Source organism: Natator depressus, chromosome 1, assembly GCF_965152275.1.
Source record: "Natator depressus isolate rNatDep1 chromosome 1, rNatDep2.hap1, whole genome shotgun sequence".
Taxonomy (NCBI): Eukaryota; Metazoa; Chordata; order Testudines; family Cheloniidae; genus Natator; species Natator depressus.
Window position 1 is genome coordinate 215,650,395 of NC_134234.1, and position 124,966 is coordinate 215,775,360.

Consider the following 124,966-nt stretch of genomic DNA (forward strand, 5'->3'; position numbering starts at 1 on the left):
CCCTGTATGTAAGCAGCCATTCCATGCCAAGGGTTCACTGTACCACAGATGAGCACTCACTCTCCTCTCAGCCCAGACACACAGACAGATGGTATTTAGTGTCAGCCCTTCCCATAGGGCTGTTCCTCTGTCCTGGTGTAGATGGCGACAAGATAGAGTATCAGAACCAGTGACACAGCAGCTCCAATCTTCAGGAAAGACAAAAAAAGGATTAAAAATAATCTGACGGTAGCCCATGGCCTCCCCTTTCATCTGTTCACTTGTCCCAACCACATAATAGTCATTCTAATACACGGTCACTAACAATAAGTGTACTAATAAATTATAATAAATCAAAGAAATCAGTAAAGATAATAACTAGTCTAGAATAACAAACAAGATTAAAGTGATGGGAAAGATCAGAATGAATAGTAAATTCTTTACTAATATTAAATTGTTGCTAAAAAGTATAATTGCTAATGGTGAGCAATAAAAATAATGAGGGTAATTCTCAGAATAATGAGAATAATGCTCTTATTTCTACTGGTAATGTCTCCTTAATTCAAAAGTAAAATGTCATTTACAACTACTCTAATAATCCTAATAAATCGTTAATGATCGCAGATAGTAAGACAAGTCTGGCTAGTTTCCCAGGCAGTGAGGAAGCTCGGGGCCCCGAGCGGGGATGTGGCAGCTCTGGCAGAGCTAGGAAAGAAACAAAGCAAAACACTGACTCAGCAGCTCCTGGGACTCTTGGGCCATGGGGTTCATGCACTGAAACCCTGGGCTGAAACAGGGACCGGAGAATCTTTATCCCCAGTAACAGTCACACTTGCATCCGACGAAGTGGGTATTCACCCACAAAAGCTTATGCTCCAATACGTCTGTTAGTCTATAAGATGCCACAGGACTCTTTGCCGCAGTCACACTTGTAGTTACAGCAGCTAATGTGGGATAATACCCTGTAATGGGTTGTGCTCGCCATCATGCACCTCCCGCTGATTGCTGGGGGGGGGGGGAGGGATTTAGCTCTGTCCATCAGCAGGGTGGTGTCTCACTCTCAGTCATTGCTTCTCCACCGTCTCCACTGTCTGTGGGGACCTGCTTCGCTCCCAGACAGCATCCTCTTCAGGGCACGGCCCTCCATCTGTGCCCCAACTACATTGTCTCCCCCACTTCCAGGGGAACCAACAGTCCTTCAACTGGCCTTTCACTGCAGTGGTGAACTGCAGTCCCTAGTCCACCCCTCGCTCAGGGGTAAACTGCAGTCCTTTGGCCGGCCACTTCCTTTGGCGGCCAGTGGGGCAAAAGGGGGGGGGCAGGCCCACCCACTACTCTGGGCCCCACCCCGGAGACCCTATAGCTGGCAGCCACTCATTGCCTCTCCTTCCCCTCTGCTGCTACCTGCTTTTACCTTTTTGGTGACAGTAATGTTCATCCATATGGGTACATCCAGTTGCAAACAGAAGGTTAAGGTGTAAGAAAATTAAGTTTGTACAGAATAAATCTTCCCAGGCAATCTTAATTGCTTTTTAAAAAGTAGAATTTCAAAATTAGTGGATGAAATAAATACAGCAGAGTCCCTGTATTTAGATTTTTTGAAAAAAAAAAGTATATTGGATTTCATGAAAACTTAATTGAAAACTTCATTAAAATGCCTTAGACAAAAAGAACAGGAGTACTTGTGGCACCTTAGAGACTAACAAATTTATTCGAGCATAAGCTTTCATGAGCTACAGCCCACTTCATCAGAATGTATAGAATGGAACATATAGTAAGAAGATATATATATACATACAGAGAAGGTGGAAGTTGCCATATGTATATATATATATCTTCTTACTATATGTTCCATTCTATGCATCCGATGAAGTGGGCTGTAGCCCATGAAAGCTTATGCTCTAATAAATTTGTTAGTCTCTAAGGTGCCACAAGTACTCCTGTTCTTTTCACGGATACAGACTAACATGGCTGCTATTCTGAAATTAGACAAAAATATTATCCTATGGTTGGAAAACAGGCTAAAAGACCATAAATAAAAGTAATGATAACCAGTACCTAGTAGAGTACCACAGAGATCAGTGTAGAATCTAGTCTTATTTAAAATGTACATTAATGATCTGGAAAGGGGAGTAAACATCAGGTCAGCAAAACTGGTAGATAATACAAAATAGGGAATAGCTGTGCATGGCTCTGCAGAAAGAGAAAAAACATTAAGGGAGCTAGAGAGAAAAACAAGAAGAAAATAACAAAATGAGATTTGACATACAGTTATCATGTGCCACCTTGTTGCGTTAGCCCAGCTATGTATATTTAGCTCTTCTAAGCCCTGATTTGGAAAAGTGTTTAAAATTAGACAGGAGCTTAAGCACCTTGCTGAACCAAGGCCTTAGCCTTTTCTCATAAATCAGTCCCTCCAATCCCTGATATTTTTTCTCTTTTCTGAACTCCCTTCAGCTATAATGTGATGCTCAAAGCTGGAGGCAGTATTTCAGGTGTGCTTGAACAGCTGTATAGAGAGGGAGTACTTCTGGCACCTTAGAGACTAACAAATTTATTTGAGCATAAGCTTTCGTGAGCTACAGCTCACTTCATCGGATGCACATAGCTGTAGCTCACGAAAACTTATGCTCAAATAAATGGGTTAGTCTCTAAGGTGCCACTAGTACTCCTTTTCTTTTTGCGAATACAGACTAACACGGCTGCTCCTCTGAAACCTGTATAGAGAGGAACTCTCTGCTCCATGTCGTTGTTTATGCTGCTCAAAACTGGCCTTTTTTACTATTATATCACCTTGCAAAGTTGTGTCGAGATTGTTGCTCCCTCTCACCCCTACTTCCCATTACGTATCTGTTTCAGATATTTTTTTCAGATGCATTAGTTTGCATTTTTCCAAGCTGATTCTTATTTGGGTAGTTTACGACCATGTTTCTAATCTCTTTAGGTCCCTGTGATAGGTCTTACCCCCCATCACCTGCCAGGCTGGCAAATGCACCCAATTAATCAGACTCTGCACCTGTCATGGGACTCTCCATGGAACTCTGCCATTGGCACTGGTGCACCTTCACGAAAGTGCTACAGTGGCACCGCTGCAGCTTTTTAAGCGTAGACCTGTTTAGATCTTGAGTAATTCCATTAACTCTCATGGAGTTTACATAAATGTAACTGAGAGCAGAATTTGCCAGTTCTAATGCAAAAAATCATTTTAAAACAGGGAAAATGGTATAGCTGTTTCCATCAGTGGTTCTCCAGCTGTGACCTATGGAGAGCAGGCTGGGCACATGCATACGTGCTAAATTCTGTGCAGCTCCACGTGTAACATTTCTCGACAATGAGAAAAAGTCACTGATTTCTCCTTCGGGGGTCCCCCAAATAGGGTTACCACCTTTGAAATGCAAAAAACCCAGCACCCCTCTGCCCCCCCAAGGCAAGCCAGCTGCAATTCCAACCCCCAACCACATGGCAACTCTGAAACCCTCCACTTCAACAGCCACTAGAGAGATCTAGAGAGAGTATCTAGAGAGAGAATACATATAGATAAGATTGATAACATCATTTTCTTTCTTAAACTGTGGAAGTGGGAACACTGCAGCACCTTTAGCTGAACACAGAAACTTTTAACATTAGATATCCCAGTGTATTGTGATGATAATAGAAAAGGAGTACTTGTGGCACCTTAGAGACTAACCAATTTATTTGAGCATAAGCTTTCGTGAGCTACAGCTCACTTCATCGGATGCATCCGATGAAGTGAGCTGTAGCTCACGAAAGCTTATGCTCAAATAAATTGGTTAGTCTCTAAGGTGCCACAAGTACTCCTTTTCTTTTTGCGAATACAGACTAACACGGCTGTTACTCTGAAACCTGTGATGATAATGCAAACCATTAGACACATGTAAAAATAAAAAAAAACCTGGCAGCTTAAATTATTTTTCTGGCAAATCCATAAAAAAACCTGGCCAGGCCAGTCAAATACTGGCCAAGTGGTAACTTTACCCCTAGGCCATGATTACAGATGAAGGGACTCTTTTACTGCATATCTCAGCAGAAAGAGGATGTGGGAGGGAATATGGGGAACTGGGTCCATGATAGGAGCCAGGGGGACCAGGCAGGGAGGAGGAAGCAGTGAGCTGCTGATAGGGTTGGGGTGCTGTGGAAGACAGATTGTTGGGGGGGGAGCAGACTGGAGGGTCAGTGGGGGTGAGAGGAGCCAGGGAAGCTGGAGAGGGCTGTTGGAGGCAGTGGGAGCCTGGAGGTTAGTAGGGGTGAGGGGAAACCAGGCACAGCCTCTCCCACTCTGTCCCTATCCCCATCAGCCTCCCCCAGCCCCTCTGCCTGTTGCTCACCTCTCTTCTCTACCAGCCATCTTTACCCTGCACTTGGCAGTATGCCAGCAGCAGGAGCAGAGAGAGGGGAGGTGGAGAGGGGTGCTTGAAACTGACACCACAGTGTCCCTTGGCAGCCAGGAGGAGAAACTGCTGCTGTCTGCCAAATGCATCACACAGGAGATTGCAGCTGAGATGTAGGTGAGCATGCTGGACTGCCACGTGTGAGGCTTAGTTACATAACCCTAGCAACTTATGGCAGTATACGTACGCCCCTGAGCGATGCAGTTACACTGACCTCACTCCCAGTGTAGACAGCACTATGTCAAATGGAGAGCTTCTCCCCAACATCGCTACTGCCTCACTCTTGGGGAGGTGGAGTACTTACGCTGAAAGGAGACCCCCTCCCATCAGCGTGGGGCCATGTTCTGAAACAGACTGAGAACCTCTGGCTTATGCTATGTGGGTCAAACTTGTCCATTCCCAATGCCCGAGCACACAGGCATCCCAGTGACTTGCACAGGCTGCTTCGGAGGGACAGAAAGAATCCTACCCCACTGCCCAGCAGCTGGGTGCACAGCCCCAGCTGGGACTCACTGCAGTCCGTACTACTGCCCACTGCATGCCCCATCTGCTGGACTCACTAGCTATACTTCCATCATTCCCCAACCTTCCCTGCATCCCACTGAGAGTGTGATGGAGTCTCCCAGCATAGCTTTTCCACACAGCAGAACCAGGGAGTTTTCACTGCCTTTTGGCCAGTAGGGGGCTGATAATTATTGTCCTACATTGTAAAACACCTTTGCATTACTGATTGAGACTTGCTGTTGGTCTCACTGAAGTGGGCTGATGCTTTGCCATTGACTTCAAAGGGCGCAGGACAGGAAAAGGGTATGCAAAATGCAATTAAATATAAAGAAAAATGCTTGAAACAAAAATGATGCATAATTCAAATGTACAGGTTTCAGAGTAGCAGCCGTGTTAGTCTGTATTCACAAAAAGAAAATGAGTACTTGTGGCACCTTAGAGACTAACCAATTTATTTGAGCATAAGCTTTCGTGAGCTACAGCTCACTTCATCGGATGCATCTGAAAAAGTGAGCTGTAGCTCACAAAAGCTTATGCTCAAATAAATTTGTTAGTCTCTAAGGTGCCACAAGTACTCCTTTTCTTAATTCAAATGTAGTTTCCTTCACGTTTACAGCATTTTATATTGTAATAGGCCAAAGTATTTCAAAACGTATTTGATCTTTTGAAACACTGTCTTTATTGTCTGTCCCTTCCTCACTTTTCCAGTGGTTATAGCAGTTGCCCACACACTAGTCCTCTTCCACTTTGGACATAGGACTGGAAGAATCTTCCTGGATCGTTGAGTCCAGTCCCCTGTTATCATAAACAATCCCATCATATAATCCCCTTCATAAATTTATCAGGCTCCTTCTGAAAACTAGTTAGGTTTTCTGCCCCCACAACTCCTGTTGGGAAGCTGTTCCAGAAGCTCACTCATTGGATGGTTAGAAAACTTTCTCATTTCCAACCTCAATCTAGTCATAGCCAGTTTATACCCATGTGTGCCACTTTGCCTACTGCACACCTGACCTCTCCGGTATTACCTTGCTCCTCTTCCAGTCTGTCCAAAATCAGCTGCCAAACTCCTCGTCCTCACCCGGAATTCTGTTCAAGTCATCTCCCCTCTTTGAATACCTCCACTGGCTGCCTTTGCCTTGCATACTTCTTGTCTTTTCTTTTTGAGGGCCTATATCAATCGTCTCTGATCTGTATCTTTCACAGTGGGCCTGAATCCCTTTTTACAGGAAATCTCTTTTACAATGTTCTAGCAGTATAAACAGGTCTTAAAGCATGTAAAAATAAGCAACAGGGCCTTTGTCTCTATTTGTGTCTCTCTGTGTCATCCCTTTCACTACACCAATGACACCAGCTTCAAGGCTCCCTTCATGTTCTTCTTGCAGTCCTGCTTCCTTGCTTTTTTCCATGATATTCCCTATGTCTGGAACAGCCAGACAGCACTTTTTCACCAAGCTCCTCTCCTTACTTCTTCATTTCTACCTTTCCTAAATTCTCACTTCTAGCATGTCAAACCAAGTGAGTTAAATTGGTGCCATTTCTGCATGTAGCCTGAGCCCCTAATGTTCTCTCCCCCAGGTTACAGTTTACAGTCTAAAGTTTAGACCACCCTTACGTTCTTTTGCAGTATCAGTTTTTGGTAACAGTGGAATTGCCCTTTCTGAGCACACACAAATTCAGTAGTACCAGCTCTTGTGAATTAATTGCAAGTCACTGGCTTTTGGAGCCTGCAGGAGGAGCTCTCAGGATAACATGAGAGGCTTCTCGATTCCTGCAATTTTGAGGGCTGCTCCAGACACAGCAGCAGCACAATGTGACTATGGGAGGAGTGGAGCCTAAGTCATCCCTGCTGCAGCTGAGCCTTGGCAGCACTCCCCTAATGCACACTGCTCATGCACAACCCACTCCGCTCCAGGACTTCTCTTGCAAGAGCAGCTGGTAGGTATCAGGCAGAGGAGAATCCCTGGAACAGCAGGGAGGGCAGAAAAGGTGGGGGCAGTTGGGGAAGTGTTGCTTCTTGCAAAAGGCGAAACCAGTCCCATCGTGTGTTTCATGTGACATTATCACTTATATGAATGATTGATATAAGTAGTGACATAGAAATATTGTCATTATATAGGGTCATTTTTGGAACATTACAAATACTTTAAATATGAAATTGCACATTATTCACATGTTGAATAATGTGCAATTTTATATTTAAAAATTAAAAAGTTTGTGGGGAGGACAATTTTATGATTTATAAAAACAAAGTTTCTAGAGCTGGGAATGGGGGGGGACGGGAGAAAACTACTGGGATCATGCTCTTCCCACAATACATCCATTCCCTTCTAGATGTAAGAGTACTACTGCTTAAGGCCCTGCTGCTGCAACAGGTGCCATGTGGGTGCAGTAGTCCCCCAACCAGAGATCATTACAGGGTTGAGGGGCCTAGCCAGATTGTGAGTCAAAGGCAAACCTAGCAACTGTCAAAGGAGAGCAGTCAAATATCACGTGGTGTCAGCGAAAGTCCTTTACTGAAGGAGCATTTGTCTAAGAGTTCAATACAAACATTCATCCTGCTGAAATGCAATTCCCAGATGCAGTCAAACCACAGTGAATGAAAGAAGGAAAGACAGAGTATATCACCAGGGAAATACAGAATGAAAAGATTCTAGGAAGAAAGAAAATAGTGATAAGGTACCACCCAGAAGCCACAACCTTACTCCATTTACTCATTCCCCCTCAAATAATATCATAGCTGTGTGTTTGTTTGGCTAGGCATGTTCTTTCACAGACGCTGGGTTTGCAGGCTACACCCATATATTAAGGAAGAAGATACCCTGGCGTTACACTAGGGTTACCTCTCCCTCCCCCTCCCTTTAGGGCTTAGAACAGAGGTGGGCAACCTATGGCCTGTGGGCCACATCTGGCCCGCGGGACCCTCCTGCCTGGCCCCTGAGCTCCTGGCCTGGGAGGCTAGCCCCCGGCCCCTCCCCTGCTGTCCCCCCTCCCCTGCAGCGTCAGCTCACTCCCCTGCTGGCACAATGCTCTGGGCAGCCAGGCAGTGCAGTTGTAGAGCCACAGCCTGACCCGGTGCTCTGGGCGGTGCAGTAAGGGGGCAGGTGGTGTTGGATAGAGGGCAGGGGAGTTCAGGGTGGTGGTTAGGGGGTGGGATGTGGATAGGGGTCGGGGTGGTCAGACAGCAGGAAACAGGGGGGTTGGATGGGGCAGGAGTCCCGGGGGGGCAGTCAGGAAGGAGACGGGAGGTTGGACAGGGCAGCAGGGAGCAGTCAGGGGCAGGGGTTCCGGGGGCACTCAGGAGACAGGGAGAAGGAGTGGTTGGATGGGGCCGGGGTCCCAGGGTGCAAGTCAGGAATGGGGGGGGCAGTTGGATAGGGCGGCAGGGGGCAGTCAGGGGTGGGGGGTCCAGGAGTGCTCAGGGGACAGGGAGCAGGGGGTGGTGGATGTGGTAAGAGTCCCGGGGGGGCCATCAGGGGACGGGGGGGACTTGGAGGGGCAGGAGTCCCCGGGGACCCATCAGGGGGAAAGAAGCAGGGGGGGGTCAGATAGGAGGCAGGGGCTGGCCCCACCTGGCTGTTTGGGGAGGCACAGCCTCCCCTAACCGGCCCTCCATACAATTTTGGAAACCCGATGTGGCCCTCAGGCCAAAAAGTTTGCCCTCCCCTGGCTTAGAACGTAGAAGAGGAGATCAGTGGAAACACTAATGTAAGGCAATCTAGCCGGCTGTCAGTCTCTTTCGTGAGGTACCCATCCACCCTGGGTGAGCCAAACAGGATGAAGAAGCAAAAAAGAAAAAGTGCCAAACAAAAGCTGTTTCTGTTTGCATTCCCCGGGGGATGGAGGGCGGTGTGGCTGGAGGTGGGTTATCTTGTCACAATGACTGTTATTTGCAGCAGGTGTCACTTGCGAGGCAGAGCTTTCCTGAGAACGAATCACGCCAGGAGACCTGGGGACTGATGCAGCTGGTGTCAGGGCGCTGTGCTGCCACTGGAGTCGGATGCCGGGGTGGGGGTGTGGGGGGGGGAGCCGGATGCAGGGATTTCAAGCCAGGGCAATGGGCCTGGCGGGAGGCAAGGCAGCATTCTCTGCACGTCTCCTGCAGACACCAGGAAGTGGCAGCAGAGGGCACTGCCTACCGGCTAGGGTGCTGCAGCGCCAACCCCCCCCCCCACGCCCCCACACACTTAGGGGACGTCTGAAAAGTGTGAGCGGAAATGGGAAGAGAAAGTGCAAGAAATCTCGGGAACATGCCGGCAGCTTCATGCTGTGTGCAACAGTGGGGGCCCAAAATGTGCAGCTGGCAGGAGAAATTGTATAGTTGCTGGTTCGGACAAGGAAAAGGCAAACAAACCCTACATTAATGTAATGGTAAGAATGAAAAGTTAACATGAAATCAAGTATCCCATGAAATCAAGTATCCCAAGAATATTGGCCCATATACTGAGCGCTTGTACATCAGTGCAAATTCAAAGTAACTCCACTGAGGTCAGTATAATTACTTACTCCTCATTTGCACCAGTGCGCATGAGATCGGAAGTTAACTACGCCATATTGCAGCTATTGTGTATATTTACTTTCAAACAAAGCATTACTTTTTGTGGGGGAAAAACTGCAATAAATTGCAGGTAACATTTTACCCCGCAATGAATTGCCAGGAAAAGGGAGTCACAAAACAGTAGGCACAATTCACTGTAGCTGAAAAATTGTGCCTGCAAAAACAGAAGTCTGGCTAGCAAACAGGCCTTTTAAGAGGGAGGGTCAGTGTTGCTATGAGAGTGTTTGCATTTCTTGTTTTTGTTTGTTTTATTTTAAAGTCACCATTTTCAGAGAGAGCACTAAATAGGAAAGTCAGGGAGCTGAGTTCTAGTCCTGGTTGTGCCATTTTCTCACTCTGTGACCTTGGGCACATTACATCTCCTCTCTATGCCTGTTTGTCTATCTGTAAAATGACCACAGACTTTAAGGCTAGAAGGGACCATTGTGATCATCTCGTCAGACCTCCTGCACATTGCAGGCCACAGAACCTCATCCACCCACTGCTGTAATAGATCCACAACCTCTGGCTGAGTTACTGACATCCTCAAATCATGAAAATAATTTTAAAGTTAAGACAACTAAATTTGGAAGAAACTTAGGGCTTTTCTACTACACTTAAAATGTTGTGGTAACGCATCATCATACGGCTCCTCCTTTTTAAAGTACTTTGAGATGTATGGATGGAAAGTGTTATGTAATATATACATGTAAAATATGATGAATAATAGTTAAAGCGATTTTTAAATGCAATATTCCAGGATACCACCTCCTCTTCCCTGCAAAGAAAAAAGGGTGAAAAAAGGATTGAAAGAATTGAATTGGCTTCTGCTACCCCAGATCACTTGTAATTCTTTTCACTTTCAGGCAGAAGCCTCTTAACTGGTCCAGGGCACAGACAGACAGGCATGAGTGTGAAATTTACAAGAACTGCCCAGTAGACACCTATGGCAATCGGGAATGACTGGCCGCAATAAGAGAGACAACCTGGGTGAGGTAATATCTTTTAATGGACTAAATTCTGTTGGTGAGAGAGACCAACTTTCATGCTTACACGGAGCTCTTCTTCAGGACTGGGAAATGCACTCAGAGTGTCACTGCTTAAACACTAGGTGGAACAGATTGTGTAGCACAAGTGCTTAACACATTTCAAGGGACAAAATAAATGTGTTAGTCTGTAAGGTGCCACAAGTCCTCCTTTTCTTTTTGCGGATACAGACGAACACGGCTGCTCCTCTGAAACCATTCAAGGTGAGATGGCCTGTTAAGATATGTCCAGGGAGGAAAGAAAGGGGAGGAAGCAGCTGGGGGTGGGGGGCGGTTAGTGGGTTACAGATGTTGTAATAAGCCATAAATCCCGTGTCACCGTGCAGGCTGTGATTTTTAACAACACGGAGGACTCTCTCTTTCAGCTGCGGGATCCTTCATGCAGTGTGCACACACAGGCACAAAGCTTTGCTTGCTACACACCTGCCTCCGCTCTTCTCCCTCTTTGCGGCGCCCCGCCCCTAGGACTCTTAACCGTCGTTTTTCGTGCGCTTGTGCCGTGCGGACTTTAGAGCCGGCCCCCGGCGCTCCCCTGCCTTTCACTAGAAGACCCTGCTGTCCCTCTAGAAACTTCTCAGTCCCGCCTCCTGTCGCTGCCGCGCCTCTGCGCCTCGCTCCTGCGCTGCTCCGCGCCGCGCCCACCCCCGCCGCCCCGCGCGCCGGCCCCTGCTGCGGAGCGAGCCGCGCCATGACTGCGGAGGAGATGAAGGCGGAGGGGGCTCCCGTGGAGGGCGCGGACATCACCCCCAAGAGCGACGGGGGGGTGCTCAAGGTAAGGCGGGGGCTGGCTCGGCGGGGGGTCGGAGCCCGGGGGTGGGGGGAGTAGCGCGGGGACGCACGCGAGCGCCCCCCCCCCGGGCCGGGCCGGGCCGGGCCGGGCCGAGCCGAGCCGAGCCGAGCCGGGCCCGGGGGGGGAAAGGTGCAGCGCCGGGGCCCGCCCGGGCGGGACGCACCTGGCAGTAGCCCGCGCCTGGCCCCCGCCCTCCCCGCTCCAGCACTCGAGGCCCGGCTGCCGTGTGAACGCTGCCCCCGCGCCGCTTCTGCAAAGGCCGGGCGGGCACCAGGCTACCAGCCCGTCTTGCCGGGGGCTTGTACAGCCTCCGCGGCTACCTAGGAGCCTCCGCTCTTGCTGCGCTCCCTCCCGAGCGCGCGGCCACGTGCGTGTCTGCAGCCGGCGGGCTCCGGGGCGCAGCATAAGGGGCAGCGGCGGGCTCCGCCTTGCAGGCACTGGGCGAGCGCGGGGCCCCTCTCCTCCCCGCGCGCCGCGCCCAGACCGTGAGTGCATCGAATGGGTCCGGCACCAGCCCTGCCTGGAGACTGGGAGGCAGCTGGAGTTGCACGTTGCAAGGGATAGGGGCCCAGACACGCCCGTGGGAGCCGAATGCATCCCCTGGAGAGACTGCAGGCTACATCTTTAGCTGGTGTAATGGGTCTGGTTCCGCAGAAATGCGGGGCGCTCTGCTGATTTACTGCAGTTGAGAATCTGACCCTAAAGGTCCCAGAAGGGGGTGCTCTATCTTGATGTGAATGGCCTCCCCCCAGACAAAGATGGAACACCGCATGCTTGGACCTGTAGTCACCTGGGGCCCCACCTCCCTGCTTTAAAAAAAAAAAAAAAGAGGGGAGGCTGCTATATATCAATTTTGTACAGATTAGATGTGGGCTGTTGGCAAGCTGCAGATGCAGCCCTCAGCTGGGCCAAGTCCCTGTGCCCTTGCTTTAAGAGGCATGGCTTATTGCCAAGCTGACTGCAGTGGTGCTTCCAATCACTCTACCCAGAATGGCAGAAGTCTGACTTTTCTTACTCTCTGAATTTACAAACCCTGTGTAGCTAGCTTTCTTTCTTTCTTATTTATTTATTTCGTTTTTTTCTTTATTTGGTATTGCTTCTCCACTTTCTCCACCCAGACTGCAGAGTAGAGCCCTGTACAGGACTCTTTTTTTTTTTTTTTTTTTTTTTAAATTCCACTTGCTCTTCCATTGTTTCTTGCGTTTTTATCCCGCTCCCACCCACAAAAATCTTAGATTCCTCAAGTCCCACAGGAGAGACCAATTCCCCCATGCTACTTAACAAAAAAACAACAACCCAAAAAACAGTCGGTTAATATAAATGGAATTCAGATGTATTTTTTTACATGGTGAACTGGTTAGAGGTTTAGTGTTTTCCTGCACATTACTGCAGTCTGTTTCCCACCCCCACCCAATGCTGCCCACAAGAAAGTACTTTTTGTCCGTTCCTGCTATTACGGGAGCGGGACCCACGGGATCCCAGTCCCACTGTAGGGCTGTACTGCAGAATCCCTTTCAAAAGTCTGTTCTGGCGATCATGGTTAGTCTTGATGAAATGTGAGCATGCTGGTCAGTCAGAGGAGCCAGACACTGCACCAATAAAGACTATATGGAATGAAAAACTGTCTACCCTCCTTTTGGGCTGGGTGGATTTCCTTGGGTCTATCTTGCAACCAGATGTGTTAACGTAAGTGTATTTGCACTAAAAGGGCATTACTCTCTTAGCCCCTGGCCTGTCTATAGTGAAAACCAGTAGACTTTTAGCCTGCTTTCCCAGACCAGAGCTGACATGGATTTCTTTTCTTAAAACAAAATCCTGGACGACCTAGGGGATCAAGTCTGTCCTCCAAGAAGTGTTCTGTTCATGGAAACAAGGGCAGAGTCGGGCCTGTAGGCAGTTTTTGTAATGGGGGAGGGGGGTTCATTCACATGTCATGGAAACTGCAGACACTTGCATGGTTTATTTGAAGTTTACATAGAGTGTATGGGGATGGCTAAAATGCAGCCACTCCATAGAGTTAGCTGCACAGCTCAGATTGCTGTGTCCTTTGACCCCCCCAGTGCATGATGCCTGTTAAGATTTTGAGATATGATGGATTTGGGTGACTGTTATTTCACAAACCATAAAATTCTACACTGGGGGTGGGGTTGGGGAGAGAAGGAAGGGTAGGAAAATAGGACTTAGACTTTAACAAGATTGTCAAAGTGTTCTCCTGCCAGGAGGGTATAGGGTGCTGAGCAGAGGAGTGCACCTGAGGGATGCTGCGTCACCACTTACTGCACTGCCGTGGGCAAAGCAGCAAGCCACATACTTTCTCTCTCTGTTCCTGTGAAGGATGGTGCAAGATACAGTTGATCACAGGAGCAGCTCTCAGGTACAGGCCATGGACTCGGGAAGTAGCCTGCTGATCCAGCCTTTGTGTCTGAGCTCCCACAACACAAGGCCATGGCTCAAGAACAGTACCTTTTGTCCCCACCCCAAGCGTTCCAGTGGGTGAAGGGAGTGAAACAGGACCTGAAGGAAGTGGTGGTGGTGAAAAAACTGAGCGAAAAGGAGAGATGGAAAGACAGTGAACAGAAGTCATGGCATCCATGCAGCGACAAGGTGTGAGGGAGACATGAAGTCCATCCAACAGTTTCTCAGGAGGCTTTTATTTAGAGAGAGAGAGAGAGAAAAAGACAGACATAAGGGGCTCTCTTACATCAGTAGAAGTCCATGGAGTTACATTGGCATGAAACCAGTGTAATAGAGTTGGAGCACCAGGCCCAGGCACTCCTATAAAGTCACTCCTGATTGTGTCTCCACGGTTGTGAGGGGAGTCAGTCCCTACTGGCCCAAATGCAGATACACTTTGGTAGGGATCATGGGCTAGCTGGCTGCATGAACTAGCATGAAGAGCACTGTGGTCTGTCTCTGTTCTTAATGCTATAATTCTGTAGTAGCTAAAGAGGCTCTAATAATTAGTCAAGGGGCTTTTGTGTATTGACTTAGGAGCAGCAGAATTGGGAGGGGTGAAACAATAGGATTTTCTCAGTGTTGGAGACCTGTCCAGATTCTGCAGACTGGCAGTTTGTGTGGCATAACCCCACTGAAATCAGCGAGCCTGACTCTGATCTCTCATACTGCAATTTTTCACTGGTAATAGCTCCCTAGATTTCAGTGTGATTGTTTCAGTTTCTCAGCAGTGTTAGATTATAATCAGACCCAATGTCTGTACCTTGGTGTTTCTGGAAGCAGCATCTGGCCTAGGAGTTTGGGCCCAGCACATGGGCTTTTCAATAAATTAACCTAAAAATGAGAGTGTAAGGAGAAGTTTACAGTCATACTATGAATGGAAAAATTAATGTTCTCCTGGAAGGAAAATGTAAACATTTCATTCAGGGTAGGAAATTGACAACACTGTCAGGTATTACAGTATTGAAACTTGCTATTGTCCAAACTGAATGAAGCACAAAAAGTAAACCATACATAGGTTGTGCAAGGTCAGGCATGACTGATTTTTTTTTTGAGTGCCCAAGATGAGACATCCTAAAGGAACCTGACTCTTCAGAGTGGGTGCCCAGCACTTTCTGAGAGTGACCCCACTTCAGGGATGTCTCAGATTGGCACCCCAACATCAATAGCCACTTCTGACAATTCAGATCTGGATTTTTTTTTAAAGGGCAGGAGAGGGAAATCTAAATCTAAGAGATACAATTGGTGACACCAAGGGCTACTTTGGTAATTTTCCAAGACCCAAAGACTGTTTTATTTCCATGTACATATACTTATCTAAATCCAAAAATGGAGGCCTACAACCATAGCAGTTGCTTGAACTTCTGTCTTTCTTGACTGATGTCATGAAGTTGTTTGTCTTAGTTCACCAGCAATTTTTTTTTTTGAAAGCAACCCTCAGATTGGGTAGGAGGGATGGCAGCTATTGGCCATCATGTAGTGGCTCACGGGCTGTATTTAGCCTTCGGGTTTCTCTCCCTATATAAATCTATACAAGTAAGGGATATTTTCCTCTTATAGCTGGCACTGGTGGCTTTCCATTATTATAACACTCTGTTTCAATTGCTGATAAGTCTGTCAAACTCTACCATTCTGGACTGAAACTTCCTATGCTTGTGGTCTACCTTAGGTGCTACAGATCAGTCCTTTTCAAGAATGAAGCTGGTAGGAGGGTCATGCAGTGTACATTTTTTTAGTTTTTTGGGGGGGGAGGGGGGATGTTTTCTGGCAGTCGTAGTCTCCCAGTAGTTTGAAGAGGGAAGTCAAAATTTGGGTGGAAGATAGTCCTGTCTCCTACTGTTACAATGAAAATCTGTCCTGATTTATAAGCTCTAGGGACAGTCTTCATTAGCACATGTGCAGGTGAGTTTGTACAGCTGTTGGCATTCTGGGTTTTGCTAGGCTGCACTGCACATGCACCTGTCTCCTCTGAACCTCCTGTGGCTCTCCAGATACAGCTGGAACACAAGCAAAATGGAGTGTTCCATTCTTCCCAAATACCCTTTGGCCTAGTTGAAGTGCTGGACTAGTTCTAGTTCTGTCTCCTCCACTTGCAGACCTTCCTGGTTCCTATTACTGGGTAAGGCCTCATACCCTAGGAGGAAGGCAAGTAATGTTTCCCATATTACCGATTGCGTAACTGAGGATCAGCGAGGTTGAAGGAGGTTACTGCTTGTCGAGCTGGGAATTGAGCCCAAGTGGCAGTGCTTCTTGGAAAGAATATGCCAAATATGTGTATTTGGATATGTTGTCTGCAAAATGGAGATATCCCCCCACCACCACCTTTACAAAGTGCTGTGAGTCCACGGATGAATGAGTACTCGGTAACCTAAGAGCTTTAACTCTGTCCCCTACTAGATAACACTTGGATTTGGGAATAGAACCCAGGCGTCCTAACTCCCTATCTAATGTTAGAACATGTCCTCACACAGAAAAAGAGAGGGATTCTTTCTCATTCACTGCATGTACGTTTTAGTACAAAGTTCTGCCTCTGTGGTTAAGACAGCCATAAAGCATGTGCATAAGGAAACAGAATTAAGGTTTTGTGGATTACCTTATTTTTGGCACTTTTGGGTGATGTCCCTTTAAAGTCCGGGGAATGAAAAGTTAGCTGATGGAGTGTCCCTTTTCTAAATAGGCACTATGCTGTGAAGCAATTATGTAAGCAACTCTTTGCTAATATATTTAACAGTAGTTTGGTCAATGTTGGGATAAAAGTATTTCCATGAGTATGTCAGGGATTTCCTGTCAGTAGGGCTGAGAGGAAGTTAATCTCACTCATTCATGAAATAGGGAAAAATTGTGATGACCACCTTTCTCTCCCTGCCAAAATAACCCCCAGTGTTGGGCTAAAACGCTCTCTCCTAAACGTTCCCATTTTGGGTAAATCCTGTAGTTGGATTTACAGTCACCATGTTAAAAAAAAAAACAAAGAAAACAAACAAAAAAACCACCTCCATTGGAAACCTGATATTTTCACTTGCTTTCTTTCAGACAGTTAATGCATCTTTTAAGGATGCAATTTTCAAACCTGGGTGCCTATAGTTAGGCTCCTAAATTTAGATGGCTAATACATATTTGGGTGCCTGATTTGTAGATTCAAAGCTTCAAAAATGTTCTTTGTCTTTCAGAGCAAAAAGTACACCTACCAACCCAAAATAGTTCAAATGAAAGAATAGCTTACTGTAGCCAGGTAGTATTTTAGGGTGAATAGAACACAGTAATAGTAGTAATCTCGCCAGTTGGTATTGTCAAGGAAATCTGTATAGGTACAGGGAAGCTGAGAGCTGTTTTCCCTAATTTCTAATCTAAAGAACAAAGCGTTACCTCTTAGGATAGTTTAGGCCTACCTAGTGTTACACACGTGGCGGAGTTATGTGACTTTGTTATCCAAACTGTATTTTTTGTATCCAGCTCAGTATCACTTATTGAGCATTTCTTTCTCAGGTTATCAAGACGGAAGGAACTGGGACAGAGTCTCCCATGATAGGTGATAAAGTGACTGTCCATTATACAGGATGGCTTCTGGATGGCACAAAGTTTGACTCTAGCCTGGACAGGAAAGACAAGTTCTCATTTGACCTGGGGAAAGGTAATGTCCCATGTTTTGTGTTTAAGAGTCTGTTTGGCACCATTCACACTGAGGCTCCATGTATAATGATTGTGGCTCCATTTAATTGTTCCATAATTGCACATTTTAAAGCTCCTACATAATTGTGCTCCAGGAACTAAATGTTAATTTTTTAAATTATTCAATGATTTTTGAAAAATGGAGTGTAGTCGATGCAGCAATGCCTACATAAGGGTTTGTCTACATGGAAAGTCATTCCTGATTAATTCTGCCCAATTAACTTTCTGTATGAACATTCCTAGTATGGAATAAGAATGCCTTCTTTCAATTTTTCTTAATGCACTTCCAGGGTGATTAAACTAATTTGGGATAAGGCTTTCTTATTCCAGAATAAGATCATCCACATAGAAAGTTAATCATGAAAAACTATTCCCCTTTAAATAACATCCTATTGTAATATGGATTAATTTCCCCATGTAGAGAAGCCCTAAGAATACAGATGGTCTGAAACAATAGCTTAGATAAGTGAACTGTCACATTCATCTCAGTGGGGAATTCACCCTGAACTGTAATGATAACTTAAAATATCCACACTGGCTATTTCACTCCTTTCATCCTGGAAGAAACATCAAGCAAGCATGCCTATTTTTGATGGTTGGATATTGGAGCAGGTTGCAGTGGGGCAGCTGTCAAGCTGTGGAGTTAGGGAATGAGGAAACCAGCCCCTCTGCCCCTACGCTTCTAAGTCATCCTTGGTCGAAAGGGACCAGGAAAGAAGAGAAGCATGCCTCAACTGTCTCCTTGATGCCAGAAGCCCAGTCACCTCTTCCACCATTTCAAAACCTCCAGCTTCTCCCAGACGTCTTGTTCCTAGCGCTTACATTTTGTCAATCCAAAAATTTCAGCACAGCTAAAAATTAGGGGACAGGGTAAAATTGACTGCCCTAAAATAATTAACGCAAGGAATAGTGTACCAATTGGATATGGGGTGGTGAATAAGAGGGCTTGATGGTGCCATGTCATCGGAGGTCCAGGGCCCTATTTGGTCTCTGGTTTCAGGCCCCTATTTGGTCTTTTCCCTCCTTTATAATTGTGTGTAACTTTATCTTTTTGGGGGGAGGCGTGGGTTGAGAGGAAGGGGGAGCGGGAAGAAGGCAAGTTCTAGGGATGTCTAAAGGAGTTAATGCCCCAGCTGTCCTCAGCAGTAGCAGAGCTTCTTCTCCTAGATGTTTTCATGTTGAAGGGCATCTGGATAACATTTGTGCTGGCCTCTGCCAATTGATAAAGTACAAAGAGAAAGGACCATCATTGTGGATTGTCTGTTTTCAAAATATGAAAAATCTCACACCCTAAGACCTTCCTCTTCCAAGAGTTTATTATTATTATTTCACAGCACTTGGCAGCGTGACAGGAACTTGAGACACGCTCCCTGCTTCAGATGGCTTGCAGTCTGTGTAGACAAAAGATTGGGGGGTGAGGGGAGCAACAATTTAGGGTTCAGCACTGTAGGCCAGATTTTGATTACTTCCACATTTTGACTTGAGTGGAATTAATCCTGATGTATACAAGCTGAAGTGAGAACAGAATCAAGTCTGTAGTTTCTATAAAGTGCCCAATCAACTTTTGGGTGTTCGTGTAAAATAAATATTAATAGTAATGACCAGTATCTCACACTTCTTTGATATGTGCCTAGCAAGTATATGACTGAGCTCTGATTTGTGCAGGTGAGGTGATCAAAGCTTGGGACATTGCTGTGGCAACTATGAAGATTGGGGAAATCTGTCGGATTACCTGCAAACCAGAATATGCCTATGGTTCTGCTGGGAGCCCTCCTAAGATACCTCCCAATGCCACACTGATTTTTGAGGTAAGTAGGGACTGTCATTGACTACACGTTGTATAAGAAAGATGGTGCATTTGCAGTAGAATGTAGGGAGTGCATCTTAATTCCACCAGGTGACACTTGCTTATCTGTAAATTCCCTTCATTAGCTTGGAAGACTGGGTAGGCCATCAGTGGGAGCAGAATGGGATGGTCCTTGCCCTCAGAATCCAGGACCATCTTGTGAACCTGCAGAAAGATCAAAGGGCTGGAGGAGAGAACTGTGTGACCTGTTACTATTCATCTGGTCTACACTCTAGATCTGGTAGCAGACGTAAGGGAGAATGACATAGAGGTGTAGCTCACTCTAGGGTAGGATCGAAGGCAGTACCTTATTGGCAGTCCAAAATAATACATTAAAAGTGAAATACTCCTTTATATAAAGAGGGAGGAAGGATGATCTGGAAGGGCAGAGAATGAGAACTCCGTGGTTCTGTTCCCAGCTGCCATTGACTTCCTGTGTAACTTAAGTTAGGGGGTTCTGTAAAACGTGAGTAAGGGCTGGTGTACACTGGGAACTTACATTGACATAGCCACATCTCTCAGAGGTGTGGATCTATACCGGCCTAATCCCCAGTGTAGACAGTGCTAGGTGGACAGAAGAATTTTTCTATCAACCTAGCTACTGCCTCTCAGGCAGATGGATTATTTGTGCTAACAGGAGAAATCCTCCCATCAGCATAGGTAATGTCTACACTGAAGTGCTGCAAGTTACCCTAGTGCTTTTTTACCTCAGAGGCATAATTAATTTTAGTAAAGCATTTACAAATTGTATATGTCTCCTATCGAAGGATCTTAACAGTGAAAGAAGAAAACTGGTTAAGATTTGAAGTAGTTGAAAAATGAAAGTTTAGAACCCACTTCCATTTTGCAGGGTTCAAATCAGACCTACTTTTCACTTTATTGAAACAACTATACATTTTTCATTTACTCAAAAAGCCACTAACAGTAACAATGATAGGATAAATGTCTCTTCAGATCTAAGAGATAAAGTAGGTGAGGTAATATCTCTTATTGGACCAACTTCTGTTGATGGAAGAGACAAGTATTTGAGCTACACAGTTGTTTTTGCTATAAAATTTCACACAACTTGAGAGACAATTTAGGGTTTTTAAGTCTAAACCAACTTTGTTCCAAAATTGTGACGAGCTCTAATTGAGTTCACAGAGTTCATCAGTAGCATTAAAACATTACTTTAAGGATTAGCAAGATATTTCATTCTTGCAGAAGAACCACAATTCATTGTAAGGGAGCAGTTGCAGTGTGGTCCAGAGTATACTGGTGATCTGCAGAGATGGATCCACAAAGGGACTTGAGCTTTGCAATCATCAGTGTTTATTAAAAAAAAAAAAAAAAAAAATCCCTGGCATCCAAAAAGCCTGGGTTAGTCGCCTGTGCTCCTTATACAATGCATGGGGAAAGCTACTTGTCAGATAGGCATTAGGCCAGACAGAGAGACAAGGCCTCTGTAGTCTAGTGGTTAGGATATGGGAGACCCTGGGTCTAGTCCACCTACCCCAGTGACTATTTAATTACTCATTAAAAATGGAACAGCTTCAACAGGAGAGATGCAGAGAGGCTTACATCAGACTATCCCATAGTTTAGTGGTTAGGACACTAACTGAGCATTGGGAGACCCCTGTTCAAATCCCTTCTTTCCATTAGGCAGAGGGTGGAATTGAACTGGGGTCTCCCATGTCCCAGATGAGTGCTCTAACCACAGGACGCAAAGCTGTAAGGGAGGGACCACCACCACTTCTTAGTTTGAGTGGGCACTGATCTAGTGAGCATGCTCTGAGCACGCTTACCGCATCAGGACTCAAAAGTGAGATAGATGTGGGCAACACTTACCTTCCCCAGGTTCAAGGATCACATGAGGATTTAGACGGAGGATGGGCATCCAGACTTCTCAAGTGAGGCAGCAGCGTGCCCGCCCAGAGGCAGGAACTTGGTGTAGCTCACTTAGGGAACTTTTTCAGTGACACTTAAGTGCTGAGTAAGTTTAGGTACCTACAGGGTTAGGTGGCAGCCAAGCAGTGGTTTTGTGGATTATAGAGGTGCCTAAGTCCATTTGTGGATCCTGGCCTTAGTGCTGGCACTTTTCCCTTCCTCCTCCTGCTACGGGTGTCCAGAATCTTTATTGCAAGCAGCCTGGAGGCCTGTAAAAGCAGTTGGAAACAGAAGGAGGCAACTTACCTGCCTCACGAGGAGCCACTCTTATAACAGGAAGTGGGAGCAGCCTTCAAATATTGGCGCCACCCTGGAATTAGAGCCTACCAGCCACCAAGACCAGAGGAGTGGCTGGGTGGGGAGGGAATGAAGTAGTTGGGCAACATATCCGCAGTGAGGGTGCTGAGTAGGGGAACAGACTGGACAGGAGGGGAAAATTGACTCATGTCAAAAGGAACAAAACTTAAGTCGCTAAATCTTGTTCTTTGTATTGTAATTCTTCCTATCATAACTTTTTCCATGTGAGCAGTTGCTGCAGCTGCCATAAGGGAATTCTGGGTTTGTGAATAGAAGAGTGTGTGTACTGGGGGAGGGGGTGGAGTCGTTCCACGTGACCATCTTTCTATCAATGTGTTCGCCATACTTTGGGAAAGCTTTACCCTTGTTGGAAGGAATGTAGCTCCCTGCTTGGTTTGTGGGATGTTCTCAGTTGAACAGGAGAAACTTAGAATTTGAACTGAGATCCTTGCAAGTAAAAAATATTTTACATTTCTGTGGTGGTTCCCATCAGAGGGAGATGACTTTTTACAAAGTCATTAACATTATTCCATCTTACAGGAGGGAGGTGGGGGAGGAGAAGAGACACCAAAGCTGACAACTTGCCCACTGTCATAGCAATTCTGTGGCAGAGTGGGACTAGAACACAATCTCCTGCTCCCTGTAGACAATGCTGCCTCCCTTGTAAAAGCAAACAAAATGCCGTTTTGTTTTTTTCCCCAATTATTACATTCATTTATTTAAATGATTCATCATTAAGAGGCAGGAGTGCAGGTCAAACGGACTCTGGTTCTGACTTAGTCATTCATTCTAGTTTTTCTAGAGGCAAGGAGGTTTTACTTGCCTACTTAACAAGGGTGTCAGACTAACTAATTCAAAGCATAGTCTACATTAAAGTGTTACCGGCATAGCCTGTCTGTTGAGGGATGGGGGGAGTGTGTTGCTGACATATCTATGCGGGCAAAAAAACAAACCTAGTGTATCTGCACCTATACTGGTATTAAAGTACCTTCGGCTGGTAAAGCTTATTTTGCTTTGCTGAGCCAGCATAAGCTACATCAGCATAAGTAGTATAACTGTCTCTCTGCAAGAGGGCTTTGCTGCTTTAACTATACCAACATAGTTAATGTCAAGTTTTAAGTGTAGACCAGGCCAAAGTTCGTACAGTGACTTCTAAAATGTAAAAGCACTGTAAAAGTATAGTCATTAGTTTGTCTTATTTAATCTTTTCAGTTCATCTTTAGTGAAAAATGGAGGCTGGTCAACACGGTTGAGAATGTAAATAAAATCTACTGTGACATTTTCACATGTCTTTCCTTCACTCTCCCCTATTAACTTCTGCGCACTAAACCACCTGTCAGCATGGAGATATTTCTAGTGCAGAAGAATGATGGGGAGAGACTGTTGGGAGTGAGGGCTAGGTTGTAAAACCTTACTCCCAGTGATGAGCTTTTGCCCATGTGAGTAGGTCCACTGGAATTAACAGGGCTACATATGCAATTAATTGTTTTTGCTAATGGGAATAATGGGTTCACAATCTAGACCTAAAATAAAGACCTGGCAATCATTACTCAGGATCTCTCCCTCCAGCTAATTGTAGTTAGTTTTTCATTAGGTTATTGGGCTATGCATGTATACGGTGTATTGTTCCCTATAATACATCTGTGTGTGTGTGTGTGTGTGTGTGTGCACGCGCGCAGGTGCATGTACACACAAGCAGAATTATAAAGAGAGCCTGAGAAAAGGAAGCTACCTTCAATGCTGGAAGGCTTAAACCTTCACTGTTACAGTTCTCTAATGCAGGGGTGGGCAAAGTTTTTGGCCTGAGGGCCACATAGAGTTTCCAAAATTGTATGGAGGGCTGGTTAGGGGAGGCTGTGTGTGGCCCTGCCTCCTATCCGACCCGACACCCTTCTTCTCTTCTTCTCTCCCACCCCCCACCCACTTCTCGCCCCCTGACGGCTCCCTCGGGACTCCTGCCCCATCCAATTCCCCCTGTTCCCTGATGGGCCCCCCAGGACTCCTGCCCCATCCAGCACCCCCTGTCCCCTGACTGCCCCTGGATCTCCCACCCCTGACTGCCCCCTGCCGCCCCATCCAAGCCCCCTTCTCATTCCTGACTGCCCCCCCCAGGATCCCTGCCCCATCCAACCCCCCTGTTCCCTGCCCTCTGACCCCCCCAACCCCTATCCATATCCCCGACCACACCCCCAAACTCCCCTGCCCTCTATCCAACCCCCTCCGACCCCTTACAGTGCCGCCGGGAGCGCTGGTGGCGCTACAGCTGTGCCGCCTGGAGCACCGGGTCAAGCCACGGCTCTGCAGCTGTGCTGCCCGGCCGCCTAGAGCATGGCACAGCGTGCTGAAGGAGAGGGGGAACAGCAGAGGAGGGGCTGGCGGCGAGCCTCCCAGGCCAGGAGCTATGGGGCCAGGCAGGAGGGTCATCTGGCACGCAGGTCGTAGTTTGCCCATCTCTAATGCAGGGATATGAATTTTCCCAGGGTCAAAGGGACAAATAATTTAAATTTAACCTTAGCGTAACTGTTCTTGAACATGAGCAGCTGCCAGCTGACCAGAAATATACATTGGGGCATTAGACTCAAAACCCCAAAACAAAACATGCTACTTGAAGAAGCAGCTCCAGTGACTCAGCTCATAGTGGGTATAGCTCTGTGTAAGTAGAAAGTAATGGCTAAGTAGAAAGCAACTGTTTCTCTGCTAGATCAACCAGAGCTCATTCTTTAGCCCAGGGGTGGGCAAATGTTTTGGGCCACATCTGGGTGGGGAAATTGTATGTAGGGCTGGGGCAGGAACAGGCTCAGGGCAAGGGATTGGGGCAGAGGAGGGGTATGGGGTGTATGAGGGGGCTCAGGGAAGGGATACAGGAGGGGTGCAGACTGTGGGAGGGAGCTCAGGGCAGGGAGTTGGGGTGCAGGGGGCTCACGGCAGGGGGTTGGCGTGCAAGGTGTGGGCAGGGAGTTGGGGTGCAGGAGGGGTGTGGGGTGCTGCAGGGGGCTCAGGGCAGGGAGTTGGGGGGTGGGGTGCAGGAGGGGTTCAGGCTCCGGCCCAGCGCCACTTAGCTAAAGCCGCTCCGGGGTGGTAGCGGCATGCACCGGAGCCAGGGCAGGCTCCCTCCCTGCCTGCCTGTCCTGGTCCCACACCGTATCACTCCGCTCCGGGAAGCGGCCAACCCATGTCCCTGCGCAGCCCTGGGGCGGGGAGCCACAGGGCTCCATGCGCTGCCCTTGCCATGCCTCCAGGTACCTGCCCCGAAGCTCCCATTGGCCGTGGTTCCCCGTTCCCGGCCAATGGGAGCTGCGGGGGACGGTGCCTGGAGGCAAGGGCAATGCACGGAGCCCTCTGCCCCCCCGCCCCCCCCCCCCCCACGGGGCCCCAGGGACGTGATGCTGGCGGCACCATGGGGGGCAATCCTGCGGGATCCAAATCCCTGAGGGGCCGGGTCTGGCCCACGGATCACAGTTTGCCCACCCCTGGTTTAGCCCAAGGCAGAGTCTCTGCATTTCACAAGAGTTCAACTTAGTGACCAGGTATGGGTTTAGTCATACTAGCTGCCAGCAATCATGTGTGGCACAGTTAAATATATAAGTGAGAAGATCCTGCCTCTATTTGAAACCAGCTCTGTGGAGCATCCTTCTATTAACCTCTTTTTGATGTTGGAAAATTTAAAATACAAGTTTATTCCAAAAAAGTATAATGGACATATTCATACTGTACTGACAGTGAACGAGTAGCAACAAGCATGGAGCATCTTTGATAGCATGAACGTGCTCTGAAACACTTCCTCCTTACCTTCCCTAGCTCATGAATATGAAAATCTGTGTCTCACTCCTCTGGATGCTTTGAAAGAGAACTCCACATGAGATTGACTGTATTTTATTTACATAAATTTTCACAAGCTGAGCTCAGGTGTTCTGCTGCCATTCTACTAAAGTCCCCCATAACACAGGTATAGCTGAATCTCAGCCTTTCCCTAATTGCCCATGCTTCCTTAAGTGGGGATCTGTGTAACATGTTATGGTTATATGGTTGTGAATAAACAAAAAAAACGCAACCCTTCATTTTATAGAAACAGCTGCCTGTTGTTTTTGTTGTTAAAAGGCCTCTGTTTCTCCAGAAGGCTGCCCTGCACTCAATGCCCTTTGCTTCTCACTACTTTAAATAATGCCTTGATTCACCCTGCAGCATGATATAAGTGGCCTTGAATCATCCATGGTGAAGCTAGAAGGTCCAGCTCCTCAAAGGTATTTAGGTGCTGAACTCCCATTGAAATCAATTAGAGTTAAGTGCCTAAATAACTTTGAGGATCTAGGCCGAAGTCTCTGTGGTGTCTGTGTTTCCAAGCCCAGATTATCCTTCCTAGCAGAGAGGTCTCCTCTTTTCCCCCTCCAACAAACAGCACCCCCAAGGTGAATGCAAAGCAGAAGGGGAGGATGCTGTCAGCTGCCTCTTTGTCAACAATGGGGAAGTGGTTGTGTTGAGGGCAGGGATGGAGAGGTGCACATCTTTCTTTCCTTCCTTTCTTGTGCAGTTTCCTAGCAGAAAATGATAGAGCCTTGGCCTGCGTTCATTTCTCCAAGCCAGGGATTCCCCCTTTTAAGGCAAGTCTGGGAGCATGTTTTGTAGTGTGAAGATTCCATCGCATACTTCCCTTCCTTCCCAGATGTTCCAGTGGGGGAAAAGGCAACAGGTTTCTTACCTAGAAACCATGCTCATTCCTGCACATTGATAGGAGCATTGGTCCAGAGGCTCTGATTTGTTCTGATGAGGCAATCAAAAGCTTGGGACATTGCTGTGGCAACTGAAGATTGGAGAAGTCTGTCAATTACCTGCAAAACAAAGTACTCTTATGGCTCTGCTAGGAGCCCCCCTAAAACGCCTCCCAATGCACACATGATCTCCCTCCCCTCCTTGAGGACTTTCCTAACAAAAAATGATAGTTTTGGACTGAGTTCATTCCTCCAGGCCAGGGATTCCCCTTTGAAAGGAGATCCCAGGAGAGTCCTTGGCTGGGTGACTCCATTGGAATGCACTGCTGTGGAGACCACAAGGTCTCTGCATGGATGTGCTTGTGGATTTGTAGGGATGTGCATGGTCTCTGGCTTGGAGCTGTGGTCTGTTCCCCCTGATGGAATGTCTGGGGAGGAAGTTTACAATGGAATCCTCATAGATCTCCTCCCTCCTTGCCCCATCATTGTGAGTTTTACCATGGGAGGGAGGCAGTCTGTCTCAGAGCATTTAACCTGGTTTATATCCCCAGGAGGGACTTTGATAAGAATACCAGTTGCATCAAGGTATTCCTCCCCATCCCACTGAAAAATGCTGCATTGTTCTGATCTACTAGCTCAAAAAATAAAATTGGCCCACTGTCTTGTATACCTTAAGGCCCAGGAGCCAACAGTACCCCGCATCCTCTCCAGGCGTTGTGGGGATACCAGACCTTTCTGACTGAAATGTTTTTTTGCAGTTTATTCATGCAAAAAGAGAAGTAACATTAAAGCTCTGGTGAGAAAATCATTGTAATCATTTTAAGTGGCTCAGCTTGATTCTAACCCACTAAAGACTGCAAATACACTACAGCTTTTCTGCCTGGGAAAAAATGTTTGATCTTCCAAATGCTTGTGCTGAGCAGCCTGGGAGGAGCTTTTCTATAAAGAAATAAGTTCCAGTAATATGATGCAAATGACTTTCCTGAGAACCTTAGGGGAGAAATTCCAAAAAGCAACTGCTTCTCTTCTGAACTGAAGTCCGCTTTTCACTAACCTCAGCCTGCTCCTTCCTATCCTCTGCTTCCCCTCGCTGCTATTATGCCTCAGACCCTTACCATGAGTGCTCTAGTACCAAGTGTTCTAAGCCGTGAGTTGGGGCCTCCAGCCTTTCTTTTCCCAGTAGGAGACCTTCCACCCATCTGCCTCCCCCTTCCCTGCCCTATATCCAGCTGACTAATGAAAGAGGGAACCATCCCCCAGACATAGAGCTCCCTACTCCTTGCCCTCTGCACCTGATCGTGATTTAGCTGAAGTCAGTTAAAGAATCAATAAGGTACTTAAACCAAAGTAAGTGAGTCCACCACAGGGTTGCACTGACTTACTAAATCAGGTTCTAAACCCATTTAACTAAGCCACTGTAATTTTTATTTTTATGAAAACAAGGCCTCAGAATGTAAAGTTCCCTTTATTACCACCTGCACATTAGCCAGGTAATTGTGGGGTTGGAATGATGTTACAAAGTGATAATCTGCTAGCCAAAAGAAGTTGCATTCTGCAGGAGAGGGGAGCAAGCCCTCAGCTGGTTTTAAATCCGTTTCTTTGCCCTCTGCAGGTCCAGTGTGCTCCTGGTAGGCTATTCTAATTTGGATCAGCTGGTCACAGTCCTCAATAGACAAGCTGAGAATTTATAGAGAACAGCAGTGCTCCAGCCAGGGCCCCTCCCTCTCCTTACACCTGGGACAAGTGGGAGGGATGGTATAGAACCAGCTTTATGCCCACTGAGAGCTTCCCTCCCGCAAACAAGGGGCTTCTCAGGTAGCTGGATAAAGCCACTAGCCAACCCTGTGATGCCACTTGAGCAGTGCTACAGGCCTGAATTGTGCGGAGACTCTGACCCAGGAAATCTTTCCAACAGTTGTTAGACATACCCAAAGGATTAAAGCCTTTAATGGCTTGGAATTAAAGCTAGTTATGCAAAAAGAAAAGGAGTACTTGTGGCACCTTAGAGACTAACCAATTTATTTGAGCATAAGCTTTCGTGAGCTACAGCTCACTTCATCGGATGCATACTGTGGAAACTGTGCAGGAGGTCAGACTAGATGATCATAATGGTCCCTTCTGACCTTAGTATCTATGAATTCCCTTTTCTGTAGGGAGGGGCGAATCCCTTCTTTCAGTATCTCAATCAGAAAGTCCCAGCTCCCTGAAGTGACATCACATGCCATGGAAAAAAGAGGGAGAAACACATTGCACTCTGGAAGAGGGTTAGTAGAAAACAGAAATGAAAGTGCCTTCTCATGACTGGCTTTGTACACAGTAGGTTCAGGAGTGTGCAGTTGGAGATTGAGCAACTGTCTCCTCACCCCACCAGCATCTGGCACTGGTCACAGGCTGCACTCATTTCTCATTTTTCCCTCCTCCTGCCAGATTCAATATGTATTCGAAAGTAAAACAGAGAGGGCTAGGACAGTGTGAGAAAAAGCTAGATAGATATATGCTAGCATAGGGTTTTGACTTCTTTACGGAACCAGGGACAGAGGCTTGTCATCAGCAAAGTGTTGTGGAGTAAGTTGGCTTGTCCTAGTCTGGTCTTTCTCCCATTTCTCTCTGGTCAGAGTGTTAATCTGGGATCAGGAGCCCAAACAAGTTGAGAAAGAATTAACTGGAATCAGAGGCTGATCACAGCTCAAAATTATCCCTTAAAAGAAGGTCCCAAGAGAGAAGTCTCATCAGATTGTGCAAGTAGAACAGTGTTCTGTTGTTTACAACTGTCAACACCTTTCCAGATCCAGACATTCTGGGCCATTCTGTGGGACTCCACCGCAGTGACCTTGGGCAAATTCGTTTGCCATCTTAAAACAGGGTGCATTAGTCTAAACAAGGCTGATTATAACAACTATGTTGCTCATTTATACTCTTTGTTTTTACCATCAGTCTCACTACAGCATGTTTATTGGTCAAAACAACCTCTTGTTACCACTGTCATAACATACGACTTGCCATAGGCGATCAGATTGCTTGTCCATCTAGTCTGGTATCCTGTTTCCAAAAATGACCCAAGACAGGTACCTCGGGAAGAATTATCAATTCTTAAAAATCTGGAACTAGACTCTCATGCCACACTATCATTGAGAACTCAGGTTCATGTTCCAGCCAGGTCAATTTCCAGTTGTTTGCGTTTCCCTTCCAGCCGCCTTCACGCTCAGAGTCGGTTTGGCTTCACCTTTCTCTTCTCAGTACACCTGAAATGTAGTGTTTCCCAACCTGGCCCCCTTCACTTCAGGGTGGGCAAGGCTAGAGAAGAACATGGATGGAAATAAAATGAGAGCAGCAAGGGTGCTAAGGCCTAGGAGAAGGATGATATGGAGGATGTGGGACCCTCATTCACCAATCCATCACAAGGGGAGAAGGAGGGCAAATGAATATAGGTTGGGAATCACTTGAGTTCAGCTGAGATAAAGCTGGACTGAGTCTCATCTCTGTCTAGACCCCTGAAGAGCTCCTCCTGGGTTTCCTTTGATCCCGTGGGACCAGCCCCTTGGAATCTGTCTCAACTGGGGCTCCAATCCTGTGCCTATTGAAGTCAATAGGAGTTTGTTCATTGATGCCAGTGAGAGCAGGATCAGGCTGCAAGTGAGCAGCTTGCTTCAACTGACATAGCTGCACTTGAGGTTTCTGCATGTTCCCCATAACCCCCTGCTCTCTGTGCCCATCTTTCCCATGTCTACCTCTTCTTTTTGGCTCATGACCAGCCCTGACCCAGTTAACATTTCTGTTCCCTCTAGAGTCCTATCTGAGAGCAGGTCCTGGCCATGCCCACTCGTAGTGCACTGAGTTCCAGCGCGTTACCTCAGTGCCAAAGCAGCAACCATGAGCAAGTCCATCAGGCTTTAAAATGCTAGTCTTTAATGATATCTCTGCTGTGTTGCCTGTGTTCCAAGGGGTTTTTGATGTAAACGCTCCCCCCTACCCCCTCCCACACAAATACACACTGCTTTTAAACAGCCTGTGGAAGGATGAGGGCTGGATCTTGCCCAAAGTGTCATCCTGACTTCACACAGCATCATTGTTGTCAGTTAAACAGTACATGGAAGGCAGAACTGTGTGATCACAAAGCTTGTTAATGGTCCATAGTATTCAGGCTTTTATGTTCTTTGGGGGCTTCCAGCCACTAGAGGGCTAGATATAATCACAAACACCTGAGCTGCCCTGACTCCATTTTGCAGAAGGGCAAGTGCACTCATAGATTGATAGATACTAAGGTCAGAAGGGACCATTATGGTCATCTAGTCTGACTTCCTGCACAACGCAGGCCACAGAATTTCACCCACCCACTCCTGCGAAAAACCTCACCTATGTCTGAGCTATTGAAGTCCTCAAATCGTGGTTTAAAGACTTCAAGGAGCAGAGAATCCTCCAGCAAGTGACCCGTGCCCCATGCTACAGAGGAAGGCGAAAAACCTCCAGGGCTTCTTCCAATCTGCCCTGGAGGAAAATTCCTTCCCGACCCCAAATATGGCAATCAGCTAAACCCTGAGCATATGGGCAAGATTCACCAGCCAGATACTACAGAAAATTCTTTCCTAGGTAACTCAGATCCCACCCCATCTAACATCCCATCACAGGCCATTAGGCCTATTTACCACGAATATTTAATTACCGAAACCATGTTATCCCATCATACCATCTCCTCCATAAACTTATCGAGTTTAATCTTAAAGCCAGATAGATCTTTTGCCCCCACTACTTCCCTTGGAAGGCTATTCCAAAACTTCACTCCTCTGATGGTTAGAAACCTTCGTCTAATTTCAAGTCTAAACTTCCTGGTGGCCAGTTTATATCCATTTGTTTTTGTGTCCACATTGGTACTGAGCTTAAATAATTCCTCTCCCTCTCCGGTATTTATCCCTCTGATATATTTATAGAGAGCAATCATATCTCCCAGCCTTGGTTGTCTGATGCCTGAAACATACAGTCCTTTATGGGCAGCAGGATTTTTCAAAGGCCTCTCTGCTGTGGCTTTTCCTCTCATGACTAGAGACTGAACTCCATAAGAGCTCTGTGTTGACACTACAGGAATTAATGTAAGGCTGTCCTTTTCTCTGCAGATAGAGCTGTTTGAGTTTAAGGGAGAGGATCTCACAGAGGATGAAGATGGCGGAATAATCCGAAGAATCCGTACGAAGGGCGAAGGCTACTCCAAGCCCAACGAGGGAGCCTTTGTAGAGAGTAAATCTCTTTCAGGGGGGCAAATGCAGGAATATTAAAGGAAGTTGCCTTGTGCGTGGGTAGCAGGAGCGATGGCTGGCCACTAGGTAGCAAAGGAGCCATTCCAAAACCACCTCTCATTCTGCTGCTGGACAGCTTTTATCCTTCTACCAGAAACCTGACTTGGGGACTCAGGAGGCTTTGTAGGGCTGCCCAGGTGCCCACCCTCCTTGACAAGAAGAGCCAGACATTTTTCAGGAAGATAGAGAGCATGGGGAAGGTTCTGACATTTGTTCAGTGATGCACAAAGAAGAAAACCCAGATGTGCAAGTGAAAGGGTTTATTGGGTTTAGCACCAGATGTTACATTTGCTGCCCAGACAGTCTTTTTAAGGGGAAGAAGTTGCTTAGTACAAGGAAGCCTGGCATTCTGGTTCCCTCTGCTAGCTTCTCTCTTGCTGCTCTAGATACCCTCTAACCTGCCTGTGGAATTTTTTTGTATCTCAGTACAGCTAGAAGGTCGACATGGAGATCGAGTGTTTGACGAGCGGGAGTTGCGGTTTGAGATTGGAGAAGGAGAAAATTATGACCTTCCTCCTGGCCTGGAACAAGCAATTCAGAGAATGGAGAAGTCAGAGGAATCTGTGGTGTATCTCAAACCCAGGTAAGCATCTGCTGAACTCCAGTAGTTTCACTAGACCAGTGGTTCTTAACCTGGGGTGCATGCACCCCCTGGGGGGTGCAAGATGCCCTTTCTGGGGGTGCGAGACATGCCAGATTTTTTTAGAAGGTAAATCATCGAAAACACAATTTAAGCACAGGCACATAAGTATAACTCCTTTGTTTCATCAAACCTATGTGTTTGTAAACGTTATACATTTTTTTAACGATTACTGTAATATACAAACAAAAAATATATCTAGGTTTAAAGAACTGACCTACGTCAACGATTTTTGATAAAGCGTGCGAGAACATATTTTGATTTTTATAAGGAGTGCGAGAACATATTTTGAGAACCAAAGGGGTGCATGCAGGCTGCAGTAAAGGTTAAGAACCACTGCACTAGACTGTGACTGTGGCCCCAGGACTTCTGTCCATTGATTATTCTGGGCATGTTTGTAGCTCACCGGAGTGGGTATGTTTTCTGATTAATTTAGTTCTGCCCCCTCACCCCCCAAAATACCCTGGTCAAAATTTGGATGGCCCCAGAAACCTGATACCTGGGAAGTATCTAGCTAGCTGAAACTCCGGTTGAAGAAGCAGCCAAACTGGAATGTGGGTGGGCATGAACTGCATTCCCCACTGTTGGGGTGGAAGAGTAGCATTGGCTAAAGAGTTCATGTAGGAACATAGGGGTTGCTGTACCAGAACAGAGCGATAGTCTAGCCATCTTCAGGGGCTAGGGAGAGGTGTAAAAACCGCATGCTGCTCCTAAGTATTCAGCACAAAACTGTGGTGGTCAATGCCTTCCTGCCCCCCCCCCCCCCCCCCGAGAGTTATTATGCTCTGAAGCACTTGGATTCACAGCCATTGTCATTTTCATCCCAGCCCTTGGGACTTCACATGCTGTTCCTATTTGTATAAATGTGCATGCCCTTTATTGACTCTTAATAAGCTATTTACCTCAGTAATACTCAGCGTACAGTGATGCATGTGAATGAGCTGGGGGTAGAGGATGGACGTTCTTGAGATCAGCTTTTTGGCCAGTCTGATGTGAGAAAATAGCCAGCTCACAGATGCTCAGGTTAGGAGAGAGGCTGTTAGAAAATCCCTTTGCTGATAGAACAGCTATGAACATTTTGTGAGGCCTTTGGGGAGAAGAAAGAATCTCTCTGCTTTCTCCGAAACAAGACCAGTTTCTGTCCAAACCCTGCATCCACCATGGGAGCTGTTTCGAAGATACGCATTCTTGAGTGAGCTGAGAATGGCTGGGCCTGGAATACGGAGAGCCAGCTACTACAGCTTTTTTGATGGTCCTGCATGTAAGTAGTAGTTCCCCTTTCCAAGGAAATAAGACAGATTCTGTGGAAAGGGGGAGATGCAGGCTTCATAGCAGGATTGCAAGCAAGAGAAAAGTTTGTCCTCCATTTCCTGCAAGCCCTGGCTTGTTTTAGGTTTTGAAATATTTTAATGAATCTAGTGCTAGTGAATGGTGCAGGTTAAACAGCAGTTGGGATCAGAGTCCTCTGTTTATTCTCAGAATGGATAGAGAACAGGCAGCAGCTAGACATGCTCCCCCAATCCGACAGGCTGGCACCTGAGCTTGAGGGACTACCTTCAGATGGGAGGAGATAGCTCAGTGTCGAAGCTCATTAAATTCTTGGCCTCACAACAAGAGAGGCATCTTGTGCCAATTACCAGTAGTTTTATGGTGTGGTCACATCCACTAGGAACTTAACCGAGACCACCAAACTCATTTCATAGAGGCCATCTAACAGCCATGAGATGGTAACAACTTCGGGTGGCTGCTGATCCAAAATCGATACAAACTGGTAACCTATAGATGAAAGATTTTGCATTCCAATCCCACACAGTCACCCCGGCCCCACCCCTGCTGTTTTTAGGCAAAAACTGCTTGTGCCCTTGTGTATTTGGTAACACTGAGCAGAATGCAAATTTGGTGCATCTATATAGGCATGTTCTCTTGGCTTCTGCTTCCCTAACAGAGAACAGGTCTAGCTGGATTCTTTAGAAGCCACTTATTTCTCTTACAGCTATGGTTTTGGGAGTGCTGGGAAGGAGAAGTTTCAGATCCCTCCAAATGCAGATCTGCAATATGAAGTGAAACTGAAAAGCTTTGAAAAGGTAGGAACAAAGGGATGAAGTCCTGTTGGGATGGGGAAAGGGATGTGTGTGGATATAGGCTCTGCCTGAGAGAGCAGGAGGAAGAGGTGAACTTTGATCAGCTGAGGATGGGAAAAGTAATAAACCTATGGAAGGTGAAGTGGGAATAGGAATCCTTGGACGAAATCCCCTATATTCTCAGTGGACCCACATATGCTTTGAGCAGCATCTCTGCTGCTGTAATCCAGTTCCCTCATGCTCAGTGGCAATACCTCCACCCATTCTTCCATGCCTTCCTTCCTCTCCTTACCCCATAAAAAGATGCAGCACATACTGATTGATTTCTGTAATGCTGCCTGCAGTGACTCAAGAGCCCGAGTACCAACCTCAGGGCAGACTGTTAGGAAGAAGGGCACAAACCCCAAACTGGTTGTGAGTTTAAACTTAGATTTCCCCAACCAATTATCAAGTGTAAACTCCTCAGGCACTATAACAGCCCTAAGCATGGCGTCACAGACAGTCCCCTTGGGTACTCCAATCCATTTCACCACCCAGGTGAGCGTACTTTTGTGGTAGATCGTCCCTTATACCAAGAATCACAGCAATATTCAGGTCACTCCCAATCCCAAAAGACCAGTCACTTTACCCTGTATCAGTTGTACCTTAGATCTCACACCAAAGACAATACCTGTAAGCAATTCTATAATAAACTATCTAAAGATTTATTAAGTAGGAAGAGGAAACAAGAGTTATTTATAAGGTTAAAGCAGGTAAACAGATACACAAATGAGTTAAAATCTTAAGTTTTGAAAAGTAATAGAAGTTTCTATAATAAGGAAGCTCTACACGACCTTTAGAGCTAACCCAGGTTAAGCACTGGGGATCTCTCACTTACACCTAGTAAACCTTGCCCCCCACAGTTCAAGCAGCATAGATTTCCTTCTGTTTGGGGTTTGATTCCTCTTATCCTTTGTGCTCTGAGGTGCAAGCTCAGCATCTTCACAGGGAGAGAGGGGTGAAGAGGCAAAATAACAAATATCTGTTGTCCTCTTTATCATCCCACAATAGTATGTCTGGTGTCAATGGACCTTTCCCATTGGGTAGGATGTAACCTCTTCTGTTGGAGATCAGCACTTTACACTAGTTAATGTCTTTCTCATGTCTGGTGATTTACACAGTCACAGAGGCTCACAATACAAGTGTTCAAATATCTTACAGTACGGGATACAGATGTTTTAAGTGAGATTAACGTCTACAACAACTCACAAGCATTCAGTAAAGTGTAAACACTGAACACAATCTTACAATTCTCATACCTGTTTTAACAATACTAACACACAGTTGAGCCAGACTGATTCCAGCTCTGTATTTGTCAGTGTTGAGTTGAGACATGGATACCTTGGCATGAACTGGTACCTGGTCTGCCAGCATCACAGTTTCTTCCAGTCTCTGATGGATGACTGAACTGTTTCTGTCTGGACAGGCTAAGGAATCTTGGGAGATGAATACAGAAGAGAAGCTGGAACAAAGCTCCATTGTGAAGGAGAGAGGCACCCAGTACTTCAAGGTAAGTTAGAGTCCTCCCTGCGTGTGGTCAGCATTGCCCAGTCCCTGCTATAGGTCAGTATTGGTGCTGGAGAAGACCCTGTTGCAGGGCCGTCGCACACATTGATGGCATGTTGCATGCAATGTGCTGCTGAAGATAGGGGTACTTATCTTAGTTTTTTCTCGGATGCTGGAGGATGGGCCTTGGAGGTTTTTTTGTCCTGTTAGGGAGCTCTCCTTGGTGTCCATTCTGCACTTTCCCTGGGGACAAAGAGCTGGAGGTGGAGCCTTGCAAGGTATACCCACTTGGTATTTTCCTCTCTTATATGTCTGGGGTTAGTGATCCTGGGGCTTTTGCTGCTCTACAGGGAGTTCTCCTCTGTGCAGGAACAATGTGGCAAAGCTACAATGCTTGAATTTGCTGCCATGAGACTATGCTACACATGGGCAAGATTCTGCCCACCGAGGGGGGCCTGAAGCGGCCATGTTACAGCTGGGGTCCCCAGGAGGAGTTTGAGCTGTCATGGCTGCTTTCTTCTAGGAGGCTTCCATGGCACACATGCCAGAGTGGTAGCTGCACTACGCACAGAGAGTACAGCATGCTCCCCACTCTCTGCATCTAACCAGTTGCGGCAGCTGGTGCAGTGGGGAGACAGTGGTATCCTGTCTTTCCCTGCTCTGTTTCAGACATCTGGCACTCATGGGGGACTGTGCTCCCCAGTGGGATTCTGGCCTGTTCCTGTGATTTGTGCACAACCATCCAGAAGCGTATTAGTATATGATTTTATCTTCACGTACAGCACTTGTGTGGAGTTTGGCCACAGAAAATTTTCTCTGTTCACCTTAAGGTAGCTGTTCCTGGGTTGAAAAAGGGGAGTAGGGAGTGTTGTGAAGAGGAGGGTGGAGCTGGACTAACTCCAACTTTATTGACTACAGGAAGGGAAGTACAAACAGGCAACATTACAATATAAGAAGATTGCGTCCTGGCTGGAGCACGAAACAGGGTTCTCTGAAGAGGATGATGCAAAGGCCAAGAGCCTGAGGCTTGCTGCCCTCCTTAACCTGGCCATGTGCCATCTGAAGCTGAAGGAGTACTCCCTGGCCTTGGAAAACTGCAGCAAGGTAACAAGGTTTTATACACCCTGGTGAGCAAAGTAGGCAGAGCATCTGGATCTTGCTGTAACTAGCTGGGCAACAGAAATCACTGTGGTGGGTTTGTGCCTCTCTCTTACTGTGCGTCCACTCCTGGGAAGGGCCAATATATCAAATTCCTCAGTGGAAATGATTATTCTTTTCCATCTTCATTCCCTGGGGGGGATTTTTTAATAGCTTCTTGTTTGAGAATCTCTAGGCACTTCAGAAAGGAAGGTAAGCTACACTTTACAAACAGGGAAACGGAGGTACAGAGAAGTTAGATGACTTGCCCAAGATCACACAGGAAGTCAGTGACCCAGCCAGGACTAGAACCCACATCTCCTGACTCCCTGTCAGATGCCCTAGTTACTAAACCACACTGCCTCCCTTTGTCTTACCAAGCCCAGAATTCCTGGAGTGTTTACCCTGTAAAATAAGCAAGCTCATCCCGTAAGTGTCTCCTGCTGATTGTCTGGCTGTATTTCCTGAAACCAAACTACAGCCTGCTGCTCCCTTCCTATCCAGGCGCTTGAGTTGGACAGCAGCAACGAGAAAGGCCTTTTCCGGCGTGGCGAGGCCCATCTAGCTGTCAATGACTTTGAATTGGCCCGGGCAGATTTCCAGAAGGTGCTACAACTTTACCCTAGCAACAAAGCAGCCAAAGTGCAGCTACTAGCCTGTCAGCAAAAGATCCGGGAGCAGCATGAGAGAGAGAAGAAGATGTATGCCAACATGTTCCAGAGGCTTGCAGACAAGGGTGCCAAGGTAAGTGGTAGCACACTGCAAAACCCTGGGAGAACTGAATGGATACATGTGGGAAAAGAGGCAACAGGGATTGGGGCATTCTGCTTGCCATCTTCAGTGCTGCCAATGGTACAAAGGGAGGACTCCCCAGCACCGCACCTGCAGAGAATGGAAGTAGCCCTCTGGTACCATGTTTGGCCGCGTTGTCAGAGCCAAGCAGCACAGAGAGTTGTGTAGATTGGAAATGTTCTTTTACAAATCCTCATCATTCAGAGCCAAAATAGAGTCAGAAGCATGTGCATGTTGTTGCTCCCTGCATGAACCGGGCCTCGTTTAGGAAGCACTGCAAGAAGCACCTCTTTGCCCAGGCCTCCCTAACTGCTCTTGGTTTCCTAGCTAACTGATAAAACTTTAGGGAAGCAGGATGCATGGTCTCTGCATGAGAGATCCTGAGTCTCAGCTGAGCCCCTTAGGGAGCCCAGATATCCTGCTGATGAGCACCAAATTAATCTCTGTTATAGTGATAAGCTGCTAGAATGGGGAAGGGGTGAACGTTTCGTTCAGTTTTTTCATTGTCTCCCATGTAGCCAGAAGCTGATACCCTCCAGACCAGTGGCAGCTGTAAAGATGACACAACCATGAAAGAAGACAAACAGAACGGAGCCGAAGATAAATCACAAGTTGATGCAGAAGCATAAAAACAAACCCAATTCCATTAGTTTTGTAAACTGAAGAATTTCCAGTGAATTAGACCTTTATTTTTCTATCTGGTTGGATGGTGGCTTCAGGGGAGCAGAGGCTGGGGCCACGACACCGCAGTCATTTACAGCTTCATGTGTATGTCTAGGTAGGAAACTCGGTGGTGGCCCAGATCTGGTGTAATCTTAGGGACTTTATTTATTCATTCTAGCCCTCTGTTGTTGTCGGGAGGTCTGTCAGGATTCCTTCTGCTCAGTTTCATTTCACTCTGCCATTGGTGTGTCTCTTGTTTTGTGGTCCCAGCTCATTCTAATCCAAGTCCTGCTTCCTAAACCCATTTGATTTTTTCTTTTAACGCAATCTGCCTTTCCCGAGAGAGTCCTCACCTGAGAGACTTATGAACAAATCACTGCACCGAATTTTTCCGCCTCCACCTTGCTCCTTGCTGTTGCCTCTGTTAAAGCAGAGACCCCCTCCCATGAGTAAGTGTTGTAACCCTCCTCCTATGCCTGTTCTTTGCACATTGCTGAAGGTGAAGACTGTGAAGTCAAAGCTTGAGCAATAAAGCAGAAAAACTCCCAAAGGTCAAATTTGTGTTTTTAAGCAGGATGTGCACAGGTCTACGAAAGAACTTGATTCTCCCAGCCTCCCCAAACTATACCAAGCCTTCCCAGTCATGCAGCTGCATCTTAGCCATGGTAGTTTTAATGAATGCCTGTATTATACAGTGTTCACTACATTCACTATTATAAAAGATTTGCTCTCTCCAGCCACTAATTGCAAGGGGAAGAAATGAATTTCTCACTGTATCTAGAAATACTGGGAGTCCGGTTTGAAATCAGTGCCCTCAGCTTCTGCACATGGCATCTCTATTCATGGGAGCATTGTCAACAAACTCAGCTTCTGATGCACCTAGCTGGGCCTGCATAAATACCCTTCACTGATGCATAGGTTTTAAAGGGACAGCAGCAGTGGTTAAAGTTAGACCATTAGAAATATGCAGGATTTTTAAATCTTAAGCATAAGCTGTTGAGAAGAAAGTAGCAAAATGACTCCTGTTAACTGCTCCACAGGGAAGCCCTTATGTGTAGTACCCCCCTCCCAACTGTGAAGTGTGCTTCCTGGCTGCAGGCATGGAATGTAGCACGGTTCTAAATTTATCTGCAGTTGGTTGTCCTGCTACCCTGAGTGAAACCAAGGGGAAGCACTTTCCTTTTGTAGCTACACAGTAGGGGGAGAGGAGTAGGCGGGTTCACTCTGAGGGCAGAGTTCTTGCAAAACCACACATTGGATGTCTTAAGTGGAATGTCCACTTAGGCAGAACAGAATATTGGAGCAGACATCCTTCATTTAGATACAGGATGGGGATCTTTGCCTTGAGGGGAGAAGGTAGGTATAAATGCCCCTTTGTCCTTCCATTGGAGAAAGGGTGAGAGGGGGAGGAGTAGAATGAGGTGGAGAAAGGAACAGCCCAGAATGAATTTCAATGAGGAAAGGAAAAAAATCTCACACACTCAGTTGAGCCAATATGTACATTATGACTTTCATCAAAATGCATGTACAGTAGAATGTCAGAGTTACGAACACCTTTGGAATAGAGGATGTTTGTAACTGAAATGTTCATAACTGAACAAAATGTTGTTCCTTCAAAAGTTTACAACTGAACATTGATTTATTACAGCTTTGAAACTTTACTATGCAGAAGAAAAATGCTGCTTTAATCATCTTAATGTAAATGAGACAAGCACAAAAAGTTTCTGTATCTTGTCAAAAAAAAGTTAAACATTTCCTTTATTTTTTTAGTCGTTTACATTTAACACAGTGCTGTACAGTATTTATTTATTTTGGTCTCTGCTGTTTGATTGCATACTTCCGGTTCCAAATGAGGTGTGGTGCTCACCGGTCAGTTCGTAATTCTGGTGTTCGTAACTCTAAGGTTCTACTGTAACTGCCTTTCCTCCTGAATTTGACCCACTTTACAGACATTGGGCCTGATTCTGATCTCACTTATACCCTGTAACACCACTGATTTCAATGTAGTTACTCCTGATTTACTCTAGTGTAAATCGGAGAAGAATCAGACTGTATGTGCACAAGACCCATTTCCTTTTGTACTGCAGTGCAGCTGCCTCTTGAGTGGAATGTTAGAAACACTATATGACAGTTTAGGACAAGCTATGAAGAACAGTCTCCCAACTGAAGTTATGAGGGGGAATTTCAAGGAAGTAGAATATAATTGGAGTTAGAATTTGGCTAAGAAACCAGAACAAACATCGCTGATCTGATGGAAAAAACAATTGGGTCTTATAGTGTCTGTTCCGGTTAAGATGTATTCTGTTTTCCTGAGACAGCCCCAAGATGTCAGGAAGAATAAAACCAGAAAATGAAGCTACTGAATAGGGATTTTTTTTATTATTTTTTGTTTTTAAGAACAGAGTTTGCATAGTCCATCAGGAGAGTGCCCTCTTTGCTGCCTGGTGCCCATTGGAGATATATGACCGTCTTCTCCTCCCACTTACTATTCTGTAATTCCATTGACTTCAGTGACGCTAACTCCTCCTTGCTTGCAGCAGTGGGAGTAAGAGAACTGGGCCCACAGTGTCCCTACCCCTTGGAAGGTTTTGAATATTGACACACTTAATGGTTGAATGACTGGTTTGAGGGAAGAATTGCTCTGTTGGCCTTGTGTGATGCGCCACAAGCATAAAGACAGCTCAGAAGAGAATTTCTGGTTGTATGTCATTAGCCTTCCTCACCAAAGACACCTATAGGTATCGTCAGTTTAAAGGTGGAGAGACAGGTCAAGGTCATCCAGCCAGTCAATGGTCTTGGGCCTCAGGGTTTGTTTCCCCACCTGTAAAATATGAACACTGCCTGGATTAGAGTCAGAGTTTCTGGACCTGCAAGCACCTCCACAGAGCTGATTAAGTAACAAATTCAGCATGAGAAGTTTTACATAGGATCCATAGCCCAAAATGGGAACAGAGTTCTACCATCTTTTATAATATTACTTGTATATTGCTTTTCGTTTGTACCACTACACATGCTCAAAGAAGTTGCTTGCGCCACAGGACAATGCAGATGGAGATTTCAGTCATCTGCACTGTAGTGACTGCAGCACAACAACTCATAAGCATCTTAATGGTAGACCTCAATGTGCTTTAAAAAGGAATGTAAGTATCCTTCCCATTTTATAGTTGGGGATGAGACCTGTGATTTGCCCATGGTCATGCCGCAAATTAGAGAGCTGGGAATTTTAATTTCCTGCTTTCTAGTCCAGTGTTCCAACATACAATGCTTTCTGTGAGTAGCCTTATGGAGTACTACATGCCAGAAGCTGGAGTCACCAGGATCTCATCTTTATATTGAAGTGAAGCTGGGCTCCGACAAGTGTCAAAAATGGCATCACGGGGCTCCATGATTTGTGGGTCTCGGTGACTCCAGAGCCAATGGGTTCAGTTTACAAGTAAGAAGAGACATATATTTAACTGCGAGCCTGTCAGATTCAGCCTGGGATCTGAGTTTGAGCGAGGCTCTTCCCTTCTCATTCTCCCCCCCCCCCCCCCCATTGTTGATGCCCTCAGCGAGTCCCTAAACCCTGGTATCACCAAGCCCCGCTCTTCAAAACTTACGAGTCGAGCCCCCACAAGCTGAGACTGGCTCTCAAATCATGAGATTTTTTAAAACTTAACAGCCGATGGGGTTGCTGCACCCTGGCTTCTGCACCACCAATGGCGAGGCGCCAAGCTCCTCTCCACAGCCAGCACTGGTTTTCCAGGGAGAGCCGGGAGCTGCCCCGGATCTCCTGACTCCAGGCGCTGGGGCTTTACGCAGACCCCTGTGACAGCCAGGCTCAGGCTGTGGGCCCCACCCCTGCGCTCAAAGGGCAGGTGGGGCTGGAGAGGTGACCCCCACCCCTTGGCCTGGGGGCGGGGGGAGAAGGGAGGACAGCTCGGCCCCCGCCCTCCCCTGGCTGCGGGACTCCAAGAGCCTGGCTCTGCTCCCCCGCCCGGCCACAGGCTGGAATTGAGTCTTTCAGGGACCGGCCCGTCACGTGATTACCCCTCGCTTTCTCCCCCACCCTCGGTGCGCTTTTTGAGCCCGTGGAGCCTCCGTAGCACCCCCGTGGTCATAGAGAGCCGGAGCGCCGGCCCGCCCAAGAGAGAGAGACCATCTCTATGGTCGCCGGGGAGATGCGGTCGGTCAGTTATGTGCAGCGGGTGGCGCTCGACTTCAGCGGGAGCCTCTTCCCCCACGCCATATGCCTGGGAGACGCCGATAACGATACGGTACCAAGAGGCGTCGGGGCTTGGAGTCTAAGGGGGAGAGGGTGGTGTACAGGGCGCATGCGCGGGAGGGTCGGGCGAGCGCGCGAACAGCTGTGGGAACCGGTCGTAGGAGTGGGCGGGGTCTGGCTCGGTATTTGCATAAGGGGTTCTGCCCGCGGAGGCCGCGTGGTGCGCCCCCTGGTGCCGCCCTTCGCTGGGCACCCTCCCTGCGCTGCGCTGCTCGGTGCTGCCTTCCCTCTGCTGCCCTCCCCCGGCGCCCTCCTTGCGCTGCCTTCCCCTGGCACTGCCCCTGGGTGCTTGGTGCTGACTTCCCCCGGCACCCTCTCTGCACTGCCCTCCCCCTGGCATCTGCTGACTGTGAGAGCTGACACCCTCTTGGAATGAGTGGGGCTGCACTGATTTACACAATTCACATCTGGACCATTATTTCCACACCTTTAAGGGTTAGAGCTGAGTTCTGGAGTACAAGGTGGCAGCCTCAACACAAATCCTGTGCCGCCCCAGTTTGACCGGAGTCAGACCGCAGCAATGCAAACCCTTGGTCTGGTCACAGGAACGCCATTCAAACACTCCTGTTCCTTTCATCTAATATGGAGCAAACAAACCCCACTGCAGTGGGGTACTTTGGTCAGCTGCCTGAGTGAAATTTGTGACCACCAGCCTTGATTATTACAACTCCTATTCAGGAACAAAGCCACTGACCCTGAAAACACTCACTTCGTACAAAATGCAGGAGCTTATCCACTTAGCAACACAGGTCATCGTGAACATGTAATTTGTTTCCCTACTTAAACACAAACTATCTGTTCTAATCAAAACTATAGAAGGCAGCGGCTTCATTTGGCAACGAATAGTCACTGCCCTCTGTGACGGGTTGGATCACAGAAACCCCCTTGGGACTGCCACCTGATGTGCCAAGACTACATCTGCTCCTGTTTTCCTGTCCTGTCAGCTTAGGACTTCAGTGCCCTGCCTGGTTTGAGCCAGACCCGCTAGCTTGCTGCAAACCCAGACCCAGGTCTGAACCAAACCCCTAACAGCTGTAGGCTTAACTGAAAGCAATTTGAGAAGAGTTCTTGCCTTTAACACTCAGATGCCCAACTCCCAATGGGGTCCAAACCCCAAATACATCCGTTTTACCCCGTATAAAGCTTATACAGGGTAAACTCATAAATTGTTTGCCCTCTATAACACTGATAGAGAGGTATGCACAACTGTTTGCCCCCCCTCCAGGTATTAATACATACTCTGGGTTAATTAATAAGTAAAAAGTGATCTTATTAAATACAGAAAGTAGGATTTAAGTGGTTCCAAGTAGTAACAGACAGAACAAAGTGAATTACCAAGCAAAATAAAATAAAACACACAAATCTATGTCTAATCAAACTGAATACAGATAAAACCTCACCAGTTCCAGTAAGCTCTCTTTTACAGACTAGTCTCCTTCTAGTCTGGGTCCAGCAATTACTCACAACCCCTGTAGTTACTGTCCTTTGTTCCAGTTTCTTTCAGGTATCCTTGGGGGTGGAGAGGCTCTCTCTTTAGCCAGCTGAAGACAAAATGGAGGGGTCTCCCAGGGGTTTAAATAGACTTTATCTTGTGGGTAGAGACCCCCTCCTCTCTCCTATGCAAAATGGAGTTTTGGAGTCACCTGGGCAAGTCACATGTCCATGCATGACTGAGTTCCTTACCAGCCAAGCCACATTCCTGGGAAAGCCCAGATGTGGATTGGCGTCTCCAAGTTCATTGTTGGCTTAAGGGCTTCTTGATTGGGCACTTACTGAGAATAGTCTTTTCTCAGGAAGCTGACCAACTGCTTCACTAAAACCTACTCAGAATCAAACAAGTACACAGCCAATATTCATAACTTCGAATACAAAAATGATACATGCATACAAATAGGATTAATAGATTCAGTAGATCATAACCTTTGCAGAGATATGTTACATGGCATATGTAGCATAAAACACATTCTAGTTATGTCATATAAACATTCATAAGTATATTTTCATAAAACCTTATGGGGGGCACCGTCAGACCCTTTCTAAGCAATAGTTATATTTTGCTTGTGGAAATTATACTGAGCAAATTCCTAGCATAATGCAATACACATAACTGGAAGGGGCCAGGAGAGCTTGTAGGGAATGGCGAGCCCCAGGAGATATTTTTGAAATCCCTGCCACTTGGTGTATTCTAGTCCATTCCAAAGGCATAAGTATTATTTGTTTATATTACAGTAGTGCTGATAGGCCCCAACTGAGATAAGAGCTCCTTGGTGCTGAGTGTTGTACATGAGAAAGAGACAGTTCCTGTCTCAAAGAGCTTACACTCTAAACAGAGAGCGGGAGGGTAAGCTGAGGCACAAAGCAACAAAGTGACTTGCACAAGGTTACACAGTACATCAGTTGTAGAACCCCGCTCTTCTGAGTCCCACTCCAGTACACTGGACAAATGTTTTATAAAGCATTTTTAACAGCCCCAAGGATGTAATCTCTGATGGGGCTTGTCAGGGTTCCCTCCCCACTCTGAACTCTGGGGTACCGATGTGAGGACCAGTATGAAAGACCCCCTAAGGTTATTTCTACCAGCTTAAGTTAAAACTTCCCCAAGGCACAAATCCCTTATTGTCCTTGGACGGTATTCGCTGCCACCACCAAGTGAGTTAGACAAAGATTCAAGGAAAAGAACCACTTGGAGTTCCTGTTCCCCAAAGTATTCCCCCGAAGCCCCTTCACCCCTTTTCCTGGGGAGGCTTGAGAATAATATCCTCACCAGTTGGTACAGGTGAGCACAGACCAAATCCCTGTTTTTTTAGACTCTAAAACCAATCAGATTCTTTAAAAAAAAAAAACAGACCTTTATTATAAAGAAAAAAAAGTAAAAGAAGCACCTCTGTAAAATCAGGATGGAAGGTAATTTTACAGGGTAATCAGATTCAAAACACAGAGGATTCCCCTCTAGTCAAAACTTTAAAGTTACAAAAAACAGGGATAAACTGCCCTCTAAGCATAGGGAAAATTCACAAGCTAAAACAAAAGATACTCTAACGCATTTCCTTGCTATTACTTACTATTCCTGTAATTTAGATGTATCATTCAGTAGGAGCTGGATTACTTGCTTGGGCTCTCTCTTTGTCTCCCAAGAAAACACACACAGAGCACAAAAACAAAGCCCCCCCAGATTTGAAAGTGTCTTCTTTCCCCATTGGTCCTTCTGGTCAGGTGCCAACTAGGTTAATTGAACTGATTAACCCCTTACAGGTAAGGGGATTCTGCACCTCTGGCCAAGAGGGATTTTATATTACTGCATACATAAAGGTTGTTACCCTTCCCTTTATATTTATGACAGGGCTGATTTAACAATGTCCAGGGAGGGGCAGGGAAATCTTCCCTGGTAGTTGAATTTGAATAAGGGGCTCCAGAGAACCCCCTTAACCACTACACTATCCGGTGGAATAAAATGTCTTTTATCTTTTGTCTCTACTGCTGCTGCTCTTCCCTCCTTCTCCTGTTATCTCTGGTCTCCCCTTTTCTCTCTTCTTTTCCATTTTCTGCTTCCTGCTTTGCAGCTTTACATCTGAATTCTGGTTTCTTTTTTCCTCCTGGGGATGATGAGGGTGGGTATGAATTTCCCATCATTAACATTCTTCCCTTTTCTCCAGCTGAACGAGCTAGTGGTGGGGGACACCAACGGGAAACTCTGCGTGTACAAGAATGACGATAGCAAGCCCTGGGCCATGCGCTCCTGCCAAGGAATGGTCTGTTGGGGCAGAATTTGCCACTCCTCTGTGTTCTTTGGAGCCTGTGCTGTTTGTTTGCCTGGAATGCCGTGTGGGAATGGAAAGCCTTCAGAGAAGAAGGCATCAGGGCTGGTCCTGAGGCCCTGCACAATTGCATCAGAGACCCTGCTCCCCGCCCCAGTCCTGGGCTCTCACACTCTGGGCAAGCAGTGCTGTCCAAAGTGCTGAACAGCCACTCGAGAGAAAGTTCTTGTTCCCTCCCCCATCCTTGTCCTTTCCCCTGTGTGCTGAGGGTTTTGCCCCCAAGCTCTGCGTGGGAAGGCCAGGTTCTGCCATTGGGCCTGGCCTCACTCCTTTGCCTGAAGGAGTGAGGTTAGACAGGTCCTCAGCCAGAGGGATGCTGACTTTGAGGAAGATCCTGAGGGCTGAAGGATCACTAGTGCAGGCTTAGCCCAAAGTATTGATGTATGTTTTCTTTGCTCCTTCCTGGTTTCTGAAGTCCCTCTCTTTTCTTGCAGCTCACCTGCGTTGGTGTTGGGGACGTGTGCAACAGAGGAAAGGTGAGGGCATTTGGCTCCCCCCCTCCACCCCTGCCGCAGCAGTGCTCACACTGGAGGAGGGAGATTGGCCTTTGACATGTGCAGTTGTTTGGGGTTACGGCACGTTTTAAGTGCGGAGGAGAGTCCCCCAGGTTCTTTCGCCATACAGCTCTTCCTGGGTTCTGAGAGAGCTAGCGCTGCTACTGAACATTGTCCCTCAATTAATGTCCTGTATGAGCCACAGACCGGCCTGACGAGTAAGCAAACCAACACCTTACTAGGGAAGTGACCTGCCAGTGACTAGTGCATCTAACCTGTATGGGCATGTTTGACCCTGGAGTGTCCCACCCGATCCTCATGGGTACTACTTGACTGTGCTGGGCCCTGTGGTGCAGCTGTTGCCTGCCTGCCATTCACTTGTGTGCACTTAAACTGGCCATTGCAAAGACTGAGATGCAGAGCAGCCCAAGCGCCATTGCAGACTCCAGTCCGTGTAATAAGACAGCTCTTGCTGGGCCATTATCTGGGAGAATTAAACCCGGACCTCTGGATCCCATCATCTAAACTCACGTTCCATGGCTTAAGTACTATAGCAGCCTCATGAACCATTATACACTAGAGAGAGAGAGTGTCACACTATGTGAGTGTGATAAATAGGAAGGGACTGTGACAGTTGAAGACTTAGGCCTGGTCTGCACTAAAAAGTTAGGTCGACCCAGCTGTGTTGCTTACGGGTGTGAAAAATTCAACCCCCTGAGCGTTGTTGTTAAGTTGACCTAAATCTTGGGGAGGTAGATTACCTACACCAATGGGAGAAGCCCTCCTGCCAGCTTAGGTAGCATACACTAGGTGCTCTAGCGGTGCCACTGCTCTAGCGTTTCAAGTGCAGGCAAGCCCTTGGTCTGGCAAAGGTGACCAAGACGGTTGGATGCTGTGGCTCTGCTGCACTGCTCTGTACTTTCCAGACATCTCTCTGTGAGTGCGAACTGGCTCTGGTGCAGTAGCCCCTGCACTGACCACACCTAGCCAATCACTAACAATTGGCCCTGCAGACAGAGCTCGCAGTGTAGTCACAGTTCATCTTGATGGCCCTGCCCTTGCCCCCATGGGGGACTGTTGCAGGCAATCTCACCACCTCGTCTATTGATTCAAGGACTCCCCTCTCCTTTCAGAATCTGGTTGTTGCCGTGAGTGCCGAGGGCTGGTTTCATCTGTTTGACCTGACTCCTCCACCCTCAAAGCATCCAGATGCGTCTGGCCACCATGAACCCCCACCGGCAGATGAGCAGAAGCCGGTGTTCAAGCAGCACATTCCTGCCAACACCAAGGTCATGCTGATCAACGACATTGGTGAGTACCTGGGATAGAAGGGGGCAGAGCAGGAGCTCAAGCACATGGCGATGGTAAGAGTAGAACAAGTGCATGGGGCTCAGCAGGGCAGTGCATGTACCAGGACATGAGGGAAGCAGGAACCCAACCCATCTTAGCCCTAGAAGAGAGGAGAGAAGATTTTGGGGTGCTGCAGTTCATGAGCTATTGGGGAGCTAGGAGGTCTGAGATTTTTCTAAGGTGCCCTTCACTGTGGTATCTGAGCCCTAAGGATCTTTGGGATCATGGTACAGCGGACGCTTGTGTGGCTCTGTGCTAAGTGTGCCTGCAGGCAGTGGGACTATGATGCCTTGATGGAAGCCATTGTTGTCTCCCTGTGTCCCCTGCAGATGGAGATGGGAAGTTCGAGCTGGTGGTGGGTTACACGGACCGTGTGGTGCGAGCCTTCCGCTGGGAGGACCTGTCTGAGAGCTCCGACCACATCTCCGGCCAGCTGGTGCTGCTGAAGAAGTGGCTGCTGGAGGGGCAGGTAGGAAGCAGAGTGCCCAAGATGGAGGTATGTTGAGTATGGACTTCAGGAGCTAGGTCTCCCAAAGGGCAGAGCCCTCCAAAGGAAGAGGAGCCAAGCCCCAGTCTTCTGAACAAAAGATCAGCAATGGGTGCGTCAGGAGTGAATTTCCCCCCAGGGTTTGTGCGGTGTGTGCAGGGCAGCTGACAGGTGCAGGTGATTGGGTGTCCAGTCACCTGCTTTAACCTTGTTCTGCTCTCCCTGAATCTAAGGTTGCCAACCCTCCAGGATTGTTCTGGAGTCTTTAATTAAAGATTATGTCATGTGATGAAACCTCCAGGAATAGAGCCAACCAAAACTGGCAACCCACTATGGTGTTTCCATTCTCTTTTGGGGAAAAAGGATTGTGTCCCCCAACATGGGGCTGGACACGTCATCTCCTTTGTTGAACTCGGTTCAATGCCTGTCGACTTTCTGGCAGAAACCTGCTTTTCCAGAGAGCCTGTTGCCTTGGGGGTGATGGGGGCATTCGCTGGATGCTGCCAAAGTATTGATTGGGGACACTCTCTCTCTCTCTCACACTCACGCACACACACACACTCCCTCCCTCTCTCCCTCCCTTTGGGAAGTGTACAGTCCTTCCACTCACAATCCTGCTTACTGTTCCTGGGCTGGTGCAGGTGGACAGCCTCTCTGTGAACCCGGGCCCTGATGGTGCCCCCGAGATGATGGTGTCCCAGCCGGGCTGTGGCTATGCTATCCTGCTCTGCACCTGGAAGCCGGACCAGCAGCCCCTAGCAGAGGGAGGAGACAGCTCTGCAACCAGCAGGTGGGCATTAGGATCCAATGGGACAGACACAGAGGTGCAGTTTTACAGACCTGCCACAAGGAGGCATGGTTGCACCACATCCAGATTGCTGATTACACTCTGTCTGCCCCCTTTACTTTGCATCCTCCTTCACTGCCTGCCCTCCTACTCCTACCCCTGTTCTGGGAGCATCCACGTGCTGTAAGCCCACCTATCTTCACCCCCAAAACCCTGGTGCTTGAGTGCTCCCTGCTTTGCTCTGCCATGGACTGAACACTCTGGCTCCACTCCCTGCATCATGCGTTTGCATGCAGGGCAAGGAGGTGCCATTGGGGTGTTGAGGAAATGGTTTGCAAGATCCAAAAGTAGTTGGGGAAGCTTGGGCCCTGAGTTGACGGAAGTGGATGAAAGCCAAGTGAATGCCAAGATAAGGGGAGGGAGGCTCATTGGGGGCCTGATCAGTGGGAGGGGGAGCCAGTAGGAAGCCCAGTCAGCCCTCTGAATCTACAGCCCCAAGGTGGGACTTTTCTCTTGTGGTTTTTATTGTTGTTGTCCATGCTCCCAGAGGTGTCAAAAGGAAGCTTTATAAACTGAATCCTGGGAGTTAAACAGAAAAACCCCATTCGTTCATCCAGTCTGTCTCCCTGGGACCAGGGCAGGCTTGTTCCCTCCAGAACCTTCTTGTGTCCTACCTAGCCAATTTCCCAAGTGAATAAAAGGCAGCCTTATAATATTATCATTTCCCTGCTGTTCTGGGCCTCAGGCCTAGTCCCTGCCTGTGGCACACAATAGTCTAGTCTCCTGACGGCTGAAAGACTTTGGCCTCATTTCGATTGTTAGGTTTAGAGTGCAGATGCTGGGTGGTGTTGGTGGCCCGGGATACACAGGAGGTCAGACGAGATGAACTGGTGGTCTCTTCTGACCTTAAACTCTCTGACTCTATAGCGGGGGTGACTCTCAGGATCTTTCCTTTCCTTGTCTGAAAACTGGTATTCCCTTGGCTTTTCTGCTATCTCTCAGCACCTTCTCAGGTGTCTGATTTTTTCCGCCAATATCATAGAATCATAGAAGATTAGGGTTGGAAGAGACCTCAGGAGGTCATCTAGTCCCACCCCCTGCTCAAAGCAGGACCAATCCCCAACTAAATCATCCCAGCCAGGGCTTTGTCAAGACGGGCCTTAAAAACCTCTAAGGATGGAGATTCCGCCACCTCCCGAGGTAACCCATTCCAGTGCTTTCCTAATATCCAACCTAGACCTCCCCCACTGCAACTTGAGACCATTGCTCCTTGTTCTGTCATCTGCCACCACTGAGAACAGCCGAGCTCCATCCTCTTTGGAACCCCCCATCAGATAGTTGAAAGCTGCTATCAAATCCCCCCTCACTCTTTTCTTCTGCAGACTAAATAACCCCAATTCCGTCAGCTTCTCCTCGTAAGTCATGTACCCCAGCCCCCTAATCATTTTCATTGCCTTCCGCTGAACTCTCTCCAGTTTATCCAATATAACTCTGAATGGTTCAGAAAGGCTCTTAGCTAATTCCTTCCCTCCCCATGATGCACGTATGCACTCAGATTTGCCACATAGGCCCTTCCCATGTATTTATCAGCAAATAAATAAGTCAGGCAGTTGAAAACCCTGTGCTTTCTTAGTGACTGAAACATCCCCCCGATGGACTGATCTCCCCTGCCCGTCGGCCCTGCTGGGACAGGAGGCAGTTCCCAGAAATCAGTGTGTGTAAAAATTCCTGCCCTAGGATTCAAGGTCAGTGACTAGGGAGCCGCTCCGGGATTCTCTCTGGCTGGAATCCCTAACCCTTTCCCCTCTTATCTCTCCCTTCTCCCTAGGGAGGCCCCAGTTCGGGACGTTATCCTTCACCAGACGTCTGGCAGGATTCATAACAAGAACGTTTCCACTCATCTAATTGGCAGCATTGGCCGAGGTAAGAGGCAGAGGCAGAGCCTGCAGCAGTGCACAGGGCTGAGACCATAGACTTCCAGCTATTGATTCTGTTGGATTCTGTTAGAGGATGGGGATGTCACATAACTAAATAAATAAATCCAGGAGCAAATCAGATTCCTGGAGGTGAATACCTAGCAGGTGGCCACAAAATTGGAGAGAAGCCTGGTCCACACTAGCCAGCTCCCAAATTACAGACTGGCCCCAGGACGTTACGATAGCTGAACAGTTTGCATTAGACCAGGGGTGGGCAAACTATGGCCCGTGGGCTGGATCCGACCCACCAGCTGTTTTAATCTGGTCCTTGAGCTCCCACTGCGGAGCGGGGTCTGGGGCTTGCTCTGCTTCGGCGCTCCAGATGGGGAGCAGGGTTGGAGGCCATTCCACGTGGCTCCTAGAAGCGGCGGCATGGCCCCGCTCTGGCTCCTACGCATAGGGGCAGCCAGGGGGCTCCACTCTGCATGTTGCCCCTGCCCCAAGTGCCACCCCCGCAGCTCCCATTAGCCAGGAACCACAGCCAATGGGAGCTGCAGGGGTGGTGCCTGTGGACAGGGCAGCGTGCAGAGCCACCTGGCTGCATCTCCTCATAGGAGCCAGAGAAGGGACATGCCACTGCTTCCAGGAGCCGCCTGAGGTAAGTACCTCTTGGAGCGTGCACCCCTGAGCCTCTCCCCACGCCCAAACCCCCTGCCCCAGCCCTGATCCCCCTCCTGCCCTCTGAATCCCTCGATCCCAGCCCGGCACACCCGCCTACACCCCAAACTCCTAATTCACAGCCCCACCCTAGAGCCCACACCCCCAGCCAGAGCCCTCAGCCCCCCCTGCACCCCACTCCCCAGCCTGGAGCCCCCTCCTGCACCCTGAACTCCTCATTTCTTGTGCCACCCCAGAGCCCGCATCCCCATCCAGAGCCCTCACCCCCTCCCGAACCGCAACCCCAATTTTGTGAGCATTCGTGGCCCGCCATACAATTTCTATTCCCAGATGTGGCCCTTGGGGCAAAAAGTTTGCCCACCCCTGCATTAGACTCTTCTGTAGCCCCCATGCCCTGCCCTATGCAGCTTCCTCCACTGGAGCCGCTCCCATCTCCCACCCTGTATAGCTTACTCCCATGCTAACATCGTCCTTGATCCCTGCTTTTGTGCAGCTGTGGCTCGTGCTCCCTGCTGCTCAGCCTGTGCCACCCTCGTGCCTTCACGTCAGCAGCTTCAATCCTGTCCACTGAGTCTGTTCATCTGCCACCCTCATTCTGCCGCACACATTCCCTCCTAGCAGCCCCTGTCCTACATCTCTGCCCAGCTGTAGCCCACTTTTCCCTTACCCTGCGCAGCCCCAGTCCCATCCTGGGCAGTGTCCATGCTCCAGTCCTTGCGCAGTTGCACCTCCCATTTTGGTCTGTGTAGCCACCGTGTCCAACCCCTGGACAGCTGCAGGCTCCTCTTACCCCCTTCTGTATAACCATCTCTCACACACAGCCACCGGTTCTCCTCTAGCTGCATGCACCTTCCTGCGCGCTCTGTGGGTTGGTCCTTGGCTCCCTCTCCTAGACTCCAGCCTAGCAGAGCTGCTGTAGACTCCCTCCTTCATGGGGGCCGTGCTCGAGGAGGCATGAATTGTCAGGGCAAGTCACATTCTCTTTTTCTCTACTGCTGCGCTTGCCCTGTGCGGGAGGGAGAGGGTTAACCCCAACCATGCTGTCTGAGGAAGGTGTGGGGTGCTTTGCGGAGCTGGAGCAGTGAAGGGTGCCTGCATCCTCAGCATCAAACCCTCCCTGATCTCAGCACACAGGGCTCCCCTTCGGCCTGTCACGTTTTCAGCATCTCAAATACTGCTCCAAGTACTGGGAGCACCAGGACGTGAAATCAGTTATTTCACTGCATGCAAAGCCCTGGACCTCGTACTGATTGGTGGAACCTGCTGGCAAAGGGAGACGTGCAGAACAAGGGGAGACAAGTTTCAGAGTAACAGCCGTGTTAGTCTGTATTCGCAAAAAGAAAATGAGTACTTGTGGCACCTTAGAGACTAACCAATTTATTTGAGCATAAGCTTTCGTGAGCTACAGCTCACTTCAGGGGAGACAAGGATCCCTGGTGTCAGAGCAGTGCCAACTGCTAAGGGCTAAGGACCTACATTTTGTAAAGGGGCTTCAGGAAGTGGTTTCTGTCAGTACACATCTCGGCGTCCAGCCCTACCTGGCTTTCAGTATCACTTTACAAACCCTGATGTGACTGTACATGAGAATGTTGCTTACCTGACATGAGCTGTTACCCAAAAGAGAGTCCTGTCTCCCTGCTGGGGTGTGTGTGTAGTTAGCTGACACCCCCCTGCTGGCCAGCAAAGGTGCTGCAGTTCAGTGTCCCAGTCTCCCACAGTGAAGCTGTGTTCCTGCATAGTTACCTGGTGGCTGAGGGAAGGGGGAAGCTACATATCAGCATGTAATCTGTGCAGTCCCCCAGTCAACTGGACCCTGCTTATCCTGTCACTGTCTTTTCAATGACAACTTGGTTTTTGGATATAAGCACTAGACACCCAGACAAAACAGCATTGTGCCAGGCTGGGAGAACCACAAAGCAGCGCTGTCTAGAAGCAGAGAGCTGGGTGCACCAAAGTTGCTCCTTGTGTAGGCAGCTGCTCCTCTGTAAAGTGGGCGTTAAACCTCAATCACTAGGCAATTGCGCACCCTTCTAAGGTGATTCTCCCCATGCGCACAGTAGGTGCTTAGCAGTTACACCGGTTGGATCTGTAAGACAAGATGTGAGCTGCAGAAGGAAGGTGGCTGAGTCAAAATGGGCATCCTTAGCAAACTGCCCTGCACTTCCTCTCCAGCTGGGTGGCTGGGTAAAGATAGTGTAAGTGGCTGGTGTGATCCCAACAACAGAGCTGGTCTCCAAGGGAACATCTACATAGCAAAAAAATCCCACGGGAGCGCAGCTTAGAGCCCAGGTCAGCTGACTCGGGCTCACGCTATGGGGTAAAAATAGATGGTTTCAGAGCCAAGCTCCATCCCGAGACCGAACATCTACACATTTATTTTTAGCCCCGTAGTGCAAACCCTGCAAGCCCGAGTCCGTTGATCCAGGCTCTGAGACTTGCTCCTGCAGATCTTTTTTCGCTGAGTAGATGTATCCCAAGGGACCCCACTCAGTTACAGTATTTAACAGTGCCAGTCTCCATGGCTGCCCCTCTGCTAGATTCCCTGGAGAGACATATGCCCCTTTCATGCCGCCCTCCTGGCATTGCCTTTTAAAAATAAAAGCATTGCCCGGCCTGCAGACGATGGGAATGGTGCTGTGTTTGCCTTTGTGTATCATGGCACTCAGTTACATGGGCACAGTATGTGAAAGTCACTGAGTAGCTGTGTCCAACCAGCCAATCAGCTGGTAAAGTGGGGCTCCCAAGCATCCAGCCAGTGCTTGTCAGGAGGGAGCAAGGCTGCTTTGCAGAGTGTTGCCCTAGTGCAGACTTGGGGGGAACTTGGCAGTGGCGTGGGACTGAGAGCTTTTCCGGAGAGACAGCTTTCCTCTGCAGATTTGCTCGTTTGCCTTTGGGAGTGCTTTGTGCTCACTTTCCCATACAGCCAGCTGATCCTGTTCCACCTTGTGGCCTTCCCCACGTGCCCCCAGCCGCAGCACCAGGCTGCATTCAAGGGCAAGGACAGAGGGGAGGGGAGGTATATTTGCAAGGCCTCTCCTGCTCCCCAGCAGAGCTGCTGCCTGCACTTGTGCATTTCTGGAGAATCAAGGGAGTGTAAAAGAGGCGATTAAACCACAGGCACCCATGGACCTGTAGCTGCAGCTCACATTACATGGGGAATCCTAGGATCAGTGAGCGAAACCAGCCAGTCCCACTCCCACTTACATGTAAACTAGCTGTTTAAAATTCATTGCTTTGTAATAGCCAGGGATGCCCTACAAGGGAAGGAAAGAAATAAAGAAAATAGGATAGTAACAAGATGGTGAAAGTGTGGTAAATAACCATTATGCAAAGTTTGAAGGCTGGGCAGAAATGTCTCCTAACATCTCAGGCTAGATACCTTCAGTCCCTCCTGCAACACCAGTGCTATTCCACCTCCTAGTCTCTGTCCAAAGTCTGCCACATGTGTGGGTTGGTGATGGTATTGTGGAGCAACATTCAATAGTCCTGATTTACACAGCGTCAGTGAGAGCAGAGTCAGACTCACTGTTGTTAGCTTGATGCAGGCCCTTTAACTCAGGGGCAATCTCCAGCTCAAGTTGTTAAGTCACAATTCTGGGGAGAAGTGGGGAGACAGTCAAGCGGGGCTCTTTGGGCCCTGACCACCCTCAGCCTCCCCTCTGTGGGCTTTGGGTAGCAACTCCAGCTGAAGGGGGTGGACCATGTTAAAAGGTTCCTCTTGAAACTGCCGCTGTCACAGAGCCCTTGAGAGGGAGACAGGCCAGGAGGGAAGGTCTCCCTCCTTGGTGGGGGGAGTAGGGGGAGAAGAGATGCCAATCCAGGCTTCTCTGGGCCTTGTGATTAGTGGCTAGGAGTGGGCAGGACTGTGTGTAATAGCAGATCAAAATACTGGCCAAGCCCAGGGAGAGGAATCAGAAAGGGGGGGTGCAAAAGGCCAGAAACTGCAACAAGGACCCTCAGCTTGGGAGGGTAGATTCACTGAACCCCTGCCTTTCCCCTTCCCCCTCTGTGTTGTTTTCAGCTGGTCCTCCCCCTCCAAAGAGTCAGAGGAGATTGTACCACAGTGACCCATCCCTCCAGGAGAGCAGGGGAAGCAGATTCCTCTAGCTTGTCACACCCTGCCTGACCACAGCCCTGGTGCTCCATATAGAGGGGGAGAAGGCGATCGGGATGATGGGCCGACGGTGAGAGATTAGGGAGGCTACAGCCAAATGTCGCTGCTGAGATCTGGGCTAGACAGCAGCATGAACGACATGTGCTTCTGTTCTGTGTCTGCAGGCTGCACTAAAGCGGATGCTGGCTCGGGCCTCTTTGCCCTCTGCACTCTGGACGGTAAGCCCCACTGCTGCCCTTGGATCAAGGGAAGAGGAAAGAAGGGATTGCCAGGGTGTAGCAGAGGCCAGGGCTGCCCGGGGGGGGAAAGTAGGGCAATTTGCCCCAGGCCCTGAGCCCCGCAGACGGGCGGGGGCAATTTCGGCAGCAATTCGGCGGCAGATCTTTCAGTTCCTCTCTTCCTCGTTGGGGGCACTTCAGCGGCAGCTCAATTGCTCTGCTTCAGTCTTCTGTGGCAATTTGGCGGCTGGTCCTCCTGTCCTCTTCTTTTTTGGTTTTTTTTTTTTTTTTTTCCCTTCGCCGCTTGGGGCAGTAAAACTAGCTTTTTTTTGTGGAAGGGGCCCCGGAAATTGCTTTGCCCCAGCCCCCCTGAATCCTCTGGGCAGCACTGGCTGAGGCCTGTTACCACTCCAGAGCAGAAGCATGGGGGTAGTTCTAAGGGCACACCGGAGGCTCAGTGCTACTGGATTTGGGATGGGATAGAATCAGGCCTCTGAAGTACCCTTAGAGCAGTGATACTCAGACTGAGCCTCAGGAGCCGCAAGTGGCTCATGTGTCTCCTGTATGATTTAATTATTAACCAATCAGGATGCTTTTATGATGTTATTAACCAATTAAGTTATCAACTTGCGCTAAGTTATTAACTTATTTGCTGTGAGAATAATATACGCTAAATATTTCCCCGTCATACCATTCAAATACGAAAAGTCCTATAGTAAGTGATACAATGAATTCACATTACTGTGGCTGTTTTGGGTAATGTTGATCACTACTTTGGCTCCTGAACCACTGAGGTCTGAGTAGCACTGCCTTCGAGACATGCAGGAGGATTTGGCCGTCGAGGTTGTTGCGCTGGCATTATTCCTTGTCCTCATCTCAAATACATGCTTTCATGTGAGTATGTTATGGGGAGAGGGCAAAAGGTCCCCACCCCTCCCTGCACAGGCCTTTGCTCTTGTGCCCACAGGAGCTGAGAGAAGAGGCATCACCAGAGAGCCAAGCCCTGATTCAGCCAGGTGTGTGAGCACAAGGCCAACTCTAAGCACGTGAGCAGTCCCATTGAAGCTAGGCATGTGCTCCAGTTTCTTGCTGAATCAAGGCCTTGCTCCAGGGGTTTGTTCTCTACAGGGAAACGGAAATGTTTTTTCTCAATGAATTATTCCTAGCAGTCGTCTGCACTTCGCTAGTGGGCGCCTTGCGTCCATGGATTTCAAAGCACCTTATAAAGATTAATTGCTGAAGCCACGCAAAGCTGCCGAGGGAGGGAAGTATTAAATCCACTTCACAAATAGACAAACTGCGCTCTGGAGAGGGCAGGTGACTTGCCTAAAATCAAACAGCAGGTTCTTAGGAGAGGTGGGATTAAGAACCCAGATATCCCCTGACTCCCAATCCACTGCTCTAACACTCCCTGTGTGAGACGCCAATCATTAACAGAATTTAATGGTCAGGGTCACCAATGTTGTTAGATGTTCGGCTGCATGTGTGTGTTTTCCCTGTGTGCTGTCCCAGCCCTGCACAGACAGCTGGCGCAGCAGACCTCGAGCGAACTGCTCAATGACCACAAGATCCGTTAAGGTACGAAGGCACCCAGCCAGGTTTATTGTCGATGAAGCACAGTAATAGCACCTGGCAGACTCTATGAGGATACTAAAACATGTATGCCCATGACAGTGGATGCAGCTCAGTCAGTGGCGGGACTTTCCACTGCCCCCTAGGCTGGCCAAAGACGCTCCTTTTGAGACGCCATTTTATATATCCATATAAACAAGTTACATATTGCCCCTTTAAAATAGTTAGTTGATACCCTCTGACGTAGCCGGTTACCAACCATCACCTTATACATTTCTATTTATTACACTGTTATCCTGACCTTATATTTAGGAGGGGTCAATGTATTCCTGTTATTTTGGGGGAATGTTTTTGTACCATCATTAATATTGGTACCACTTTTTTGGACTGCGTTTCATGAGCACTCTGTGTCTAGCACTATTTAGGAATGTTTTTACAATAGCCGCCCTGTTCTGGCCAGGTTCTGTGAGCTTGCAAGCAGGCAGCGCCTGTCATTTGCTGACAGCCTGACTTCTGCTAACTTTGCTTTAAGTCAGCAAAGCTTGCCCACTACTTTAGCTCAGGCCTCATACCAGGCCTCTCATACACGGGCTTATATTTTAGGCTCTCTTCTACTACATTGGCAAACTTCCAAGTCCATTTGCACACTAAGCTGAAATGCCATACAAATAATGCCATCTCTGGAAAAGAGCAGGGAGGCATGTTCCTGACACTCTTTGCGGTGGTTGGGTTGCTGCCAAAAGCAGCAAGGTAAATGAAGTTGTGGCAGAGGCAGTGGTGTGTAGTGGACTGAGCATGGGCCTGGGAGCCAGGTTTCCCTTGTCATGTCCCCTGTGATAAAGAAGAGACAGGATTCAGGTGTGATAAATAGAAAGGGAGGGGATTCTGTGTTGAAGCTTTTGGATACAGACAGGATCCTGTGATTCTCACTGGCTCTTTAGGCAGTTCACCAGTCTGGGAGCTAAAGTCACCATGCAGGGTCTCCCTAAATCCTGGCCGAGCCCAGCAGTCATGGAAGAGACATGCTGACTATGCTATGGTCCTGAGTTCTAATCCTGGCTTTACTTCTGACTTGTGTGGCCTTGGGCAACTCCCTTAACCTCCCTCAGACTCAGTGTCCCTCTCTGTAAAATGGGGCTAATGATACTTACTGACTCCACAGGGTGTTGTGAGAATTAATTAGTGTTTATTCCATGCTTTGTCTCACAGACACACCTCCTCTGTGAGTCACAATCTCCTAGCAACGTCCCTGTGCCAGCTACAGCAATTGCTGACATGGGAGAGAAATGTTAGGAAAGTATCAAGTGTGTTTTAGCGTCTCTTAATGTAATTTGGCAGCTGGGAACATAAAGGAGAGGCAGCTCCATGTGATCAGCCAGCTCTCTGCAGTCCCCAGCTAGAGCTCCCCAGATCCCCAGGGATCCATGGGTCACAGCTGGAGAACCTCTGGCATAAGCAGTGTCTGATTTGAGATGTTAGGGCTCATTGTGTATCTGTATCTTATTCTGAGAAAGCATTTTAGTCCATTTCCCGGCTGTCTCAGAATTCAATCCAATTATCAGAGCTGCTGCCATTTTTCCTCTGAATCTCCAGCTACTGCTGACAAGCTAATGGGTCATCATCGTTTCCGGAGATGAGAGACAGCACTTTGTGTGTCAACCATAGCCTGCGCTACAGGGCTGCCTGTCCCTGGGAATTTGTAGATGGAAGCCTCTGGATGGGGCCCAGCACGTTGCTGGGGGACACTATAGTTCCCAGTGATATTCTCACAGGGTTAGGCTCTGCTGCATATCATAGGGATAGGGGATTTTGGCACGTCACCTTGCTTTGCTCTGAAGTCTGCTCAGCTATAAACAGAGTAAGCCTGTAGTTCTTGAGGTGGCCTGGGCATATTCAAACGTCCTCCTCCCCAGGGTCAGAGCATGTTTGACTCAAATACTGAAAAGTATCCCTGGCAGCACAGCCCCCTCACTGCCCCCTCCCGCCCATTCCTTGCAGATCCAAGGTGCTAAATCCATGGTACGCCCACATCTTGAATACTGCGTACAGATGTGGTCTTCTCATCTCAAAAAAGATATACTGGCATTAGAAAAGGTTCAGAAAAGGGCAACTAAAATGAATAGGGGTTTGGAATGAGTGCCATATGAGGAGAGATTAAAGAGGCTAGGACTTTTCAGCTTGGAAAAGAGGAGACTAAGGGGGGATATGATAGCGGCATATAAAATCATGAGTGGTGTGGAGAAAGCGAATAAGGAAAAGTTATTTACTTGTTCCCACAATATAAGAACTAGGGGTCACCAAATGAACTTAATGGGCAGCAGGTTTAAAACACATAAAAGGAAGTTCTTCACACAGCGCACAGTCAACCTGTGGAGCTCCTTGCCTGAGGAAGTTGTGAAGGCTAGGACTATAACAGGGTTTAAAAGGGAACTGGATAAATTCATGGAGGTTAAGTCCATTAATGGCTATTAGCCAGGATGGGTAAAGAATGGTGTCCCTAGCCTCTGTTTGTCAGAGCGTGAAGATGGATGGCAAGAGAGAGATCACTTGATCATTACCTGTTAGGGTCACTCCATCTGTGGCACCTGGCATTGGCCACTGTCGGCAGACAGGATACTGGGCTGGATGGACCTTTGATCTGACCCAGTATGACCATTCTTATGTTCTCATGTGGTTAGATGTTGTCTAAGCGTCTCCTTCTCCCCTTCAGGAACGTTGAAGCTCATGGAGGGGGCGGATAAGCTGCTGTGGTCTGTGCAGGTCGATCACCAGCTCTTTGCTCTGGAAAAACTGGATGTTACTGTGAGTGTAAATGTGAACAGAGCAAAGACCAGAGCTGAGAGAGGGTGACTGGGGGTGGAGACACTGAAAAGCCTCTTTGCCACCTCCCGCACAGAAGAGAGAGCAGGGCATCCTGGGATTGTCCCATGTTCACATGGAAAGCCCAAGAAAATGGAGCCTGTACCACATGCACTGTAGTCACTCAGCTAAGGAGCTGGGCTCTGACCCAGAGGGCCCAGTATTACACTGTATAGTCTTTCCTCTTCCTTCCTTGCTGCCTGTCCTGTTCTCTGAGTTGAATGATTTTGCTCCTTCTTGTTAGACGGAATAAGGAATGGGATGGAGAATAATATTATAATGCCAGTGTATCAATCAGTGGTGTAGTCTGCTGTGGATATTGTGTGCAATACTTTTCACCCCATCTCCAGGAGGAGGGTGCAGAACTAGAGGGGGTTCAGAGAAAGGTGATGAGAGCAATCAAGGGCCTGGGGAAACTCTCCTATGAAGACAGGTTTAAAAGATTGAGATTGTTACCTTGGCAGATAAGAGGGGACATGCTGAAAGTATATAAAATAATGAATGGCCTAGAGAACGTAGATCTGTTGTGTCTGTCTCATAACACAACAGGGGGGACATTCTATTAAATTAAAATATGGGAAATTCCAAACTGAGAAAAGGAAGCACTTTTTTCACACCATGAGTAATTAGACTGTGGAACTCACTGGCACATGAAGTTGTTCAAGCCAAGAACTTAACAGAATTCCAAAAGCAATTGGACATTTATGTGGCTCTCAAGAGCATCCAGAGTTATAATTAATGATGCCACACATTTGGAAGGAATATTAAACCTTGTGCCTCAGGGCTTAAAGTGTTAGACACCAGAATAAGACCTGTATGGGGCAGGTTTCCTCCAGCATTCTTGCACCTTCTCCTGCAGCACCTGGTGCTGGCTATTGTTAGAGTCGGGCCACTGGGCTAGATGGATCTTGAGTCTGATGCAGTATAGTAATTCCTATGTTCCTGTTCTTTGGAAACCCTCAAAAGCCTGACTCTTCCTTCACAGCGGGAGGTTCAGACTGAGATGCTTGTAGGCGAATAAGGCAGCTGGGAAGTGTTTGAAGCTCTTGTGGGGGAAGGAGGAGGAAGCAGTCACTAGTAGGGGGTCAGGATGCTTGTCAAGGATTGAGGTGGGGAGAATGAGGGGTTGAGAGGACACAGGACGGGGGAGGAAGTGACTGGCGCCATCTATAGTTTGTTTTGTAGGGTAGACTGAACCTAGAGAGGCCACTGGCACAAGGAGAGCCCAGATGCCTTTTCCCTGAGAACAGATTATCGGTATCCCTTATCAGGAGGCTATCCAGCTGTGTGCTGGGATGCTGCATTGAACACAGGTTATATCAGAGGGGAGGAATGGATGCTGCTTGCTGTGGGCTGCTGGGATTCCTGTGTATCTCTCTAGATGGCTGATGCTTGTGCTAATCAAAGCTCTCCCCACTCCCCTACCTGTCTGACTCCGGCAGGGCAACGGGCACGAGGAGGTGGTTGCCTGCGCCTGGGATGGCCAGACGTACATCATCGACCACAATCGGACTGTGGCCAGATTCCAAGTGGACGAGAACGTTAGCGCGTTCTGTGCCGGTGAGTGGCCTGCCTGGCGCCTGCATCTGAGACGCGCAGGCCTGGCTGCGACCTGAGCTGCTGAGTGCGCTCCATGAACGATGTCACTGCTGCGCTGGGAGAGGCAGAAGCCCCTTGATTCTATATCCTGCCCTGCTGGGTGGGTGACTGTGTGGGGAGCCCAGCTGATCTCTTCTTCATATTGCTCTGGGGAAGAGGCCTGGTGAGAGGGAGGGATGCTAGGAGACCCATCCCTGAAGAAGCACAGGTTTCCTGCCGCCCTGTGCCACTTTTACCTCCTGCTGACCCCCCGTGGGTGCTGTGTCCCCTGCAGTCAGCTGGTGAGGCCCTGTCCCATCAGGGTTTTTTCATTGGTTTTCTCTGTTCTCCCCCAAAAGGCACATCTGCCCACAGCTGGATTGCTCAGGCACTTGCTGCACAGCCAGCCTCCTCCTGCCACCATGTGACTAAGGGTCCATCAGGGAAATTCTGCACACCAGAGTCCATGTCTCTCAGTGCAGTGCAGCTCACCAGTGCACTAGCTGGTAGCCAGAGACTTTCTACCCCATCTTAGATCAGTAGCACAGTTGGGCACAGGGGGAAGAGTTAGGCTACTCCATTGTGTTTGCCTTACCCCATCCTGTGCCTTCTGATCTCCCATGGCCTCCCCCTTACTTGTCTGCCCAAGTTACCTCTTCATTTCCTCTGCTCTTCACTAACTGCTGGTGGCTCCCTCCCTGGCTTTCCCCAGGCCTCTATGCATGCAAAGGAGGCCACAACAGCCCCTGCCTGGTTTACGTCAGTTTCAACCAGAAGATCTACATCTACTGGGATGTGCAGCTGGAGAGAATGGAATCCACCAACCTGCTGAAGATACTAGAGACCAACCCAGAATTCAGGGACCTTCTGCAGCAGCTGGGCGTGGGTGAGCATTGCGCAGTCTACAGACGTGCAGTGAGAAGGGGGATGGGACGGTGGGATAATGGGAGGATCTGTACGTGGTGGTAATAGCTGGGGCTCCTAGGTACCTTACTGGGGCTAAAACGCTTCTCACTGGTGGTAATACTGCTCTTTCTCTGCCTCACTCACAGAGGGAGATGATGTCTCGGCTGTCAAAGATCTGATTCACAAGACCCTGTACTTCCCAGAAAAGCAGCCACAGAACAGCCCTTGCCAACATCGGGGCCCTGCTGGAGCAGACTCCTCCAGTCACCCCACCAGTGCCCAAGACTTGTGTACGTAATAGCACCTCTTCTCACAGTAGTGACCCTTCTTTAGGTGTTGGCTACAGTCAGTCATTCATGTTGCACCAAGCTCAGTCTGTATCCGGGATCAATGAGATCCTTCCCTCCTTGTCAGTCTAGGCTTCCAGCAAGCTAGCAGCAGCAGACAAGCCACTGTGTTAGAATTAGCCTTCAGGTCAGGGCTGAGGTAAGGTGAGCGCTCGGATGCTGGTTTTATCATTGAGGGGTGGTGAGTTCGTTGCCCCTTTAGTTGAAGCAATGAGGGTCCAGTTCCTTCTGTTCTCTGTGGTGCCACCATTAGAATTAAACTCTCAGCAGCCATGTTCTCTGCTGGTCAAAGAGTTGTGCTTGTGAAGGGGAAACAGAGAGCAGCAAACTTGAGTCTAGTCTTGGTACGTTATTTGTGCAGTCCCTGTGGAGCTGATTCCCTGAGTTCCTAGCAGCTTATGAATGGGGGATTCGCTGGGGGTAGAGAGGGCTTTTTGATTGTTCTGGATTTTTTATCACATGTCCATATGCATGAATCACTAAATAGACCTGCAGCATTACCCCTGCTTCAGTTCTGACACTCCCCTTTATCCTAGGCCTCCTCTCACAGCAGCAGCTTTCATTCACACACACACCTGATTTGTTTCCCGTGGTACTAATAACAGGGAGGTGTGTGGCTGATGCCTGAAGAAAACTAGGCAGCTCCAGCAACAGTGCTGGCAAAAGGAACCCAAACTGCTCTTGGTAGGAATGCAATCAGGAGAAAGTTGAACCCTCATTCTGGTTGGTCACATAAAGAGTGTGGGCCAAGCTCATCCCTGGGATGACTATTTATACCGAGCAGTCAAGAACTGAACAATAAATCGAATCCATTCTAAACGTTGTTCTCTGATGATGACCAGCCTTGCAACCAGCCACTGTGCCTTGCACATCTTTAGCAGCTGCAGTAGTGCTACTCTGCCTTCCACCACTGGCTACCTGGAACAGCTAGAAAGAGCATCATTTTGCTTTCCAACCCTGCACATGTGTAATAGCTAGGAGGAGCAGGCACTCCACTTTCTGCCACGGCAAAGCTTGGGGGCATGCCACTCCAGGTCCAGCACTGCACAGGGGGAAAGGTGGCACTGCAACTTCTGCAGGCGCTGCTCTGCTCTCTCCAGCCCTTGCACATCTCTGACTGCTTTGCCTCCTTCAGTCCTGCGCCAGTCTCAACTCATTAAGATGAGACCAGCAGGCAAACCTGCTGCTCTGCATCCATTATCATCTCTCATCCATGCAATGTTTTATTTAACACGCATAATGGATGGAGCTTTCCTCCCACGCCCCACCACAGAGAGATTTGGATCTGACTCAGAGCAAATATAATTAATTCAATGATAGCCCTTAGGAAATGATAACATGTAAGGATCCCACAAGCTGTTGGGTTCCTGCTGTGCCATGTTCTGAAGAACACCCTTGAGCACCTCAGCAGGGAGACTGAATTCCCCACTCATTTCAGGAGAGTGGAAGTGCCTGCCTGCTGGGGTAGAAGCCTAGGGTTGGAACAGACAGACTTGAGTGGGGGTGCGGTGTGGAGCATCTGATTATTAGACAATAAACCTTAGCTCCTGTGAGTACATTCTGTCCATAGATCTCAAAGTGTTTTAGAAAGGAAGGTTCTCCCCATTTCTCAGATATGGAAATTGAGGCACAGAGGGGTAAAGTCTCCTGCCCCGGGCCACACCAAGGAGTCGGTGACAGAACTGGGAACAGAAGTAAGTTTTCCTAATTCCCAAATCCTGTGCCTTCTCCACCAGACTCTGCTACATGGCTACAGAGAAAAAGGGTTTTCTCTCCCCCATGTAACCAGTACAGGGGACAGCATTATGGGTATAATTTTCAAAAGTGCTTAAGGCCCAGAAATCAGTGGGGATTATGTCCCTGAATACCTTGTAAGGGTCTGGGCCTAAGTAACTTAAGAACTCAAGTCCCATTGATTTTTGAAAATATTGCAGTCTGTAGACAGGGAAGGTTTGGGGTTTTGCGGCACAAACTGAAACCAGGGCTGTAGGGCTTAGAATCATCTGTTGGGAAGAATCAACTGGTCTATGGGAAGCATCTGGTAAGGGGATGAAGCCTTGGGGATTGTTATCCAAGGGTATGTCTTCACTAGAACATGCCCTAGAACACAATACTGAGCAGGACTTTGCAGGTGCTGTAAACAGGGACCGGCCATGTTTCACACCATGCCAGTTGGTGATGGCGTAGTGGGAACCACTCCTCAGGGCTGTGTTTTTAACTTTCTGTCAGTTTCTAGCAGATATGAGACCCCACAAGGTTATAAAACATGCCATAGTTTAGCACCCTCATGCTACGTCCAGGTTCCAAGCCCGTTATGGTCTCCAGCCCCAGCACAGTCAGGCCTTGCAGAAGACTCAATGATCATTATTTCCAGCACAGCCAAAACTCGGCACTCCCAGTGTGGCTTCTGAGGCTGAGCATTGAACAGTAGTATAATTTCATCTCTGTAAAAGTGGTGGAGAAAGCTCCTGCCACAGATGTTGGTCTGATCTAGGGTTGCCAACTGTCTAATCACACAAACCCAAACACGCTTGCCCTGTCCCTTCCCCAAGGCTCCGCCCCTGCCCTGCCCCTTCGAGGCGCTGTCCTGCTCACTCCATCCCCCCTCCCTCCATTGCTCACTCTCCCCCATCCTCACTCACTTTCACCGGGTTGGGGGGGGGGAGGGAGGGAGGGGGTGTGGGCTCTGGGCTGGGGCCGAGGGGTTCAGTGTGTGGGAGGGGGCTCTGGGCTGAGCCTGGGGTAAGGGGTTGGAGTGCAGATGGGGGGTGCACGGAAGCAGGCTCTGGGTGGGAGTTTGGGTGCAGGAGGGGGCTCTGCGCTGCGGTAGGGGGTTGGGGTGCAGGAGGGGGTGTGAGGTGCAGGCTCTAGCCAGGAGGCGCTTACCTCTGGCAGCTCCTGGTCGGTGGCGCAGTGGGGCTAAGGCAGGTTCCCTGCCTGCCCTGGCCCCGTGCCACTCCCAGGGCAGGCAGGGAGTCTGCTTTAGCCCCGCTGCGCCACTGGACTTTCAGCCCCTAAAATGTCCCGGTTTGGCTTCAGTAGCCTCTGGGAGATAGGGCGTGATTCCGGGAGACTCCTGCTGAAACCGGGAGGATTGGCAACCCTAGTCTGATCCCAGGGAACGTTCATCCAAGTCCCTGGAGTGGAATAAAGTGGCAAAAATAGCTACATTCCCCACAAGCACCCAGAGGAGCTCTGAAGGAGCCTGTGTTGTTACAGAGGGGGAGGAAGGTTCTGCTGCATGGGTCAGATATTTTCTCCCTAGCTGTGCCTGTATGGTTTCAATTTGTTGTATTTTCAAACCAGTGAAAGTGGCACTGAGAGAGACTCCAATGGAGCTGGGCTCTGCTAAGCAGATTTTCTACATAGGCTTCCTCAGTGCACCTCTGCCAATGCACCTCTTTCCTGACTTGTGGCACCCCCTGCTATGTTATTCCAGAGTATGGAAGGCCAATCCTACAGGACTCTGATGATTTTGTGATGTGGGCACATAGCCGCTTGTGACAGAAATGATCCCGCTCCCTGCATTTGGCATGCAGTTACACACAGAAATACACATACTCCCAGTTCCACACATGCTCTTTTGCAGGGGCATCCTTACCCATATGCAAACTATGCAGCTGTGTAGGGCACCAGGAAATTTGGGGCACCAAATTGTGCCAAATTTCCTCGTGCCCTATGCAGCTGCGTGCTGCTCCAGCAGCCAGCCCAATCCCCCGGCCGGCTAAGCTGGACAGGAAAGCTGCTCCCGCCCCGTGTCCACTCCACCCTTTCCCCATAGCCCCTGCCCCGCCTCTTCCTGCCCCTGCTCCACCCCACCCCCACTCCACCCCTTCCCCTGAGCTACGCCCTAGGGGACTGCAGCAGGGGTTGGGAGCACCTTGCACTCAACGGGCAGCGGGAAGTGGAGTGTCCCGGCCCCAGACTGCTCCACTCTGCTGGCTCCCAGTAGCGCCACTGGTGAGTGCCGGGGGGCGGTTCCCCCCTGCCCCCAAGGCTGGGAGCCAGGGGAGCAGAACGGGCTGGGGCCGGATCACTCCACTTCCCACCGCCCCGTGAGTGTGGGGTCGGGCGTGCCCTGCAATCACCAGGCAGCAGGAAGTGGAGCAACCCAGACCCAACCCTCTCCACTAGCTCGTGCTGAGGGGTGGTTTTCCCTCTGCCCCCCAAGCCTGCTCCTGTCCCCCACAGATCTTGAGCACAACCTGCCCCCGCACCCCCCGCGGAGGCCTGGGGCTAGCCCCGCCGCAGGGGGCTGCATAGGGCACCACAATGTCTAGGGATGGCCCTGCTCTTGTGCTCATGTAACACTTCTTGTGTGGGTGCTTTCTCACACACACACCCCCCAACATAGAGCAGTCATGAAAAGACTGTTCTACACAGATATAGCCCTGTTTCTGCATGGCCACAGCTTGGTGCCGCTTATCAAGCTCTGGTCCCTGCATATCCCACTTTGGTGGGCAGGAGTTGCTAGCAGAAACATGTCCCAGCTCTGATTACATCTCATTCTCCCGATGGGGCCCCAGTCACCAAAGGGTTCCCACAGCCGGCTACCAGGAACACTCCATTTGCCAACGCCAGGGTCAGGCTGGCAGAGCTTCCAACTGCTCTGAGCCCAGGCTGTGGTAGGGCGGTCAGCGGGCTATTGTAAAGCATTCCCAGCCACCTTCCTGCAGAGCAGCTGTTTGCAGAGCCGGGTCAATAACAACAGAGAATGACTTGGTTCTGGCTGCCCGCTTGAAGCAGAAATCTTTATTATCAACAGAGGAGACAAGGGAGCACAAATGACTGCATTGATACCATGGATGCAGCATGTTCATACAAAACACAGCCACTGCCACACAGGTCAAACTGTTGCCAAGGAAGAGAGCCAAGTGTAGCTGCTGTGGGACAGGAAACTGAGTAAGGCAGGGAGGGGCTCATGCAGAGAGATGACCCTTTGATGGGGACCTGCTTCCAACCAGACTGGGCAACATGTACCCAAATGAATGCCGTGAAGGGCAAGTGCGAGCCATTCAGCATGACACTCTGACCTGGGACCCCCCTTTCCCACTGATGAGCTTGGTAGAGAGGTCACATGGGTACAAGCACTTGAGCACCTGCTGCGGAGGACTGCATTGTCCAAAAGACAGGGAGGGACTCATTTACAAACACAGTGCTGTAAAGCTGGTGGTCTACTTCTTAAGCAAAAAGAGTTTTCATCCAAAAATGGCCCCAATCTAAAATTTTTATGCAAAATTGTCCATTTCACAGTTTATCTATCTGTTTTCCATTTCTTTTGATGTTTTTATCATTTTTTCCCTTTTACCCTCTCTCCTTGTCTTTTCAGTCATTTTCAAAAATCAATCCCCTCCCCAAAAAGGGGGGGGGGGTGAGTAAGAGATACGCAGGGGGAAGGAAAAACTTAAAAATTGAAGAACAAAAATATCAAAAAATTTTGGAGGGTGAAATTGTTTTTCCATTTTTTCAACCAACTCTAGATTGTTCCTAGCACTCAAAGCCAGTGGACGCTCCTGTTTACTCCCTTCTTTCCCCTGTTCCCATTACAGGCACAGGAGGATAGGCAAGGATAAGAACCCCTTGTACAAAACAGGAGCATTGTCTCCTGCTGAAAGAACCAGGGCAGTCTTATATTGCCTTTGTGCCAAGTGACACCTTCTCCCTCTCTTCATGTCCCAACCCAGCAATTGATGGTGGCAGCCCCACACGAGTCTAACTGCCATAACTTCCACTAAAGTGGGGCTCTACGATGAAAAGTGACTGACCATGGCCCCTTCTTCCCAGGGTACATTCAAGTCATGGTTGCTGCTCGGACCACTTTTTGGCCCCTGTTCGCCCTGCAGAGTCAACATAGCTGAGAGAGGGAGTGGGATTCTATTCCTGCCTTGCTAAGTTATGATCAGTGACATCTGTGCAAATCCAGTGGTGGCACTAGGACTCCACTGTGTCACCGAGGGCAGAATCTTTATCACAGGTGATGACAGAGGAGAAAGAACGAGCCGAGCTTGACTTAGATCCCAGGGCAGTTTGCAGGGCTGGCCCAGATCCCAGAAGGAATATAGGCTCCTAACTTACACTGAAATCAACAGAAGTTAGGATCTGGACCTTACCGACCCCAGTTCATGGTGCTCAGTTTACAAACAAAAAGATATTTTGTTCCTGAGAGACGATAAACATGGATGCCCATGACGCTGCTTTTAACAATTTTCAGAGCCCAATTGACCTTTAATACTTCTAGATGCTTCCCAGCTGAACACCATCGAGGCTGCAAGTCTGTGCCAGCAACTGAGAGCCCACTAGCTCCTTGAGCAACAGGGGGTTAAACAGCACCCCCGTGGTACACGTGTGCGTAACCAAATGTCTGGCATTTAGAGATGCTGTAACCTTCTGAGTGCTGGCTGGGATCGGTGGCTGGCTTGATTTCCAGTACTTTCAGAGCCCTGTGGGGCACAACCCAGGACCGTGATGAGCAGCGTTTAAGCTGGGTGCATGAAAGCACTTTCTAGGAACAGATTTTGGCTCCCGTTCAGAATGATACATTTCTGTGTGTAAGAGTCACATCTGCAGTGACACTGACTTTTCTCCGTTTAGACCCCGTACTTCAGGGCATGATCTGATCACTAATGGAAGTCAGGAAAGACGCTCCCCCGGTGGTATAATAGTGCACAATTGTGTGCAGTAGGGGGATGTCGTGCCTTATTCTGAAGCATTATTTCGGGGCCCGTGTTGGAGGCAGGAGACCACACTAGATGGCCAATGCTCTGGCCAGGTAATCATAGAGTTTAAGGCCAGAAGAGACCACTAGATCACCTAGTCAATAGGTGGACCGTAGGCCAAATCCAGACTGCCAGGTGCTTTTGAACAGACCCCAAAATCTTTTTATTATTATTTATTATTATTATTTTCTCTGGATCTTGACTATATTTTGACCAAGAAATTTGGACCTTGACAAAAAAATAATTGACTGCCTCCCAAGTCTAGTCTGACTTGCTGTACCTCACAGACCACCAACACCCACACACTAAACTCACCAAATGAAATGAGACCAAAATATTACAGCCCACAGGAGACTAGACTATAATGTGCCAGAGGCAGAGAAAAGAAGGGACCAAGTGCACCAGTGCCCAAGCCTCCTGCAATGGCAGGGAAATAAGTGAGATATACCCAGATAATCTTGGCAAGCAACCTGCACCCACACATTGCAGAGGAAGGCAAATCCCCCTGTCCCATAAACTACCTGCCAATCTGACCTGGGGGGATCGGTTAGACCCTGAGCATGTGAGCAAGACCCAGCCAGCCAAGCCCCTGAGAGAGAGAATGCTCGGTGCCACTTCAGAGCCCCTGGCCCACCCTGCCAAGTGTCCCATCTCCAGCCCTGGCCATCCCTCATGTTTCAGAGGAAAGAGATAAAAAACCTCCCAGAATACACTGGGGGGAAAAGATTGCTTCCTGACCCCTTTAGGTGGTCGGCTGAAGCCCTGAAGCATGCGCTTTAGGAACACAGGACATAAACCAGAAGTGAGCTGCGGGGCTGCTTAGCTGTGCTCACCGCCCCAAAACAAGCACCCCCACCATACAATCACACTCATAAATTCATCTTGCTCTCTCTTGAAACTAATGCATTTGTCCCCCCCACCCCCACACAACTCCAATTGGGAGGCTGTTCCAGAACCTCACCCCTCTGATGGGTAGAAAAACCTTCTTCTCATTTCCAGCCTGAATGTGTTCATGGACAGTTTATAGCCATTTGTTCTTGTGCTAGCATTGTCCTTTAGCTTAAATAGCGCTTCACCCTCCCTGGTAGTGACCCCCTTAATGTATTTATAGTTCATAGTAAAATCCTGCTTCAAATATTAATTCTTGATTGGTTTTCCTGTCCAGTGGAAGAGGCCTTTAGTCTTTGGTGCCTTTCAGGAAAACAGGGATGACTAAGCACTGGCAATGGCTTGAGGAGAAAAAAACATTTGTGAATGCACGTGAGCCTTTTCCAGAGTTAAACTAGTATTAAGCCATCATCAGCATTGCCAACCCTAAGCACTCCAACATCATGCGTCAGGCCCCGGAAAATCGTGGGATTGGCTTGAAAAGCATAAGATTTGACCAGGAATCTCTTTGGGCTTCTTTTTATTTGTCACCTGGTTTTTGAAACTTCAGTTTTTGAGTTACTGCACCATGAAACTGACTTTTTAAAAAAAAAAATCAAGCTGAGGTTCTCATGTAATCAAATGACTCCAGGAGCTGGAGCTTGAAGAAGAACACCAAACCTTATGGTGAAATGGTGAAAGTTGGCAACGCTGCCTCGTTTGATGCTGTCATGGGAGGGTGGAGCCCAGCAGGGGAGAAGGGCAGAGGTTCCATTTCTGATGCAAAGGAAAGGAGGCATTGAGAGCTCGGGTCACACCATGATTCGGTTCCCAATGAAGTGGGGGAGCAAAGGAAGGGGCAGAAGGGATCCCAACCCATTGCATTCAGGCCTGCAGCTCTCGCTGCTTGTATTGCTGCTGCGCTTTCTGAGTTGGGGCTGGGTCAGGGTTTGGCCATCTAGACAGTGCTGGGGGGAAATGCTGCAGTAGTTATCTACAGAAAGGTCCACAATGTTCAGGGAGAAGGTAAATGCCAGAGGGCACAGTACTGAGTGACCTAGAGGAAGTACCAGACATTTGCCTGACACAGTAGGGAGGAGAGTGGAAAAGCATGTCTGCTGCCATGATGCTGATTACAAACTGGGGATTAGAGTCCCCCACGCACTGATGTAGGAATCAAGCAGAAACACCCTCAGCACAATTGGCATGGAGAACGCATGCAAGCACGTGAATATGTATGATTCCTAAGGGAGGAGGAGAGGAGAGGCCAGAAAGGCAAAGGCACAAAATCAGGGAATACTAGCAAAGGAAACAAGAAACCATCATTATAATATTTATGTGGGAAGCAAGAAGATGGCAGAAAAGGGCAGGTCTGCTACTTACCGATGTGGGGGAGAACAAACAAGCCAAAGGCAGCAGCTGAAATGGTTCATTATGGAGAGGAAGGGATTACAGAATAGCAAGATAACCTAAATGTATTCACAGCCATAGGGCCTGGAGAAATTCACCCCACTGAGCAATCGGAATTAGCAGAAGTATCAGAACTGAAGAAATGTGAAGCCAGTGGAAGGGAAGAGAAGGAGCAAAGGATGCTTTGAAGGAGAGCAAAGGAGGGGGATTCCCAGGACTTACAGATGAGTAAATTTATAAAAATACTTGGCATATTGCTCAAACAGCTAACAGAGCAGCCAACTACTGAACACCTCCACAAAAATAAGTAATAAATAATAGGCAAAGTAAATTTGTCAAAGAAAAATCATGCCAATTTACCATGGGACCCAATCCTACTGCCATTAAAATCAGTGCAAAGCTTCCCATTGACTTCAGTCTGAGCTAGAGAGGGCTCTTAGGTTTTGTTAGTTTCATGAAATAAACTTAATGGATAAAGGAAATGCAGTGGACATAATAGCTATTGATTTCAACAGCTTATTTGATACATTTCCACAAGCCATCCTCTGAGTGAAACTCGAGAGTTGTGGACTAGATGAGTTGTTACAGAATGGGATTTAAAAATGAATAACACATTTAACAAATTGTATTCATTCAAGAGTCAATGTCAAATTTGAAGGAGGTTCCAATACCAGTCAGTATTGTCATTAAAGATTCAGATGCACAAACAATACAGATCCAGGAGGGACTGCAGAGGGATAGGATCATAATACAGGACAATCATGACACATATGAGACAAGGCCTTTAAATCATTGGTATTACTCAGGAAAGACATGTAAAGTGCTTCACATAGGAAGGAATCATCAGATGCACAATTGTAAAACAATGAACTAGGCAGCCATGCCACAGAAAAAAGAGAGCAGGATATAATGGGTGATGAACTGAATAAGAGTCAACAGTACAACACTGCCATTAAGAGGAGCACAAGCCATTCTGAGTCGCATTGACAGGAGTATTATATGTAAAATTAGCAGGGTAATTATTCCACTCTTCTTAGCACTGGTTAAGCCTCAGAGTCCTGCATCCAGTTTAGGGCAACCCTTTTACCAAAAAAAAGACAGATAAATAAATTGGAGCGCTCAAATGAGCACAGGAGAAATAATAAAATGTTTGACAAGTGAGACCCACAAAGAGACCCAATTAGGTCCAGGGAAAAGATGGCAGAGAGGGGACGTCAGAACCATCTTCAAGTGGATGAAGGGATGTTATGAAGAGGGCTGGCATCAATTATTCTCATTAGTCGCTGAGGAGACAAGATGTAACTGGGCACAAATTGTAGAACAGAAAATTTTAGTTAAAGATTAGAAACAAAAATTAACCAATACATCCATTTGGGAATGGTGTGAGCTGCCCAGAATGGTGGCGGTGTGTCTGTCCCTTGAGACTACATACTCATCTATCAGCGATGTTTTTAGGGTAATGAAATCAGGCCCACATGTATGGAGAAGAAATGACTAAGTGACCCACCAAAGGTCCTGTCTATCCCAGATGAGTTCGTAACTCTGTGACCTGAGCTGATACTGGGAATGAGTCAGGTTCTTTGCTTTCATGCAGGAGATGTAGAGTCAATGGGGTGTGGAAGTCCAGTGGTTGAAGTTGATGGTGTCTCTGTGTCAAATCGCCAGGGTCCAGGCTGGAGGAGGAGAGTTGATGGCAGGTGTAGGCCTGGAGTTCATGTGGTATCTAAGTTGAATCCCTGGAGCTCAGAGTGAAGAAGCAGAGTCGATGGGTGTGTAAATCTGGTGACTGGAGCTCATGGCTGGTGGGGGTGTCAGCCCAGTTACTACAGTTAACGGGGAGAAACTAGCACTTGAGCTCATACAATACGGAGTCTAGTAGCTAAGGCTGGCCTGGCCAGGCCTGGCGCCTATGTATGCTCAAACGCTGCCAGAGCGTTTCAGCTCAGCATTTCCTAGAAGTCTTCCTGCTTTGAATGAAAACTCTCAAAATGCAGTGACTGCAATTTAAGCTGCTTCCAGTAAAATCCTTCCAATTTGCTCGGAGCCAGTGCAGGGTAATGAAATCCAGCTCTCCAGAGGACAGGGAGGATTGGCCACAGGGCCCTTCCCATTCAACAGGGGAAAGAGAGGCCCCTCCTATCCGGGGAGATCTGCGGCCAAAAGGGAAGGGAAACTTTTAAAACAATCTTCAGAGGCTTTAGAAGAAGCCATCATCTCTCTGCAGGCGGAACCCCTGGAGACTGCTCGCAGTGACACTACCTATGTTATCAATACATGGCAGTGTAAAAAGAAGTCACTAAAAGGGCAGAAGCAGAAACCAGCGAGAGAACGGGGACACAGAGAGAAATGAGAACAAATATCCACTCAGCACATGGGGACAAGCAGGAGGGTCCATTGCAGGGAGGAAGAACTCTCCATACAAGAGGCCAGCTTGCATCAACAACAGCGGGACAGCACCTGGCTCCCGTTTACCTCCTCACTCCCCCATGGACGCCTCAGCGCAGGACTCAGCAAGGTCCAGGTGTGTCAGCCCCAGCTGCTGGTTTCCCTGGTAAGCCAGAGTCTCCTCCCTGGGGAGCCGGCCCATCACTGCCCATGCTCATCAGAGGCATGTAAGAAAGGCAGCTCTTCACTCAGGGCTTTCAGCCTCAGGACTCCTTCCTCCAAGTCGATGCAGCACTAATGGGGGCAGACAAGAGCAGGTTACCCATAGTACGTATCAGTCACAAGGCATCAGCAGGGTACGTGGGCTGTATGGTGTCTATTACCATGGAGAAGCTGGAGCGCATCTAGTAATCAGCACCCCCCTCTTCCCTCCCTCTCGCCAAGCCAGATTTTGGACAGCACCCTCCCATCAAATTCACAGCTGCTCTTCCTAAAGAAGCTCCCTACCCTCGGCCTTCTCTTCCTTCCATCCCCCTAACACACCTGCACCTCTTCTTCTGAATATACCTCCATTGTTCCTTCCCATCCCTCGCTGTCGCTCCCTCCCGCTCCCCAGCAAGGCCCTGCTCAGGTGGTTGTCTCTCACCTTGTTCAGCACAGCCGCCTTATTCGCACATTGCATACATGGCCCTTCTTAGGGGGGCCAAGGGCATCATGCCCTCCTCCATCACCTTCCATTGGTTTTGAATCCAACTCCAACCTGGCCGCCTAGCTTCCAAATCACCCTCCGCTCCCAGCCCCCTGCCTTCATTCCCTCTGCTCTGCCACTGGGTTCCTCTCCCATCCCTCCACATGGCCACCGGGGTACACTGACTGTTTTACCTCCACCTACCCCACCCTGTGCACCTGGTTCTGTCTCTTCCCCTCCCTCCAGTTCACGGAGTCATTCAGCTCTCAGCCTAACATCAGCCCACTCATTGAGTGACACTCAGTGCCCTTCCCCATTGATTTCCCTTCCCCCATTGCTCCCTGCTTCCTTCCTCCACTTTCCCACTCGCCTTTCTACGCTCCCATTCCTGCCTCTTCCCAGCCCCATCTTTTCCCCCCAATGGAATGGTCACCCCCATTTACCTGCCTCCTCCATCTTTGCTGCCTCCTCCTTGCCAATTTACAAGGCCTTCGCAGGCCTTCTTAGCATGGTTATCATTTGGGTTTCTTTCTGCTTGCCCCCACCCTGGCCTCTCCTTCGGTAGTTCTCCCTGTTCTGCCTGCAGGACAGGGGCTCTCCCAGCCCCAGAAAGCAATCCTTCTCCTACGGAGCATTTCTCTGATGTTTTCAATAAGGGGGGCTGTGTATGTAGGTGTTTAATGGTTCCTTGCTGAAGAGAGCTCGCCAGCAAAGCGAGACAGGGGGCTTTCTCTTCAAGCTGTGCCAGGATCTAAATTGCAGACTGTGTTTCTGGGTCATTTAGTGATCAGCACCCACTGGAAGGGAACGGCTGGCATAGATGCTCTTTGTTCCTGGGTTCTGGTCCCTACTCTGGGGGGAGACAAAACCCCTGAGAGAGATTTCCCAGCTGAGCCCCCCTCCACAGAACAATTCCAAGTCTATGCACTCCGTGCATGGACAGGCCCATCCTCCTGCATGATGGAGACTGGAGGGGCTCTTCAAGATCCAGCAAAGACACTCTGAGGAAGGGGTTACTTCTGAGAGATGAAATCTCTTCTCCCCATTTCCGTGAGCAGAGTGTTTCCCCTGCTCCCTGGAAAGACACATCAGGAGTGGGAGATACTGTAGGTCTCCCAATGGGGCTGCACAGGCCTCTAGCCACTGCCTCATCCAATAAGGTTTCCAAATGACTGGAAAGGGGTTCAATTCTCATGAGACTCATACCAGCTAAGAGCGTGCTGTAGTCAGAGATCAGGAGGCGGGTTTGGCCCTCAGCATCGCATGCTTCCTGCAGCCCCAGCTTGGGGTCTCGTCGAGACGTGCCACCACACCTACATTACGTTCAGATGCAAGGAGAGGGAACCCATTCCTTACCTTGAGAGACAGCAGAGTCTGGAGGCCGAGACAGAACTCCACCATGTCATCATCTGGGGAAACGGAGAGGAAGTGGGTCAGGCTCAGGCACAGGTGTTTTCTGACTGTCTCCCTTATGCAGCACCTGAGTGACTGCCTTGTACCCATGGCTGGAACTTGCTATAAGTTATCGAAACTCTGGCACGTATGGGGTCAGCATGCTAGGCACAGCAGAGTGTGGCCACTTCATCTTCCCAGATGCCTAAACGCTGTCCTTTCCACAGCTGCAGCCTGCAGGGGTTAAGTGCTACTCTAACTGCCTGTGCTCCTACAGACAACCAGCCATCAGAGAGGCCAGAGGAGCAGTCCGACTCTCCCACACGGAGAGGAGACAGAACCAAGGGTGAGGAGAACTAGAGAGGAGAAGGGGACGAGAATAAAGTGAGCTGGGGTCAGGAGAGGGAGAGAAACCAGAAAAGAGGGAAGAATGGGTGTGGCAGGGGTATAGTGAGGCGGGCAAGAGACAACAGAGGAGCATGAACAGGAAGGGGACTGGGAGTAAATCAGCGGGCTGAGGAGAAGAGGACAGAGAGAGGCAACGGGAGAAATCAGGGATGGATGAGAAGACAAATAAAATGGGGGAGAAGGGACGGAAAGAAGAATCGATCTGTTATTTTTGTTGTATGCAGAGATTCACATACCTGGAAAAAATGCAGCCTCCCTGCCACCCCTCCAATGCCTATTAAATGGGCTTCATTCCCTACAGCTCCTCCCAACAAGATCCTGCCTCTGGACACTGGCGGGGGCTCCCAGACTCCTCTACAATACATTTCTGCAGCTGGGGACAATGATACAGAGACATCCATGGTCCCTAGAAGGAATGGATCTCCAGGTTTCAGCTGGCTAGACTCATTCCATCCAGTTGGGGGCAGTAACACACATGCTCTCTTTCAGTCCCCCCTGCCCCCTGGGAATTGTACACGGAGCAGGACAAACTAATCAATCTGAGCACTTTTAGGAGACAAAGCGAAATGGCCCACAATGGGGCTGCGGCCTGACAGCACATCATCTCCACTGCCCTTCAGCCAGTGCCCCCATTTGCCAGAGTCTCCTTGTGGAGGGGGATACAGCAAGATCAAAGTCTCTGCATTGTACACGGGACTGTGCCTTGGCCCAGCCCCGTGGGTCATGTGACCTTCCCCCCAACCCTGCTCCTAGGTGACCCATTTAGGTGTGCTCAGCAAGGAAGGAAGAAGAGATCTGGAAAGCGGGAGGAAGCTCTGCTGTGCTCACCCACGACCAGCGCTGAGCACGCCACTGTCTCCTGGCCAAGCTGCACCTCCACACACTCCACCTGGCCAACGACACTAGGGACAGGAAGGGAGAGATCCCCATTGCCAGCATCGGACACTTCCTCCAGCCTGTGAGACACAAGGGATGTTACTGCCTGAAATGAGCATGAGGGGAAGAACAATGGGAGCTCCAACTAGTTACGGGCACTTCACAGTCTCTTTGGAACTGGCCTGCAAGAGAGGGGATCTCACTCATATAATGGGGATGTCAGGAGCCAGATTCTCCAGGGGTAACCCACAGGCACTATGGGGCTGGGTTCCACTGAGCAGGTGCAAAGCATCAGCTTGGCATCTTGGGATATGCAGTATCCACAGCCAAATTGTTACCCCTCTGCCAATGCCCCTAAGTCCTGCCCTGCAGCCCCCTTGCTATTCGAGTCCTGGGCTCCCCACACTCTAAGCAGTTGGGTGTGAATGCAGGGGTTCCCGATGTGAATGGGAGTTAGGGTATGAACTGCAAGTGGTAATTTCAGATTCAGAGTGAGCACAGGTTTTAATGCCCAATTCCTTGTTTTCTATGCCACTCCCCATCTCTTCTGCACCAGGCTCTTACCCCAGCCGTTTCAGACAGCTCATGGAAATGAGGTTTTGCTGGCAGCCAGTGTTAACAGCAGCTCTCAATACCTGACCTTGGCACTAGAAGAAACATAAAGGCAGGTTAATTAATACAGGCTTAAACTGACACAAACCTTACAAAAACCCCTGGCAATAGTGTGAAAATCCCTAAAAACTAGTGACAAAAGAACATCAGAAGGTTTGGGGTTCAGATAAGCATCCACAAGTTGGGGTGCTCCTGGGAACCCATGGAGGCCCCAGCAAGACTCTGTGAACCCCACTCCACCAGCATCTTCCTCTATTTGTCTTCTTACGTGAAGCCCAGTAACCTGCCACCCCCTTCCCTTCTGGCATCTTTAGGGAAGGATGATGGGTCTGCTTCCATCTCACTATAGCATCATCCCTTGTTTCACTCTCCCTTCTGCCTACCCACTGAGCCCCTGCCACATTGTCTTGCATTCTCTTGCCACAAACTGTACTCTTGTTTGCTATCCCCCTGGAGTGAATTCTCTCTCTTCCCTCCAGCTCCAGTTCCTGTGAGTACTGGAAGAGGGTCACGGACTACCCTGCCCTGGAACCACTGCAGCATTCAGGAATTAGAAGGGGACAGACTCCTTCCCTGCTGTACTTCCTCTCTCCTTCGCACTGAGCCAGGGAGCACAGGGGAGCAATCACCATTTGCCTCCTGCTCACTCCTCCCCACAGCCCATGGTAGCATTGCTTTCTAACGTTGCGGCAGTAGCAGTTCTCAGTACTTGGGAGGGGATTGTAAAACCCAGGGTTGCCAGGAGTTGTGTGGATTGACACTGGAATCAATAGGAAACATGATCAGAGAAAAACGGGACAGAATCGCAGAACATGGTGAAGGAAAAGTCATATGAGCTCCATCCAGTCCATCCATCTTGCCCCCAGCCAGTGCAGGCCTGTTTCAAGAGCCTACTCTCCAAGGCCTTGTCCAGGACTCATTTTAAATGAGCCAAGTGATGAAATTTCCCCCCTTTCCCTTAGGAAGACTCTTCTATAGACCAACACATCTTGCTGTCATGAAAATTTCCCATATATTTTGCCTGTGTGTTAATTTTCTTCATTTCACTGTGTGAGCTAGTGCTGTGGGCCAGCTGGAGGCAACAGCAATCCTCCCAGAGCTCCCCTTAGGGTGGGGACAGTTCTATACTACCTCCAGTGCAGGATTGCCCAGTCTAACCCTGAGTACAACACTGGTAGAGATCTACTGCTCTATGCCAAGGGAGCTAATGGAGAGAAAAGGGTTAATGAAAGGGGGAGTTCATAATTTCTCGATTTCTAAAGATCAGAGGGGTAGCCGTGTTAGTCTGTATCCACAAAAACAACGAGGAGTCTGGTGGCCCCTTAAAGACTAACAGATTTATTATAAATCTTATAAGAAGTGGGTTTTTTACCCATGAAAGCTTATGCCCAAATAAATCTGTTAATCTTTAAGGTGCCTCCCGATTTCTAAACCAACTCTTTCCAAGCTTGTTATAGAAACTAATCCTCCCGGAGGGCTAACTCTAATATGAGATTTCATTTTGAAAACAAACGGCCAGTGAGTTGTGAGAGAGAGAGAGAGAGGAGAAAATAGTGAGGCTGTGAAGGAAAAATACAAGCACCTAAAATGGGGTCATAAAATAAACAGCAGTCCGAGACTTAAAAGTATTAGTGATGGACTCAAAACAATGTGTGCACAGAGAAGACCAGAACTACTGAAACTGGAAACCTCCAGCCTATCTCAATGAGTAGCTCCACTTCTAAACATCCAGGTATGTTTGAAGTAAATCAGTCCAGGGAGTTTCACAGTTACAAAGGCTTAAATCTGGCACATTCTCCACTATAATCCCCAGTTTCAATAATAAACACACGCAGTCCTTACATAGCACTTTTCACCTTCAGAATGATTTACAAACATTAGCTAATTAATCATAACACTCAGCACTTCATAAATATGAACTATTTCTCACAATGCCCCGGTGAGGCAGACAATTTAAGTGACTGGACCCAGGTCATAGAGGGTGTCAGTGCCAAGATAGATCTCAGGGAATCCTGACTCCCAGCATGATGCTTACCCTACCAAACGGTGCATCCCTCCCGTTGTGCTAAGCAGTCATTTGGATGCTAGTCAGGAAAACATGGGTGTCCTGCGAGGGAATGGGTTTGGAAGGTGCTGAATGGAGAACATGAACCTCTATATTCCAAGCCCAGCAGCAACATGCCTGGAATGTAAAACAAGGCAGAGAAACCAGCCCCAGAAGAGGCCCAAAGCACTGAGTCTATCAACCAGTACACGCTAGCACAGAAGTATCCGTCCCATTCCAGCTCCCTGGCAAATGAGCAGCCCTATCTCATGCTGCTGAGCAGCCAGGCCTGTTCTCTTCTTGTGATGAATTTCATGCATGAAAGGACTGAGAGACCCAGCCAAGCTGCTGCCTATTCAGAGCACAAACCTACTCAGCTGTACTCCATTCATGCTCACCTCCTGCCTCTTTGTACACAATGGACATGGGCACATGGAGTAGGATGTTAAAGCCTCACAGAAGGAAGCTAAAAGCCCTCCTGAGGCTGACAGGGCTGCTTCCCTGGAAGCTACTGCTGCCAATTACTTCATACAGGTCCCAGACCTTCCAACCCACTGAGGTTAAGCACCAGAATGTGCTCGGTAGAGGAGCCCACTCTCCAGTGTGCTCATTCCCTCTCCCATGGCCCCCCTCGGGTCGTGGCAGCATCTGCCTATGGCAAAAACTAGTGCCCTAAACTTAAGGCAGCTGGAAAGAGAACAGGTGCCACAAGGACTCCTCGTTGTTTTTACTGAAATGGGAAGAGCCAACCATCTGTCCCTGCTGTGAATGCTCACAGAACTGGACTGTACCCAGAAGGCCAAGTTCTGACCCAACCGCATCCAAATTTCTCTCTTTTTTCCTTTAGAACGCTGAAAAGCTGTCTCGGCCACAGAATGCTCACTGAATGGGGTGTTCATGAAACACTGACACACACACCCCAGGACCGGGGGGACGTTATGTTAGGGAAAGAAATGGGATAAAGCATGAAGTGAAAGGGTGTGTTCTAAAGGCATCTGCCTTCACATATATTATACCAAACTGTAGCACAGGGGAGGTGCTGAATCCTGCCTCCTGACTGGCTAGTAGGGTGCACAGTGCTATCTTTATGATGTGTCATGTATACTACAATAGAGACCAATGACTGTGAAGATTGCAATGGGCTGGCAGCATTTGGCTGAAACATTCCATCCCATTAATAGGTGTTGATGCTGCTGGGAAAGGGTTAAATAGGTCCTGCTGACTAACTGAGGCAGGTAGCTCATTGCTCCATCCAGATAAAAGGGAAATGGGAGTGGCTTTCTAGGAACAGAGGATCTAGGGTGTGGGCTGAGCCATCCTGAAAGAGGAACCCTAGGAGCAGCCAAGCCTTAGAAGGAGGCTTGAGCTGCACTTTGTGTAATGTTATGATTAATTGCTTTATTAATAAAACCAAACTCCAGGAAGGGGTGAGCTTTTGCCATTACACACGTGATGGACTTTGTTTTAGAGCGTGGTGGAAAGGCAGTTTCTTAGAAAGTTAACTATTCACTAATATCCACCAGATCAGTGATGTTTTGAAGGACTGGACTGTTTCCTAACTGTCTCGTGAACTCATTATAAGCCAGAGAATAATTCCTGCCCTAGAGGAACCCCTAATGATAACACAGTCTGGGTGAAAGAGCAGATGAGGACTACGAGCAGACCCGGGTTTCAGGCCTTCCTCATAGTCATTCAGAACACCCGGTTGAAAACAGACCCTGGCAGCTCCAGTCAGCACTGTTGAGTGGGCCATTAAAAGTCCGGTTGACGCAGGCTGGCAGGCTCCCTACCTCCCTCCATGTAGCTCCCGGGAAGCAGCTGGCATGTCCCTACGGCTCCTAGGCTAACGGATGGCCATGGGGGCTCCACAGGCTGCCCCACCCCGAGCGCCGGCTCCGCAGCTCCCATCAACTGGGAACCACAGACAATGGGAGCTGCGAGGGCGGTGCCTGCCGGTGGAAGCAATGCACAAAGCCCCCTGGCCCCTCCACCCAGGAGCTGGAGGAGCATGCCAACCGTTTCTGGGAGCCACCTGAGATAAGTGCCGCCTGGAGCCCGCACTCCAATCCCCTGCCCCAGCCCTGAGCCCCCTCCCACACCCACTCCCTCCCAGAGTCCGCACCCCCTCCCGCACCCCAGCCCCCTGCCCCAGCCCGGAGCCCCCTCCTGGACCCCAAACCCCTCATCCAGCCCCACCCCAGAGCTTGCACCCCCAGCCAGAGCCCTCACCCCCTCCTGCAATCTGAACCCCTCAGCCCCAGCCCGGAGACCCCTCCTGCACCCCAAACCCCTCAGCCCCAGCTCCACCCCGCAGCCTGCACCCCCAGCCGGAGCCCTTACCCTCTCCCACACCCCACCCCCTTGCCCAAGCCTGGTAAAATGAGTGAGTGAGGGTGGAGGAGAGCGAGCGATGGAAGGAGGGGGGGATGGAGTGAGTGGGGGTGGGGCCTCAGGGCACTGGGCGGGGCAAGGGTGTTCGGTTTTCTGCAATTACAAAGTTGGCAACCCTATTCAGAATTACTATAAAACTTTAAATCTGCAGCTATCAGATGCCATTATTATTTATTCAGTGTTTATTAACCAAATTTCCAGGAAAGAAAGGAGGGGAAGGACTTTTTAAGAATCAATCATTTACAAACAGCTATTTTTGCAGAAATCATGTCAGTTTCAAAGCCAGCCAGCTGCTTCCATCAACTGAGCTCTGTCTTGTGGCTGCAGCCCAAGCTCAGCACAGAGGAAAAACAGCCTCACACTGTGGGCTCCTTCAGTGTCTGTTTCCAAATGAACAATACACAAGCCCCGGTACAAAAATAACGTCTTGCTTTTGGTGTGCAGATGTCAGTCACGTGACTGACTTTCCAAAATGCCTTGCAAAAACTGCAGCTGGCAAACCGTGTGATGAAAAAGGGGCACTTTGCTATTGAACTGTCTGAAGAACTCGCATAAATCAAATAAACAGACGCCACAATGACTCTGCAGCAGAAACTATGTTTATTGGACACTGTCTGTGATCTCGGGAACCAACCAAGGCCCTAAAAGCAATTCAACTGTATAGTTGCCTTAGAGTGAAAATAATGGTAGACTGAGGATCCTCACATAATAATTACCATTGACTATCTGCAGTCAGCTTTATTTCGAAGTATATGCCAAGTACTGCAGCCAAGTGACATTATGGGGACACACGTCACCCCACATAATATTCTGTTTGCTTGCTTGGCTCTAACCTACAAAGAGCAGCTCTGAGCGGAGGAATGAGTTTCACACAGACAGATTCTGGCACAGATAACAGGCTTTCCTGGGGATGTGCTCAGTCTCTCTTAAGAACAACATCACAGCTAGGGTGACCAGATGTCCCGATTTTATAGAGACAGTCCCAATTTTGGGGTCTTTTTCTTATATAGGCTCCTATTACCCTCCACCCCCTGTCCCATTTTTTCACATTTGCTGTCTGGTCACCCTAATCACAGCTGGCAATAAATATTTCTCCCGGACCTAACTACTTACACAGAACCTGCAGCCTTCCGGTGACTCCCTCGAAAGCTACAACAACTGTTTCCGTGCACGTGTTTTTATCCCTGAAGTGAGTTAGAAAAGTTGCAGGACCAAAGGAAATGTGTACATTTCCTCTAGAGGAGTTCCTGTCTTAAGGTGGGAACACCAGAAAGCTCTGTGAATAATACTTTGACTACCACTAAGCAGAACAAAACAGGCCTGACTACAACAGTCTTCAGCGCTTCAGAATCACTGATGTGAAGGGGTTACACATTCTCTGGGGTTTTCATGGAAATTCAGACTGCCCTTCACAGGATGGGCTGGCCCTTAAAGGGCTCAGCCTCATCTTTGCCTTAGCAGATGCCTCCCCCCAGGTGTTGGGCTTTAAGGCAGATACAAGGGAGTTGAGAGGGAAAAGGAGACCTGCAAGGAAGTGGTGCCCATGCCCAGGATTAGGGATAGGGTTTTGGGAAAGCACTGTTGAGCCCAACAAGTGTCTGAAGAAACTGTGGAGCTGGGACAGACTCCATTTAAACCAAAGTGATGTTTGACCTGTGATGCTGGTTTAATAATCCAGAGCCCAAGAAAGGGTGTTATTTAACTTGCATGAGAGCCTGGGTGCAGCTCTTGGGAAGCCCAAAAAGGGAAACTGAGGCAACGGCAGGGTCTGACGCCAGGGTTGGTAAAAGACTCCATTACGTGTTGCTATGGCTGGATTTCCCTTCCCGACACCTGTCCAGCATAAGACCAAAAAAATTCCACTCTCATTCTCCATTTATGGAAATACATTGACTCCCTGATGTTAAAATAATCAAACCCCTTTATTCACCAAATTGAGGCCTTGACTACCTTGGGGCTTGAGCAAGCAGTTTAGTTACCCATATATAGTCCAACAACTCAAGCCATGACTTTACACCAGTGCAAGTCCCAGTTTGCTCTATTGCAGTTATGGCAGCATAGCTACTCCAGGGGCTAAAACTCAGCGTAGATAAGGCTGAGTATTTCTAACAGCAAGAGTCTGAAAACAAAACAGACAAATAATTAGTTACGTGGGCCTGAGATACTTGGGTTTAAACTTTCCAGAAGATGGTGTGTACATTTGTATACAACTGTGGTACCTGAGTGTGCTAACTGGAAGTGCAAAGACATATATTTTACTGAAAGTCTTGTCTTTGAATACAAGTATACTAAGGGATTTAAAGCTAGCCCCTGAAACTTAAATGTAGCTTTAAAATGTATTTTCATAATCTAGTCACCTAAAATTTACCAAAAACTGGATCTATCCAATGTGTTATCCAATAACTTTAATCACACAGCATTTGACATACTGGTGATTCAGACATACGTGGACACCCTCTGGACTTGCTTCAGAGCTTGCAAGGGGATCCTGGGGGTGCTCTCTTCAGGATGACCTTCTTATATGGAACAATTTAAGAAGAAAGGCACTACAGAAGCTAAAGTAACACCATCTCTGTGGAGCTGTTTAAAGTTTGTGGGTTCAACTGAATGAAGAAATCTTTTGAATCCTTACTAATTGCTCACATACAGTCAAAATGCAGCACTAGGTGAGCTCCCTGCTCCATGGGAGAAACCAAAATAAAGTAGATTCAAATTCAAGCAGGGAACACATAGCTGTTCTGATGAGCATAAGAAAGAAAGAAAGAAAGAAAGAAAGAAAAAGAAATCTGGCCACTGTCAGAGAGGAGATCCTGGACTGGATGGACTCTGATCTGATCCAGTTTGGCAATCGCTATGAGACAGACACAGAAAAAGGGATGAGGAATGGCAGGACGGGAGGGAGAACAGAAAAGTAGCACCTCCCCTGCTTGGGTCATTTGAAATGAGACTGGACAAAAAGCACGAGAGAACAGCCTGTAGTTAACATTCTGGCACTAGCTCCCTGGGAGTGGAGCAGATGGGATCCAGTGAGTATTTTCTATCACTAATATAAGTGAGTGTATAAAAGTGGCACTGTATACTTGCAGAGGTCCTTACCTTGCAGTGTACAAGCAGGGACACAGTCTCTTTCCTTCTGTCGTTCTCTTTCTTTTCTGCCCTGTCATCCTTGTCCTTCACCAGTGGGGATTGAACCCATGTGGTATATTCCCTGCTCTCCCCCCGCAGCTTGTTCAGATTCCCCTCCAGGAGGCGCCGTTGTACCACACTGTGGGGCTGCTGTCTCCACCACAAAGAAAAAGGACACTCTCAGCAAGGTATTGGGCTAGGAGCCAGAAAATCACCACTACTGCCAGCAGCTCTATTGGCCCAGGGAAGCAGTCTGCAAACGCTCTTTGGGCCTGGATGATCCACATACTCTCAGGGGCAACACAGGGCATGGGTGTCCGAAGTGTCCTGCTCAGTCTCCATCCCAGCCCCATTGCCTCTTCCACACAGTAGCATCTCCCCGTGGTTTGTCTACTTCAAGTGCATCTCAGACAGCAGCCCCTGCTTTAAAATTAAATGCAGTTGACTGGTTGTCTCTGCCATGTCCTCCCCCGCATGGCCTTGTCTCTGGAGAGCTCAGTGCAGTCATGACAGGAGAAGGACCTCCTGACACACCATCTCCAAATACATATCCAGTCCCACAGTGAGTCAGTCTCACACGCCTCACACCCACTTACCTCCACACGTACCCTACCAGACATGCACATGTAGACACACAGAACCCAGCCCTATCACACTCTGTGATGGGGCAGGTACCCACACAGGCAATGCAAGAGTTAACTGGAGACAGAGAGCACTTAGAGTACCTGGCTGCACCTGGAGAGTGGGCCAGGCCTAACTGAAGATGAAGCCCAGCTGGGGGAAGAACTGGGTGGTACCCATAAAGGAAGGAAGCCCTAAGGCAAAGGGGCCTGTAGGGTGAGAAGGGAAGAGCTGGTCAGCTTGTGCCTATGGTGTGGTGGAAGGGCTGGAAGAGAGGCAGGTATACAGTAAGCCTAGGGAGAGGACAGGGCTGTGGGAAAGGGTCTGAAGGAAGAAGTCCAGGGAGGAGTGTGAGGCAGCAGACCTTTGCTGCTTGCTATGGGGTCCCTGGACTGCAACCCAGAGGAGAGGGAGGGCCTGGGCTCCATCCACCACTGTTCCACTGGAAAAGGTGGTGTGGTAACACTGTGAGGCAAGGGGGAGAAAGGCTGTTGAATTGGAGCTGGGAGGCACTGCTCTGCAGGTGGGTGGGAGGACAGGCCTGTAGAGGCCAGGAAGGGATGAAGAGTCTGGCAGAGCATCCCTGGGTAGGGGTGAAGAGTGATATTTGAGTTCATTGGACTCTTTGCCCGCCCTGGGGGAGGGGCGGGATGAAGCATAACTTGGCTGGAAGGAAGACCACTGTAGGGCCAGAGGGGCTGTTGGCAGGGGTGCTAGAAAAGGAGAGCCTGCTAGGTCAGACCCAAAACAGGTGTGCTAGGGGTGAGTCTACTCTTCCAAATCCCTCCCACAGAGTGACCCCCCCACACAACATAGCCTGGTGCGGCAGCACAAAGGACACAGTAGGATACAATACGTGCCTCAGAGTGATGTGTGGGTGCAGGGCTGTAACTGGGGCACAAAGTGCAGGGTGGAAAAGTGGGGATTGGAAGAAAAAGGTGGGGGGAAATGTACCTGCTTGCTTCCCACTGATATGTAACTGTTGAGGGGGGGGCATAACTTAGAGATTTTTGGGGGGGGGGTATGTGACTGCCCCACTGAGATTTTCAAACTGTGGGGTGTGCTCCCGGGGGGGGGGGAGTGCAGAGCAATGTTTGGGGGGGGGGAGCAGTAACACTGGGGGATGAGCAGCAATACCAGATGGGGTTTGGGGAGGGAGTGCCACCTGCATCCCCCCACTCACTTCAGTGGGCCACCCAGCCTGTCAAGGTTGGGGTGTGTGCAACCAAAAACATCGAGGGGGGCTATGTGACACTGTGCCCCCCCACACCCACCCACCATGTCTGCTCATCCTAGGTGCTAAAAATGCCTAGTTACAGCTCTGGGTGGGTGTCTTCCTCCACAGTCTTACTATAAACAGAGTTTCTAGGGTATTTTAAGGCCTGCCTGGCAAAAGAGATGCTTCTCCCTCCCAGCAGTGGCAGGATGTCTCACCTCCTGCAAGGGGTAATGGCAGGAGGGCTGCTGGAAGGCCATATTTGCTCCCTAACGGGAGCAGCTGCAGCAAAATCAATGGCCAAGTACTCCTTATCCCCCTTCCCTGCAGGATAGTAGCAACTTCTCCTCTTCCACTCTGCCTAGGCAGAGGAGGGGGTGGGGAAGAGCTACTTGTCAGACAACATTGAATACCTTGGTAGGAGGGGGTGACTGCTGCTTCCAAAGGGAGCTCAGCAGCTGCCTGATGGTGAAGTCCTCATCTAGTGTTTACTCTGTCCCTAAGTAGGGACTGTAAGGGCTGAGTAAAATCCAGTAATCAGGGCAGCTAATCTGTGGTTCTGCCTGCTTTCCATGTGGTGCAGACTATAACCCTTCCACCTGGGATCTGATGATTCTGACCTGGTAAGGGAGATCTCAGTCATAGCTGCCTAGGAAGAGAGAAGGGCTACTGGATCTGGCCAGGCTGCCTCTCCCTAATGACCAGCTGCTTCCACCTTCCTCTGAAATATCCAACTCTCTGACTGTGGATGTTTAGGCCTGAGGGCTTTTTTACCACCATGCAGTGTGAATATCTGAGAGGGAAAAGGCCTACTGAGTCTATCTACCTACAAGTGCAAGATACACTGTAATATCCTTACAGAGAACATATCCCTCTGCATCCCATTAGTTGTCAATTTGATCTTGACCATAAGGCTACGTGAGCCTTTAGATTAAACCTTAAATGGAGCCCACTGTAGCTCTAATTTAGCAGCTTCCCCAGTGATGAAAGCAGGTCTCTTGCTCTATAGTCTCGACTCTGCCAACAATGCACTGAGTGGTCTGGGGCAAGACATTCAACCCCCCCTGTGCCTCAGTTTCCCTACCCATAAAATGGGAAGGATAATAGCTTTGTAAAGTGCTTTGGGATTTAAAAAAAAACCACCATCTAAGGTTAAAGAATGAAAGTAATTACACCCTGCATCCCAGTCTACAAGCTAAAAGGGAGGTCTGCTATTTCATTTTATTCTCTAAATACTCCAAGCTCGGTGTAATGAGGCTTTAGATTATAACCCAATACCAGTCAGGCTGCCAGCTAAGACTGGGGCCATGGGAAAAGGGCAAGGGACTCCATATTCCCATCCTCTCTTCCCCTTATACTCTCGCACAGTCTGGCATCCAACGGGCTTTTCTCTCCCTCACAGGGAACTTTCCCACAGGAAGCGCAAGCCCTCTCCAGCTGCTACCTCTGTCACTCAGGCCAGGAGAGGGTCAAGCACTGATATGCGGAGCTAAGCTTTGGGACAGCAAGGGCATCTGTTCTGAGCGCAGAGAACATGATCTTCTCTGTCTCCTGCATCGCTGAGGAGAGCTGGGAATGAAGAGGAGACAGGACAAGAAATGCAGCGTGAGAGAGAAGATGAACTGGACAGATGGTGAGTTGGGAGGTGAGGGGAGGAAGAAGGCCCAGCCAGGGATGGCTCCTGGGATGGCTGGGCAGTGTTCCCTGTGGAACCCGTCAGTGCTGCTCCTTAGCCAGCAGAAGTTGAAACTAGTTCAGTGAACCACAGCACATCCATTTTCCCTTGCACCTCCTGAACTGAGAGTCCTACCCTGGCAGGGCCCAAGCTCCCAGAATCCCAAGTGTAGGGACTAGCAGCACTGCCCTGCCAAGCAAATACACCTTTGCTAGCAATCAGAATTCCCAGCTATGATGTAAAACAATTGCACGTGGCCAAGTTTCAGTTTTATTCCTCGTCTTGTTTTTCAGCTGTTGGAGTCATGTGATTACTTGAGAATCTCAGCTTTCTTTTCTCTGTTTTAAATAAGTTTCTAGCCCTCATGTTTGCAGAGAGAAGCTGAAAAACATGAAGGAAGTGTACCGTAAAGGCAGAGATAAACATTCCAACCTTTATTATTTAAAGAAATCTCAGGATTTTTAAGCCAGACTTGATTTTTAAGTGCTTGGGATCGGTAATACTGAAACATAGATAATGTCCATTCTGGGTCAGACCAATGGTCCATCTACCCAATATCCTGCGCTCCAACAGTGGCTGGTGCCAGATACTTCACATATAGAGAACAGAGCAGGGCAATTATTGAGGGATCCATCCCCTGTCGTCCAGCCCCAGCTTCCGGCAGCCAGAGGTTTAGGGACATCCAGAGTGTGGGGTTGCTTCCCTGACCATCTTGGCTAAAAGCCATTGATGGACCTATCCTCCAGGAACTTATCTCGTTCTTTTTTGAACCCTGTTATACTTTTGGCTGTCACTACAACCCCTGGCAATGAGTTCCACAAGTTGACAATGCATTGTGTAAAGAAGTACTTTTTGTTTGTTTTTAAACCTGCTGCCTATTGATTTCATTGGGTGACCCCTGGTTCATATGTTATGTGAAGGGGTAAATAACACTTCCTATAGGCACTGACTTTTATTTTTCCCCTGGGGTGCTCCACCTCCACTCTGCCCCGAGGCCCCATCCCCACTCTACCCCTTTCCCTGAGACCCGCCCCCCCCCGATCTGTCTCTTCCTGCCCCTGCTCTGCCTCCTCCCTGAGGCCCCACCCCTGCTCGACGACTTCCTGCCCCCACTCCACCTGCGAGGCCCCACCCTCGCTCCACCTCTTCACACCCCTGCTCCAACCTCTTGCCCAAGGCCCCCGCTCGCTGCTTACTGCTCTCCGCCCTCCCCCAGCTGCCGAACAGCTGTGGCTGGTGGGTGCTGAGCACCCACTATTTTCTTCCCGTGGGTGCTTGAGCCTCGGAGCACCCCTAGAATCAGCGCCTATGGCACGTATTCACTTTCTCCACCATCATTCACAATTTTATAGACCTCTAACATATCCCCCCCTTAATCATTTTTTCCAAGTTGAACAGTCCCAGTCTCTCTAATCTCTCAGATGGAAACTGTTCCACACCCTTAATCGTTTTTGTTGCCTTTCTCTGTACTCTTTTTCAATTTTGATATACCCTTTTTGAGACGGGCTGACCAGAACTGCACATAGTATTCAAGAGGTGAGTGAACCATGAATTTATATAGAGGCAATATATTTTCTGTCTTATCTGTCCCTTTCCTAATGGTTCCTAACATTCTGTTCGGTTTTGTGACTATTTACACATTGGGTGGATGTTTTCAGAGAACTATCCACAATGACTCCAAGATCTCTTTCTTGAGTGGTAACAGCTAATTTAGACCCCATCATTTTATATGTATAGTTGGGATGATGTTTTCCAATGTGCATTAGTTCACATTTATCAACACTGAATTTCATCTTCCATTTTCTTGCCCAATCACCCAGTTGTGTGAGATCCCTTTGTAATTCTTTGCAGTCTACTTTGGACTTACCTGTCTTGAGTAGTTTTGTATCATCTGCAGACTTTGCCAGCTCAATGTTTACCCCTTTTCCAGATCATTTATGCATATATTGAGCAGTACTGGTCTCAGTATAGGCTCTTGGGGGACCTTGTTAACTTCTCTCCACTGTGAAAACGGACCATTTACTCCAACCCTTTGTTTCCTATCTTTTGACCAGTTCCGGATCTGTGAGTAGGACCTTCCCTCTTATTCCATGCTCTTATTCCTTATTTTGCTCAAGAGCCTTTGGTGAGGGACCTTGTCAAAGGCTTTCTGAAAATCAAAGTACACTATATCCACTGGATCACCCATGTCTACATATTTGTTGACCCCTTCAAAGAATTCTAATAGCTTGGTGATGCATTAGTTCCCTTTACAAAAGCTGTGTTGACTCTTCCCCAACATATCATGTTTCATCTATGTGTCTGATTCTGTTCTTTACTATAGTTTCAAACAATTTGCCTGGTACTGAAGTTAGGCTTTCCGGCCTGTAATTGTTGGGATCGCCTCTGGAGCCTTTTAAAAAAAAATCGCAGTCACATTTAGCAATCCTCCTGGTACAGAGGCTGATTTAAGCAATAGGTTACATACCACAGTTTGTAGTCATGCAATTTCATATCTGAGTTCCTTCAGAACTCATGGATGAATATCATCTAGTCCTGGTGACCTTTACTGCTTAATTTATCAATTTGTTCTAAAACCTCCTCTACTCGCACCGCAATCTGGGACAGTTCCTCAGATTTGTCACTTAAGAATGGCTCAGGTCTGGCTCTCATCCTCTCCAGTGAAGACTGATGCAAAGAATTCATTTAGCTTCCCTGCAATGGCCTTGTCTTCCTTGAGTGCTCCTTTAGCACCTCTATCATACAGTGGCCCCACTGATTGTTTGGCAGGCTTCCTGCTTCTGGTGTACTTAAAGTTTTTGCTGTTTTTGTGTCTCTTGCAAGTTGCTCTTAATTCTTTTTGGCCTGCCTAATAATTCTTGACTTGCCAGAGTTTTTCTATTTTCCTTAGTAGGATTTGACTTCCAATTTTTAAAGGATGCCTTTTTGTCTCTAACCACCTCTTTTTGTTGCTTAGCCATGATGGTTTATATAGTTTGTCCCTATTATGGTGTGTTTAAAGCATTTCCATGCAGGTTGCAGGCATTTCACTCTTTTGACTGTTCCTTTTAGCTTCTGTTTAACTAGCTTCCTCATTTAACTTTTTGAAGTTAAATGCTCCTGTGGTGGGCTTCTTTGGTATTTTGCCCCCTACAAGGATATTAAATTTAATTACATTATGGTTGCTATTACTGAGTGGTTCAGCTATATTCACCTCTTGGACCAGATCCTGTGAACCTGTTAGGACTAAATCAGTAATTGCCTCTTCCCTTGTTGTTCCAGGACTAGCTGCTCCAAGAAGCAGTTATTAGTGGCGTCTAGAAATTTTCTCTCTGCATCCCCCCCTGAGGTAACATGTACCCAGTCAATATGTGGATAGCTGAAATCCCCCATTATTGCTGGGTTTTCTGTTTTTGTCGCCTCTCTAATCTCCCTGAGCATTTCACAAGCACCATCACCATCCTGGTCAGGTGGTCAGTAGTATATTCCTACTGCTATACTCTTATTATTCAAGCATGGATTCTATGGTACTGTTGGATTCATTTAGGATATACTGATCCCTGGTACTTGAGGTGTCTGTGGGGAGGAGTATTTTGGGGTGCTGGCAAAGTAACACCCCAGTCTGAACTTCTCTGTGACATCAAGATCTCTCAAACTCTGCAGGGGAGAATCTGCCCCATGGCACTTATTCACCTCCCATGATCCAGGAGAGAGTCAGAAAGCAGATCAGGAATGAGACAGAGGTGCATGTGTAACCCACACACCTGCTGGGTGTGGTGTTCTGTCCCATCTAGTGGCACCAAGACCACTTATAAAGAGAGAGTAATGAGTCTGCTCTACAGCCTTCGCTAAGGGCCATATGGCTTTTGGCTCATGCAGTAGAGGCTCCTGCACTGAGCTCCAGAGGGCCCAGGTTCAATCCCGCCCGACGATGACCAGAGTGTCGGTGTTACACATGGGGCTATGGTGTTACAGATGTGGATAGACCCCCAGGCTCAGAACCCAGGTCGCCTGACTCCATTCCCAGCTTGGCCATTGGCCGGCTGTGTGCCCTCGGGCAAGTCACAGCTCTGTGCCTCGGTTTCCTCATCTGTAAAATGGGGCTAATGATGCTGACCTCCTTTGTAAAGCGCTTTGAGATTAAAAAAGCTATATATGAACTAGGTATTATATTATCATTTCCCTGCCTGTGGTACCATGATCTACAGAGTTCACAGTGGGTGATAATTTGCAGCCAAAAATACATCTTCCCACAGGCACACGAAGTACCCGGGGCTGCTGTATGTTTCATGTCACTCCAGAAGATCTAAGGTCTGCTTTTCCTCTCGCCCCAGTATAAATCAGGAGTGCCTCTACTGAAGTTAGTGCAGTCACACCAGTGTAAAACCAGAGTCAGTGGAGAATCAGGCCCTAGAGCTGGCTGACTAGTACAGGAAGAGATTCACAAATATTTTCACACAAACGGTGAGTTCACCACGGCAGTTACTGGTGGGGTCATAGTGTTCGTTGTTCAACTAGTCATACAACTGCTTTTGTTTGTGAGAATGGTCACAAATCCTAAAAGTTTCATGATTTTATCACAAATCCCAACCTTCATGTCTGAAAGTTTGTCATAATTTACTCACTATTCACCTGTTTAAAAAATTTCAGTCAGCCAATGGTGGATCAGATACAATAACATGTGACTTAAGTGACCAATCAGGGTCAGTTCATGAACAATTTTCAAGCAGAAAAAAGGCCTACGTTTGTCTGATGAACTCTCCATGAAAAGGAGTCAAACCACTCTACAATGCACAACCAGTCAGAATGGGTCCCATAGCTAGGCAGTGCTACAAATTCCTAAACATGAAACTACATTAGGCCAGGGGTTCTCAAACTGGGGGTCGGGAGGTTATTACATGGGGGGGTCAAGAGCTGTCAGCCTCCGCCTCCACCCCAAACCCCATTTTGCCTCCAGCATTTTTAATGGTGTTAAATATATAAAAAAGTGGTTTTAATTTATAAGGGGGGTCATACTCAGAGGCTTGCTATGTGAAAGGGGTCACCAGTACAAAAGTTTAAGAACCACTGCCTTAGGCTGTAGGTTCTTCAGAGCAGGGACTGTATCTTCCTATGTGTGTATTCGATGCTGCATTGTGCTGCATGATCTCCCTCTGGATGCTACCACAATAAATCATGTCTTGGATATGGTCTGATGGATGGTGCAGGGGGAAGGTGAGACATGTTTCCCTATAGTTTCTACCCCCTGTTGACTCGGTAAGAAGCTGCCCTGAGTAGGCCAAGAGTGAACTCTCCCCATCCTCAGTAGCTAGAGGCTGTAGAAATATAGGAACAATAAAGAAAAAGGTGGGGTAGGTGATAACTAGATATTGCTCCCTGAGCTTAGGCTGTCAGCTGATCCCCCTATATCACATGGAGAGTTAGTGCTTGTACATTGCCCAGCGGGGTGAGTGTGACAGATATTGCAACCCCAGGCAGTCTCTTTGGGGACCATTGTATTAAATGTATGACTGTTTTCTGAATGATTGTGTTCTGCTCCATGGGAGGGGGTTGCCACAGCTCCTCCAGGAACTAAAAACAGTGGGGTGGGCTGGGCTGGGCTGATTACCCCAGGATTGTAAATGGCTCCAGAGAAGCACCACTCCATAGGGTGTCGGCATGTACTGGTTCAAAGTGAGTTTTCCAGAGACTCAAAGAAAAGGTTTTTGATGTAAAAAGCTGAGCTTGAATGAACATAGCCCCTTCGGTTTTGCTTCAGCAAGTGGACAAGACCCTCTGACCAAAGGGGCAACCAGCACTTGCAGAAGGATTGGAAGGGGATGTTGGGTCCCATAAGGAAGATGGGCGATTCCTGGCATGTTTGTTATAAGTGCATAGGAACTTTTATTGTCTTTGTTTTCTCTGTGATACTTTTGTCCTTAAAATGTAGTCTGCTGAGAGAACTGGGTGGTAACTCATAATGGCTGGCATTGCACTGTTCATAGCCCTCTGGGAGAAAGCACAGCACAGGGGCTGGCCTGTAGGCAGACTGGTTTGCTGGGGATATCAATGTAAGGCAGGGGGCTGTGCAGCCTTAATACCCACAGACAGAAGGGAGTGGGACAAGGGTCCCTGTCAGAGACAGGTGATGGCTGGAGGCCGGAGACCTGACTGGGCACCATAGGCGCCAACTCCGTGGGCACTCCAGGGCTGGAGTGCCCATGAGGAAAAATTAGTGGGTGCTCTGTACCCACTGGCAGCCAAGCTCCCCTCCCCCCACACCCCATCTCCTCCTCCACCTCCTCGCCTGAGTGCACTGTCCCCACTCCTCCGCCTACCTCCCCAGCACTTGCTGCTGCCAAACAGCTGTTTGGTGGTGCTTAGGACTTTCCAGGGGGGATGGGGGAGGAGCAGGGATGCAGCATGGTCAGGGGAGGAGGTGGAGAAGAGGCAGGGTAGGGGCGGGGACTTGGGGGAAGGGGGTGGAAATGGGGGTACGGACTTTGGGGAGGAGGTGGAATGGGGGCAGGGGTGGAGTCGAGCACCCACTGGGAATGGTGGAAGTCGGTGCATATGCTAGGCACTCCTAGAGTGGACCACGGACAGGAAATACAGGTGCGTGTAGGGGTATGTTTATGACAGATTGTGATATGGAGACACTCCCTCATAAGGGACTGTGTTGTGTGGGAATCTGGAGATGTGCCCTGGAGGGGGAGGGTGGGTCTTGGGAACCCAAGACTCTGCAGCAGTTCCGTAGAGACACACTTTGGTGTGTGTTGTTAAAGTTTTATTTTCTCATTCTTTGGTTTATTATCTAATGAACCCCAAGATTGTTACAGCGCAGTTCCCTGAAATACTGACCGAGATCTCTAGGTTTCAAGGAGAGTCAGTGATGGTCCCTCTAGCCTGCTCCCCTGGGGGCTGGGGCTGTCAGGAGATGCCCCTGTTGAAGGGTCACCGACTCACAGCTGTAACTCCCTCCGTCCCAGCGACAGAGATGGTCCGTCCCCGTCTTGCCTGTGCAGCCGGCTCTCCGTGAGCTACTTGCCGGGGCTGGGAGAGCACAAATCCGGGGGCTCAAAGAGCCAGGCCTGCTGATGCCCAGCAATGGAATTTCATGTGTTCGTAACCAAATTGTAGGGCTGGGATGGCTTGCTTACATACATGGGTGGTGATCGCGTTTTGTGAGCAGGGAGGGGTTTCCCATACCAGAGCCGGTAGCAGAGTGGACACCGAGGCTGATGTGGTCTGAATGTGCACTCTAGGGAGAGCTGCGCAACGGACTCAGCCTGCGTGTGAAGCTGGTGAGGGATGGTCCCAAAGCAGAGACGCAGTTGAGTCTGACATGGTGCTGATCCCCAGCCAGCATGTGGTGGGATGGTTGAGCCCAAGAGAATCAGAAATCAACAAAGAAATCCATATTAACCTGTGAGATTCATTTCCATGCAGCCTGGAATGCCTAGGAACTGGATTCCCCCTAATGCCCCGGCTCCCAGGCAAGACAGCACTATCACTAGTAGCAGTGAGGCCTAAAAAGAGAGCAGGAAAATACCCCGCAGCAGAGAGAGTTGACCTAGTGCCCCGTACTTGCCAGGCCAAGGGGCTGCCCCACCTCACTAGCAATCAGATCACCTCAGAGCCCTTGATTTCTTTGGGTCTGGTCAGTGACTCCAGGAGCCCTTATCAGTTTGGCAAAACAACCTGGAGCTTGCAGGGGAAAGGGGCTGGAAGCAAAGCCATGCGCTCCACTGGGAAACAGGATTTCAACCCAAATCCTGGATCAACTTGTGGTACGCTATGAAGAACAGTGGGTAGTGGGGAAAACTGACAGAGTGCAATGGGAGGGGGAAGATGTACTTAATCAGGGGGGAATCCCAGGGGAAATCATTCCCTGTCCTTGTTATACATACCCAGGGGAAATCATGCCTGGTCTCCAGCTTCTACCCAAACTGCTGCGGCACATCCCCTCACCCCCTGGGGAAATGTGCCAAAGCAAATCCAAACCTGGGGAACTGCACAGAAAAGTGAAAAGTTTTTCAACACAAGACCCCAAAGTTTCGGGATTGGTGGGTCAGTTTACTGCAGAATATGAGAGGGACCACTTCCATATTAGATCATGCAGGAGTCAATGTAGTGGTTCACATCAGTCCAGCATGTAAACAGACATGTAAAACATACACAGAATCCCCATACAAGTTACATGTATTCTTGTACTGTGGACTGGGAGCTGGATCTGAGAGCTAGGGGGAATCCCCTACCTTCTACTTTCTCCTGGCTATGGAGGGAGTTAGACCTCATGAGGATGACTGGGGAGAAAGATGCAGAGAGTGGGGGACATCTCCCTTCCCTTCACCCACCCCAGCCCTATAATGACTCTGATGGGCTGTTTGTTGTGCCTGGACCTGTGATTCTTTTCCCAAATTAGGGGGATGCCCTGGTATCACTAGGAGGAGAGGAGCATCCTGTTCCAAACTGGGTCCCACTTGACTTACCAGATCCTTGGAGGTGCCCAGCCTCTTTAAGCCATCCAGGGGCAGCAGGTCAGCAGAATCCTTGTGCACAAACTGGGTTGCCTGTTTCAGTCGCCTCTTCTGTTGCAGGATGGCTTTATCCTGCAGCTCCACCTCACGCGGCCTTCTGTCCGGATCCTGAGTGTCTTTGCTCTGCTTTTCCTCCCCATCCTCTGGCCCCACTTCCTGGGCACAGGTCTCCCTCGTGCTCATGGTTAAGAGTCCAGCTGGGCAGGTCTGTCTTGGGATGGCAGAGCGCTCTCTGGGCTCCCTCTCTGTGCTTGTCTGCCCTCCTATGGCTCACTCGGGATCTCTGCTCTCCCTTGCTCCTTCTCTCATCTGTCTCAGTTATAACTGCCCCATCGCTGTAGTACCTACGCACCCTTCTCTCTCTCTCTCTCTGGCTTTCCCCCTGTGCCCAGCTCCTTTCCTCCCTCCCTTCTCCTGCCCTGACTGCAGTTCTGCCTCCTCCACCCGGTGGGTCCCTGCTGTAGCAGAAAAAGCCCCACGTCAGAAATCAATTTCCATAAATTGCAGCAGAGAGACGGTAAGATGCTTTGGCTGGAAAAATCCAGCAGCAGAAGGATGGCCCTGCTGCTGGGGGTTGGACTCACCTTCCTCCTTCTTTGTCTGTGTGCGTGCACACACACTGTCCTGTTCTCCACTGATACGCCAGAGAGATAGTAAATCTTTCTGTGGCAGGCAGGCTGTGCTGCTCAGTGTCTCTGCCGGGGTTTTTGACGCATCTCAGTAAGTCTATTAATACTGGAGAGAACATACTTTGCTCAAGGAGACGATGCATTGCCTCTGTAAATGGGGGAGAGCTTTAACCTCCAGGGTTCTGGCAGGCATGCCCAGTCTCTCTCATTTGGATGGAGAGTCACACGATTGGGACAGTTTTTAAACCTGGCGCTGGAGGATTTTACTGTGCGTTTCCAGTGAGACACAGAAGACTTGCTTTTTCACTCACACTGGCGTGACTGCATTGGGCCAGATTCTGATCTCACTGGAGTAACTCCACTGAAGTTAGTGCAGTTGTATACATGTAAAATCAGAGTGAGATCAGAAGCAGGCCCACTGATGTCAGTGCAGCTACTCCTGATTTACAGCAGCATGAGAGCTGAACATTTTTTTTTTAATTTCACCTGCTAAAATTGTTGCCGTTTGAGAGCCATGCTCCAGGCCCTGGTACAAGGGGCGGGGGACACTGCAAGTTTTACCCCTTCCTCTGTCCTTCCATCTCTGCTTTGAATTGTCAGCTGAAGTCTGGTCTCTTTTGATCCCACTGTATTGGCAAATGTAATGCGCTGAGAATCACTGAGTGCATGATTCTAATTTCACATGCACAGGAGCAAATCAGGAGTATTTCTATTGAAGTCGACGGCGTTACGTCAGTGTAAAACTGGTGTGAATGAGAGTAGAATTGGGCTCTAGACATTTAATTCTATATGGTCAAATGCTGAAGTCCTTATTCAGGTAAACTCCTAGTGATTGCAATGGAGTGACTCTTCATTTACACTGCTATAGATATTCCTACCCAACTCTGAGGAGGCATTGGAGTGAGATGCCTACAGAGGATAAAAGCTCTACTGCTAACAGCTAAAGGAGATTCCCCTTTAGCTCAAGTGTCAGAGGCCTGTGGTTTTTGAGCTAAAGTTTATGGCTTCTTACCCAGAAGCCACAGTTCTACCTCTGCATATGCAGCTGTGGACTTATGCCATGCTCAGCACCTGAGAGGCGCTGAGGGGTTCTTAATCAATTCTTTTGTTTGTGAGTAAAATCCATGGGAAGCTGCCAGGTGGGAATTCAATTCACCAACACATCTAGCCAAGAAACAGGAGAGGGAAAACATTGGAGCCATCCCTCCCAGCAGCATGAGCTGGGATAGCTGAAGAGTAAAAGTCCCTTCGCTGGAGTTCCCCTCTTCCAGAAGATGAAGGTGTGGGAGACAAAGTAAATAGGATTCTCCCTCCACCCCACTCTGAGATGTGGAGCCAGGGATGTGGAGTTCAGGCAGCTGAACTTTGAGAGGCCAGAAGAAAAAAAGCTGAGAACTTCAGTGTTGGAGAGTCCCCCTGCATCGTGCCTTGCAGTGGGGACTGCCCACAAATATTGTGCCTGATAGTCATTGATATTGGCGATGAGAGACCCATTTAATCATTCTGCCCATCTCCCAGGGGCCAATGAAGCACTGTTCCCAATAGAACATGGTCTAGTGCTTTGCCCAGACTATTTTAAAAGTCACAAGACATGAGGTTTCCACCACTTACTGCCTGTGGGAGACTCTTTTACAGCATCTCACTGCCTGGAAGGGTTTATCTAGCCTAACCTTCTTAACTCCGCCCCCAATTCTTTTACCACCTTAAAGAATTCCTCTCCATCTTTGGGGTGTTTTTTTTTACCCAATTCAAATATCTGTAGACTATTAATTTGTCTTCTCTTAGGACCAGCACAGTCCAGGGGGAAGTTGGGTCAAAGGAAGCTTAAAAACATCTTTGCACTATTCCACCTCTGAGTTGCTACAGGGGTCAAAGCAAGGCCCAACATAATTTAGGCAATCCAGGGGCCATCTCTACGTTACACCAGACCAGCCTCCCACAAGGCACAATGGTCATACCAACATGTGCTGTAGCCCCATTCCCAGCATGCCCCCTATTCCCAGGTTCTCGTGTAGGGTGAAGGGTTGCTTGTGTTGGCCCAACAGTGTGACAGACATGGCCACCACAAACAATATATTTGGGGACCATATTGTATTACATGTATGAATGGTTTATGTACCATTGTGGGCCAGGGACTGTATGCAACTCTGGTGTGGGGAAGGTTTCTTTTAGCTCTGCCAGGAACTAAGAACAATGGGGGGTGATTAAGATGAATTGCTCAGGTTGTAAACACCTCCCGACAGGTACCATCTCCTGAAGAGGTGATATGTGCTGTTTCAAACTGGATTTTACAGAGATCAACATACAAAGAAAGGACTTTTGGCGTAAAAAGGCTGTGTTTAAACTGACTCAGGGCCTTCTGTCTGACCAGCAAACAGACAGGACAGGGCACCAGAAGACTGATGGGTGACTTCTGGTGAGCTGTTAGCATGTCTATAGGAACATTTATTGGGTTTTTTTGTTTTCTCTGTGATGATTTTACCTTGAGAATAAAGGTGCTTGCTTAGAAAGAGCAGGATGGTAACTTGTAACTGCTGGCAATACACTGCTTGTAGCCCTCAGAGAGGAAGCAAAGCACAAGCAGACCGGCTTGTTGGGGGGTATCACTGCAAAGGCTGGGGCCTCTGCAGCCTTAAAACCCCTGGTCAGAAGGGAGTGGGACCAGAATCCCTGACCAGAGACAGGTGATGGCTGGAGATCTGAGGCCTGACTGGGAACTCCTGGAGTGGACCATGAGGGGGACAATACAGGTCCAGTTACCCTGAAACTGTGACACACAGTGTATGTGCTAAGGGCATTCTCCCCCAACCCCCTTGAGATGCTGTTAACAGCCCCTGTATACCACCAGGGCAGAGCTAAGGTAGGGAGAGAGAATCTTACTTAGACAAGCTACACCCGTTTCCTTCTTTTAATCTATTCAGCCCTCTGCTCTTCTTCCCCACTCTCCTCCCCTTTGCTTTGAATTCCCTCCAATTTGTCAATTTGGATAATAAAATACCTTCCTCCCTACTGCTCTGCCAGTGATGAGCAGGCTACAGTATTTACATCCATGGTCATGTTTGGCATGTTTCCTTGAAATATCTTCCCAGAGGTACATAACAATATAACTTAGCTAGTAAACCAGTGGTTTTCAACCTATTTTTCATTTGTGGCCCCCCCATGCTAAGTGCCTGCTCCAAAGCCTGGAGGCGATAGAGCTTTTCAACCCCCCCTAAGAATTTTTTAATCGTATTTTTTCCTAATCTCGTTCTCATCAATGACGGAACCATTTTAGCTGAAACTTTCCAAAAACATTCAGCCTGCAGCACACACCCAGCATGAAAAACTTAAGTTTGAAAGGTGAAAGTTTGGCAAAATTATAAGCAACTGAACACAAGCCCTTCTCGTGGAATTGTCGGGCAACTTTAACTACAGGGGGCACTATCAACTCCACCCAGAATAATACTGCACTTGTTCTGCATTCTGTGGTGAACTGATTGGGTCACCGGCCAGGGGGCTATGATCATTGTATTGCCAATCCTACCCGGGCAAAAATCATAAGTCAGGCTCCAAAAAAAAAAAAGCTTAAAATAATTTTATTTTAAATAATAAATTGGGGGTTTTTTCTTTGTCTTCTGGTTTCTGAGGCTCTAGGTCCTACTTGGTTCACATTTTTCAGCTTTTCTTTGCAACCATGAGGGTCAGAAATTGACTTTTTAAAAAATGAAAGCTGAAGATTCTCGTGTAATCGTTTGCCTGCGGGAGCTGGGACTTTAATAAACACACCAAATATTGTGAGACTTGTGATAAGATCGTAAAAGTTGGCAATACTGGATCAAAACCACGCCACAGTAGACACCCCTCCCAGCACAACAAAGGCAGATAGACATCTTAAGTGCTGATCTCCCACAGAGCTGGGGGCAGAGTGGTAGTAGATTGTAACTGCTGGATGCTGCCAACTAGTGGCAGGGTGGTGCTTCTGGGAACCAGCCATCTTCTGTCTGATCACTGGTCTGGGATGAGTTCTTAGAAAAGTGTAATGATCCTGAAAGCATTTGCAGTGGTCTCACCAGTCACAAAACACTGGCCCTTAAGGCATTGGTGCCACCTCATTTGAAGATGTTATTTTGTTCACCTTTGTTGTTGAATGCTAAATATATAAAACTTTGTTAGTTTTCCAAAACTTTAAAGACAAAGTTACTGTCTCAAGGCATGAGGACTGGTAAAGGTTGTTCTGTAACTTTATCAGCAAGATGAGCCCAGGTGGAGGACAGACTGCCAAGCAATGACATTTACAGACCGTCAGGAAAGAGCTGCTGAGCCGGAGGGCACCCATGAGGCCTTTGAAGCAGGAGGAAGAGAAAAGCGACTAATAAGGGCACAAAGTGAGAACCGGGGCAAGGGAAGGGATGGGGGGGAGCTACAAAGGGTGTAGCCTTATATACACCAACATATCAAGCAGGAAAGAGAGTGAGGTGTTGGGATCAAGGAGGGCAGGCACTAAAGAAATACCTGCTCCACTGTGAGATTGTCCTAGATAGAATGTAAAAGTCCAAGTCAAAAGGCAGGTGGGAGGACTGAGGGCGAGAAACAGGCAGCACCACACCTGCTCCTAGCAGCTCAGTGTGAGTCTTGAATATATCCCACTCCAGGAGAGACCACTTCCTTGGCAGAGAATCTAGAGAGTAATGGAGTGCCAGCTGGAGAACCTGCGAACAAGGCTATAAGAGAAGGAGTACTTGTGGCACTTTAGAGACTAACAAATTTATTTGAGCATAAGCTTTCATGAGCTACAGCTCACTTCATCTAAGGTGCCACAAGTCCTCCTTTTCTTTTTGCAGATACAGACTAACACGGCTGCTACTCTGAAAGGCTATAAGAGTGTGGCTAAGGGGAGAGACGGCGCGAGCACAGAGAGACAGCAACCAATAGGAGGTGGAGAACGGAGCAAAGAAGAAAATGCTCAGGAGAGGAGTTAGAAAGGGGAACGTGGCTGAAGAGAAATGGAGAGAAGCATTGTCTGGTGTGTCATGTCTGCTTCCAGCCAACAGGTGACAATGCTAAGAAGATAGATTCCTGCTCCAGCAAAGCATTAGTATTAAAGTACCAGGCCTCAGGATGGGTACTGTCAAACTCTCCCAGCCACAAAGAATTCTCCCTCTAGTTATTTTGTTCTGCATGTGGAATGATCATAGAATCATAGAACTGGAAAGGACTTTGAGAGGTCATCTAGTCCAGTCCCCTGCACTACATGATAGACTGACTGAGCATAAATTAAGTATGCCCAGATAAAACCATGTTAAAATGGAGTTAAGGTTGAAAGTACATATCAGTAATTGAGGGTATAATACACTACAGGGATTTTGTAATTACCCCTAAACCAAGTGTTTTAGGGCTTGTCTATAAGGGGAAATTAACTGGAATATGCTATTCCAGAACAGCTATTGCACTTTAAAATTCACACTTTACCTTAATCTGAAAGAATTTTCAAGTGCAGAAAAGCCCCCAAACCCAGGAAATTCAGAGTTAAAGAAATCTAAACATGTTAAGCTATGGAAAAGCACATTTAAGCCCCTAAAGAACCTTAACTCTCATCTGTAATGACCCCATTTAAGAGCCATGTTTATTCATTTAGATTTATACAAAAATTAAAATGGAGTCTTACGATTAAAGTATTTTAGTGTTTGTGGTCCTAGATTAGACTAAACTAATTTTTAAAAATATTAGATTTTTTTTTCTCCCTCATGAGGGCACTACATATTATTCTCTTCAGGTTCTTTTACCACATCCATCACTGTGGTAACCAATAGCCTGATGTTAAAGTGTGGCATATGTACAATGTAAGGCTGCTTTGTATGTATTGCACCTTTACTTGCACAGTGTGTCTTTGTGTGAGACAATTCAGGACGGCAGCTGTTACAGAGAATGTCACTCTCTGACGTACACATGGAGACTTAATATTGGTTCTTTCTCTCTTTGTTTGCTTTTATGCCAGATAAGTCAGCAAGACTGAACGTATATTTGCTCTTTGCAGAAGGTTGCATACAGAGCAGGTCAAAAATTCCAGGTATGATTCACAGCATTTCAAAAGATTTTTGTTTTTTAAAGTGTCCTCTTTTTTTTTTTTTAACCAGCCCCCCTTCCCCACAAATGACCAAAAAAACAAATTAGCTCTGAAAGAAAACTCTCCCCCGCCCCCAGTTTTGGCATCCCCCATCCCATTTGCCTTTTTCCTTTTTGCAAGTGGAAAAAAGGAGACAAAAGGGACAGGAAAGAGCTTCAAAATAAATTTTCTCCCAGTTCTATTTGTGACCTTTTTAGAACATATATTATTACTATTTGTTTATTTAACGGGTTCACAAATCATAGCCTTGTAAATAGCAGAATCAAATCAATCATACAATAGTGAGCTTTTGTGTAAGGAGACTATAGAGGAACCTTTTTAACAGGATGTTACTGTATTACAGAGTGAGCATCATTACAACACCCCTGACATGTCATTTTTATTGATTTTATTAAACAGAGTGACCTCTCTGATTACACATTTCACAAACCAGGCATGTCTATCAAATGTTAATATTTTAAAAAATGGACAGGTGTGCTAGTTTTTTTGCAGGTGAATGTACTCTGAGTACTAGGTGAATGTACTCTGAGTACTGTGTAAAAGGTAACCAAATATCTAAGTGTCATATGTGGACTTTATTTTTTTTTTGTTAGGAAAGTTGTCTGCAAAGATTGATACACATTCATTATAATTTTTTGTTTCCTAATTGACCAGATGCCATCACTTCTATTAAAGTGAACTTTCTGTACAAAACAGATTCTCTAGCAAGTTGAGAGATATAATGCCTGACTTGAAAGTGTTGCTACCATGGAAGAGTGGGACAGTTAAAGTTAGCTTTGATCTCCAAATAAGTTAGAAAAGTTTCTTTTCTGAATGGTTGGCCAATCATGTGTATTCCATGGATCTCACTATCTTTGAAGCTCCCCAGTTTGCAATTTGGGTTAAGATCTGGATTATTTGCAATGGGTATTGTTGGCTAGGGGGAAAAATTATCTTGTCTCTAGTTTTAACCCAGACACATAGAGTAGCCTTTGCTAAAGGATCGGTATCCATTTTTAAAATTAATTAATCCATGGTAGCCTAGCAACGTTTCCACTGTCACAACTTTCTTGTTCACCAAAGACCTAGTATTTGGCTGAGTTTACAGCAGCCCCAAATCACTGTTGCTTTGAGCTGACTGGTTTGGTAGTACCATAGAATATTTGGAACAGATAGTTTAATAGGTCTGCACAAAGTATCTGTACCCATTCTTGGTCTTTTCTTATTCCATATAAATTCTAAGAACATCCTCTGTATTCCTGCTAGGAAATATCTGGGGTGATTATATGAAGATTTTGAAACAAGGCAGACAGTCCAGATCTTTTTTCATTTACTGAAGTAGTGATTTGACATTTAAGTCATAAAGCTCTTCTAGGCTGTTTGAGATTTGAGTTTCCAGGTGTCTTATAGAGTTTGTTGCCCATTTGTACCCACGTGTTTTCCTGAGGAATGACTTTTCAGAATCTAGCTAATTTATAGCTAGCACTTCAGATTTGGCAGAATTTACTTTAACTGCAGCTGCTTTCCCAAAGTCCTGGATTTCTTTAGAAACTAATTTTAGGGCAATATTTGGTTTAGATAAAAATAATACTACATCAGATGCATATATAAAGCTATTTTCTGATGTATTCCTTATCCTCTGTGCAAAAGGCTCCATGGCCAGTGCAAAAAGTAAAGGAGACAAGGGACATCCCTGCCTGGTCTCTCTGTGTAATTCAAACAGGAGCTGTAACCCCATTAACTCGCACAGCTGCTTTGGGGCTGGTGTAAAAAGCAGATATCCATTTAAGGAAAGTGCATTTGCACAGGACTTGAAACAGGCAGTTCCTATCAAAGGCTTTCTCTGCATCAAGAGATAACAAAAGAAATGGATCTTTTTTAGATCTGGCATTCTGGATGGTTCCAAGTACTCTCTGAATGTTGTCTGACATTTGTCTATACTTAATGAATCCAGTCTGATCAGGATTTATATAATCCGAGAGCATGCACCACAATTGGCTAGCTAGTATTTTTGCTAAAATCCTTATGCCATGATTCAACAGTGCTATGGGTCTACAGGAGCTGCATAAAGTAGGTCTTTTCCAGCTTTAGGGAGGAGCACTACAGTAGCTTCTTTCATAGGTTGTAGAAGTTCCTCCTTTAACAGAATGTCACTGAAGGTACCTCTCAAGGCACCCACTAATACCTCCTTAAATACCTTGCAAAAAGGTAAGGTGGAAAGCCCTCAGGTCCTGGAGTTTTACCACTTTTCACACTTGCTGTTGCATCTACAATTTCTTCATCTGTTATTTCTTCCTCTAAAATTTCTTTATCAGTTTTGCTCATCTTTGGCAAGCCTGTTACTTCCAGATAACGGTGAATAGCTTCAGAGCATGGAGTATCTAAGGTTTTTAGTCTATGTTTTTTATCATAATAACACTTGTTTTGTTAAGGTGTGTAACTATCTTTTGCTGATTGTTTTTAATTCATGGAATAATATGTTGCTTTTAAATCTCTTTAAGCTTTCCAGCCAACAGCCTAGCAACTTTTATTTCCTTTTTCATAAAACATCTGTTTTGAATATCTAAGGGCTTTTTCAGTGGCATCTGTCTTCAACATACATGTGCTGGAAGAAAAGACACGGCCGCAGCAACTGGGCCACCTTTAGAAGAGGGAGCTTTTGCAAAACCATCTGTGAGCTGGGGGAGGAAATTGGGACATTTTCCCTATCAGGAAAACTCAAGCAATACACTAGTATAAGATAACAGGAAATACCCTGATATGGGGTCCTTTGGAAGTGGGGGAGGTGCTTTATTTATTTATCATATATGTTTGTGCAGTCTGCTGGAGTCCATACTAGTTGGTGTGTTCCAGCTGGCTAGGAATGTCTCAGAGCATTCTAAAGAGGTTTCATTGTTGCAATGAATGTTCTAGCATGCACCTAAGTTGAATTCAACTTGTCATAGCGCTGTGCAGGAGAGCAGTGGATAGAAGAATGCTGACAGCTAAGCTGGTTAGACTGGTGTTTTGACCTCATTCTTTGGGATTTTTGTTTAAATATTTAACTCTTAGGAAACTGAATTAGTTTCTGCAATTGTTCAGGACACACAATGTATCCTGCTGTCAGCTGACAGGGACAGTTCTAACTGTATTGCACTGCCATGAGGAGTAGAAAAAACAGAGCTATAGCTTTCCTGGGACAGATGTTTCCACAGGGATTTCAGCAAGTAAAGTAGATCCTCTTGGTTCTATTTATGTTGGAGTCCCCGCTGCTGGAGCCCTGACAGCTGCTTTCACCTTGGAGGGGTGATTGCTCTTTAGTATAATGAAGTCTCTCCCTTCCTTAAGGAGCAAACTCCTATTTTTGCTCCATCTGCCAAGATGCAGGAAGCAATTGTCATGAATTACCTTTACTTCCCTAACACAGTGAGTGCCAAGGCCCTTCCCATCAGTCCAGTATACTGTAGGAGGAATCCCACTTAGGGTGGGCAAGAGAAAGAAGTCGCTTGACTGGAGAGGACTGGTCAGTTGCTCTCCCTTGGTGTGTGCTGTGCCTTTTTTTCCCCCAGTCTTAGGGATGGATTTTCAGAGGCGCTGAACACCTGCAGCTCTGACTGACTTCACTTGGACTTGTGGGTGCTCAGCTCCTTTGCAAATCAGGCCCTTAAAAAGGTCTCCTTCCCCTAAAGATAAGTCACAGCATACAGGGCTACCTCGAATCTCTCCTAAATGGTGGTCTCAGAATTCTAACATGTAGCATCTCTGGGGAAAGTGCTCGGCCGTAAGAGCAGGGGAATGTTACGCAACGGTGTGATGTGGTCTGAAGTATTTGCCTAGCCTGTGAGAGGAGGCGGAAGAGGGGAGTTACCACCAGTATGCCAGCTCTTCCTGAGGCAGGAAAATAAAATACTGACTCTGAATATGGAAAGTTTGATTGACGCAAACCCTACCCACATATAGAAAGCTGCGCACCAGGTGGAATGAGCCTGCCTTGTGGTTGCATTCCACCCCTCAGGCAAATATGCCTCATGAATCCTCTGCCTAGGTACAACCTTCCCATGTCAGGCAAACTCTCTGTCCCATTGGACCCCATGCTAACTTGTCCCTTTGCCCTGATACCCACCTCACACATATACCCTAAGCTCTCCTCCTGCTACAGAATCCCTTCCCTCAATGCCAGCCAGGCCTTGCACCCAGTTACTGACCCTCCCACTCCCCCAGGCCAACCAAGCCACACACCTTCCCCCTACCATTGACCGAAGACCAAGTGACACACACTGACCAAGCTTTCCTTCCAGTAACAGGCCACTCCCACTCATTGTGACCAAGCACTGCACGCTGCCTTGTTACAGTTCCCATCCACCACAAATCAAACTGAAAGCTTCAACCCACCTGCTCAGCATTTTATACAAGAATCAAGGGCCTGATCTCTGATGTGGGCAACCTTGAGGAGGGGCAACAGGACTTCCTGGTTGCAGCTGGGGATACCTATAAGCTCAGCACCTACCTGGTTCACAGATGGAAAGAGAAGGATATCTTCTTGGGCAGGTGCCAGAGACCCTAGGGCTATCGGAATGGAGGTCTGCTCAACAGTAAGCATCCAAAATCCAAGACACAAAGGGAAATACGGGCAATCAACATGACTTCATACTACCTAAGTGCTGCAGTTGTGCCTCAGTGCTGGGGACTCCCAAGCGCTGTGCTGTTTTAAATCCAAGCTGTTACATTAGTATTTTTGTGGCGGAGGTTCCTGGATGATGATCTTTGATATCAAGTAGCAGAGGTATCTTGCTGTTTTGGGGGTGCCTGATCGCTGGCAGATCCTGCCTGCATCACCAGTGCACACTCAGTATTTGGGGTGCTGGTTGCTGTCCTCTGACATAATGGCTTGTGCAATCCCACGTAGTTGGGTCCCCTGCCTATAGTCCCCAACAGCCCCCTTGAGCCTTAGAGTTAGCCCCTCTAATGTTGTGGGTTCTGTTTGCTGGGAGTGTTATGGTACACTGTTTGTCTCCCAGACACGGCCAACTCCTGGTATTTCTGCAGCAACTCTTCATAGACTGGACTGCTATTCCTCAAGGCAAGTCTCAGTGCTGTCTCTTGGTAATGGGGTTGGAGACTGGGGCAAGGCCAATCCCAACAGTCTCTAGTTGCAGGTCTGACTGGCTGCAGCTGGACACAGAGAGATTGCAGGCCTCTTCCTGCAGTCAGGTGTCTGTATCTGTCCAAAAGGAAGGGAGGATCAATGTGTTAAGTTTCCAAACAGAAAGGTACCTTGCTGTTTTATCCCTGATTTAGCTAGCTCCCAAAGGATTGGAGGGATGGTAGATTATTAGGGCCCCAACTGTAAATATTAATTCTCTCTGTAGAAAGGGGTAATATACTTAGTTACCATGCTGCGCTGGGTAAAGGTCTCCCTGTCTGCTGGAGAACATTCTTCAAGACTGATCCCAGTCACAGGAATGGAGCACCTGCTCCTAGAAGTACAGATCTACTAGCCATTTGCATGATCCCCTGATCAATACTAGGGAGGAGTGGTGTCCTGTCCTATAGCCAGGCTTGGCCTGAACCTCCTTGTCTGAAAGGAACAGGCATCTTCCAGGGGCTCCAGCAGGCACAACAACATGTGCGGGCGTGCAAAGGGGGGAGAGAACAACAAGAGAATTAAGGATCTATAGTACTTAGAAAATTTGGCTTTGAGTAATCTTTGCCAGTCACTCAAATACCACTGAGAGCATGCAATTGTTAAAGCTGCTTCACAGAAGTATAATGAGGAATAATGGTATGAAACTCAGGGACTAACATTTAGGCCAAATATCGGGGAGGGAGAAACTTCTTTGTGGAGAGATGCATTAGGGCGGCTGTAAAATAGTCTCCCAAGGGAAGTAGTGGAAGCTTCATCCCTTGGGATTTCTAAGCTAGGCTAGACACAGCACTAGGAAATCTACTGTACTTGAAACAACCCTAGCTGCAGAGATGAGCTAATGTTTCATCCTTAATTTCTATGATGTGAGTGCTCTCTAGTGGTCATTCTATGTACAGGTTTCAGAGTAGCAGCCGTGTTAGTCTGTATCCACAAAAAGAACAGGAGGACTTGTGGCATCTTAGAGACTAACACATTTATTTGAGCATAAGCTTTCGTGGGCTACAGCCCACTTCATCGGATGCATAGAATGGACCATATAGTAAGAAGATAGATATACATACAGAGAACATGAAAAGGTGGAAGTTGCCACATCAACTCTAAGAGGCTAATTAATTAAGATGAGCTATTGTCAGCAGGAGGAAAAAAACTTTTGTAGTACAGGAAATAGTTGTTGGAACTATTGTGTTGAGCATGAATCCTTAACAGGGAGTGGGGGGTGTCTGAGCCAGGCTTCCACAGCAGGAAGAAGTTGCTTGTTGGTGTGGTGGGGCTTCTCTCCTGGAGTTAGGATTTTCCAAACTCTCCCACCCCTTGCCTTGGGGTGGAGAACACTCCTTCAGCCTTTGGAGAGGTGGGAATATACCCAGGAGTCAGTCCAACACCATTGTCAGCAAACAGACCGTCCAAATGGCTCAGCAACATTAGTGCTAGAGTCACAGACCGTGGCACCTTCTTTCCCATGGGCTTGGAGGGGATTCTTGCATGCAGTCAATTGTAATGGGCTGGGGGAGTGCTGAGGTAATATGTATAACTACTACACTCTCCTTTTTCCTGCACTGCAGCTTACTGCTCTGCAGCAGCACAGATCAGAAAAGTATAAAGAAAAAACATACACAGAGTTAAATCTCAGACCTGTGAACATAAGAATGGCCCTAGTGGGTCAGACCAAAGGTCCATCTAGCCCCGTGTCCTGTCCTCTGACAGTGGCCAAGGCCAGGTGCCCCAGAGAGAATGAACAGAACAGGTAATCATCATGTGATCCATCCTCTGTCGTTCATTCCCAGCTTCTGGCAAACAGAGGTTAGGGACACCATTCCTGCCCATCCTGGCTAATAGCCATTGATGGACCCATCCTCCATGAATTTATCTAGTTCTTTTTTGAACCCAGTTATGGTCTTGGCCTTCACAACATTGTCTGGCAAGGAGTTCCACAGGTTGACTGTGTGTTGTGTGAATACTTCCTTTTACTTGTTTTAAACCTTCCTTTTATTTGTTATGGTGTGCAAAGTCCCTGGATGTCGGTGTTAACAACATTTGCCAATCCACCTGAGAGAAAGTACCATACAACTTCTTAGTGAACAACCATTTAATATGTACACAAATGTTTGCAAACAGTATTTTTGAATAACTTAAACAAAACTATTAGAGGGTCAAGCTAGTGATGTTACTTATCCAGGCTTCCCCAATATCAACTTTTATACTTTGGTACACACATGCAGATACATTTCCCTCTGAGGTTTGGCACAAAATGTAGGTGTCACCTAGATTCTCCAGAGCCCAAGGAAAACGGCTGCCTCTCAGTACCCTGCCAAACACCTCAGAATCTCCTCAGCAAAACTGTCAGAAGCTCCATGCAGCCAGCAGCAATTCCAGTCCCATAGACAACAGTCTCCACAGTTTCTAGAGCTTCAGCTTCTGTCCAAAGCTGCACAGGTATTAGGACACAGCCTCCACGGCAGACACATCTCTTGGTCCTGCACTGATCAGTCACTAAGTCCGGCAGGCAGTCTGCAACTCCCATATTTATAATCCTTTCCTCCTGAACTCAGATTAGCTCTGCTCTCAGAGGATGAATGTGTGGTACCTGCAAGACTGCCTGCCCTTAATGGAAACTTTCAGTAAAGCTTTAGAAATAGCTACTAAGTACATTCAGTAACTACCACACTTCTCTTCTAAATATCTGTGTGTTCTTCTAAGGTGCCCTCCTCTCTGCATTTGGTGGTTACACAAGCTCCTAGGGTATGACTACGCAGCCCACAGCACTGAGCCTTCCAGCCCAGGTCAACAGACTCAGGCTAGCAGGGCTTGCTCCAGCACTCTAAAACCAGCTGTGTAGACAGCTCTTTGAAGTTGTGGTTGGAACTCAGGCTCTGAAGCCTACTCCCCTCCCTGGGCTTCAGAGCCCAAGCTCCAGCCTGAGTCATAACTTCAAAGTGCTGTCTATTTTCAGAGTGCCAGCGCGAGCCCCACTACCTTGAGTCTGTCAGTGCAGGCTGAGAGACTTGCTGATGTGGGCTGTGTAGACATGCCATGGTGGCCACATACCCAGGCTGCTTCCTGTACCTGCTGCACATGTCCTCTCCTGTAGCCCTCTACCTGAAAGGCATCCTCATTCTCAAGTAGGAAGAGACCTTGTCAGCAGGGGTGTGATCTTCTGCCAGGTCTTGGGCCAACTAAGGTTGTGCTGGGGTGGGGATGGAGAGACCATCCCCTAGCCAGTCAGGGCTCCAAGGGCAGGGATGGTGTTTGCAGCTCAGCTGCTGACATGTGGAATGTTGGCTCCATATTGGGAATGGCATTCCTTGCCAAGGATTAAAGCATGACTCAAGTGAGTGCTCAGGGAACTCAAGCCCAGGGTGCTAGGCTCTGTAGGGACTAACCTTTCTCTTCAGTGTTAAGGTTAAGCCTTTTGGAGAGAACTAGGCTGTCCTTGGAAGAGACAGATTAAGATTTACTGGGACCCTGGGCACAAAGAACATTTGCCCCCCACCCCACTCCTCACCATGGGGCACTGCCCCCTGCTCCTTTTCCCCCCATGACCCTAGTCATGCTGGAATCCTGAGCCAGTCCATGGTAAAAGCTGCCCAGGGAACCCGGACTGCTGTGGGCAGCCCTGGAGAGGACATGGGCCAGGGACTGCTTTTGGGCCCCCCACCCAGGGCTCCCCACAGCAGCCCAGGCTCCCTGGCTGGCTCTTACCGTGGCCTGGCTCCAGCTTCCAGCCTGCCCAGGGGGTGGGGGGAGATGAGAAGCAGGGGGCAGGGCCACAGTTCTGGCAACAGTGGCCCCCCCACTTCTACACAGGTTCTGGTACACCTGCAGGAGCCCCCAAATTGGCGGGGGCCACTAGGCATGGACCGCATGGGTCCATGCATTAATCCACCATTGGTCCTTGAAGAACTGAAGACAGCATCAGGTTGGGTAGCAGGGAGTACTGAGAATTGTAGTGCTAGGCAGGGGAAGGGGCTATTGGTCACTATTAACACAGGGTTGCATGTGGGAAACTACATGAATTCCCGGCCATAACAGGCTCCATCCTTCCTGTTCTCTGCCAGTGATACAGAAAAGTGTTGTCTCCTGAGGGATAGCCTACTTTGGTCTAATTTTGATTGTTGGGCTTGGTGCGGGGATGGCTGGGTGGTGTTGGTGACCTGTGATACACAGAAGGTCCGACTAGATGACAGAATCATAGAAATGCAGGGCTGGAAAGGACCTTGAGAGGTCATCAAGCCCAACCCCCTGCGATGAGGCAGGACCAAGTAAACCTGGACCATCACTGACAGATGTTTGTCTAACCTGTTCTTAAAAACTGCAGTGAGGGGGCCTTAACTACCCTCATAGTTAGAAAGATTTTCCTAATATCTAACATAGCTGATAGTCCCTTCTGGTGTTAGAATCTATGACTCCATTATCCCTGAGGCACAGAGCACTGATGACTGTTGCCCAAGATCACACAATGACTCGGAAACAAGCACTGTTCTAGCGCTGTGCACAGTCCATTGGACCTCAGCTGCTCCTGTGGAGGGGAGACACCAGAAGTGTTATCACCACAACATAACCCAGGAATTATAAAATCAGAGTCTATAAAATCTGCCCAGCTATCCAATGCCAGACAATGGGCAATGCTAGATGCTTCATATGCAGTTGGAAGCCCACCTACCACCAATCCCTTGTGAGCTAGTGGTTAGGTTTTCATGCCCTGCGATGTGCTCCACAGCAACTGATGGGGCACGGTGAAGTCAGCACTCCTTACCGTTTGAAGTCCTGAGGAGGCAAAATGTTTCCCTGGCTGTTTAGGGGGGGAGCTCGGCACTCGCTCATCGTCTTCAGTCGCTTGCATTCCTGGAGCTCTTTCTGTATTTGGGCCATAGCTCTTTCCTTATGTTTCTGGTTGAAAAACAGAGCTCCCTGTGTGATGAACTTGAGGTAAGTGTTCCTATCCATCTCTGAGGGAGGCGGGACGGGTGGCTGGGGCATGCAGTATGCCCTGGGAGCAGTAATCCATCGCCACACATTGCTGTCATAAGGTATGTCTGGCCTCGAAGGGAAGAGTGGTGGCAGCCTTCCTACATCCAGCCAGGTGATATCCCCAGATGTGCCAGCGGCTAGTGTCTTCCCAGGGGCAGCGCAGTTTCTGACGAACTTTGATCTTGCTGTCTGTGCATGGTGGTCTTGCAACTGCCAGTTTATGATAAGCTCTTGGGGAAAACCCTGGCCATGCGGTATGCCTCTCTTTACACAAGAACTCACGCTCTGCCCAAGTGGTCATTTGCAAAGAGATCCCAGATGAGGCCTCGCTGGGAAAAAGCAGGGAGAAAACATCTGATAAAGCCAGCCCTCAGTAAAGATCTCTAGCATCCCAGTGTTATTGTCACATCTTGCAGCTCCTGAATACAGTGGGCAAAGTCAGTAACAATTTGCAATGTTCAGCTGTAAACTTTCCCCACCCAGCTCTGCCAATGCCTCAGTCCTGCCCTGCAGCCCCCTGCTATTCCAGTGCTGGGCTCCCCACAAGAGAGAAACAAAACATTTCCGACTGCTATAAACGGAGAGTAATGCAAGGCTTAAAATACTCTCCACCTCACCCACTATCCCAGTAACTAGCAGGCTGTACCGCCAGAAACTTACAGAGTCTCCATGGGGACAATCTCACTAAACAGCACAATCCAGAGATACCTGTTTTCCTCCAAGGGAGGGGGGAGGAGAGTCAGTTCACATCTATCTAAGAGTGTACCTGACACTAGAGGGAGCATCCATACCTTCAGCTTACTTAATGTGAAGGTATGTACCTTCTTGAGGGACCAAACGACCAGGATGCTGTCATTATACAGTTTTCTGCAGTTTGCACTCTCTTCCCTGTGCTGACTGGCTGTTTGCTCCATCCCTTCCCTCCCCTCTGTAACCCCTTCCACCCCCTTCCTCACTGTCTCTACCTCTCCATCCCCCTCTTGTCCTTTGTCTTGCCAGCTAGCTAATCCTCTCCTAACACTGAAAGGGCTGAAATAACAAAACAGATTTAAAAAATGGTACCATCTCATCATTCACTCTGCTTTGCTCTATCCCTCTCCCCTGCCCTTTGTCTACCTTCTCTATTCAGGTTGTAGGCTTCTTGGGGACAGGGGCTATTGTTCAGTTTGTACAGTGCCTGGCACAAGGGGGCGCTGTTCTTAGTTAGCCCCAGGGCACTACCGTAAGAAATGAGAAATGTTTAAAAGTCACCAGCATTGCTGTAAACAGCACAAATTACAGACGATTCATTGCAATGGGGCATGCAAGCACAGGGCTCCCACACCCACTCTGCAATGATGTGTCCTGCACAGCATCTTACCTAGCACTGCATGCTCTCTGCGGGTATTGTGCACTGCCACTCTGGGGAGAAAGGAAGCCAATTCCCGCTCTAGGCATCTATTCAGTTCCTAGTTTGAAATGAACCCTTCAGGAAATATGATCTATCATGGACTAGGGATGATACACATAGGGTTCTAGAAAAATTGGACTTAAGCCTCTGGAGTGCAAAAGAAAATGAGATCTTCTCTGTCAATGTGGAATTCAATACAGAATTAAGTCCCCGGCAATGGAAAGGCCATTCTCTCAGATCAATAGGTCTCTTCCATAAAGGAAGAACTTCAGGAACAAAAGTAATATTTGCTGACTGTAAAGAGACTGTCTTGCCACAAGCATCCTTCCAGACACTTGGAGAAGTCACTGTTTCTTTTCATGGAACATTTTCCCCAGGCAAACTGGGCACAAAGATCTCACCTTCTTGGGCATCCCAAAGGGCTTTGAGGTGACTCTCTTCTCACAGACACAGCCCATTTCCCATTTAAGGAAGTCCGCAGAGCTCTAGCTCTGTGTGGCATTTGTGTATCTACTTGTTGTTATGGCGACTATAGTACAGTCATACTTACCCACCGATTTTCTATAAAGCTGATGGCAATAGAGTACAGTTCAGACTTTCCCCACAGACGTTTACCTTCTGGGATTTGCAGACAGTTAATGATGCCTAGGTCATAATTTTGAGAGACATTCTAAAGTCCTCCTTCAGGCGAATTACCAGCCCAGCTCCAGAACTGCAGATGGTGGGGTTTCATTTAAACAAAAACAAAATGCTGCAAAGTCTGAAACAATGACAAAGGCTAAAAAATATTCAAAAGAGAAAAACAATGAGTGGCTGCTCGACACCTCTGCAGGCCTCACTCCTGCTCCCTCTCTCTTCCTTCCATGCCTTGCTCCCCCCCTGCAGACCTAGGATTTAGCTTCATGCTCTCTTGTTTTCCCATCTACCTCTGGGCCTTTGATCTCCTCCTACCGGAGAGCTGCGTTGCACAGATCAATTTCCACAGCAGCCACTTGTGATGTCATGTACAGAGAACTATGACTTCAGCTGGGGCTGAAGCAGGAGCATTTGAACTAAGGAATCTTGAAAGGACATTTGTAGGTAAACTAAAAGGAAGAGAGCCCTCTTGGCCCACTGAATGTTTTTCAGTTTCAGAGTAACAATACCTAGCAGTTAAGTAGCACTTTCATCACCTCAAAGCACTCTAGAGACAAGTTTATCTCCTCCTTAGAGATGAGGAAACTTGAGGCTCCCCCATGAGGCTCCCCCAGAAGTTATGGACTTGAAGCAGGAACTATTTGGTTAAATTCTCTGGCCTATGAAATACAGGTAAAACTAGATAATCATAAGGGTCCCGTCTGGCTTTAAAATCTCTGAGGCACAGACAGGTGAAAATAAGTGGGGATAGAACTCAAGTCTGCTGCTTCTCAGCCACATGCTCAGTCCATTAGAACACAGCTCTCTGACAGGCTTCTTATATGCTTAGCTCTTTGCTGCCCATACAGACTGAGATTTTCAAAAGCACTTAGCATTGGTCTAATGCTACTCCCATTGCAGTTAATGGCTAAATTCCCTTTAGGCAAGTACTACATTGCTTTTGAAAATCTCACCTTTAGGTCTCGTGCCTTTCTACTTAGACCCATCAGAACTTAGCTCTTCCATTTAGTATTTCAGTGTGAACTGACTAGTGAACTGTTGCATTTTTGCTCTGAAACCAGTGGGAGCTGATTGTATCTCCTTTTCATTTTTGCATTTTCTATTTGAATGCACATTAGTGAACAGAAGCTGCTGCACCTGGTATAATTCCCCTCTGGTGTGTGCCAAAAGGGAGCATGCAATCACAGATATGCTTTTAGGCTGTATTTGTAGATATCACATCATGGAGTGTGGGGGGTAGAGGGGAATAACAGCAGTGTGATCACACTTGGCATATTCTATTCTGGACAGGGTAGATGGAGGGGAGTCAGAAAACAGCAACAAACGTGATTATATAGAGTTTGGGAGTGACATCTGAAGAAGGATTTGAACCTAAATATGTAGGTCTTAGGCAAATGACCACTAAGGAAGAGGCATGAAAGAGCATAACTGGAATATTTGAAAAGGTATATAGGTAAATATGGACTTTTAAGTCTCAAGTGGAGGAGGGATACCCAAAACTTGTGTAGAATTAGTTTTCTAAAGACAGGGGAGATATACTTAACTAGCAGGCTGGTGGACCCCAAACATCTTAGCAGGGAAAATGCCCTAACCATGTGAACTATTCACCTTCCACTGATCTTCCTAATGGAAATGATGGAAGCCACATGGTTGGAGACAAGATCAACTAGACTACAGAAAGCACAATTGAGGAAACAGTCCTGCATTGGCCCCAAGGACATGGACAACCTGGAACCTAATATCTTTCATATTTACTTTCTATAATTTTCCCTTGTGGAAGAAAAACCCTACAGTTCATAAATCATTAGTACACTAATTAAGATGGGTAGGACTGGGTCACACTCAGCACTCTATTCTCTGAAGCCATAGACAAAATTCTGAGAATGGTATCTGATGGAGCTGCAAGGGTTTTGTCTCCTTTCCAATAAAACAAAGGGATGAGGGGAAAATAGTGTTATGAAGGTGGAATCATGCTAGGGAAAGCTTAGACTGGACCCTAAAGTCCCACTGGCTAGCACCAGCCTTTGTGGTTGGAAGGCTACTGCCAAGTATTGTTAGAAATTCCTGAGATTTGTGTCCGTCTAAATGCAAAGGCTGGTGCTAACCAGTGGGGCTTTATGGTCTAATCTAAGATTTCCCTAGTATGATTCCACCTTAATAAAAATACTAGTCTCCCATCCTCCCGTTGTTTTATTGGTAAGGCTACAGAGCCCTTGCAGCTCTATCTCCCAAAATTAGATTTCAGTAATAAAGGGGGAGGTGGGGGAAGGTTATCAAACGCTATATAAAACAAAAAAAAAATTTCAAGAAGTTATCCCCTCCCCCCCCCCCCGCTGTGTTAATCTCTGGAACTCAGTGACACAGGATGTCATTGAAGCCAACAGCTTAGCAGGATTCAGAAAAAAGATTAGACATTCATATGGATAACATCTAATTGTATAAGAGTGCTTCTCCTATGGGCATATTATTTTTTAATTGTCCAGTGTGGTGTTTCTTGCACTTTACTCTAAAGCATCTGCTACTAACCTCTCAGAGACAATACACTGAAGCAAGGCTCAGATCCAGTATTAAAATTTTCTATTAAACATGCTTTGGTTAGAATTCCAAACAGTGGCTTGGTGCTAGCCAGGTGTCTCCTAGTCTTTTACTGGCGCTCCTACATGTGATACACTGGTGGATCGTCTCCCTGCTCCATGGGTGGACACAGTTGCCACCGTCTCCCTTCTTTCCTGGCTGTTTGCTGCTTTCCTTTCATCCCTTGCTTGTTCCTTTTTTTCCACCTCACCCTTCTATTTTTGAAAAAATTATGTTTTTGCTCCCCCTGGCCCCTAAAGCTAAGCTGCATTTAAGATGGGGAGAAGTGGGGAATGGTGACCGTATGAAATCATGATCCTGGAGTTCTCAAAGCTGAGGAAGAAAAAAGCTAAGAGCAGCAGCTTACTGTCTGGGTCTTCAGCTCTGGACAGCTACCAGAACAGATCCTAGGAATCTCCCACAATTGTGGGATTTCCCCAAACGTTGGCAGGATGGAACCTGACTCATCCTTCTTTCCCCTTCTGCTCACAGTTCTTTTCCACCCCACATACCTCCTGAATTAGTCTAGGGCTTGCTTTCAGAACTGAATCACAGTGCTAGAGCATGAATATTAGGCAATGGAAATTAACTCCTCATTGCATTGTCTACCTTGAGTGATGGATAAAAAGCACTCGCACCAAGAAAGAAAGTTAGAATAGCAGTGCTGGCTCTGACTCTTGAAAGCAGCAACGGCAGCACGTGGCCCAGCGATCCCACCCCCAGTTTATACACAGGAAATGGAAACGGTTTGGCTGAGGTATGTCTGTGTCTTATTTTGTTTTTGAACAGAGGCCCCATCTAAAGTCCTTCCAGGGCACATTCCTTCTTATTACATAAACTCCGGAGGACTGACATCAGCTGCCCTATTACACACTGCAGTGGAAGATACACAAGTGAGTTTCAAGAGACCGCATATTTTTAAGTGAAGATTTTAACATCCATCTTACAATTCCTCTCCACCACTTCAATTGGAATAGACACACACTTGCGGAGGGGTGATCTTTCAACCTCTGCCCCTGCCAACACTCAGAGTGTCCTATGCCAATGTGTTTCTGAAGTGAAAAAAGACCAAAAATGGCATCTTAGGCATTCAACCTGGTTCAGGGGGAAGAGACAGGGACAATGCTTCAAATCAAGCCTTTTACCACCCATTTCTATGCCCATAAAAGTTCTAAAAGAATAAAGTGACATTTATAATTAAAAACTAATTTAAGGAATGTACAATATTTACAGAGTCATGACAGGCAAGGCATCTCAGAAAAGTGGAGCAGAGTGAAAGGAAGGGAATTGTACAAGGGAGTTGTTGAGGACAGAGCCAGGAAAGGCTTGGGACTTTCCTCCCTCCAGTAGGTGTACTTTGGAGGGGCCTATCCTCATCGCCTCCAACCCCTTGGATGGCAGGGTGATTCAGCACCCCACCTGGAAACCTTCCCTGACAGCTTTTCACAAGGGACTCTGTTTCTCCACTTACTCAGGCCTGAGGCAAGACCAGCCAATAAGCCCCAGCCTGTCCCAGACCAATATTTATTGCAGCTCATAAGTGAGCTCATAGCAGCCAATGGGCCTGTCTGTTTTCCAGCCAAGCAGATCTCAGCACAGCCCAGTATTCCCAATGGGAATAAGTCAAAACCACATTATGGGCCCCTGCATATCCCACTAAGCAAGTCTCAGTAGAGCCCAGTGTCCATTACAGCTTGGGAATAAGCCAAACACAGCCTATCTCAGTTCAGGAATAAACTGAGACCAGCTCATCTCTTGCCCCAGGATGTCATCCTCTAGGCCAGAAAAGCTGATATCCAGCAGGATTTTGCTCAGGCTGTTGTTCATGGTGTCCAGAACCAGGCCCTCCATGAGAGACTGGTTCTCAGGAAGTCCAGAGGCTGGCAATTCCGGGGATGATTGCTTGGTGGATTCAGGATTGGAAGCAGGAGAGCTTGTGAGGGGCCCGGAAACCATGTCATTGGACTCTGTTTGGAGAAGCTGTTGAGGGGAGTCAAACAAGGAGTTTTTAAGGGGAGTGCTGTTGAAGCCCAGCAAGTCCAAGTTCTCTTGGAGGGATGTGAATGGCACCTGAGGGGTTCTCACGGGGCTGAAGTCCAGCTCACTGCTTTCCTTAGCAATGGGTGCAAGTCTCCAGGAGTCAGGGCCCCCCATTGGTGGAGTAGCAGTTGGGACTTTGCTCGGGGTGGAGGAAACTGGCAGCTTGCAGAACATCTCCTTGACTGGTGTTTTAAAGGGGCCACCCTCCTCCTGGGAGCAGCTGAGCTCCAGAGACTGGGTTTCCTGCAGGAAAGGAAGGTCCAATGTCAGCCTGAAGGAGTCAGAGCCACTGCTCTCTGGCAGAACCAGGACTGGCTCTTCTGAGCAAGGCAGCACTAGGTGCTGTTTCCTTCTGGACCTGCCCATCTTCCGCCTCTTTATAATCACTGTGTCAGATACGCCGCGGGGCGGGGACTTCAGCACAGTGAAGTGTTTCTCCCGCTTCACACATGGTACTGGGAGCAACAGGCCTGGCTCTTCATCAGACTGCACTGGTTCCTCCTTTATAGACAAGACTGGGGGGAATGAGGGCAGCCATTTGTCAGGACAGCAGTCCTCCTTCTCCTCCTTTATACACAGGGCTGCAGGGAAAGAGGCTGGTGCTTCACCAGGCTGGGAGTTGTTCTCCTTTACAGCTTGGGTTGGGGCAAATGGGGACAGCCTTTCATCACAGTGACTCTTCTCCTTCACAGGCCCCGTGGGCAAGAATGAGGATGGCTCTTCAGTGGATGGCAACACCTACACGGGAAGCACAGAAGTGAGGAATGACACACTACAGTGAGTAAGCAGGGGTCTAGAGAAAAAAAAAATCACAAGGCAGGAAATGCAGCAGGAAGAAGAGGGGCAGTAGAGCTTTGGGATCAGGCAGAGGGGGAAAGGAAGGCACATTGCTGAAGTCAGTGGCAATAATGTGATTAGATAGAGAGGAGCCGGCAAAGCGCACGGGGTGAATCTTGGCACAGCACCAACAGATGGTGTCCCTAGAGAGCAGTATTTCTGGGGAGGCGCTGTGAACCCAAGGAGTGTTGTGGTTGGGGGATGCAGGTAGTGAGGAGGGCTAGGCGCTTCTGAAAGAGGCAAAAACCACACTCTTCAAAATGTAAAGGGAGACCAGAATGGGTCAAGAGAACAATGCAGTTCCATTAGGAACTGAATGAAGGCTTGAAAAAAGGAGAGAATCCATGTTGCTCCTGTCTCTGGTTATTTGTAGCTGGACAATAGAGGAGTCGTTCATTCACACTCTGAGAGGAGAATCCCTGTGTGAAGTAAAAAGCAGCCTACCCATGACAAGACAACTAGAGGAGAACAGTCACCTTAGGAATGGGGGATGGAAGGCAGGTGCAGCCAAGGGCCAGCCAGCACCAGTCCCACCACTGCAAGCATGGACGTTTGACAGCAGTAGCGAGAGTGGGCAAAAAAACCCTGTGGAGAGCAGGGGAGACTGGCACCACAGAAGCCCAAGGCTAGCAGAATCACTAACCTTTGGAGCAATGCGTACACGCTTGCTGCTCCGGATAGACTCTGAGCCACTGAGGGAGGCTCCCTGGGCCATGGGCTGAGGCACCTTCAGGGAGGACTGCAGGATGAGAGGTTGGCTCACAGGAAACTGGATTGGAACCAGGTAGGAGCTGATGCGAGGAAGCAAAGGCTTCATCTTTCGGCCTGGAAGGGAAGAGACTGGATCAGCTAGCGTCTTGCTCTGGGGAGCCTCTTCATCTCCCCCCACCACACGCCAGACACTAGACAGTCAAGAGATGGGGAGCTTGAACCATCCTCATTCCCAGAAAATAACTAATTCCAGGGAGGGGCTCACCCCGCCCCTGCCTTTTCTGCATAGTTATGGGGATGCAAGTCCTGAGCTGAAACCCAGCAGAACCCAGGAGCTCCGGTGAACAACCACCCCCAACTCAAGGTGTCTTGGGTTGGGATACTGCTCCCCACAGAGCTCAGCTCCTACTCCCTTTGAGCACCGGCCCCTGTATCAGGTCTCCCCCCCACCCCGAGACGTCTTCTCTCAGATGCAGCAGCCCTGCCCTCAGCTCCAAACCTGTCAGACAGGAGCGGCCGTGGCAAGCCTGCGAGCAGGCAATGCTGGACAGCAATTTCCATTTCTTTTCCTACAGGCTGGGAATGGCAGTTCGGGATCAAGCACCCATCACCCTGGTTAGGGGACTGGCTGTCTTTTTGTCCAAGACAGATGCACACACTCACGTGCATTCTGCGGCTCAGTTTTGTTGCTGCTGTTGCCCCCTGTGTTCTTCTGGAGTTCTGGAATGTGTCGTTTTTGCTGCTATGGTCATTGGGGGATAAGAAAGAGGAGAAAAGAGAGTTAAAGAGAAGAACCCATCTCTGTTCGACTGCCTCACTTAGGAATGTGGATCCAGAGGCCTGTGCTGAGCTAGTGCCGAGAGAGCAACCGTTACCACCCTGAGACCATGTGCCACCTGCCATTGCATGCCCATGACATCCCTCTGCCAGCTGCCACACAAAAGCCTTGTGGAGGGTGAGCTGGCATGATGGAGCTTCTTCAGCTGTGGTCTCTGCTGCAGGAGAAATGACCTGATTTTGGTGTCCTCTCTGCCTGAGGAAAGGTGAACAGTACAGCTTTACAGCGTGTAGTGTCTTTCATACAAACCATAGCCCAAAATGCTCAAGTGGAACAGCAGAGCGAAAGAGGAATTGAAGATCTAAGCAGGTGGAAAGAGGGATGCGGTTGGAAAGGAAATGGAGACAAGTCTGGCTAGCTGCTTGCACATCTGTTATCGCTATATTGCTGGAGGTGAAGGAGGCAGCACCAACTTCCATCTGGCCAAGAGTCATGGTGCTTCCAGGGAGAAGAAAGGAGTGCACAGAGATTTTGCCCTTCCTGAAGCCACAGCCCAGAAAGGAGAGGAGCTGCAGCCAGG

The 124,966-nt window shown here is 48.1% G+C and overlaps 5 protein-coding genes across 6 annotated transcripts in view; 2 read left to right on the plus strand and 3 right to left on the minus strand.

Annotated features, from left to right (window-relative positions):
• The first annotated feature begins 11,091 nt into the window (after positions 1 to 11,091).
• On the plus strand, positions 11,092 to 38,852 carry FKBP4 (FKBP prolyl isomerase 4). Its single transcript, XM_074935504.1, has 10 exons — positions 11,092 to 11,244; positions 17,203 to 17,347; positions 19,051 to 19,193; positions 31,269 to 31,389; positions 31,875 to 32,031; positions 34,082 to 34,172; positions 35,635 to 35,718; positions 36,633 to 36,818; positions 37,356 to 37,595; positions 38,162 to 38,852. Exons 1-10 carry the CDS (start codon positions 11,161 to 11,163, stop codon positions 38,270 to 38,272), a joined length of 1,362 nt encoding a protein of 453 aa, XP_074791605.1. The 5' UTR covers positions 11,092 to 11,160; the 3' UTR covers positions 38,273 to 38,852.
• Positions 38,853 to 42,380: 3,528 nt separating this feature from the next.
• Positions 42,381 to 79,860, plus strand: ITFG2 (integrin alpha FG-GAP repeat containing 2). Of its 2 annotated transcripts, none has more exons than XM_074935518.1 (13): positions 42,381 to 42,562; positions 46,224 to 46,319; positions 46,820 to 46,861; positions 48,013 to 48,190; positions 48,559 to 48,698; positions 49,358 to 49,506; positions 51,332 to 51,426; positions 56,376 to 56,429; positions 60,712 to 60,803; positions 62,303 to 62,420; positions 63,151 to 63,324; positions 63,491 to 63,634; positions 79,525 to 79,860. In XM_074935518.1, the coding sequence occupies exons 1-13, from the start codon at positions 42,452 to 42,454 to the stop codon at positions 79,725 to 79,727; spliced, it is 1,596 nt and encodes a 531-aa protein (XP_074791619.1). In that variant the 5' UTR covers positions 42,381 to 42,451; the 3' UTR covers positions 79,728 to 79,860. The 2 variants fall into 2 exon arrangements, with proteins under 2 accessions (XP_074791619.1, XP_074791627.1); XM_074935526.1 differs by lacking the exon at positions 79,525 to 79,860 and adding an exon at positions 72,760 to 73,017.
• On the minus strand, positions 73,723 to 99,225 carry NRIP2 (nuclear receptor interacting protein 2). Its single transcript, XM_074935572.1, has 6 exons — positions 98,569 to 99,225; positions 86,577 to 86,756; positions 78,998 to 79,080; positions 78,386 to 78,513; positions 77,114 to 77,166; positions 73,723 to 75,363 (listed from the first exon to the last, which is right to left on the minus strand). Exons 1-6 carry the CDS (start codon positions 98,797 to 98,799, stop codon positions 75,271 to 75,273), a joined length of 768 nt encoding a protein of 255 aa, XP_074791673.1. The 5' UTR covers positions 98,800 to 99,225; the 3' UTR covers positions 73,723 to 75,270.
• Positions 99,226 to 110,268: 11,043 nt separating this feature from the next.
• On the minus strand, positions 110,269 to 116,203 carry TEX52 (testis expressed 52). Its single transcript, XM_074948605.1, is given in 3 exon segments — positions 110,269 to 110,527; positions 115,206 to 115,532; positions 115,534 to 116,203. Coding segments are annotated over 3 exon segments (774 nt in total). The 5' UTR covers positions 115,722 to 116,203.
• Positions 116,204 to 120,664: 4,461 nt separating this feature from the next.
• FOXM1 (forkhead box M1) overlaps positions 120,665 to 124,966 on the minus strand; it is a 10,284-nt gene continuing 5,982 nt past the window's right edge. Inside the window, exons 7-9 of the mRNA XM_074935488.1 lie at positions 124,272 to 124,350; positions 123,541 to 123,722; positions 120,665 to 122,798 (exon numbers count right to left, since the gene is read on the minus strand). Of these exons, the coding sequence (XP_074791589.1) occupies positions 121,737 to 122,798; positions 123,541 to 123,722; positions 124,272 to 124,350 (1,323 nt within the window). The 3' untranslated portion in view covers positions 120,665 to 121,736. The remainder of the gene's footprint in view (positions 122,799 to 123,540; positions 123,723 to 124,271; positions 124,351 to 124,966) is intronic.

What these genes read in the sequence shown, in the direction of transcription:
- FKBP4 (XM_074935504.1), top strand. Translation starts at nt 11,161, where the DNA reads ATGACTGCGGAGGAGATGAAGGCGGAGGGGGCTCCCGTGGAGGGCGCG. An exon ending in CTCATTTGACCTGGGGAAAG is followed by an intron (nt 17,348 to 19,050) that starts GTAATGTCCCAT and finishes TGATTTGTGCAG; the next exon opens with GTGAGGTGATCAAAGCTTGG. An exon ending in CCTTGGAAAACTGCAGCAAG is followed by an intron (nt 36,819 to 37,355) that starts GTAACAAGGTTT and finishes CTTCCTATCCAG; the next exon opens with GCGCTTGAGTTGGACAGCAG.
- ITFG2 (XM_074935518.1), top strand. Translation starts at nt 42,452, where the DNA reads ATGGTCGCCGGGGAGATGCGGTCGGTCAGTTATGTGCAGCGGGTGGCG. An exon ending in AATTGGCAGCATTGGCCGAG is followed by an intron (nt 51,427 to 56,375) that starts GTAAGAGGCAGA and finishes CTGTGTCTGCAG; the next exon opens with GCTGCACTAAAGCGGATGCT. An exon ending in CGTTAGCGCGTTCTGTGCCG is followed by an intron (nt 62,421 to 63,150) that starts GTGAGTGGCCTG and finishes GGCTTTCCCCAG; the next exon opens with GCCTCTATGCATGCAAAGGA.
- NRIP2 (XM_074935572.1), bottom strand. Translation starts at nt 98,799, where the DNA reads ATGAGCACGAGGGAGACCTGTGCCCAGGAAGTGGGGCCAGAGGATGGG. An exon ending in TGGGCACCTCCAAGGATCTG is followed by an intron (nt 86,757 to 98,568) that starts GTAAGTCAAGTG and finishes TGGTGGAGACAG; the next exon opens with CAGCCCCACAGTGTGGTACA. An exon ending in GTGCTCAGCGCTGGTCGTGG is followed by an intron (nt 77,167 to 78,385) that starts GTGAGCACAGCA and finishes CCGTTTCCCCAG; the next exon opens with ATGATGACATGGTGGAGTTC.